Raw genomic sequence first — 144,179 nt, 5'->3', positions numbered from 1 at the left:
TATAATAAACCTGAGTATTGTAATAAACCTGAGTATTGTAATAAGCCTGAGTATTATAATAGACAGGCTTGAAAAGGGACCGCGGTCTGAAAGCTCGCCGAAGTTAAATTTAATTTATTTTAGTAAATAAACAACTTTTAGTCACGAAGTATCTTGTCAGTTTTATTTAAAATGTATTAAAATAGTATAAAGCCATGACTCGTAAGAGTTTAAAAATTCAAGATTATAGTTGTGGTTTATTTCGAAGGTTTAGAAAACTAGTAGATATATCAAACCTGTATATCACCAGTGTTATGAAATATGTAAACTACGACATTATATTCATTCAGTAAATTATTTTTCATTCATTGATATACAGGGTGTTACGGATAAGAGTACCGAAACTTTCTATATGCATTCCATGGGTCTCTATGAGTAAAAAATGTCTAATAAACATGGGTCCTAGCTAAAGTGCTTCGTTTCAGAGATATGGGCTCCCAAAAAACTACCCCAAAAACCGGACAAATTGTTTTCATTAAACTATCAATTGTTTTTTATCCGTGAGGCGAGAAACTTTAATAACAAGTGGCAAAAGTTCATTAATGTCCTTTTAGAAGTAAAATGAGTTTGAAGACAAAGCCATTTTAATTTTATTGACACGGTTCCAAATAAAATAAAAACATTTTGTTGTTACGAACGATTTTAATTATCAAAATTGAAGATAAAATGTCATAAGATTTCTAAAAGAATGCTTTTAAGTTTGTCTAATTCGTTCTGTGGGTAATATGGCCCGTCCGAGAACGCTTATTGGGTTAGAAGTTCAAAGATTCAATCATTCGTCTATTTGGTAAAACCAGTCGAAATATTATTTGTACCTCTCTCCAGGTTACATGCCAATCACAAAAAACAATGTTTAAACTTTGTGTCGATCTGACACCAGTCTTTTAGGAATCTACTGCTGGTTGAATCTTTGAGCTTCTAACCCATTTTTCTTGAGCCCGTCCGTGCAATAAGCGTTCCTAGACCAATGTGCCATATTTGGCGAAAACTATTCGCTAGTTTTCGAGTAATTTTTAGGAAACAGCGAGCAACTTCAAAATACAGTTTGGGTGTTATTGTATGGAAGAAGTTGGTAGTTTGGGGTAAAAGGTGTACTCTTTTCGTCCCAAAGTGAGTGAATAGTTTTGGCCTAATAGCTACAAAACGAATTAGACAATTTTAAAACCATTCCTTTAGAATTTTTATGACATTTTTATCTTTAAATTTAATAATTAAAATCGAATCACTAAATTAAAATGGATTTGTCTTCAAACTCATTTTACTTCTAAAAGGACATTAATGAACTTTTGCCACTTGTTATTAAAGTTTATCGCCTCACGGATAAAAAACAATTGATAGTTTAATGAAAACAATTTGGTTCAAGGAAGAATATTGTTTGCCAGATTTAAGGTTGTGTCCGGTTTTTTGAGGTAGTTTTTTGGGAGCCCATATTTATGAAACGAAGCACTTTAGGACCCATGTTTATAATACATTTTTTACTCATAGAGACCCATAGAATGCATATAGAAGGTTCGGTACTCTTATCCGTAACACCCTGTATGTAATAATTTTCGGGTTTCGGGATCTCCAATATAATGGTTTCGTAAAGTGCTAACAAATATTAAAAAAGTTTATTTGTACCATATAATTTCATGATTTGAACGTTTTCCCCAGATAAAGTATGGATGTGAAAGAAGGGGAGGCTACAAATACCGGGAAAGAGATGTTCTTACCACGTTTCGACCCACTCTCCGATCACATGATGCCCGGAATGTTTTTCAACTTCATGTGGTTCGTCAGAGTGATCAGATTAGTGTACACCTCGCTCAAAAAGAAAATAGACCTCTACGAACGTTAAACTTCCTTTACCTACATGTACATAAATTTTATTTTTATACAATAAAAAATACCAACTTTTACGTTTTTAAAACTTTCTTGTAATTGTATATTTTCTACAATATTATATTCCGATTTTTTTCCCGAAAAACACCCCAGATTATATGGATACCGGTAACACCCAAAATATAGCTGCGTTATATGATAATCCGTAAGTCCTAATTTCAAATTATTCATGTTCGTATACAAATTAGATAAATAACAATTTATTTTTAGAAATGTGAAGCCCTTTACCATTTATACGAAGAATTTATCGTAATTAACACTTGAACTCTAAATTTCTGTAATAGCATTCAAAAATTTTAAATATTAAATTAAAAAATGTTATATTATATTATTTTAACCAACTGATTAAACATAGAAATTCGTTGGTATTTCAAATACCATTATCCAAGTAGAAAAGCAAAAAGGATAGAATAGTTATAATTTTAATCAATGTTAAATATTTAAAATTAAAATGGAAAACCATAACGCACAGAGATAATTGTCAAAGTCTTTCGGATTAAATGTATAATAGTAATTGAATGTAAGTATTTCGGATGCATTCCAACCTTCAATATTTCTAAAAACGTTTTTAATTTACTTGATATCTGACTTTTTAAAAGTATTTTAATCGTGAAATAATAATGTAATTATTGAGACTAAACAATAAAAAAAGGTTAAATTAAAATAAATAATTTCCTTAATGATGAATTATTAACTGCGTGATTTTTCTATAACCTTTGCCCTCTATTGTTTCGTGAATGAATACAAAGTTTGTTACTTTTATTATCTCAAACTAAATCATTTTTAAAAATTTACTCACGAAATCAACTTTCAGAATGCCACACTAGTCAAAGATTAATAGCTGTACAAAAAAGGCAAGGTCATATCAATTCCGTAATTCGTCATTAATCAAATCTTTTTGTGTGTAATAATAATTTCACCGTTGATGTAAAATGAGAATTTTAATAATTTAGTGTTACAAGATATTAGTACGCAATTCACTTATAATATAGCTGTAACGAAAGTTAACACCTTCGTGTCGCTGCGGGATATATATTTTTTCTTACTCGCGGTTTTTTATCTTCTCCAAACTTACGTAAAACGTCGTTTGTGGTACGATTATCTCCACGCGACAGATAATTAAGCAAAAAGGATATTTAGGCTTCTAAAAATGTTATCCTTTTTCGGGAAGTTAAAACTGTGCCTATAATATTCAATTTACCGATCAGAAGTTACATTTCCAACCTAATTGTAGAACCGCAATAAGAATGACAGTTAGCCAAAATAATCACCAAACTGACGTCGAGAGGGACCAAAATCGAAAAGTGATTTTACTATCCGATACGGAATAACTGAAAACTGATGAAGATTTTCATTTTTGAATGTAGTGTTCTGGCTATACAACTTTAGAGAAAATTGAGTTTGGAAATGAAATTAGTATTGGGAAATGCAATCGTGGGTACACTTTTTAAAAGCCGAACGTAAAACGATAATCGGGAAGGTAACCGATTTTTTTGAGTGATCCAATAATTTGAAAGTCAACCATTCAAATTGAATTATTTGGTGAAGTTACTAATTCGAGAACTTTGAAACCTTTGACCTTTCGTGTTTCTTTGCTACCGCTTTTGGTTTTTCTTTATAAAAGTCATAAATAATTTTGACAGACTAGACAAAACGTCGATGAGAAAAACACGAATACATGTAGTCTCTCGTGTGGATAAACACAGTTTTGGGTGGAAAGGTGTGAACAGTTGGTACATTGGATATGAACCCAATTAAAAGGTACCAATAAAAGCATAGTCTGAAAATAATGAAACGCTTCCATACTTCTATCATCAGTTAATTTTTATATCTTTAAATTTAGATTTAAAAAATATTAAAGTACGCTGCGACAGGTAAGTTTCCCTTATCAAGGGATAAAATATTAATTTCCACGGAAACCATCCCCTAAAGTGTCTTTTTACTTTGACAATTTAGTTTGTGATCCTTTGCACGGTTATTTAAAAAAAACATTCAAAATAAATGAATTAATAATACAATGATTGAAATTTACAAATTTCAATTGTTTATTTTTATTTTTTTAAATAGACCTAATACCCAAGGCACCACCTTCGACCACATAAGCAATGTTGCTTGTGCATGATCAAGTAACAGGTGGCCGGGTTACAATGCGTAGGAGGGTGGTGGCAAGCCCTTCATGCTACGCGAGCCAACAGCTCCCTACACTAACTATTACCATTAACCTCAGCAAGTTTTTATGGGAAGAGGAAACCGAAGATCTCGGGGGGAAAACCCCTTAAACCAGTGGGGAGAGAACTTACAAACTCTACGCAGAAGGAGTGGTTCCGAATTTTCACAAAGTGCCACTAGCTGGGATCGAACCCGGCTCCTCTTGCTGCGAGGCGAAAGTGCTAACCACTCCGCCAATCACATACTCTCTTACCTACCATTCTGGTTCTAATCAAATAATATCAAATGAGTTATTACATATCACGATTAATTGTTACCTGTTACCGGTTAAACGTTCTGTCATTTAAAGTGTGAAATGAAATTATAACTTTATTTAAAGAGCGGATCGTTTTTTCAGGTGAAATAGACATTTTATCGGAATAAGGAATCAGATATTTCAGTCGCTTTTAAAGGGAATATAACCTGCAAAGCAATCTTTATGGAAGACCCCTTTAATTTTTCAAGTTTCCCTGTACAGTGGCGCCAAACATTTTTAAAGCCAAAGGCAAGAGCGGCCAGAGCTTCAAACGTTGGTTTTCCGCACCAAATACCTGAGGTTATATTCCCTTTAAATGAGGAAAATTGTGGGCTATCGAAACGTCCATCGGAAATAATTATAGTACTTTTAATTCTCGAACTGGTAATCACGATACAGAAATTAATCTATTGGTCTTAACGAACGGAAATATACTTTCGCTTATGAGTATTTCCATAATATAATTGTTTTCATTAACGATTACATGGTAAACCACCCCACCTTTTTTCATAGTAGACCACGGTGACATTTTAAAATATTGTTATACATTTCCTGCCTATTTGACCTTCGATAAAGGTTGCCCCTAAAGACCTCGATACTGGGTAAAAAAAAACATTTCAAAACTATTTATTGAAAATTAAGTGAAAAACGCGACTTAATTTTTAAATTCTTCTGTATAATATCTGTACATTTAGAATGAATGGGAAGCGGAGATGGGTAATCAAAGATATGAAAATAGTCCTTATAAATAAACATTCATACGTTTTGTTTAGCCGAATTTACAATATTTTGATATCTGATATATCAGAATGTAAACGTCACGTGAGGTAATGATTGGGTTTTTTTTTTATAAAGTCTCTTTAGCCTAAAATAGAAAAAATTCTCTAAATGTTTTCATTGCTCTATAATAATTAATTAGGCTACAAGGTCAAGCTGGTTTTGAAGCCCCATCCCGCTATATATGTTATGTTCATGTTACCCTTAAAGTAGAACAGTTTGGTTAAGAAAACAACTTTTAAAGGTAATTAGAGGACGTGGAGTTAATTTTTAAAAATATTTGGGAGGCCGCAAATTAAAATATAAACTATAGTTTAACAATTTTAATTATATACGTTAGTCTATTATTTGAGGAACTAATCAATCCACAGTTCGTTTCAGATAACAACTATTTAGGGTTGTCAATTTTAAAATATATATGTAATAAAAAATATTTATTAAAAAGTAATTTAAATTTCTACCTTATCTAATATGATTTATTATTACCTGCGCAATAAAAAGAAATGTATATATAAATATATGCATCTCTCTTAGTATTATTTCATTACATTACACATTACATGACACATGACACATAGCACATTACATTAAATATTACATTACACATTACATTACACATTACACATTCCATAACACAATACATTACACATTCCATTACACAATACATTACACATTACACTACACAATACAGTACACATTATACATTATACGGTTGAAGTTTTCTAATTTATGGTACAATAGGAAACAAGATTGTTTTCGCGTTTGCTACTGTACCAATATTATTTCAAAATATGTGGAAAATGGCCAAAGCGTTGTCGTTTTTCTGATTCTAACCATAATAAAGTAACGTATAAAAACCCACATTTAATTTATTTTTAAACTTTCGGAAGTCAAATTATTTTAAAATATTTTTCGTGGTCAAAGACTGCTAATTACCCTAAACAGTTTTTTCTGAACCAAACCGTTTTATTTTCATTGCTGTAAATGGAAACTTGATGGAAAAAGAAAAAAAAAAACATAAGGAGAACGCTGCTAGCCTTTAAACACGCTAACGCAGACATGTGTACAAATATCATTGGACGAACCTTTACGCTGAACGTTTTATTTCGGAATTTTCCCCTTCCGACGGTTGGAAGCGCTAAAGCGTCTAACCAATGGAAATTGTACACAATAAAATGGACGACTTTGGACGGGCTGCGTTCTCCTTGTGTGGAGTGCTGCATTTGTTGCTCCTAGCTGTTGGTAACTCCGAATTAGTGTGTGTACATTATGACTGAGGTCTACGACCAACCTTAGACGTGGGGTATATTTCCCCAGGATGATTACAATGACATTCCTCAAGGTTGTGTGAAAGTGCTGACGACGCCCAGTCCTATTTTCACGACATCAACAATTATTGCATTTAATGTAAATTTAGTCAAATATTTGAAGATTAAATGTGTTTGGGCATCGGCTTGCTTCACCATGTTGGGCTGGTGCCCTAAGCCCGGGCTCAACTTTCAAATTTTAGCCAGCACTTTAAGATTAGAGCCTGCAAATAATATAATACCATATTTTAAAACTACGTTAGGCATATTATTCTAAGTTAACCTATAGTCTAAGCTAATTCTACCCAAATTACCCAAATTTTCATTTAAATGAATAATACCGAATTTCGAGGTAAATTGTATATATCCTGAAAAAAACCAACTCGAACATATTACACTTTATTTTAATTCTCAGACAAATGCCATTTTGATAAGAAATTGGAAATTGAGAAATTTATATTCGACAGAGAGTAAAATCGAGATTAAACTAAAAACGTGAAGCAAATTGAATACAAGCAATGTGTAACATATATTTTTATAATTGTATGAAAACCAATAAGAAGTTAACAAAATTTAAAAAAATAAACACTCAGGTATAAGTGTATTTTAACCCGAAACCTACAAAAAATATAAACAAAATTTAATTATTTTATAAGAGTTAAAGGCGTTTTTACTGAACATTACAGTATGATATTAAAATTCGGCAACTTTTTGAACTAAAAATGTTATCAATAGTTATTGTTTTAAATTCCTATAATAAGTAAAATATTAAAAAACTTGTTTTCAAGGATCCGGAAAATACAGCACTTATTAAATTTAAATGATTTCAATTTAATTATTGCTAACGATATTTTAGATAAATTTCCTTGTCGACTATGATCCTTCTACATTCTCTAGTTCTCGTTCGTTAGTAAAGGTTCTCTCTCGACAGAATCTTTATCTAAACAGAGTTTTGTATTTGAAATTAGAGTTCACTTTTTCAATAGATTTTGTGACTCTATTGCAATACAAATTCTCAGAACAATTTTAAATGGGAAAACAAATTTTCAATTTAATATAAAGAAAATAAATTAACTTTATCTGCTATATAGTGTTTTCTGGGTATAATATTTTGGAAAACCTCACTCAGAAAGCTTTAAAGAGAAAAGATTTCAAAGTGAAACAGTAAGTACAATTTTCGTATGAGTCTTTCTCAATCGGTATTTTGTTTAAAGGTGAGCAATACTTGGTTGACGTAAACTCTCTAAAGTAATTATTTTTTATTTTACATAATGAGATTAGATATATTGAGAGTTTAATTTCCACGTTTATTTAAATACTTTCCAGAGATACAAATAGAAACAATATTCGGCTATATTTGAATGGAATTTTAGACGAAATCTCACAGAACGTTTTTTCCAAAAAAAAAAAGGTTTTAGAACTATTTGAAATTTGGAATTACAAAATTGCTTAAGGGGGAAGACTACAGTGGCCATTGTCTACTTACGCGCTATTTCAAGCTGAACTCTTTTAATTTTGTATTTTAACTTATAAAATTAATATTTAAGTGTAGAACAGCCTCTTGTTTAGTGCTTAAAATAATATTGACAATTTTAAATTTTAAAGTAATTAAGTTATTACGCTTTAATTTGGACCCCCGGAGCTAAACAAGTTGGGCAAGCGCCCGAACTACCCTTTAGTTCGGACCTTATATCTCGTTAACTATTAATATTAGAATTATCAAAATTATTTTAATCACTAGAGGAAGGTTCAGTTTAATAATAAAAATATAATTCAATTATGTAATTGTTAAAACAGAAACGTTCAGCTTGAACGAAAAATAGGCTTTTCTGTATTCTTCCCCCTTAAGACAGCCAAACAGTTTTAGCTCGAAATGAAAGAAGAAATGGAACAATTACATTCACTAAACTCTAAAAATATATAAATTATTTTATTTGTTACGACAAATTTAATGACAGAAGGATAAAAATATTTATATTAGCACGATTAAAGCAAAACAATTGCAATTTTAAAACTAGTTTAATTATGTAAATAGGCGTTTAGTTATTATTATTATAATCGAGTTGGTGCCTTTACAAAGTTTAAGAAAGGTCATATAGAAGTTTAAATAAGAAGTACAGATGTTTTACAGAAATCACGAACAAGACGAAACGTAGAATATTGAGAAAGTTACGGACAAACCGGTTTTAATCGTCATCTGTTTAATTACGGGAATGTGAGCGGCTCGTAATTTTCAAAAACGAGTTTGGAAAATTTGGTTGCTTTAGCGAGTTTGTACGAAATCTAAATGACCAGATTAAACAAAAACTCAATTTCCATTGTTTTAAAATGTGATGACTGTTCCATAATTTCTTTTAAAATGTTGTCTTTCCCTGAGATCGGAGTTTCTGGATTAGTTTTACTCCAACTTTGCTAAAGATGGCGCCACACAACATAAGGGAGCTTTTCCCCTTCTTCTACTTAACCGCGATCCACGAAGCACGGGCGTTTTCATTAAATAAAAGCGGGAAAGCCCCAAATGTCGTGGAGCACCCTCTTCAGTGTAGTCGGAGAATAAACTCCCGAATTCGTGTACTATAACAACGTGTTTGTTTATTTTTTAAGGCAATTTGTCAAATTACCTCTTATCCGATTGATAAAGTTAATTACTGTGGATTATAAACTTGTATAATTGTTTTGGTGAGTCGAAAACACAAGCCGTTAAAATGCAATATAAATATTTGGCAGGCAAAATATGGACGCCAATGGAAGCGTACTCTCAGCCAATAGCGAAGATTTATTTTCGACGAACTCGGATGTCCTTGTCAACGATTTCATGCCAGGCGTTTTCGTCAATTTTACTTCCATCGTCTATTTGACCAAAAATATCTGCAACCTGATCACGAGAAGATTAAAATATTTAAACATTAATTTTTGAACATTCTACCTATACATGTAAATAATTCCTTATTATAATTCAAATATTAAATATTAACATTTTGTAATTAGTATCAATAGTTTCACATTAAAAATGTTTTAATTATACTTCATTTGTTTTTATTTGGTAATAGAGAAAGTAAAACTTTTTTTTAATTTTGAAGGTCGCTAATAGGTTCAAAAAACCTACAAAACGATGCATCGTTCAAAAATGAACCATCGCGATGGTTAATTTTTTGACACCAAATTGATATTTCGGAATCCCGGGAAAACAAATCAATTTAATTAATTTTATTATTTAATTATTAATTGCAACGTATATTTTTATATATTTTTTGTTTCTTTTTCACGGATTATTGTCTTATAGTGCTTCCTCGTGATTCTGCGCACAGCTCCGAGCGGCTAGTGAATAAGGTACACAAGTCAGTTCATGAGTTAATTTGGGATTTTGTTAGGGATACACAGATATGGGTGCATATATCGTCCGGCCGATATATCGGCGGTAATATCGGGCGATATTAACAAAGTTATCTATCATAACAGTAGTGTATATGATAAAGTCATTGTAAAAGACGGTTCAGTGCACTGTCAAACCATTTAGTGGTGTGATGGGGTCACTGGAGCCTGTGGGGGGCTCCATACCCGGCTCTCAAGGTCATGTGATCGGGGCGCTGGGTCACTGGAACCTCATGGGTGTTCCACACTCGTCATTCTGTGACCTACTAAGGAGGGTAGTTTGCAGTGGAAGAGGAAGTCACTCTAGTCCTCAGCTGTGCGAGGGTGGGTCTCGGGCAGCCCATGGTGTCGCCTTTTGTTGGGCCGTGATGAGGGCGTTTGTTTGCTATATGTGAGGCGGTCAAAATGGCTGTCTCACTGGCCGAACGTTGTTTCGCAAAGCGCACTTTGGTCCGGGGCTGGTTGTTTTAGGTGGCCGCTGTAGTGCTTAAGGCGGAGCAGCGGGGTACAAATACATATACTTATGTCAAACCATTTTATTCTAATTTTTCATTAAAATAAGTTTAAATGAGCATATCGGAAATATGTTTGTTTTCATTTTACATGATACATTTTCTATCAAAAATCGAATATCGTGGTTTTTTATCTGTTTACACTCGTCACCCCTGTCTCAAAAAAGGTATGCTCTAGCTTCTGGCGTGGCCAATCAAATAAAATATTATCATTAGTTAGTAAAACGAGAATTTTCTTGTTTTTAAATGTTTTTTCTGAAAATATTTTTACAGACCCGACCAAGATAAAAAATAAAAAATATCTTTAAAAACTTGTCGCTAATGCTAATAGTTCATATCAATATTCATATTGTAAGAGTGGCTTAGGTCCCGTTTCAATGGTAATACCACGGTAAATTAACTAACCCTACATGACCAAAAATGTAAATTTATCTTTTCTATAGCCTTGTGATTTGATATTAAGAGTTGAAAGTCACGCTGTTTTTCAAATCACGCCTAGTTATTACAAGTAGGGGTAAAGATGGTGTCATTAGCAGAAAATGTATTTCTTTAGGGCAAAATAATATTGCTATCATAAGCCTATTTTTCACCTTAGGCACAATATTCTTCAAAAGAAAGTTTGAAAATGATCGTAGTTTAACCGAATTGCGGCTCACTTAGTTATTTAAACATAAATATTTTTTAATATAAACCTATTTATAAAATGAAAATTTCACATTCGTAGTAGAAGCGATATTTTAGTAATAATTTTTGATGTCATGAGAATATTGCAGGCTATTAGTAAAGAGATTTTATTCTTCGTTTATATATGGACCGATTTTAGTTGTGGTATACAATTATTTAACCAAAAATCTTTGATCTTTTCAAATAACGTTTATTTAGATGAAAAAGGTACGTATGACACGTAGAAGAATGGTAGCAGCTTATATGTGGTTCACTAGATTTGAAGATGATGGAAATGTAACTATAGTTCTGGTTCATGTGACCAATTCAGTATTTTTTAATAATATTTCGTTATGAAAATACTAATAGTGACCATTTAATAAATATTCACTTAATTTGTCACGTCCGATGATAAATTATGTACCAAACAGTATCATTTGTGGCCAAAAAACCGTTCGAGGGGTAATTTCAAATGTTATAATTAGTCTTAGTACTTAACGTCGGGTAATTTTCAAGGCCGCCATTTGCTTCATAATCCAATTATAAAAATATTTTAACTCAAAAAAATAATTCAATGTTACTATCGGAATTTATGCATTGATGTATCCCCCCAAACAGCGAACCTAACTCTCTTGAAAAACGTTACGTTAGCGTGAGATATGTTAAGGAATCAAATGATATTTAGATTTATTTTTAAAACTAATTGGTTGGCTAAAAAATAAATCAAAATCAATTTTGAAGATTTGAATTTACACCCCCCTTAATCGAAAGGGAGAACATTGCTTTTTCAATGATAATCTGTGGCCAAATTGCTTGTTACAGAGTGCAAAAGTGGAACTACAATATCTCTATTTCACCACTTTATTTTTATAGCTTATATCTTTGCTCTAGCTATCGTTATGATCTTTCATAATACTAATTTTAAAACCTAATAAGTCCATGGTATCAAAATATTTAAAAATTGAGTCTTCAATGAAAACTTTTTATTAATAAAAAGTCGCGGCAAACTTTCGACCGTCCCAGCAGTCTTCGTCAGGCACACTCATTTCAATAACAGTTACAGAAAACGTCTCGACAACGTTTATTTTTTACAAAAGCAACCATTATTTTTTATTGTTCGATAACACTCCCCACAGTTTCAAAAATAATGAAAACTAAGTAAAACATTACGATGAAACCAATAGAGTATATTAAATAAAAAATGCTTTTATCAAAGCAGTTGGAAGGTTGATTTAAGGGGTAGTTCGGATCTATGAAGGCACAGATATTTGAAATGTTTTAGATTAAAGAGTTATTTTTTGGAATTATTTTAAAAAGCAAAATATATTTCTAAAATAATTTCTATAAATTTTCCCTCACCTTTTATATATTTTAAAACCATTTCCTTAAATTTGAGCCTTGAAACTGTAACAGTAAACTGAGAAAATTTTAAATTGTAAAGGAGTACGCGTGTTTAGTTCAGAATTATGTATATTCTAATGGAAATATTTAAAATGAATTTTAAAATCGGCCGCCATGGATATAAAATAAGGCCGTGGGATAAAAAATTCGAAAGAGAAGACATACTACGAGCTGAGTTATTTTGCTTGATAAGGCACTATTTTTTTGAAACGCTTATTGATTTTCAATGCTATAGACGCAGTGCTTCCATATGCGGGGAATTTTTCGTTTTTCCAGAATTTTTCAACCTTTAAAAACGCTGAAAGGGAATAATGCAATTTAAAATTGAAAACGGAAAAAGCGATGGAAATTTAATAAAGGGTAATTATAAAAGTAATGAAAGTCACAATCTAAATATCCAAAGCAACTTTTGAGGATCTGTTTTTGCAAAATTATTAAAAAGTAAGTAATTTTGTAATAAATTAAACCTTAAATTTTCAATAATTTTAAAAATTAATCTTAATATCTATATAAATTAGTATTAAGAGCGAGGGATAAAAATGGGAATTACTAGATCGAAAACGCGATAATGAAATTATCGCAAGAGGAAAATTTTAGATATCAAATGTGGAAGCTCTGTATAGACGTCTGCTATGCTGTCATAATTGGATTCGGCAGTTTTGTGTTTCCAACTAAACGACTACTCGCAAAATATTATAACCTTAATTAATATGCTGGTTTATATGTTAAATAAAAATTTTGTTTAAATACATAAGAAATTAAACGGTTAAAGGAGTTTGCAACTTTCTATGTACGCTAATTCTCATAATGAATTTATAAAACAGACATGTACTAAATTCTATCTATCCAAGTCTGCACTTATTATTTTAAACTTCTGGTTTAAAGTAGAACTATGCAACAGTATTTAAATTTGGCATACATCATGAAAAACTGAAGATCCAAGTCAAGTAGTATTAAAAAAAGATTGACAATAGAGTTACATTAAAATGACCACATTTCTTTCTAGAAAGGCCTGATGAAATGTGTGCAGTTACACTGCAGTAGCCTGTTTGAATTCTTAAAGGGACTTTCAAGAAAGACCTAGTCGAATTGAAATAAGTCATTCAGTCGTAACTTTGGGTTTACAATGTACGGCATTTAACTTTAATAACTTTCTTGATTAAATTGATTGCAAATCTCTTTTATTGATGACTTCTTTACTAGTTTAGTTTCTATAATGAGTTTCAGCAATTTCAATGCTGTAATTTTACACGTAATCCTTTACAATTTAAAATTTTCTCAGTTTACTGTTACAGTTTCAAGGCTCAAATTTAAGGAAATGGTTTTAAAATATATAAAAGGTGAGGGAAAATTTATGGAAATTATTTTAGAAATATATTTTGCTTTTTAAAATAATTCCAAAAAATAACTCTTTAATCTAAAACATTTCAAATATCTGTGCCTTCATAGATCCGAACTACCCCTTAAATCAACCTTCCAACTGCTTTGATAAAAGCATTTTTTATTTAATAGCTGTCCCTTTGCTCTGCATCACAGGGCAAATTTTGACTAAAATTTATAATTGAAAATAAAATCCATAAGTTAGAAAATAAATAGGTTTTATTTTTAAAAATATTTTGAACAGACATTTTAATAATATTGAATGTAATTTAATATATTGAATATTATTTTAAATATTTTACTTAACATTGGTAAATAAAGATGATAATTGGTTATGTCAAATTGAGGTTTAAATTGCCATTAAGACTTAGATAACAAGATAATAGGTGTATAACTGGTTCTAGTAAGCAAGTGAAATATACTAATTTTAGTAAAACTTTCAATCAAAAACAGACCTTTGATGAGATAGTGTTTATGGGTAGCATAGCATGATTTGTGAAGAGCTTCTAATCGTTTACTTTTATCTCAATCATGTATCAAGAGTTTTCCAACTCTGCGGAGCTTTCAAATAAAAAACCAACCATGTGTAATTTATATTATAATAGAATGGGGTACACAGACATTGTAAATGAAAATAGCCACAAAAGCAATTAATATGAATATATATTATATTAAAAATCTAAAAAAAAATTCTAACGCGCTTAGTGTAAGTAAGCACATTTATCAACAGTCCTTGAATGATGGGTCTCCAGTCCTGTTCTGGCTGTACTACCTTACAACGGTATGGCTCGTACACTACTGATCCTCAAATAACAATAACTTCTCATTAAGCTTTTGAATAATTAAGACGCCTTTACATAGAGGCAGCGCCATAACCAGCCTTAAAATTTGAGTAGGGCACTGTTTTTAGTGGCGTAGTATGTGCGAGCGAGGCGCTCCGCAAAGTTATTTCTTAAATTGATGAAAATTATGTTTTTATCTGTCGCCCAATGCGCAATGGGCAGTCAATCAGAGCCTGTAACCAAAGCTGAACGGGCTCGTCTCACACTAAGAGCCCGAGCTCGATTTGAGACTGAGCCCAGGCTTTATAACGAGAATGATATACGAGCCCGAGAAGAGACCAAAACGTTGTGGTCATTTAATTTGAGCCCGAGATAAGACCATTTTAATATAGCGTATTTTTGTGATCTCGAAATGCGACCATTAAAATAAAGTAAATTGCTGTGAGCCTGAGCTGAGTAATATTATATAGTCCGAGCTAAGACTATATTTTTGTAACGAGCCCGATATGAGACCTTTTCATTTTTAAGAGACGGTTATGTGTCCGTTTTTGCACGATTATGTTTCCCTTGGCCACTAGGGAGCGCTGCGGCGTTGAGCAACTCGTGCCGTAACCGTACCGCTTTTGTTCTCTCCGACACGACCAACTTTGATTGCGCTATACTTTGGTGTGCCATATTATAGCTAAAGCTCGAACAGCGCGTCATCACGGTCGGCCGTGTGGAGAGGGCTCTGGCCTACAGGGTGAATATGGAGTTTACGTAATAGACGCTTCATTATATCATCCTCCCAGGGCCAGGAAATCGCCCAGAAAGATCCGAGAGCCAGGACCTGCGAGTCACAGTTTATATAGTGCTTGTTTAAAAAAATTGTCACTTTTTACCTTTATGGCAGCCACAAGCGTTCACCATGGCGTTATATTTTAACCAGTTAGCTTTTTCGACTTAATAAGGCTTGGCAAAAACCCGACATTCTGTTTACAGTGAAAACTTTCCATTATTTCCACAAGCACTATATAAACAAAACCTTACGGGTCCTGGCTCTCGGAAATATAACTTCTTGGCGATATCCTATTGGATATTTCGGATAACGTGATTTAGCCCAGTCGTTTTCTGATTGGTCCAAAGTAGTATACCTTCTAGAATTTTAGAAGATTGTTGTAGTGAAGATAGTACCAAGCCAGGTCACCCGGCTGTTTCGTTTGACTTCATATTTTTTCATATTGATATATAAATCATAAGAATTAAAAGAGATATTAAAAGACTGGAATGAGCCTCGCGAGTTACGCAAATTCTTATTAGACTGAGACGAGTCCTTGTTAGTAACAGAAATAAGTATGAGCCCGATAAAAAGCACCAATGTTTATGGAGAGGAATGAGTTCGAGACGAGCTCTTGTGTTTAGGAGAAAAATAATATGAGGCGGAGACGAGCTCTCGTGTTTAAAAAAAAATAATGAGTTCGAGACGAGCTCTCGTAGTTAGGAAAAAAAACTATGAGCCCGAGACGAGCTCTCGTAGTTAGGAAAAAAAACTATGAGCCCGAGACGAGCTCTCGTATTTAGGAAAACAAATTTATGAGCCCGAGATGAGCTCTCGTAGTTAGGAAAAAAAACTATGAGCCCGAGACGAGCTCTCGTAGTTAGGAAAAAAAAATATGAGCCCGAGACGAGCTCTCGTAGTTAGGAAAAAAAACTATGAGCCCGAGACGAGCTCTCGTATTTAGGAAAACAAATTTATGAGCCCGAGATGAGCTCTCGTAGTTAGGAAAAAAAACTATGAGCCCGAGACGAGCTCTCGTATTTAGGAAAACAAATTTATGAGCCCGAGATGAGCTCTCGTAGTTAGGAAAAAAACTATGAGCCCGAGACGAGCTCTCGTAGTTAGGAAAAAAAAACTATGAGCCCGAGACGAGCTCTCGTATTTAGGAAAACAAATTTATGAGCCCGAGATGAGCTCTCGTAGTTAGGAAAAAAAAACTATGAGCCCGAGACGAGCTCTCGTATTTAGGAAAACAAACTTATGAGCCCGAGACGAGCTCTCCTGTTTTTGGGGAAATTATTGTGAGACCAAGACGAGACTAAGGCCAAACAAAACGTTTGGTGAGACTGAGTGCGAGACCAAGTTTTGGTGTGCAGCTATGCCTGTAACGAGTGACGGGCGCCCCCGTTTATGTTAGATTTATTGCAAGTTCATAATCTTAACTTTTCGAGTGGGGGAGGTAAACACGATAGAAATATCTTTGTATATATCAGGTGTAATGACGGAGAGATATTTATAGACTGTGGTTGCGATGGTTCGACATATTTCATATTTTAGTTATTATTTTTTTTATTATTTTATTTGTTTATATTGCTAATTGCTATTTTTTCTGAACGTAAAAATAAAAATAAAACTGCGTATAACTGAAAAACTTTAACGATAACCAAAATATCTGGGTAGGGCACTTTCCCCAGATTTCAATTTAATCTCAAAATTCTAGGTAAGGCACTTCAAATTCTAGGTAGGGCACGGCCCGAGTGGCACCCCCCCCCCCTGGTTACGGCCCTGCATAGAGGATTAAGTTTGAATGCCCAAAACGTTTATTGTTATGAAAAATTATTCAAATATTTACCATACTTCATTACTGTAATTAAAATTCTCAAAATTATTTTCACAATGCTAAATGGATACACCGAAATCAAAATTCAATGATTTTTTGAACTCTGAAAAAATTAGCTGGGCAAAAAAAAATATGTAAGAGATAAAACAAAATTAACTTCAAACTAAATTTCACTTTCCACAAAATTATTTCTGGTACTACTAAATACGTTAAGTTTTAACCTAGAATATATGTTCGGGTTCTACAGGATAATTTTCCCTACGAAGCAAAGGCTTAACGGTTAAATGTTAACTACTATTAAATTGCAATTAAATGAATTACGAAAATGATAATTGTTACTTAAAAAATACTTAATTACGTATAAATAATGAGATTTAAATAAAGTTATCATACGAAATGGTTTATTATTTCTTGAGTAAAGTGCGAAAATCAAATCAACGTTAACTCGAAGACGGACAAAATTTGATTTTTGCATTTTTCCGGGAAAATGGCTACGAGCTGATCAGTTGGCCTTCCATGTCAAAAATGGTACACTAACTCATAACAGTACGAAGCTTCTAACTTTCGTTAAATAACGGGATTCTAATACGTTTCTCGCTAACGTTGACAGTAGCAACAAATCTGTATGGCTATCTTATACTGTACACCAACGCTGTTACATTAATATTGATTGTAGTACTGGTAGACAATAATTGTTGACAGTAAGAATAATGCCGCTAGGCCATTCTTAATTAAAGGAAAGGTATGCAGTGTTCAAGCTTCAGTAATATTGGTAATTAAACAGCTTCTACAGTCCCAAATTTCAAAAATTCCATCGGGATATCAAGGTTTTAACAATTTATAACCATTGATGTATGATTAACCATTCTATTTATTTCAGTAATAAATGCACTCTTTCAAAATATGAATGCTAAAACAGCCAAACGAATCTACTCGTACCGATATACCTATAGGCGACCTAAGCTTAGAAAATGTTCGGTCTGGAACGTATTGTTCGGACTGAAGGCTATCGTGTTATCTGTTTTTCCTGTTGTCTGCTTTAAGCATTTTGTCGTTGGTTAGTGGCAAACAGCATTAATGATGTAGACCAATCTTTTAAATAAGAGAAATTGGATAAATGTACGGTCATTAATTTCATTCTAGCGATCATTATTGAAACTTTCATCAGAAGAATTAAAAAAATAAGGAATAAACAGATAACACAAGGATGTAAACCTTAGTTTGAAGCATCATTGAAGCTCTAATTACAATGATAGTCTGCCTCAAGGAACGGATATATACGTCATTCGCTTTTCAATGCTGCTAGAGATTAATCTTTCTCTATAATATATATCCCAAACATTTCATTGTTTTCATTGACTCTTACATGGTAACCCACCCCGCCTTGTATACTTGACATTTAATATTATTGTTATACATTTCCTGAATATTTAACCTTAACTAGAGGTTACCCCTGAAGCGCCGCAAAACGTAAAAGTGAACCGCCAAGTTGATTATCCGATATGTAACTTAAAGCTCTTCATTTACTTGTATAAAAAAATGTCATACAAGCGTACATATTTAGCTATTATATTAACAAAACGTCGATGTGAAAAGTAGAATGGGGTATGACTAATTTAATTTATCAGTAATACAGGACGCGAGAGAAACAGCTGCGGAGGACGTAAAGGAAATGGTTAGAAAAGTCACAAAATTCCGCCTTAGGGCACTCTTCAATCTTCTCAAGGGCGTCAATTGATGGCGCATTAAATATTACGACTTTTTTGTAGTAAGCTAATTAGAAGCCTTCGAATTTCTTATGGAAGCAATTCCTATTACAGAGGCGTTCACTTTCCTTATTATTCTCCCTAAGCCTCGTACTGTTTTGCGATTGTTCTTTCGATCGTATTTATGCGACTTTCTGAGTTAGAATTTGGAGAATATATATATATATATATATTTATTTATTTATTATTTAAAAGTAGAGTAAAAGTAGAAACGAGGTATCAGTCCCCGATGACAAAACTTACAAATTATTTAGAATTAGTAACTAGTAGAGCTTTTCTTATGAATGAAATTAATATTATATGCTATGACTTTTGTAATTATGTAAATATATATATGTTCCTATATAATATATTCCTCGGTCGGCAAATAGTAAACGGTGGTTTTACCGAGAGCGGTGTCTTATTATGAACTTTCGTTGACCCAACAATATCTGCATATGATGTGTTTAAAAATATTTAGGATAGTTTTTCGTAAAAAACCTGATGGTAATAACTATGGAGTAACTTAAAAATTTGAAATTTAAGTTGATTTTCCCATTTAATCGTTTGGAGGGGTGTGGCCTTACCTTTAAGAAAAATCAAGAAAGGTGTATAGTTTTCAGTATTCGCGGCACGTCGCGTTTTTATTACAGAATCGTTAGAGACACATTTTTGTATTTAAAATCAATTTAACAAACGTAATAATATAATCAGCCATAAAATAACACGTAATTATATGACGGGTTAAAACGCTACCCAAGGTCAATTATGAAACGGTAACGTTTCATCTTATCATCAACATCTTTGGATTAATTGATAATGTCATAAATCCAATTTGACTTATCACATTGGTTCGAGATTACGTGAAGATAAAGTAATGAATCCGCATAACCAAACACCTTTATAGATAATTTATCCTTCAATTCCAATTTGGTAAGTACTCCAGAGTTTAGTTCGTAAGGAGAAATTGAATAATAACATTTTGGTTGGTTGCAAAATAAAGATCATGACGACATGGTGATGCTTAGAACGAAAATCGACTATTTTAGGGCCCGTTATCATGTCAAATTATGTTTGATTATGTGTAGTGCCCGATGAGAGACCAGATAATGTCCAGTTTCCAGCCTTTACGGTCGGTAACCGAATGAAATGACATATATCTGGGGTCCGATACGTAGACAGACGTATGTCGAGAAGTAATATAGAGACTGAATGTTATCTAGGCTCCCAACGAGGTTAAGTGTTTTAAAGAAGAAGAAACAAGCATTTTAATTCCGAGAATCTGAAAGTGTGCTTTCAAGGAACCCTTCCATGAAGGTCCTAAATTTTCCTCCATTTGTGAAATGGTTCTTTTAAAGCCCCTTGAGTGCAAAGATCAATTATCCTAGCCTAAGAAATAATCTCAAACTTATTTAAACATGGCCCAACTCACCTGAATACAATTTAAATTCATTAATTAAATAAATTATATAATTATGAATAAATTATATAATTTTAATTTAGAAAAATGACGTAATTGGTCAATTGTATCATTTATTGAAATCACATAATATTTGGACCACTTTCTGAAACTAAAATAGTCATGTACGTTAACGTTCAACTAAGACCTAAGCTAACAGGGTCTAACTTAACAACCGTAACTTTAATTCATTTAAATAGTGATCAATTTGTAATATATTAAATCAAAGATGGGTAAAAGATTCCCTTTTAAATTCGAACAAATGAAATTATAACATTAACCACACAATTTGAATGATAAATTGGAAATTTAACGTGGCAGATAAATTAAACCCAAAACAAGTAGAAACTCATTTTCATTTGAAATATCTTCATTCATCAAGTTGTTTTAATTTCGGATATCGTACGCTGAGAGCAAAATCCAGGTAATTTCTTAAGATTTGTGTACATTGTTACGTGGATTTTGCTCTCAGCCGACGATATATGGACTAACTAGTAAGTAAAACATAAAAACTTTTTTTCAAGGATCCGGAAAATAAAATAGTTCTTAAATTTAAATTATTTCAATTTAATTATTGCGTTTAATATTATAGTTATGTTTCCTTGTCGACTATGATCCTTGGTAAAGATTCATTATCTAGTACACAAATTAGTTTTTCCTTTGAAACGTTATTCAGGACAAAACATTTTATATCACCTCGTTCAGAGAGTTGGACGTCTGCAAAATTTGGATCAGATTTAGAAAATAGTTTTAAACGTAAGTACGACTTTTATATCAAAGGTTTCTTAAATGTAATAAGGAGATGATTTAAATTCCAAAACATTGGTCCAGGCTCTGTTAATGTACTGTTCCGTAACGAGTCAAACCTTATCGAAGTTATATTTATTGTAACTCCTTCATTTTGGAAAAAATTATAATAATAACTTTGATTTTCGACGCAAAAATATGAACGATAGTAATTTTACATCTAATTTAGTAAAATTTTAATTAAAAACTGATTTAGTTAAATTTTAATTAAAAACTGATTTAGTTAAATTTTCTTTAAAAACTGATTTAGTTAAATTTTAATGAAAAACTAATTTAGTTAAATTATAATTAAAAACTAATTTAGTTAAATTTTAATTAAAAACTAATTTAGTTAAATTTTAATTAAAAACTAATTTAGTTAAATTTTCATTAAAAACTACTTAAGTTAAATTATAATTAAAAACTACTTAAGTTAAATTTTAATTAAAAATTACTTAAGTTAAATTTTAATTAAATCTAATTTAGTAAAATATTAATTTTATTTAAATCTAATTTAGTAAAATATTAATTTTATTTAAATCTAATTTAGTAAAATATTAATTTTATTTAAATCTAATTTAGTAAAATATCAATCTTAATTAAATCTCATTTATATAAATTTCAATTAAATCTAATTTAGATAAATTTCAATTAAATCTAATTTAGATACATTTCAATTAAATCTAATTTAGATACATTTCAATTAAATCTAATTTAGATAAATTTCAATTAAATCTAATTTAGATAATTTTTAATGAAATCCAATTAAATTAAAATTTAATTAAATCCAATTTAGTTAAAATTTAATAAAATCCAATTTAGTTAAAATTTAATTAAATATCTTTGTTTAATTTAATTTAATTAAATATCTTTGTTTAATTTAATTTAATTAAATATCTTTGTTTAATTTAATTTAATTTAATCTATTTGTTTAATTTAATTTAAATTAAACCTAATAAGGTTAAATTTTATTAAAATATAATTAAGTAAAAATTACACGTAATTAAATTAAATCTAATAAACCAAAATTTTAATTACATCTAATTTAGTTAAATTTTAATTGTAATTAAGTTCAATTTAAAATATATCCTATTTAATTTATTTGAAATTAGGTTAAATTTTTAATATATCTTATTTAATTTATTTGTAATTAAGTTAAATTTTAAATATTTCTTATTTAATTTATTTGTAATTAAGTCAAATTTTAAATATTTCTTATTTAATTTATTTGTAATTAAGTTAAATTTTAAATATATCTTATTTAATTTAATTTAATTCCAATTTAGGTAAATTTTAATTAAATCAATCAAATTTAGGTAAATTTTAATTAAATCAATCTAATATAGGTAAATTTTAATTAAATTAATCTAATCTAATTTAGTTTATTTTTTATTCGCGTACTGTTAGGACCAAAAGTGAAATATTATCATGCATATTTTTGGTGAAAAGCTGTTCAAAATAATTTTAAATGATTTATATACTTAAATAATGTGGATGGCAAAACATTCATTCATAAATGTATTTCAGCGAAAAGTATGGACGCCAATGGAAGCGTACTCCTAGCAGAGAGCGACAAGCGAGTTTTGCCAAATCGAAGTCTGGTTGCCAATGAATTCATACCAGGCGTTTTCTTCAATATTTGTTCGATAACCTATTTGACCAAAAATATTTACATTCTGCTTAGGAGAAGATTAAAATATTTAAACACTGATTTCTAAACACTATTTTTATTCATGTAAATAATTCAATAAACTACCAACCAAATATCCGAAATTCACGATTTCGAAAGTACTGTTAATTATAAAATACCCGTATTATAAATAAATGTTTTAATTATATCCGGTTGATTTTTTTAGATAAAACATAAAGAAAGAGCTTATTAATTTGGCTGTTTCTTTATATTTTCTTGATCGCTGGTGATTTCGGGACTGAAATTTAAATATTTCAATGCACTAGCGATGAGTGTTATTTTGACACGGAAGACGAGACTTAAATTGAAAACGATGGCTATTAAGCCGCGTTCACACTTTGCCTTGATATCGATTCAAATCGATTCAAAACGTTTCGAATGAGTTGCGTGAACCAGGCTAAATCGTTTTAAGCCGATTCAAACCGTTTTCGACTGCTACCTTAACTGCGGGCGATTCAGAATATAGCTGGGTCACGCTCTGACCAAACTCTCGTTTATCACAAATGAAGTATTATATCAATATAGAAACAATGTATCCTAGACAATTGACTTGGTACAATCATAAACGAAGAGCGGGTAAACCCTGGACAAGCGACACACGCCTCTCTCCGCGAAAAAATGTTAGTGCCGTCAGAGGCGCTGCTTGTTTGTTCGCTGGTGCACTCGCGCTCCACCAGAGATAATAAATACGCTTTAGGAGATGTGAAACTCGCCATACTTCTAACGTTAAGAGAGCCGAACAGGTTTATCTCTGGCTTCCCCCCATGCGAGCTCTAGCGCTCGTGGCGGCCAGGGTGTAAGCTTCAGTATTCCACAAACTAAATAACTGAAAAATACACAAACCATGCAGAACTGTTGGAATAGACCATAGGCTAAATATGAATAATGAAATTTTTATAGTATTATAAAAATTACAATATAAATATTATATTATTTATATTGAATTATTTATACATAAATTATTTCATATTAATTATAAACTATTTTATAATTATATTATATTAACTGTATATATTGTTTGTAATATAATATATATAAATATTGGACTTTGCAGTTGGTTTTAGTAAGTGATTTAGGCTTGCACTTCCATATGCCTTTCTGAAGAATTGTGGTGACGGGTGATCTCTGTTCCCACCTTTTTGTCGAATTACCCCAAAAAAGTTCTCAAGAAAATCTTGGTTCATTTTTGCTGTAAGGAGGAATTTAAATCCATAATTGGTCTTTAAATCTTCCCAGAGTGCTTTTAATGACTGAATTGATAACTTCCACCCCTCCACGCAAGGAAGGGTTTTGTATCGACAGCCTTTAAAGTTCCAAGGTTTCCAAATGAGGAGATTTATTGGTCATTGGGCCTTTACATGGAGTATTTTTTTAAAAGGGAAGCATTAAAATTGGCAGTTCTGCAATTAAATAGGTCGAACAAATCGTTCATTCTCTCAATGTCATTCAGTTTTTGGACGCACTCATACAAATACGCTGCGTATTTATTATCTCTGGCTTTTACTTCGCCGCCTATTCGCTTTCTCCCTTGCCGCCAAAAAAAGTGGCGCTGCAGTCAGTTGCGGCTTTCCCCCTTTTTACGATGTTCGGGTTTTGGAAACAAGTTTCACATCTCCTTAAGCGCAGCGTATTTCTTATCTCTGGCTCCACCCTCCTCTCTTATCAATTTCCGGTTTCGAATCACGTGGGTCGTGGAGATCCTACACGTTTAAACTAAGGCTTAGAAATTGGACTTGAATAAACGATGAATTTATTGATGATATGTTTAATGGTGAGTACTAATAACATTTCTGTATTTCACTCTTCCTAACTGACTCAATATTATATATTTTTTGAAATTTAGACTGCGATGGTTTTAGGCATTGTAAAGATGTTAGGTGACAAAAGCCTATTTATAGAAAATCATGCGATTATAAAAATAAGCACTTTCTACAATCAACACAGGATAAATATAAGAAAATACTTAAAATTATAAATCCACAATGTTTTATTACTTTAGGGAAAACACACGTTAAATGGTCAATTGTCTAATAATCTATTCACAAATAACACACTGATTTAAACTCACAGGATAAGGCTTACAAAACGGCGCGACTCACCTCGACCTTGGATTAAAAACGTGTTACTGGATATTGCACTCTATCTTCGCCAATGCATTCTCTGGCGCCTTACGAATGGCTCAAAAAAAATCGGGGTGAGGTGTGGTTGTCATGGAAACGGTGATACAAGTAAATCTCGGTGCATGCGCGATTGCGCGTAACGTGCAGTGATTTGAAAAAGTTACTGGTTTCTTCGCCATTTAGATCCTTGACTACCTAAGCCTTATCCTTGTTGGTATGAATATTTTGTGGTAAATATAGAAATTAGCAGAGATTTTAAATATTTGCGCTAACTTGAAATTGAATATTACGAGAAGAACTAAGCATTGTGTTTATCCCAAATGTAACAGCGACTCCAGGTATGAAACCGTATGATAGGAAACCACATATGTTCGGGGTATCCTTTTTCGCTTTCCCAAAACCAAAAAGAACACCAGAAACTTTCCAAAAATGGTTCAATTGGTTAAGGCAAGTTAGGAAAGATTTCCAATGTAAAAACATCACAAGAAATACACATATATGCTCAAAACCCTTTGTTGGGGGTAAAGCACCATCAAAAGAATTTCCGGATCCCTTTCATTTAAAAGTAAGCTCATTTTTCATTACCTATTATCCTCTTTGACTTTCATCAAAAGTTGACTCAGAGGAGTCACAATCCAAAATCTGATCAAGTTTTGAATCATTATGATTTATTCCTAAAAACTGATTCCAGCCATTGAAACTCAAACCTAAAATTATTAAGACTATATGAAATCTTACAGTGCGTTATAAATACGAAAGAATAGAAGTTTGATTACGTTTTAACGTACTGAAAACTGATATAACGTTTTTGATCCAAGCTGTTTAATTCCTTAAACCTAAAACGCCCCCTTGTTTGTATCATCAAAACGCGAAAATCCGATAGATGGCGCGAGCGGCATCTCAGACTTTTGAAAATCACCAAATTCCCGGAGTGCAATATCCAGTAACACGTTTTTGATCCAAGCCTCGACTATGACCCCGAGACCGGAAATTAGAGAGAAACAAAAGTTCGCGCTTGCGCAGTAGCCTTTATTTTGATGACGGCCAATAGAAGCGCCAGCGTCGCGCACCAGCAAATTCCTAACAATTTTCCAAATCTCTCTCTCTACTGTGGAAGACGTACCCGTTCTTCGTTTATGGTACAATCATCCCATGTATTAAATAAAGTGCTTATTAGAATTACTTTGGGATCCATTTTTCAATCGTTCGGTATATTAACGTTATATGTGAATATTTTCTTGACCGCTACAATTATCCTTAAATCCGCTTCGTCTTCAGGCGTATTAGAGCCACATCCAGAAAATGTCTAATAGTAAAACCATCAATATTAATTAAATTTGCATAAATATAAGGCATTTTGATGTTAAACTGAAATATAATTTTATATATTAAACTTATTATTTACCATGGTGAATATTAGTAGAAATTATGTTTAATTCAGAGAAAACGGCATGGTATTAGAAGATAAAACTTATTTTATACAAGACGTTTCGAGCCGAGGCTCTTCTTCAGTCGTTCGTTAGTTTTAATTTGATTTAAAATTTTACCACGCGCCATATTCAAGTTCTAATATCACGCGAGCAGAAGGTCAGCGTGTTAAAAAATAAACAAAAGTTTTACTGATTTTAACAATTTACGTGTGTAATAGAATCAATGTAACCGATAAATCCAAAGTATATGTAAGTCAGTGTGAATTATTAAAATATAAATATAAAATAAAATAAAATTTTAAATCACAATATTACCCCAATTAGTTACTTCTTGACATCCTTTATCTAAATTTAAATTACCTAGTTTACGAATATACAATCCTTCATAGAATTTTCTTTTGTACCAATTGGTTTCCCGTTTTAAAATTTTGTAATCATCCCATTTAATAGAGTGGTTTAACGTAGACCAAATATGTTTTGAAATTCCGTTATTCATATCGCCCTTAGCCACGCAGGATTTATGTTCACGTATCCTGTCTAAAATGGAACGTTTTGTTTCACCAATATACGTTTTTCCACATGAGCAAGGGATTTCATAAATAACGCCTCGAATGGCGGAATCTTCTATTTTAGGTTTTAAATGAGAAATTTGATTTTTTAGTATATTAGTGGTTTTTGATACTAAGTTTATTTTATAATTTTTCAAAATACGTTTAAGTTTCTCTGTGGTTTTAGGTATATAGGGTAAAACTAAAACCTCCTCTTTAGGTTTACTTTTCACATCAGAAGGCATGCTGATTAAGTTTCTGTCAAATATGGTTTCTATAAGTGTTTTTGGATAATCTGATTCAATTAACTGATTTTTAATTTTTAATTTATCCGCAATTGGGTTATCAGATATGGATTCAATATGGTGTTTTAAACCTTTTACGACTGATGTTTTTACATGGTTGGGGTGGTTTGAATTAAAGTTTAAAAAGGTTTTTGAATGAGTAGGCTTTTGGAATAATGAAAAGGTTAGTTTACCATTAACATTTTTAATAAATAGGTCTAAAAAAGGAATTTCGTGGTTAACTTCTAGTTCAAGAGTGAAGTGAATAGAGTTATGTAAATTATTTAAATCATTGTGAAAAGTCGTTAATGAATCCAAGTCTCCCTTCCATACAAAAAATATATCATCCATAAAACGAAGCCAGCAAGCCAAATGATTTTTGTCCATGTCCGACCCAAAAATGGTATCCTCTAGATTTTCCACGAAGAGATTTGCTATAACCGGTGATAATGGATTCCCCATTGCTAGGCCGTCTTTTTGTTTATAAATTTGGGAATTAAAGTCAAAATAAGTACTATTTAAACATAATTCCGAAAGCTTAAGAATTGAATTGATTTTAAGAGGAGATCTTTGTAATAAATTAGGGTCATTTCTCAATTTAGATTCCAATAATTTAAGGGCTTCATTTATAGGGATACTACCATACATATCGGTTATATCAAAACTCCCTAAGACGTCATTCTGGGATAAGACAGGGCAATGGGATTTTAGTTTTTTAATACAATCTTCAGAGTTTTTTAAACAAGAAATATTGTTTCCAATTAAAGGGGAAATTATATTACATAAAATTTTTCCCGTGTTGTACGTTGGGTTTCCATATGAAGCTACTATAGTTCGTAGTGGGTTATTCGGCTTATGAATTTTGGGTTTTCCATAAATATGAGGGGTCTGAACATTGTCATTATAGAATCTAAATCTCTCCTTTTCCGTAATTTCTTTTGATTTCACCGCTTGATTTATAATAATCCTAAGTTTCCTATCAATGTCCTGAGTACAGTCATTTTTTAGCTTTAAGTAATTGTTCTTATCTAAAGACTCAGCCATCTTGTGAACATAATCAAGTCTATCCATAACAACTACTTTTTTACCCTTATCCGCTTCTAAAACAATAATGTCCTTATTTTCTTTAAAGAATTTGAGAGCTGTTCTTTCAATTTTGTTTAGATTTGATGGAGTTAAGTTTTTCACTTGTTTCTCGTGTTTGAACGAATTTTTGATTAGACTCCTTATTTCCTGTTTATCTTGATCGGATTGTTTTGAAGTGCGTAAGAAATTTTCAGTTGTAGCATAGATATTATTGATATTGGGATTGGTTTGTGTTGGTTTGAAGTTAAGACCCTTTTCTACTTAAAGCTAAAAAATGACTGTACTCAGGACATTGATAGGAAACTTAGGATTATTATAAATCAAGCGGTGAAATCAAAAGAAATTACGGAAAAGGAGAGATTTAGATTCTATAATGACAATGTTCAGACCCCTCATATTTATGGAAAACCCAAAATTCATAAGCCGAATAACCCACTACGAACTATAGTAGCTTCATATGGAAACCCAACGTACAACACGGGAAAAATTTTATGTAATATAATTTCCCCTTTAATTGGAAACAATATTTCTTGTTTAAAAAACTCTGAAGATTGTATTAAAAAACTAAAATCCCATTGCCCTGTCTTATCCCAGAATGACGTCTTAGGGAGTTTTGATATAACCGATATGTATGGTAGTATCCCTATAAATGAAGCCCTTAAATTATTGGAATCTAAATTGAGAAATGACCCTAATTTATTACAAAGATCTCCTCTTAAAATCAATACAATTCTTAAGCTTTCGGAATTATGTTTAAATAGTACTTATTTTGACTTTAATTCCCAAATTTATAAACAAAAAGACGGCCTAGCAATGGGGAATCCATTATCACCGGTTATAGCAAATCTCTTCGTGGAAAATCTAGAGGATACCATTTTTGGGTCGGACATGGACAAAAATCATTTGGCTTGCTGGCTTCGTTTTATGGATGATAAATTTTTTGTATGGAAGGGAGACTTGGATTCATTAACGACTTTTCACAATGATTTAAATAATTTACATAACTCTATTCACTTCACTCTTGAACTAGAAGTTAACCACGAAATTCCTTTTTTAGACCTATTTATTAAAAATGTTAATGGTAAACTAACCTTTTCATTATTCCAAAAGCCTACTCATTCAAAAACCTTTTTAAACTTTAATTCAAACCACCCCAACCATGTAAAAACATCAGTCGTAAAAGGTTTAAAACACCATATTGAATCCATATCTGATAACCCAATTGCGGATAAATTAAAAATTAAAAATCAGTTAATTGAATCAGATTATCCAAAAACACTTATAGAAACCATATTTGACAGAAACTTAATCAGCATGCCTTCTGATATGAAAAGTAAACCTAAAGAGGAGGTTTTAGTTTTACCCTATATACCTAAAACCACAGAGAAACTTAAACGTATTTTGAAAAATTATAAAATAAACTTAGTATCAAAAACCACTAATATACTAAAAAATCAAATTTCTCATTTAAAACCTAAAATAGAAGATTCCGCCATTCGAGGCGTTATTTATGAAATCCCTTGCTCATGTGGAAAAACGTATATTGGTGAAACAAAACGTTCCATTTTAGACAGGATACGTGAACATAAATCCTGCGTGGCTAAGGGCGATATGAATAACGGAATTTCAAAACATATTTGGTCTACGTTAAACCACTCTATTAAATGGGATGATTACAAAATTTTAAAACGGGAAACCAATTGGTACAAAAGAAAATTCTATGAAGGATTGTATATTCGTAAACTAGGTAATTTAAATTTAGATAAAGGATGTCAAGAAGTAACTAATTGGGGTAATATTGTGATTTAAAATTTTATTTTATTTTATATTTATATTTTAATAATTCACACTGACTTACATATACTTTGGATTTATCGGTTACATTGATTCTATTACACACGTAAATTGTTAAAATCAGTAAAACTTTTGTTTATTTTTTAACACGCTGACCTTCTGCTCGCGTGATATTAGAACTTGAATATGGCGCGTGGTAAAATTTTAAATCAAATTAAAACTAACGAACGACTGAAGAAGAGCCTCGGCTCGAAACGTCTTGTATAAAATAAGTTTTATCTTCTAATACCATGCCGTTTTCTCTGAATTAAACATAATTTCTACTAATATTCACCATGGTAAATAATAAGTTTAATATATACGATTATATACATGATCAGAGACATGTATCATCATTTTATCGGACTCGTCATGTTGGCAATACTTTGGCAAGAGTATCGAATCAACTAACCTTCTTGAGTAAATGTAAGTCATGGAATTTGATACCTAATGGATTACGAATTAGATCATCCTATACACCCACGTCGGGTGGGAATGTAAGAATTCAACGCGACACTTATACTCTGGAGAGTAGCATCCTTCATGATAGTATTCTAGCCCTAAGACGAAAGAAAGCGGACCTTCAAAAAGAATTTAAATTTCTCTCTAACCGCCTCTCCAACACCCTTGATACTCAGATTTTATCAATTTTACTTGACGTTATCTCACGTTCTAACTCTAAAGAGTTCCAAGAAGCTAAATCTAAACATATCCGAAAATTCAACGAACTGTGCCTCAGACACGCTACAAGTAATCCGAAATCGAGACATCACATTGATCATCCATCTAACCCTTCTATAATCACCAACCTTTCTAATCGACAATTGACAACCGGCGAAACTTCGCTACTAGAAAAGGGTCTTAACTTCAAACCAACACAAACCAATCCCAATATCAATGATATCTATGCTACAACTGAAAATTTCTTACGCACTTCAAAACAATCCGATCAAGATAAACAGGAAATAAGGAGTCTAATCAAAAATTCGTTCAAACACGAGAAACAAGTGAAAAACTTAACTCCATCAAATCTAAACAAAATTGAAAGAACAGCTCTCAAATTCTTTAAAGAAAATAAGGACATTATTGTTTTAGAAGCGGATAAGGGTAAAAAAGTAGTTGTTATGGATAGACTTGATTATGTTCACAAGATGGCTGAGTCTTTAGATAAGAACAATTACTTAAAGCTAAAAAATGACTGTACTCAGGACATTGATAGGAAACTTAGGATTATTATAAATCAAGCGGTGAAATCAAAAGAAATTACGGAAAAGGAGAGATTTAGATTCTATAATGACAATGTTCAGACCCCTCATATTTATGGAAAACCCAAAATTCATAAGCCGAATAACCCACTACGAACTATAGTAGCTTCATATGGAAACCCAACGTACAACACGGGAAAAATTTTATGTAATATAATTTCCCCTTTAATTGGAAACAATATTTCTTGTTTAAAAAACTCTGAAGATTGTATTAAAAAACTAAAATCCCATTGCCCTGTCTTATCCCAGAATGACGTCTTAGGGAGTTTTGATATAACCGATATGTATGGTAGTATCCCTATAAATGAAGCCCTTAAATTATTGGAATCTAAATTGAGAAATGACCCTAATTTATTACAAAGATCTCCCCTTAAAATCAATACAATTCTTAAGCTTTCGGTATTATGTTTAAATAGTACTTATTTTGACTTTAATTCCCAAATTTATAAACAAAAAGACGGCCTAGCAATGGGGAATCCATTATCACCGGTTATAGCAAATCTCTTCGTGGAAAATCTAGAGGATACCATTTTTGGGTCGGACATGGACAAAAATCATTTGGCTTGCTGGCTTCGTTTTATGGATGATATATTTTTTGTATGGAAGGGAGACTTGGATTCATTAACGACTTTTCACAATGATTTAAATAATTTACATAACTCTATTCACTTCACTCTTGAACTAGAAGTTAACCACGAAATTCCTTTTTTAGACCTATTTATTAAAAATGTTAATGGTAAACTAACCTTTTCATTATTCCAAAAGCCTACTCATTCAAAAACCTTTTTAAACTTTAATTCAAACCACCCCAACCATGTAAAAACATCAGTCGTAAAAGGTTTAAAACACCATATTGAATCCATATCTGATAACCCAATTGCGGATAAATTAAAAATTAAAAATCAGTTAATTGAATCAGATTATCCAAAAACACTTATAGAAACCATATTTGACAGAAACTTAATCAGCATGCCTTCTGATATGAAAAGTAAACCTAAAGAGGAGGTTTTAGTTTTACCCTATATACCTAAAACCACAGAGAAACTTAAACGTATTTTGAAAAATTATAAAATAAACTTAGTATCAAAAACCACTAATATACTAAAAAATCAAATTTCTCATTTAAAACCTAAAATAGAAGATTCCGCCATTCGAGGCGTTATTTATGAAATCCCTTGCTCATGTGGAAAAACGTATATTGGTGAAACAAAACGTTCCATTTTAGACAGGATACGTGAACATAAATCCTGCGTGGCTAAGGGCGATATGAATAACGGAATTTCAAAACATATTTGGTCTACGTTAAACCACTCTATTAAATGGGATGATTACAAAATTTTAAAACGGGAAACCAATTGGTACAAAAGAAAATTCTATGAAGGATTGTATATTCGTAAACTAGGTAATTTAAATTTAGATAAAGGATGTCAAGAAGTAACTAATTGGGGTAATATTGTGATTTAAAATTTTATTTTATTTTATATTTATATTTTAATAATTCACACTGACTTACATATACTTTGGATTTATCGGTTACATTGATTCTATTACACACGTAAATTGTTAAAATCAGTAAAACTTTTGTTTATTTTTTAACACGCTGACCTTCTGCTCGCGTGATATTAGAACTTGAATATGGCGCGTGGTAAAATTTTAAATCAAATTAATACTAACGAACGACTGAAGAAGAGCCTCGGCTCGAAACGTCTTGTATAAAATAAGTTTTATCTTCTAATACCATGCCGTTTTCTCTGAATTAAACATAATTTCTATTGAAATATAATTTTCTTACACGATACTCCAAAAATTTAACTAAAAAGATTTTTTTATTTAGACACACTACATTATTTTTATAAATATTTGGAGATTATGTTCAAATAAACAAAACCTAACTAGACCAACAGCCATGCATTTTAAGATAATTATTTTCATTTAACCTTACCAAGGAACTTCCTATATTCATGATATCGCCTATGAATTATACGGTATGTTTCACGAACAGAGTTTGGCTTCTTAAAGAACTTATTTAAAAAATGAGTACTAACTTAACAAAGAAATTCAATCATACCAATAGACCCTTAGTGCACCCGGACATGCGGGTTCATATTTATTATAGGCCACATTCTGTGCTTTCCAACTAATGTTATTTCTTAGTTGTTTTTTAAACCATCTTTTTAGGAAATCTTTAGAATACCCTTAGAAATTTTGTTCAATATTTTCTTTAAGAATTCATTTTAGAAATATTTTAGAATTATTTAAAAGAACATCCCTAGAAATATTTTAGAATTCTTTAAAAGAACATCTTTAGAAATATTTTAGAATTCTTTAAAAGAACATCACTAGTAATATTTTAGAATTCTTTAAAAAAACATATTTAGAAATATTTTAGAATTCTTTAAAAGAACATCTTTAGAAATATTTTAGAATTCTTTAAAAGAACATCTCTAGAAATATTTTAGAATTCTTTAAAAGAACATCACTAGTAATATTTTAGAATTCTTTAAAAAAACATCTTTAGAAATATTTTAGAATTCTTTAAAAGAACATCTTTAGAAATATTTTAGAATATTTTAAAAGAACATCTTTTGAATTACTTTAGAATACTTTAAAAGAACATCTTTTGAATTATTTTAGAAACATTCATAGGTTTCTTTAGGGTGCCTTTAGAAAGCGTTTCTGGTTTTCGAAAGAATACTTTTAGAACCTTTAAATTCTACAAAACAGTTTAAAGATTTTCTTTAGAAGGTTTTATAGATTTTTGTAGTTAGGTTAATAACTTCAAATACGCTTGGATACGTTGCCGTAACCACTAACATAATCATCGTAAACTTCACCATACGGTCTAGATAAGTCTGCAAGCAAATACCAGCTAATTGCTTTTTAGTGACCTAAATATTTAAACCAAGAACTATTTTATCAAAACATTGGACACCTCATTCACCGACTTAAAGTTTCTAACAAAAGAGCTTTGGTTTAGTGAAAATCGCGAGGGGCTAACCACTCTCTGAAAATCTGTACACCGATTACATAAATATGAAAATAAGTACAGCCTTTGGTAGTGCTAAATCTGTACTCATTTACGTAATCATTTTAGTGCAGTCAAAGCTACAGGTTTGTACACCGATTACGGGGAGTGGTTAGCCCCTCGGAAAATCGTCAATAAAATTGATGCTAATTCCGAATTATTGAAGATCGAGAGATCTGTTAACCTGAAACGAGATCTTTCTCGACTGGAGACTTAAAAAACCAAAACTAATACTTAGAGCAGAACTTCCAGTGGAGAATGGAGCTTAGATAGAGACTAAATCTTTTAGTGAAATCCACGCGTGGTTACCAGATCTTTAAGTGGAGACTAGAGGTAGGAAGACCAGTTAAATAAGCGGAGACTACAAGTCTGGAGAAAAGTTATATAAGTGGAGATTAGAGGTCTGGAGACCAGTTATTTAAGTGGGGAATAGAGATCCAAAGACCAGTTATTTAAGTAGAGACTAGAGATCTGAAGACCAGTTATTTAAGTGGAGAACAGAGCTCTAGACCTTTAAGTGTACATTTTGAGACTAGAGGCTTGGAGACTAGATTTTTAAGTGGAAACCTGAGACCCCTTCTTTTGGTAAAGAGACGTGGATATCATTTCTTTAAGTGGAAACCTCGAGACCAGGTCTTAAAGGACACAATAGGTCTAGATAACAAATTTTTAACCTAAACCTGAAGAACAGACCTTTCGGTGAAGACGTTAAGACCAGATCTTCTAGTGGAGACCTTGATAACAAACCTTTAAAAGGAGACCTGGAGACTAGATCATTAGGTTGAGACCCAGAATTAAAATCTTCAGTGATGGCCCGGAGACCTGATCTACTAATTGAAACCTGCATATATTTCTGTGATGACCTGGCGAGCATTCTTTTTAATGGAGACCTAGAGAACAGTTCCTTAAGTGCATACCTGACGATCAGATTCTTAAGTGTGGAAATTCAAACTAGTTCTTTAAGTGGAAACCTGTAGAAAAAATCATAAAAAGGAGACCTAGACACCATAGAGGGAAGCTGGAGAGATTATCTTTAACTGGAGACCAGATAAGCAGATCTCTTAGTAGATGCATTGAGACCACAATTAATTTATTTGTACCCTCAAAAATTTTACTACCAAAAATTTCTTAAAGCACATTTCAAGCCCATTTTCTGTAATGTTTGAAATGTATTCGACTTGTAGAAAATTTTGGTAAATGAAGGAACCATGAGAAAGAATATTTTTTAGATCAAAGCAATTTAATACTAAACAAATAGATTTTTTTATTTTTCGGTTCACAAAGGATAAATCTCAAAAAAGTGGACCTGTTTCGCGTTATCGGGGTTCCTCATACTGTGAAGAATTTCTGTCTCTTCTTGGATTTAGAGTATGTTAGATATTGTTAGCATAATAGATTGCTCTGTTTAAATCCTTGAAAAAGCCAGAAATCCTGATGAAAGACTGATGATCAACAAAAAGGTGAAGTCGATTTTTATTGCTTACTTTTCTAAGCAGTAGTAGAAGCGTTCGAAAAAAGTTCCGCCAAAATACAGTACTCACGAAGAGTGTACCCGAGGTGTTAATCTTCGATTTTGATGAAACTAGGGGGTATGTAGACCTTATTTTGACCTAAAAAATCGCCAAGGGAAAGGTTATGCTGGGCCTCCGTTTTGCGATGGCAACCAAAAATGTTTTTGGCCCCTCAAAACGAAAAAATCCCAATTTAAAAACGCATGGGATTTCCTCGGATTCAAAAATTCTAAAAAATAAATTAACTCAAATTCACCAATTGGGTAATTTGGCTCATGTTTGGGTAAATTTGATCAAGTTTGGTTAAACTTTAACCAAATTTGGGTAAATTGGCTCATGTTTGAGTAAATTTGATTTTCCCGAAAAAATCAATAATGAGTAGCGCGCAGCGCCAAAAACTTTTAGAGCGAAGGAAGAAGCGGCGCAAATATTGGTAGCTTGGTAAACCCTACTAACGTTATTTAATCATTTTTCATCGATTCTAGACCTCCCTTTCCAAGATAATTTGGTCAGTTTAAGTAATTTTAGTAAATATGATTAAAAACTTTTCAAAATTTGGTAGTTTTACCCGATTTTAGTCGTTTACTGTTATGTTTATCTAATTTGTAAGATTTACCCATTTTTTATAGTTTTTAACATTGTCTTTAGGTTTTACCCAATTTTGTTAGTTTTATCCGATTTTGTTAGTTTTATCCCATTTTGCTAGTTTTATGCCATATTTTTAAGGTTTTACCCAATTTTGTTAGTTTGACTCATTTTTTATAGGTTTTACCCAATTTTGTTAGTTTGACTAATTTTTTATAGGTTTTACCCAATTTCATTAGTTTTACTCAATTTTATTAGTTTTACTAAATTTTGGTCGATTTCCAACAATTTTATGTGGCTTCATCCAGTGGCGTAACTAGGAGATACGCCCCCCCCCCCCCGCGAAAAACGACTCGGGGCCCTTTTAAATAGCACCGATTTTAATCATAAACGTTTGGGGGCCCTCTTGTGTTCGCCCCCCCCACGCCGCGAGGTTTGCGGGGGCGCTATTTACGCCACTGACTTCATCCAATTTAATTTAAATTATCCTAATTTATGAAAAATGTGTAAATTTTCTCAATTTTACCCAATTGGTGATTTTGAGTAAAGTTAATTTTTTTTCCCGAATCTTCTTTGAAACCGAGAAAATCCCATGCGTTTTTAAATTTGGATTTTTTCGTTTGGAGGGGCCAAAAATGTTTTTTGTGGCCATGGAAAAACGGAGACCCAGCGTATTTTTTGCACTTGGCGAATTTTAATGTTAACATAAGGTCTTCATACGCCTAGTTTCATCAAAATCGGTGATTAAAACCTCGGGTACACTCCTCGATTGTGATTTGACATCATAAAGACTTTTTTATATATAGGGCAAACCCGTTTCTTTGGATATTTAAATAATATTTCATTGGAAACGTGTTTAAAACCCGTTTTGTCATATTTATATTTGATGCTGAAATAAATGTTATATTTAAGCAGTTGCATCTCCTTTTCACAAACAAGTCGGTAACGCTTTTCGGTTCAAACTATCCAACAAGTTGATATGCTGGGGAAATATCCAAATGGCGTCTCTATTGCTGTAAAATCGGGACATGTTAAATGTGGTGAACGAAATTCTAAATTTTTTCTTCTAGGTGCGACCCTCTTTCCGTTTCAGTGCTAATAGGCAGGCTAAAACGCCAATTGAACACGTGTAAAGATAACTTGTAGCTGATTTTAGGCGTAGCTGTTTTGTGTACAAACTTATCTTCTACAAGTTCCCTTTACAAGTTTCGAAGGATGTTTTAATACTAGCCATAATTGAAAACATTGTAGACGGAACACCACTGATAAAAATTCACGACAATTTGGTTGGTACATAATCAAAACGGACCTAATATTGAAAAATCCGGGTTAAACAAAAATATCCGGATTTGACCGAATAAATCCATTGGTCTGGTAATTTTATAAATACTTTCGTCGCGAATGTGCTGTACTGGAAAGTCAATTCCTTACGCCCCTGAGCTTATAGAGTAAAATTTAAATAATAAACCATTTTATCTATATAAACCTTTTAGAATTATTAGTTGGGGTTTCTTTAGAAATATCTTTAAATACTCTAAAGGTTTTATAGCTCATTTAGCCTCTATAGAGCTCTAAAGGATTCTTTAGAATTTAAAAAGACAATGTTTTTTAAGGCATATCTATAGAAATCCTTTAGAATAACTAATCTGTTCCTAATATTAGAAAATAGATCGAATAATATGTATAACGCCCGGTTGGTCGACTTTGCTTACAGCCGGTAATGCAGCACGTATAAGAAGCTTAATTCATGTTAGGCTACTTTTCCCTGAATTCAATAATAGCTTAAAAACGTTTTATACGTTATATGGCTATTTTAGGAATCGTTTTTCGCACCTGGAGCTATTTTAAAACATTTATGCAAACTTTGGTCATTAACGTGTATGATTTAGTCATAAAACCAGAAACCTGTTTCCAAGGTTCGCTTGTTATAATAAGTGTTAAGTTGTTCGTGAATTAATAAGTTTTATCTAAGTTCTATTTCTTTGAAGAGTTTGATCCTTCATCACTTGCACGTGCTTGGCCATTTGAAAAGGTATTTGAAAGTTACTTTTTTTCTTGTTTTCTACTGTTATAACGTAAAAACCCTAACACCGTACTTTTTAAAAATAATTTTAGGTAAAAATATACCGATTTTTTTAGGAAAAATTAATTCAATAAAAAGGTGGGAGTTTGTGCGAGTTAGAGCAGAATTTCAAAGTTTCAGGAAAAGTTAAATATAAATATAACTTTTACATAAAGTTTTGAAATCTTACACCTAATTTATCAAATTGATTAAATATCACGAAAATCACCAAAATATACGCGGAAGCCCCAATAGACTTTTGTTTAGACGAAGCGCAAATTTTAAACTTCCAACACTTTAATATTATGATAGTTTTTAAATTTTACCGTGCCTCCGTGGTTTTCCGAGTTACTAATCACTTTCCCGTAATCAGTGAACAAGACTGTACCTTTGACTGTACTAAAGTTATTACGTACCTGATTACAGATTTAGAATTACTTGAGATTCGTTTGCTTGTAATCAGTGGCGGTGGAAGGAATATTTTGTGTAGTAGAAAAGTAAAAATTATAAAATAACTAAGATCCATTTCTTGATATTGTAAAAACAATTTCGTTGTGACTGTCCTCGCGTATCCTGCTGTACCACTTCATAACGAAATGCCATTAAATTGCTTTTATCAAACATTAATTTTTTCGTGTTTCCTCCCTTACCAATTTTTTTTTAAACGGATGTATTTAGCCCAATATATGATTTAGGAATTTTTTGATAGTATAATTTTTTAAGGAGTTGTACAATTACGTACATTGTATGATAAACTGAAATGAGAGGGTACAATGTACCTCAGTACCCCTCTAGGGCCTATATTCACTCAACATAATTTTAGTAAGTGTTTAAATTTAAAAAAATTAAATACAGAAGCAAAATAATGATATAATAATCAGCCAGGCCTATGTCATCAAGCGAATTTTAACGCCATTAATTCAGGTCGCCGGGATACAATGCGTAGGAGGGTGTTGGCTGAGTTTGGAAATAGTATTTATGTATAACTTAAAATCCTCTTCCATAAAATAATCTATAATGGTGGAAATAAACTTAAACAAGTTTTTAAATAAGTAAAATGTAATTCTGATGTTAAAACACTCATTTGTTATTTCGAATATCTTTGAAAAGTGACTTATTTCGTATTTCCTGATTTTTGATTTCACTTAGCGTGGTGAGACTAAGGACCGTTTTTCGTTGCAGAATATAATATGGACGACAACGAAAACCAAAATTTTGCTGAAAATGAAGAGATATTTATGACTGAGTTTCTGCCAAATACAGATTTCCTTTCGTATGAACTCATGCCAGGATTTCTTTTCAACATATCTTCACTAGTTTATTGGACCAAAGAACTCTATAACGTACTTAAGAAAAGTATAAAAGAGAAAATGTAGAATGAACGTAATTACTATATCATAATCATTTAATAATTTTCGTCGTTATTTTCATTTAATTATTTTTCATGTTTGATAGTAACAATATTTAAAACATTTATAATACAAAGATTTGGTTTATTAAGTGAAAAAATAGTTCCGATCAAAAAACGGTAGATTGAAAGGATTAAGGCAAATAATTTTCATGAAATCTGGATAATACTCGCGAAAAGTGGAACAAGCGTTTTGAACTTCTTCCTTAAATCTTTAATTAAAAATATTAAGTGATTTATCTACATCCCGCGTGTTCGGGTTTCATTTTCAGTATTTTTTGTAAAGGGTGATAGGATACAACATCAAATGTACACGAGTAATAATAAAAATTATTATTCGGGAAATACCAACTAATCTCAATGTAACTTATTAATTGAAATTGAAATTGCAGGGAACTACTATAATTAAGCAATTGAAATCCAAAAACCCAATTTAAATAAAATAAACTAAGAATTTTGAAGAAGACAATAAGAAAAGAATATTCCGAAACCAATGAGATAAATTGTGGAGTTGAATACTGGGTGTCATTTTTCTGATTTTTTTGAAAACAAATTAGTTTTTCAAAACGATTTAGTGTTTAGTGAACTAGGGTCCCCGATTTTTGGTCAATTTTTATCACTTAAGTGTGATGCCAAACGTAACTTTACACGTTGAAACAACGTAAATATTTTACTCAACATATAAACGATGAATACTAAATATCACCCTTATATACACGTGCTCTTGCTACCTATAGGCTGTTCCTGGCCAGTACCAGCGTAAGGATTTGACAACTCAATATGCAAGTTGAAGTCACCCTAGAGTCTCGTGAAGGAATCCCACAAGGTAGCTCAGCTTCATCATGTAATCAACAGTAGAGAAATGTAGGCAATAGACGAATCCAACCACCGCCATCCCAGTACCACTAGTATATTTCGAAAATATAGCCTCTATGGAAACACCATCATCAGTAACGAGTTATTCCTCTGGCGCCTCAATCGGAAGAAGCTGGAGGCAATGATGAATAATAAGAATAACACCTCCCCGTGTATATAGGACGGTCTATACATCAGGTTACGTAGTCTTGAGGGAATATTCCCGAGTCCTATACAGACGGGTCGAGCCATGTGTCAGTGAGACCAAAAATTTCGAGTTAAAAAATGATGTTCTTGATTTTGTTACGCAAGCTACGAAGGTTTGAGCTAACTTATCCATCGGTTTGTAATCAATGGTGAACCATCTAACTGTTCCGTATTCATAAACAAAAAAGCCGCCAGTGGTGAAAATTAATCTATCAGCATATAGGTATGGCGCACATGGGACAAGTGAATGGTTCATTTGTGGAGCGTAATCTAAGATATTTTTCAAAATTCATATTGATACATTTGACATTAAACCAAGATTTGACAAAAAGATACATAGCAGAGAAGACCCATTCGGTGGTTCAAAACTAGATTCTAAGAATATCCGCAAGAAATTTAATTCCATCTGTAGTACGAAATATTTGAGGTCAAACCTAGAATCACCTAAAAATCATCGGTCAGCGCGCATTAAATATACAGGGTGTTTAAAAAGGTTATGGAAAAATTTTAAGGAGTTGTACGGGGTGAGTTGAGAAGTATGCCTGTTTTTACCCATTTTCCTACGATGAGTTAAAAGAGCGCCAGAGAGCTTCAAAGTGTAGCCTTCTAGCCCCTGGAAGTAGGCTGCAACAGGCGCAAAACCAAGCAGCAGGGAAAGGCGAACATTAAGGTTTGGTTTGTGTGATAGGTAAACAAGTCGGCCCAGCATCGGTGTATTCGGGTGGGCAAACCCATACACCCTTAGTATACACAGGTAGGCAAACTAATACAAAAGCTTTTGAGACCATGTGATTACCTATCGTTAGATATATAAAATACTATCCTAAGTTGAAGGATTAAAACTTGGGCGCCACCCACCCTCGGGGTACGCGGATGGGCAAAGCAATACAAAAGCTGTTGAGGCCATGTGATTTCCTATCGTTTGATATATAATTTACCATCCTATGTTAAAGAGTGGCCACCGCCCACCCTCAGGATACCCGGGTAATCAAACCAATACAAAAGCTGTTGAGGCCATGTGATTTCCTATCGTTAGATAGACGGAATGTATCAAAGGTGAAATAGGTAAGCAAAGCACGACGAACTTAATTCTTTTAAATTATTGAAATTAGTGGAAATATGATTTAAAGAAATTCTTAAACTGGGATTCAAATGTGTTTTTTTTTAGGAAATTTATATCAAACATTGGGGTAGTTTAGGCACCAAAAGTCATGTAAATTCGCAAATTCATAAAAAAAATACCCATGAATTTATTTTGCAGAAAATGGGAAATCAGTTGAAGACGCGTCAGTGCGATGATTTCATCGCAATTTTTAGGGCGTATTACAATTTTCGTGGCGTACGATATCGTACCATTCGGTGGCTCTCCCTTTAAGGGGGTTGGTCGGAGAGGGTGGAAATTAATGGCACTGCGTGCGCGTCAAAGAGTTCTATTGAATGAGACCAACTGGTTTTTTTTCGATCACTCTCCCTTTAAGGGGGTTGGTCTGAGGGGCGGAAAATCTCTGGACCAGCTATACAAACTATAAAATTGTTCAAGTCTAAAAGCTCAGGCTCAACGAAAGGACGGCGTGGCTCATTTGATAAAGACGTCGGTTTTGGAAACTATGCGGCCAGAAATCTGGGTTCGAATCCCGGTGTCGCCAATAATATAAATTAATTTTCGCCGCTCCATCTACCGTGTAGTCGCTTTCCACGACGCAGACGCCGACGCCGACGCCAAACAAACAAACTTAACGACTTTCCATCCATAGGAATAGTCCCACTTCGATATATACACACTATATCGATGTGGAACGAAAAAGGACTTTGTAATTCAAATCAGATTCTATTAACTTTCGTTCTAATACGTTACTATGCAAAGCCACTGTACCACCAAAACGACACTGCGAGAGCAGTAATTCAAAGTAAACATCGATCTCGGCATTAAAGGAAATCGTTTATTTTAATTTTTCTTGCAGTGAAATTAATATTTTTTCGTTCCCGAATGCGGTCTTAGTTGTAACGGCTACTTCATTTTTATTTGTCTCCAGTTATTTGTGTACCGAAAACTACGTTTACGTTAAGACAAATCTAAGAATGAAATAGGTTACGGGACGTTGGCTTGGGTAAGGTTTCTACTTGGTTATACTAATGTGATTTTCGAAAATATAATTAAAATATCTAGAGATCATTGAAAGTTTAAAAACATAATGATGCGGTAAAATATTTTTGCTAAATTCTGGAGATATGATCCATATTTCTAGCAAATAACCATTCGAACAGTTGACTCACAAATCGTAAAAATTTAAATTCGAAGAAATGAGACTAAATAATTTAAAACGCTATCGCGATGACAAAACATAATTTTGATTTAATGCATGTTGTTCTGGTTCTCTTGTCCAGTAGCATATAGTAACTTTAGGAAAAATAAAGTGAATCGGAATATCAATGGTTCGAGTTTGTAGTTAACGTAAAGCCCAGTTCACACTATACGTTTAATTGGTCCACTTAAATGTATCCAACTAATTGTAAGCACGAAAATTGTATAGTGTGAACAGAAAAAGTGGGAAAAATTGTTACAATTAGTCTGTTCACACTATACAATTTTCCTGCTTACAATTAGTTGGATACATTTAAGTAGACCAATTAATTGTATAATGTGAACTGGGCTTGATACTTTTTTATTGCTTTTTAATGAAAGCGTTGCTACATTTTCTTTGCTGCTAGATCTATGCCCTCTCGCCAACCTTCTATTTGGAATTACGTCCATACCCATAACTTTGTCATCAGTCGACATTTGTTCGAACCGGCTCGGTAAAAGATTGTAACAAATCTAAGATATTCTTAGATTTATTGAGGTAAGACCCTGGGAATGTTTAGTACTGGAATTCGAGACTAGATGGGGTTAGAGCTCCCACGGCTTCCTGATTCCTGTTATAATGTTTGAAAGCCTATAACTCGTCACCTATTGGTCTTAGAGACATAAAATGAACCCTTCGTAAATATACATCGACCACCCTGAATCCACTTATGCCATTTTCAGTGGCGTAAACCTATTACTTTAGAAGTTGTCAAACATGATATTCGACATTTCCGGGTAAGATTTATATTTGTCGACAGAACTGAAATTGGTTCCATTTTTCTATCTATAATACATTTTGCGAAATTATAAATAAAGCGCAAAATTTATAGCAGGCTAAGACTTTTTTACAATCTCCCATGGGGCGGCCGCCACGGCCGTATTACCTATGCCTCCATTATTGACATTTCTTTCCCCTAACGGGTCCCCTCCCCATGTAGTCAAGCTACGGATTCCCCCACGAATAATCTCCGTAAAAAATCTATAGTCTATTAGTCTTTGCTTTGGCTTTGTGTCCGACTCCAGAGGGAGAGAGACTGCCAGCTATAGGAGCAACAAACACAAGGAGAACGCAGCTAGACTTTAAACACGCTAACGCAGTGTTGTGTACAAATTTCATTGGACGAGCCTTTACGCTGAACGTTTTACGGAAAGGGGCGAAGGCAATTTCCGAAGATACCCCTTCCGACGGCAGTAGCCGCTAAAGCGTCGAACCAATTAAAAATGTACGCAAGAAAATAGACGACTTTTGACGGGTGGCGTTCTGCTTGTGTGGGGTGCTGTCAAGGGGATAGACACTCTGCGAACTCGGTGTACACTTCCGTACCTTTGACAGAGCTAAATGGAACTCGCGAACTCTTGAAAATATGTACCTTTAACAGTGCAAAATGCACGAACTCGGTGTACAGATTATCTGAGACTGTCTTACCCCTCGGGTGCTGTGCTCAGGGCCGTCTTAAGACCATTTGGGGCCATGGGCTAAATTATTTCTTAAGACCTTTGCGATTCCCAACGGTCAGCCTTTGTATGTCCGTTGTCTAAATTCAACTACACAATAATCAAACCAAAGCTTTTAATTTCAAAAGTATAACATAGTCCTACTGAAAATAAGATTTATACTGACAGTGACTCGCTGTTAGGATTTAGAAATTGTTGGTACCGTATGATGCGCGATGTGGCGATGAGCCAAATTACTTTAGAAGTAACTAAAAGATACATAATATTAAATGAGTATAAATATTATTTAATTAACTAATCCCTTATCCCTAGAGTACGGATGGCCTTACCGGGGCCCCAACTGGCTGGAGGCCCTGGGCTGTAGCCCACTTTGCCCATGCCTTAAGACGGCCCTGGCTGTGCTTGTTGCTCCTAGCTGGCGGCCCTTAATGGGTCAGGGTGTGCAATAACTGGTGGCTTTACCGGGGAGTCGGCGCACTGGGAGATGTTAGCTCTGATCAAATGGTCCTGTCTCTACCACCGACTTCGGTCAGGTAGGGGCTGGATACTGGGCTTCGGCTCAGGCTAACGGAGAGAGTCCAGGCAACCTGGCCGCCTCGGCGGATTGGGTAGCCTGCTGTGGGACGGCGGGCCTCCGTATGAGAGCACGGCGGTCCTGTTTCCTGGCCTTTTGGAGTCCCGCCGGGATCTCCGATGCCAGCTGTGCCAGGTTACTTGGACTGCTGTGTGCCCGTTGTTCCCCTTTAGGAGCTCTCTCCAACGGGCTTGGCTCTCCACCTCCGTAGGTGGGGTGTCGGCTGGAGTTGCTATAGCATCCACTCTCTATCCCACAGCTGTCCGCGAAGTGGGGGCTGGTCGAACCATTGCTGCGCCTTTTGTCGGGATGAGTGGCTTGCGTCGAGGGTGTGACCATCAGTAGTAGGGTTCTACTACCCATGCTGGGTTTGTCACCTGTCCGGGCTTGTGGACGCTGGCGTAGGGCATTCTGATGAGACCACCGGTGTAGTAGGCTTTTTGATTCGCTTGGAGCACCGGTATATAAATTTCTGACCACATGCTCCTAGCTGGCAGACAGTCCAGAATTCAGATTGGCACGTGACTCTAATTGAAACGTAAGTAAAAAATAATGTTAATAATTAATATTGCATGTTCGTATATTAATATGCATTTAATTTAATACCTTTTCAATAGATTGTCAGCTGTGAATGTCATTATCAAATGTCAATCAGACTGTCATCACAATTCACAGTGTGCGTAGCTATATAGGACCTCTGGTCCAGTCTTGGGTCTTTGGGCAGATTGTATGGAGAAAGAGGGTTAAAGGGGGAAACCAAAAATGGACATGCCCAGCAAAAAACCAGGAAAAGAGTCTATTGCGCGTTCTAATTTAATACGATTTATATCCATTTTTGGTTAATTTGTATATATATCCATAGTTCAATTTCATTATTTACACAAAAATTAAAACCCCCTCTTCAGTTGAAGAAATTAATTATATCCCCCCTAAACCTATAGTTCATTTAGTCGCTGTTTCCGCCCGTTTAAGAATTTCCATTTCTATTTATCTCTTTAGCGCTTTATAAAAAGTAAATCAATGAACATCTGGAAGCATCCAAAGCATCAACCATTTCGAAATTTATTGTTCATGATACAAAGGCTACAAAACACTATACATTTAATGATAACTATAATCTCGAATTGTATTCTGTAAATAGTACCCGAATTATTAATTGAAATTATCGTCCTAGACGTTATTTGTAATTGCAAAGCGATGGCTATGGGAGGATGTAATGAAAATCCTCCCAGACATTCAAAATTATCTATCAGCCAATGGGAATTTTTACTCATATGACGTCATAAAGGTATCAGAAATGCGCCACTACCACAATAAAAGAACAATTTCAAACGTTTTCTTTTTAATTTCAACTAGTTATTTTATCTTTTTAACCAGAAAAGGCTTATTGAAAAAGTCCTGAAAAACCCCAAGCCTTCAAAGAATGTATCAAAAACAACGCACGTAAAAACCTGCAAAAATGCAATATTTGTTTTGACCGAATAATCAATGCTGAAGCAGCCATTATGTATTAAGTTCCAAATTTCTTCAACAGGTGGCGAGCTCCGCCCATAAATGAAAAGCATGCAAATGCAGTATTGCCGGTAGTATGATATATACCTTATAAAATATTAACACTGCCCGATATAAGGCCTCAGCTAACTTTTCTATGGGGAATATTAGAATTAAAACTTTTCACTTTTTAGTAAGCATTTTTCATGCACAAGATTCGGCACTACGGAGCCTAACAACCTTAATTACTATTTTCGACTTCAAAGATAAACGTAATAGAATTGCACTGCTGAACGAAGGTTAGTTGACAGTAGATAAATAACTTTGACTTTACAGGGTGTTTTTTTTTGCTTGAAAAAGTAATTTTTTTTCAAAACTATGTTTTCTAGAAAGTTGAAATTTTTTGGTACGTTATACATTCCGGGAGACACTCGCTGACAAAATTTCATCGATTTAAGAAATTAATTTCACGTTTTTCCAAAAACTTAATTTTTCACCGCTAGGTGCTGGAGTTAATTGGGCAAAGGGAAACTTGTAGAGCGTCATCGAAAATATAAGAATATCGTTGATCCGAAAAATTTAAACGAATTTTTCACTGAAAAAAAGTTGGGCTAGCTAAAAATGAATTCGCATAATGTCATAAATTAAATTTACATTTGTTGGAAAAAGTCGGATAATTGTTTAAGTTAAGGGTTGGAAGAGACAATGATTAAAGGAGATATCGTTTTTCCAAATACATACCATAAATAATTTCCAATAAGAATCAAAAATATCAATTTTTTTACAAAATGCGACGAACATTATAAGAATGGTTCAAATATTCCACCATCAGCTGCGATACAAGCTTGAGCGCAAACAATCAAGTTGTCCAAAGCATGTTGAATCATTTCTGGGGTGATTTCCTGGCAGGCGCTTATAATTCGTTGACGAAGTTCTTCTTGCGTTTCAACGGGAGTGGAGTAGACCTTATCCTTAATTTAGCCCCAAAAAAGAAATTCAACGGCGTAAAGTCTGGTGACCTTGGTGGCCAAAGTATCGGTCCGTTTCTCCCTATCCACCGTTGCTGAAATTCGCTCACGTGTCTGTGGTAATGAGGTGGGGCTCCGTCTTGTTGGGCTAATGGAAGTTCGTTGAGCTGCTCTGCTAGTTAATTTTGTAGGAAATCTAAATAATTCTACTAAATTAGATTTAGTGGCAGAAATACAGGACCAATAAGACGGTTTCCTACTTAACCAACCCAAACGTTCAAGCGTTCAAACTGAAAGTGATGACGGTGTTCAAACCCCCAGTGTGGATTTTCGTCTTGCCAAAAGTGATGATTCTAGTGATTGTAAGGCCCATCTCTCGAAATCGAAGTTTCATCAGAGAATAAAACGTTCCGGATAAATTGAGGGGTGTTATCCACAGAATTCAGCAGCCAGTTGCGGAAGTCCAGCCGTCTTTGAGCGTCGCCATCTACTAAACCTTGGTGGAGCGTAGCTCTGTAAGGATGGTACTTATGTGCACGTAATATTTTCCAAACACGTGTTTTACTACACCCCAAATCAGCACTTGCCACGGAACAACTTTTACGCGGGTACGCGACAAAGTACGCCAACACCGGGTTCTCAAAGTCGTAATAACGCTGACCAACACCTCTAAATCTGGGTTCTATATTACCATACTGCAGACAGTCATTGACAGCTCGCCTCACTGAAGATGCGGACAATCTTTTATCCGGGTGACGTTGTTGGAAAATCTCACTCACTCTTCTTAGATCTCTACCACCTTCGGCGTAGTAAATGGGAACTTTTTCCGTACGATCCGCTCTAGAATATTGAGTTATTATTACCACGATTAAAGCTCACAATGATGTAAAAAACAGCATGCACTACATTTTAAACAAAATGAACGAGTAGTTTTCACTGGCCTACAGTTAGTGATATTCGCAACCTATTTCATAGTTTTATTTGAAATTAAAATGCTTAAAGTGACAAATAAATAAATAAAAGGTGCGTTTGACGAAATATCTGTCAAGTGTACAGTAGATACTTAGCGTTCATGGGATAGTAGTAGAAATGGAAAATTATCGAAAAAAGATTAACATAGAACAATTACAACAAAAATAATAAACATTAAAGGAATACACATTTAGCTAGCCCAAATTGTCACTTTTTCGAATCAACGATAAACTTATGTTTTCGATGACACTCTACAAGTTTCCCATTGACAAATTAATTCCAGCACCTAGCGGTGAAAAATTAAGTTTTGCAAAAACGTGAAAATAATTTCCGAAATCGATAAAATTATGTTAGCGAGTGTCCCCATAAAAATTTTAACTTTCTAGAAAAAAATAGTTATTAAAAACAATAACTTTTTCGAGTAAAAAAACACCCTGCATATTGTCATAATGTCAAGGAAGGCTTTAATCTCGCGCCTGCGCAGTTCGTTACCAACTCCGCCGCACTTTTCAGAAGGAATACACCTTTGGTTATGGGTAATTTTTGTTAAAACTTCTTTATTTAGACTTAATTAAAATAATTTAGATAAAAATTATCATCACCGTAATTAATTTAATTGTTATCCATCTTTAACCTTAAGCCTCTGCTTTAATAGCAACAATTAGCCCATAAAATTCTTTTAGTTTATGCATTGAAAACTTTCTAGAAAACTAATTATAATGGAGGTTAATTGGTTAAATTTAATCTAACATTGATTATAGGGTAAATTTTGTATGTTTCAAAAGTCGCTTGATGACTTAGGCCTAAGGTGGTGCCTTGGGTATTAGCCCAGCCCAGCTGTTTGAGATAACCGCTTCATGGAGCAGAATGTAATGCCATCTCTGATTTTTCCACAGTATATTTATAACCTCATTTTTGGTAATCATAAAAATTACAAAACACCACTTTTTCGTAGTGAAAACTGAAGTATTTTATTTAAACACGTAACGAAACTAGTTTCGGAGCCCTCCGGTTCCTTCGTCAGGGGTGTTATTTTTATGATGACTACTTTTAATACGTAGGGTTAGTATCCTCGATTTTATGTATAATTAATTTTTGCATAGAGGGAAAACCTCATGTGTTGAGTGAGACCTGCATTTTGACTACTTTTCAGGGACTTACCTTTGGGGGGGGGGGGGGGGACCGGGTTAGGCTCCCCCCCAAAGCTTTGTAGAGTTGGCAAATCGAGGTGAAAATTATGAAACATGTTTGTTAATTAAAAAACTACTAAATCGATTGTAAACGATGTTGCAACAAATCATTTAGAATTTCCCAGCAATTTACTTCCCTAAAGTCCTTAACTATGTTTGAGATTTCTATGTAGTTGCTTATCCTTATGTATAACTTATTTGTGGTAAAAGCTTTTTAAATAGTAATTTTTCCTAAAGCACCTTATAAAATTCAAAGGCAGATAGACGCGTGATAGATAATATCGGTTGTTCGTTATTATTTCAGTGTTAATTTTCTACGTTATATTTGGCAATCTGTATAAAATTTATAAAAATACCTAGTTTTAATTTCTATAGGAGATGTTACAGTTTTTTTTACTAAGGGTAAATTAGGTAAGTCGTGAATATTATAGTGATATTCTTCAGGAAAGTGAAAATTTTAATAGCCAATATTCCTAAAGTTGCGTTGGGTAAAGATAACGTGTGATACAGTGTCAGTTGTTCTGACGTTAATATTTCAGTAATAGGTGTTTGAATTGTTTATGTTATATTTGGGTATGAATAATTGCAGTTATTCAAAGCAGTTCAGTTAAACAACAACTAGTATTCTTCAGGATGATGTGTATCTTTTTTTTACACCAGCGGGATACACAACGAGAAAATAGTAAGGGGGTTTGATGGGATTTTAAAATCGCTGTAGCATCGTTCAATCTCTTTTTTCTTCTTCGTGTATCTCGCTTTTTATATAAAGATATTACGCAAATGCTTCACTCACTATAACCAAAGATAATCTAGACTACGTACTAAACTAGACGCCAAACCGTTTTCGCCATTGAATTGGGAATAGTACCGCTAGAATGTCATAGGCGCGTTCGGTAGTCGTGGTTTCGCGAAATATAATCTACATAATAAAACTCTAAGCCCCTTTCGTCGCATTTTTTTCTGACTTTCATTCGCGGCTCTAACGTGGCATCGCCGCCGGTACACGGAGGTACACACCGAAGATATGCCTAGCGCTTCGCCTTGTTACTAGGTCATTGTGTATATTTCAGAAATTGGGTCTAACGTGAAATCGCCGAAGATAATTTCTCTGTGTATAACCCGTGGTCGTTGCGCTTCGCCTTAATACTAGGTCATTGAGTATCTACATAATAATACTCTAAGATCCTTTCGTTCAATTTTTTTTCGCGACTCTAACATGGCATCGCCGAAGGTACCCGGAGGTACACACCAAAGGTATACCATCGGGTCTAACGTGACATCGCCGAAGGAAATTTCTCTGTGTATAACTCGTGGTCGTTGCGCTTCGCCTTACTATTAGGTCATTGAGTATATTTTTGTCATTGAGTTTGTTTTTGGAATTTCGGGTCGGATTTCGCACTGGCTCGAATTTCGCACTGTATATTGGGACTCAAGGACGAGCGTATTTTTATTTGTTCGTCATGAGAGTAAATCAGCCATTGGATACAGGGGGTTTAAAGGAGAACAGAGGGGTTTGGGACACCTGCGAGTTTTTGAGTTATGTTTTGCGGGAAAAAGGGTACCTCGGAAATTCTCGCGTGGGAAAAGTGGTGGGGAGTACCACGGTAACTATCACATGGGAAAAGGGGGGAGGGGGTACCACGGTTATTATCGCATGGGACAAAGGGGGAGTGGGTCCCGCTGTTATTATAACATGGGAAAAGAGTGGAGGGGATACCACGGTAGTTATCACATGGGAAAGGGGGAGGGGGTACCATGGTAATTTTCGCATGGTACAAAGGGGGAGAGGGTTTCGCGGTTAAGATCACATGGGAAAAGGGTGGAGGGGATACCATGGCAGTTATCACATGGGAAAAGGGGGGAGGGGGTACCACGGTTATTATCGCATGGGACAAAGGGGGAGTGGGTCCCGCTGTTATTATAACATGGGAAAAGTGTGGAGGGGATACCACGGTAGTTATCACATGGGAAAGGGGGAGGGGGTACCATGGTAATTTTCGCATGGTACAAAGAGGGAGAGGGTTCCGCGGTTATTATCACATGGTAAAAGGTGGAGGGGATACCACGGTAATTATCGCATGGTACAAAGGGTGGGGGGAGTACCACGGTAGTTATCACATGGGTAAAGGGGGAGGGGGTACCACGGTAATTATCGCATGGGACAAAGGGGGAGAGGGTTTCGCGGTTAAGATCACATGGGAAAAGGGTGGAGGGGATACCATGGCAGTTATCACATGGGAAAAGGGGGAGGGAGTACCACGGTAATTAACACGGGAAAAGGGGGGAGGGGGTCCCGCGGTTATTATCACATGGGAAATGGGTGGAGGGGATACCACGGTAGTTATCACATTGGAAAAGGGGGAGGGGTACCACGGTAATTATCACATGGGAAAAGGGGGGAGGGGGTACTACTGTAATTATCACATTTGAAAAGGGGCAGGGGGTACCACGGTAATTATCACATGGGGAAAAAGGGGAGGAAGGGCCTTACTGGGGTGGTTCTACTATGGGGAAAAGAGTACCATGGAAATTATCCCCTGGGGAAAAAGGGGGAGGGGAAGGTTCGACTATGGGGTAAAGGGTCCCACGGAAATTATCGCGTGGAAAAAAGGGTCGGGGGCCTTACTGCGGTGGTTCGACTATGGGGTAAAGAGTGCCACGGTAATTCTCGCATGGGAAAAAGGGGGAGGCGGCCTTACTGCGGTGGTTCGACTATGGGGTAAAGAGTGCCACGGTAATTCTCGCATGGGAAAAAGGGGGAGGCGGCCTTACTGCGGTGGTTCGACTATGGGGTAAAGAGTGCCACGGTAATTCTCGCATGGGAAAAAGGGGGAGGCGGCCTTACTGCGGTGGTTCGACTATGGGGTAAAGAGTGCCACGGTAATTCTCGCATGGGAAAAAGGGGGAGGCGGCCTTACTGCGGTGGTTCGACTATGGGGTAAAGAGTGCCACGGTAATTCTCGCATGGGAAAAAGGGGGAGGCGGCCTTACTGCGGTGGTTCGACTATGGGGTAAAGAGTGCCACGGTAATTCTCGCATAGGAAAAAGGGGGAGGCGGCCTTACTGCGGTGGTTCGAATATGGGGAAAAGGGTGCCTCGAAACACACCACTAGCTGAAGGCCCGGCTAGTATATAATAATTTTACACGACTTGACAAACTTTTGTTTTTTATTTGGCAAATTTCACTTACCTCCCCCCCAAACGTACTCTCTTCGGTACGCCCCTGCAATATATTTAGGTGTATCTCTTAGATTTATTTTCTATAATTCAGTGCAGTGGCGTAAATAGCACCCCCGCAGAACCCGCGGTGCGGGGGGGGGGCAGAGACATCTCACAAAAATGATAAAGCTTAAGGATTGGTTTCAAATAAGACTTTTCCTAAGGTTAACATAAAAATATATTCTAGTGCACAGAAGTTTCCATTCATTGTACAAGGTGTTGTTAATTGTTCTGACTGGGCCTGGTTTTCAGAAATTGCAAGTGATAGAGTTGCGAAATTTTCAGGGTATTATTTCTAGTGTCGGATTGCTTTAAATCCTAAATTTCAGAAAAATCGGAAATTAATTCAGGTTTTTGTAAAAAATATTTTTCACCGGTAATAGCGAGTTAAAAGGTCCGCAGATATCTTGGCTGCTTTAAATTAGTTGGCACTTGGGGAAAGGCTTACAAAGTCACTACGGATTTGCAGCATCCATTTTAGGGATCAAGCATTCGTGACTTCGCAGAAAGAATCGAAAAGATACTAATATTACGGCTTACTGAATAGAAAATGAATTACGATAATCAAAAGTAATTTAATATAGTAAATAAATTAACTTCCTTAGATAGAAAATATATAATTGATGCCTGGCCTCAGTGGCCTGCTATTCCGATGAAACATTTGACATGTATTCGGAAAGAAAAACGACCCTAAAGGTAATTAGTGTTTCACAAGGTACTTTTCAAAAAATTGAAAATGATATGTATCAAGTTAATTTAAGATGAAACGATTTCATAATCAGCATCAGCCTGGACATAATTGGATTCTGATTTCGAACAGCATATCGTAATTTAAATAATCCTAATAAGTAGTTCCTTATCTAAAATGAGGTTTTAAAAACGGCGTATTTTGAATTTGATAATTTCCTACTAATTGTAAAACTTGAAACTGATCTTACATCTATAATCCGTTTAGTTTAAGGAACCTCTCAAGAAACTTTACTCGTAAAATATGTATATTAGTCTCATTATCGAGTACCAATTGTAAATTAAATTGTTTCCTTTTGTACCGCGCCTAGACTAATGAACCAATGTAATCCATCCTCAAATATTAATCTCGGTAATTTTCAAAAGCAACAAAACAACTGGTAAACTGTTGGTATAGCACTGATTTTTATTAGTATCTAATAAATGTTTGCTACTAAATTTAAGATATTTTATGAAATGTATCTAGGAACTAGTACAATATATTTTTATAAAATTATGAGGCTAAAAATCGAACAATTCAACTTAGCCCAGCTATTAAAAACGTTTTATTTTTTTATATTTATGTATGCAAACGCTTTCCTTTCTGCAAAATGTTGCTTCTTCAAATATTTTAGAGAAAATCGATAGATCCAGTTTAAATAAACACCATATATTTTATGTTATGTGTTTAGTATTGTGTAATATATTAGAGACGTGGGTAGTTAAGGTATGATATGCCATTTAACATACCTTAAATAAGTTAATTTACTAACGTCGTAGGCGTCGGTATGAAATTTGCATTTAAATATTAATTTTTTAACTGAGCATTTTGTTTCTAAACAATTTTTCAAAAATTAATTCAAATGCTATTAAATAGTGTAAAAATTGCACTCTCCAAGACATTTTAAACCTATTTGATTTAAAAAAGAATACACAAAAATTAAAAATCCGAACATCATTTTTTTTCGGGTTCCAAAATCTCAATATTTAATTAACTAAAAACGTCTCTCCTTGGAATGGAGAAAAACATTTTCTACATTAACTTCGAGATTCCTCTTGAAATGTCTCAGTGCATTCTGCCTTAGCGCCTGCTTTTGGATCGCGAGAGGTCTCAGGTTCAAATCCGGGATTTGCAGAGTAACATTTAATTATATAAATTTAATGGGGCACAAAATTAACGTGAATTGAACAAAAAAATATATGGGATAAAAACCAGTAAAAAATAAGAGGGATTAACAAGTTACCTATAAGTGATACCGTCGTTTATAATTTTAAGTTTGATTAATTTATTTAGTGTGGTTGCATTTTGAATAATATTACCTAATAAATTATAAATTTTAAAAGATTTTTCTGGTCCTGCAATGGGGAATTTTACGAATATTTTTTGACTGGGTGTTTACTCAGAATATATTTATTTCTTGATGTAAGAGAAGTAAACTGGAATGCCAGATTTGCTGTTTAACATTCAATATATTGTGCTTGTGGAGCAAACCTTTAGTGTGTGCGAGGAAGGGGACGTTGTATACGGAGTGGATAATACGTTTTTGGAATTTTTGGATTCGATGAATGTTATAATAAAAATGATAATAATAATCAGCTAAGCTAATAACCCAAGGCACCACTTTAGGCGACTTATAATGAGATAATTCAATGTATTAACCCAAATACCGATACCATAGGACCAAAAATAGATAGACATAATCAAAAGGTTTACTTCGTAAGCGATTATCTGTATAAATAAGTGGAAATTTAAGTGGTTTTCTAAGGAGGGGAGAGCTCTATCTAGAAACCCTAGCCACCGACTGAAAAATGACTGGGTTCGAAAACTTTAGTAAATCTCTTTCTATTAATTAAAGGGAGCTCGATTTGTCACAATGCGTGCAACGCTATAGGTAAATTAAAGACAATGTTTCTCTATACTAAAAATCTAAAACTTTATTTTGAAGAATTTGCTCATTTATGGGTAGTGCAGGATTGGAACAAAACGGCGTTCGTTCCCTGAAATTCCTCGGTTGAATCTGGGGAAAATTTGGGATGAAGCTACTTTAGAATCAATAGCTTCTTTTGTACAATAGGGGGGTTTTTCTTAATGGCGTTTCTAAAAGCGCGCGAAAACTCTCAAAACATCGTTTCAGTTGAACTGTAAAGCAGTTTTGAGCGGCGGAAACGAGACTTTCGCTTCTTTTGGGCACCATGTGTGATAGATTCTGGGACCCTACTCTTCACCTTCGGGCTACTTATATACCAAGAGGACAATTGACGAAGCGTTTATGGTCCCAGAATTGCCGAGAGTTTCGTTGGATACACTTTTAAAGAGGCTTATATTTTACAACTTGGGTCTAAGGGTATCTGGTTTTCATTACGATTTATCTCATAAAAACTATGTTACTTTAGCCATTCGAATTTAATTTTAAGGGAAATATGGATAATACATATTTTTAGAAATTATTAAGGATTCGAATACAAACAAATGGTTACAACAAAAAATACAAAAATGGTAAACAAGATGTCGCGTAGTTTCTTCTATACAATATTCAACAATCTGCCACACGTAAGCTGAGGAGCCCCTTCAAATTGCCTTCCCCCCTTTGCGTAAGTTTACTATTGAGGGTCATCGCACACGAACATGCGAAAATAGGCCATAAAATAGTGCTATGGAATTCTGCTCACAGTCGCGTCATTTCATAACTGAAAATTAACTGAACCAATTTAAAAGTTAAGTTATTGATCCTAACGTACTCTAATTTAATTACCTTTTTTATTTATTAAAAATAAATAAATAGTTTGTAAAAAATGTCCATTGGCGGCTCCTTGACACGTGTTGGAATTTCTGAGATATCTTATTGGACGCCTATATTTAAAAAACACGTCTGTTACCGTACATGAAGACTTAAGATCGCTTGGATTCCTTAGATTTTATTTTCGTGCCTGAAGTGCTATTACTTATAAATAAAATGCCTCGGAATAAAAATCGAGGTTCTTTGGATGGAACAAAGTTCAAAAACCAGCAAACTTAATGCAACATTTTCGTAGTTTTCAAAGAGGTTAAGGAAGTACACGTAGGTGTTCAAACTTTTGAACCAAGAGTGCACATAACGTCGAAAATCAAAGGCTTAGAGCAAACTGTTCAAACGCATTTTAGTGTTGAGTCTGTTGACTGTGTTAATGCTTTAACTCAAACGGAAATTTTCGGTTTTAAAGTCCCTCGTGTGAAATGGGATGAAATTAATTATTTTAAAAATGTAAATTCACGTAAGCGAAAGTTTTCCACCAACCAAGACACGGCTTTAGTTGATTTAGAATGTCAAACAAAAAGACAAATTGTAAGTGGCCCAAAACCAATTGAAGAGCCAGTTGAACTTCTTGAAGTCCTTTCGCAACCCTTGTTGGCCATAAAATGTTTTGTAAAAACAATAAATCAAGGTAAGACAGGCCACGTTTTACATTGTACACAGGTTATTCCTTAACAACTTTTTTTACATGTTGTTATAGGTGAAATATCTATGCGTAGATTGAAAAGATATAACAGCTTACTTAATTACGTTGAGATTTATAATGAAAGTGGGTTATTGCCAGTGGCTACGTATGACGATGCTCCACGGCGCTTGCTGTTTACTTCAGAGGGAAAACTATCAATTTTAACGCTTTTTAAAAGTGCGGAAGAAGTGTACTTCTATGACTTTCAAAATCAATCTCTGAAATTGGATGTAGTGACTAAAGCTGTGGCATCATTGAGTGAAAGCTACGTTTTTTGCACTGGTATACCTAAGGTGTGTTCAGTTGTAATATCAAATTTCAATAGGAGATAACGTTAGGAATGGAAAACACCAAAAATCTTCAGAAATATACGTATCCATTTGAACGTTACCAAGATTCAGAATGCCTTGCCTGGTTTATACCTCCATCGAATGCAGACAAAGACAAAATTGAACTTATTGATGACAAAGACAAAATTGAACTTATTGAAGACAAAGATTATCAATGTCCTAACTGCCGTAAACTTAATTGGTAAACAAACTCGCAATTTAATTTGTAAATAAATTTTTACAGTATACGAATTCTTTCAGGAATATGACTGATGTCAAGAAGAAGAAAGAACAGGTTACCCCAAGAACCAAACTAAAGAGACGATCCATGAGGTCATCTTGTAGGATTAGTGTTTTAACACCAAAGTCAAGGAAACGGCGGTTAAAAGAAAGCAGATGGTGCCGATCAGGATTAGCTCGAAAAGTAAAGCAGTTAGATAAACAAATTATTGAATCTAGCTTAGAACTAAGTCTTGACCAAAATGAAAAAATTAAAAACGTTCTTGCCGAAATCAATTCCAAAGGAAAGGAAGATTTAGATGAAATATTTAAGGCAGCTATGAAAAAAATAAGCTTATTGGCCTTGTACTGAAAAAAGCGTGGGAGCTAGATAGCAATTCTGTACCAAAACATGATTTCTTGAAAGATCAATAAAAATGTTTTAGAGGAAGTCACGGCAATAGATGGAGTCCCCTCACCTAAAGAATTTCTCTCAGTGTCTATTCGCGCTCAGCCGCAACGTATGAGGCTCTGGCAGCTTTTGATGTATTACCAAGTATCCACACTGTGTGAAGCCTGGAAATTGTCGGCTTATGTCTAAACCATGTACGAGAGTTACACTATAAAATACTCTTTATTAATAATATATATATATATTTACCAAATATTACAAGGCATGGCAACTAAACTTTCTCTAGAAGAGAGAATACAAAAGATATGACTGGTTAGGTCGGAGTCCGTAACCAAGAGAGTTAGTCCATTGTCCCGACGTCACTTATATAGCGGGCCCCTCGGATGACGCTACCGGTCTCCAACCTAATTGGCTGGAGAAGAAAGCCCACCAAAGAAATATTTGCGGACTCACTGTGGTGCAATAGTAAGCGTCACCAGTAACTTTACCCCGCTCTTAATCCTTGGGGCCAGAGGTCGCCACTTTCGAAGAATTCCGAAGATGGACGACGCGAGCGATGATGAGTCATCCCTACCTTCCCCAGCAGCGTTGGCCCAAAACAACGAGAGAACTCTCTGAAGTAAAGGGAAAGGCTGTTAGGGACAAAGCCTACATTTGCGGATGCAAATGCGGGCTTTACACACCCCCCCCCCCCAAAATTAGGCGTCTAGTGTGAGGTCAAGGTGGTCCATAGCGTCAAGAAAGTGCTCGTCGTCGCTATCGAGGGAAGAGACGTCGTTATCCCCCAATAACAAAGTGTCCAGATCCATCGTGACGATCCTAACACTCGTGGGGGTATGACTGGTGGCGCCAAGCTCAGCGACCAGAATCGCCTCGACTGACTTGGCATTGGAAGCCCCCTGCACCATAGGGACAACTACCGAAGGATACACCCTCGGAGCTACTTTCCCCACGGTACACCCCTGGAAGACGTGGGGAGTGGGGCATCCCACTACCTCAAGCTGCTTGGGCCACCGGGCGGCACTGAAATAGGTCAACAGGCCAAAGTCCATTGGTGCCCACCCAAGTAGCCACGGTCCTCGACATCCGTTGAGGGGCGTATGCCTCGCCTCAATGGACGCCGGTGATGCTGTTGCGGAGTGGGCGGCCTGCCCCCTTGATCCTTGGGCGGTATGCCTGAAGGGTCCTCCTAAGGCCGTATGCCTTGTAGTTTGGGCTGGTTGCCCACCTCTCGACAGGGTGGTCTGCCTCTGCGTTCCTTGGGCCGCCTGCCTTGTGGTTTGGGCTGGTTGCCCTACTCTCGACAGGGTGATCTGCCTCTGCATTCCTTGGGCCGACCCATTCTGACGTCCCCGCGCTCAAAAGCCTCTGGTTCCCGCCCCGACCGGCGAGATCGGGATCGACTCCCCGATCCTGGTTACAATTGCTAAAAGATGGCGCGAATTCGCAACAATCTTAACCAAAATTACGTATAATTCAAGGTATCTCAAATTCTACGCAATACGTTAGACCGCCACCCAAAAATTGTTACTAGGCGTTTGCCTTTGAACGCAGATTTTAGCGATGCTTAGGGGGGTCTACAGCACTCTCACCCCTTCTACGCCGTCTCTTCCTCTTGGGACGAGAGAGGGTTTCCTTCTTCTCGTCAGGCGTTTCCGCCCCCCTACCGGTTTCGTCACAGCTGGGACACGTGCGTTACTTCGATGAAATCACCGGAGTTCGGGCCCCCCAGCCAATATGTCAAAGGAGGGGTTCTTTCCTGCACTACAAACGGCCCCTCAAACTTATCTCCCAACGAAGCCGTGATACCACGACTAGCGTCGGAAAGAAGATGAGTTTTGCGCAATACGAGGTCTCCACGTTTGTAGAAAACAGCCGATGACGCTTGTCGTAGTGCAGTTTTTGCGTGAGCTTCGAATCCTGTAAATTCAAACGTGCATGGTCGATTGCATCATGCAACCTAATTTTCAGTTTCTCGGCGTACCTGCCTGCGCTTCGATTACTGGAAGTATTTCCTGGTATCAATTCCAAATCCAGGGGCACGCGAAGCTCTCGGCCTAAGTTCAAAGCGGCGGGCGAATACCCTGTCGCTTTGCTCTCACCTAAACGCAAAGCAAAGCCTAATTCTGTTAAACGGGCATCCCAATCTTGAAAATACTTAATGAATGGTACTCTAAGTCTCTTAAGTACCACCACTTTCCAAGCATTTTCAAGCCCGTCTTCATCCTCCTCATCCCAAGGAGGGAAGTACCTAAACAATAGGCAATCTTTGTCCATTATATACTAATCTAGTACTGTCCCGGCTTCCAATGCCGTATTCGGACTTCCAGAGCTTCTAGCCCGCTCTAACTCAGCGATAATCCTCGCTAACCCTAGATCAGTAACTTGCGAACTTATGATGGCTTTCCTGTCGAAAGGAAGCTCCACTCCTTGGAAGAGTTTTCTCCCTCCGCGGAGTCAGAAGAGTTTTCCTCTGAAACCGCCAACGTCTCCAACGCTGCGGGGGTTCCCACGGCGCCGGGACTCTCATTGTCTACCTGAAAATAATTTACCCTTTCGCCTTCCTCTTCGGAATCGAAGGGAATGACGCGCTGGGGTAGGGGGCCGATTGACCACCCTCCCTCGCTCATTCTTAGGTCTATTCTCTCCGCCCCAATAAAATCTCTACCCAAGATAACAGTGGGGGTCAGACCGTGAACTACAAGAAAGCGCTGGCGGCGAATGCCGCCGGCCCATCTTATGGAAAGCCTGATACTGCCCGCGACACGACACGTGCCACGGCCAAATCTAACTGTAGTGCTATTTTCGCTCATTTTCTTCCCTTTTTTCTCAAAAATGGGGACAAAATTATCACCCAAGAGAGAGACGGAGCAGGGGGTAGAAACGTACGCGAAATGCGTTGTCTCATGCGATTCCCTAGTGGGAGAGGGGGGGGAGGTGGAAGTTTAGTCTGAAAAGATTCAGCGGGTTCGTCTGCTTCGATATATGGACCTCGTGTCCTCGTTCGGGCCTCGGACTAAAAATGGATCACGCTTATTGTCAAAAGAAACAACCCAAATCTAAAAAGCCGAGTGGTTAGTATTACAATTTTAATTATCATCGATGTAGTCATAAATTGTTTGTCTTAAATATAATTTCAGTGGTAAAATTTAAAAAACTGTTCAAAATTAATATCTTTGCCCAATGAAGAGATTGACTCTCCTGATTAACCTTTTGTAAAAATAAGTTTTAAATGGTTAATTTCAAATGTTTTCCTATATTTTTATTCTTTTTAAACAGCTTTGCTTAGAAAAAAATTAAGGCTAGAGGTCGGCGGAACGAATAAATTAACCGGCAAAATTTCGATTAACCATAAAAAGTTTGGTTAACTGTTTTTTATGAACATTTTATAGGAATAAACAACGATTTAACATGCAAAAATAATCGTTTTTTTCTTTTTTTTTGGATAATTTGCGGTTTTGAATAAAAATAAATAATTAGATAATTTCTAATTCAAACGCCGATCTCTAATTAAGGCAAATCCAATTAAAAATGATGACAAATGAAGCATTCCATTAGGCCTACTTGTCCATATTTACAATTGAAGGCACCAACGTTATTAATAAACTTCGCTACAATTTCAATTTAACCCAACCATGAATATATCTAGCTATGAATATATAATGGCAATAGCCTCTCTAACCTCCCGATAAGATTTGGGTTGGGCTTAGCTAGTCACGAGATCAATCACGTGGCGGAAATAGAGAGCATAATTTTTTTAAGCAGACGATAACTCAAGCTTCGAGTAAGTTGAAGAGGATTAACAGTTTATGGAATGAATTGGTGAGTTATTGAATGTATTTGAAGAATTTCCGGATAAGTTTTTCATCAAATCTTTTTTTAAAACAAAGGATTCTCATAGAATAAAAAAATAACAAATGTCAACACGATTAAGGGTCAAAAATGTCTGATGAACAGAATTCTACTACTAAGCCTTTGCTTATGCTCAGTTCGAAATCCAATGCGCCGGTAGCAAAATCACATAAAAAACATAGAGAATCCAGAAATTTTGAAGAAATTCTTCTGAGAATAGAGAATTATAATGACCAGGAACTTAATTCTACTGTGAATAATAAGTTAATGATGGACATTCAAGGAGGTTGCGAGTCAAAAATGAAAATAGTCAAAGAATTAGGATTTGAAAAGGAATCATATAATCTAGTCTCAAGTGCTATTGGCATCATCATTGTTAACGAACTGAAAAAGTTATTTATTAAAATTTACAAAGATGTGGGAGATGACAAAACAGTTAAAAATGATGAAAAACACATGGAAATGGAGAAGCGGTGGTTTACTACACTTGGAGTAATTTGCAAGAGGCTGGTTGGTTGCACGGAAGGGTTATTGGCAACGGCAGATAAAAATGATACGGAAACTACCCTCTTAAATATTTTGAAGAAATCTTCTGCAGAACTTATTGGAAGCTCACTGAGAGACTGGGTGTCAGTGTTCCACGCTATCGCCTATGCAACCTTTGATAGTATTATGATAAAAGTTATCAAAGAATATCCATCTATACATTTGCCAACCCCACCTCAAAATAACCAAGATTTCGGGTAAGTTTCTTATTTTGCTTTACCTTCACTAAGAATTAATTATTTTTTTTTGTAATATTTCAGGTTTACGGATGTTGATCAAAAATTAAGATTAATTTTATTAGCTGGGGGTTGTCTCGGTCAGATGGTGAATATTGGAAAGCGCAATGTAAAAAATGACTTTTTAAAATTCATAACAGCCATAACTATGGGGGACGAAGATAAGAAAACACTCGAGGAAGCTTTAAAGGATAGAGATAAAGGTGGTATGTACTTCCCAAGAAAACAACTAAACCCCTTTCTTGAGGTTTGAAAGCGAGTTACGCAAAGTAGCATCTAACGAAACTATGAAAACCTATGGTCCAAATACTATAAAGGTAAGTTAATGGATGGATAAAGTAGATCTGGATATTTCTGAAATATTTCACTTCAGAAGATCAAATCTAATTGCCATTTTATTTTCTGTTTCAGTTCATATGTTCCCATATGAAAAATGCCCTTTTTCTTAAAGAAGAATTCATTAAAGCAGTTAACCTGATGGAAGTTGAGGATTGTCGTCTGTTTGAACTAGATGATCATGATTCATTTTTCAAAATATTTATCAGGAAATTAGTGCACGCAAGAGTAGGAGCTTTCCTAACATCGTATAATCAATTAAAGGTACATTTGATGAAAGCTAGCAAGGGGTATTAAATTGGTGTTGGTATGCTAACTCCAAAAACCACTTTAGCTGCTTGCTCCATTTAACATTAATTTAATTTTAGGTTGACGCACGAAAACATCTTTCCAAGGGAGGATCAATGCTCCGTGATGATCTGTACGCAATTGCATTAAAACAAAAGAAAAATGGCATGAACAGTAAAAAGAGTAAAAAAACGAATATGTTGAAATGTGAACAGAATAAGTATAAAGACTCTAAAAGTAAGATAGTTAAGCATGCACCTAAAATAGTAGGACTCTCAAAAAAAGTGATAAGATTAAAAAAATCTCGATTAAAAGTGATAAGATTAAATGTGATACTTTTAAAAAAGCTGTAAGCTCTGAAACTAACAATTGTAAGTCTAACTGTGATATAATCCAAGAAACAACTAATTCTGTGAAAGAATATAAATCTACTGCTAGTCTCGGCTCAATTTTGCCAAACAAATCTCAGATATTGGACCATAGCTCATCTACTTCTCGATCAAAACGGGTTATAAAAGCCAGAAAAGTATTAGACCTTTAATCATTTAAAAACATTTTTAATATTTGGTTAACAAATTCCTATTTTAAATAAAATATTTTTAAAACCATATGCAGCGATTTATGCTCTCAATGATATTTCCACCCATTTATTTTTTCTTCAATTCTGTTTCCGCCACAGCTAGTGAAACATTTCTGTAATCACCATGGGAGGCATGTATCCCATGAACATCTCTTTTTATCAAAAAAGCTCTCCTTGCTGTTGCGTAGTTAATTCCTGATAATTTCCCAGCCGCGCTAAATTTGAACTGACTAAATAAAGTTTCCACCGCACTTCCATTCACTTTACCAGGTATTAAAAAATAACCAGGGTTTGCTGCAAAATAATCTTCACAAAGGTTTAGGAATCCATAATACATCACACGCAAAAGATCCCAGGTCTATATATTTAAAATTAGTAAATTTTAAAATAAAAACTAGCTACCTCAGAATGAAAAAACCATAACTTGAAAAATTGAGTTTTGAGAAAACTCTCCTTAAAGGTTTGACCTGATAATTTAAATAATCTATAATGGTTCTTGCACTGATGTAAATGTTAAGGTGAGGGGTCTGAAAAGGGGTGAAAATTTGGTACAGTCAAAGGTATATGCCCAAGGGGAGTCTGGACCCCCCCCCCTTGTTTACGCCACTGGGTCAAACCATGAATATAGCTAGATATATTCATGGTCAAACCTTTAAGACGAGTTTTCTCAAAAATTGATTTTTCAAGTTACGTTTTTTTATTCTGGGATAGCGAAATTATTTTAACACATACCTGCCATGACAAAAACTGAGATTGTTTATAATCTTCCAGATCTAAGAAGAACGTTAGTCGTACTTCATTAAATGTAAAATTTTTAACTAGTTTTTAAACTGTTTTCTACCTTCAATAGAATCGATCCAAGTACAAAAATAGTTGAACCCCTCTTTAACTCTGTCTATCATAGGGTGGTCTAACCGAAAGAGAGGAAACCTTGCAAGAATTCCTCTTTCGAAGATGTAGTTGAGGGACTTAAGATAATTATACACAGCCAACACTTCAGGAGCGTCATCTGGTACATTAGGTGCTAGAGTTGATTTTGTGGCAGACTCTGAAGCCTCAATTATTGATGGTTTAGCATAATGCAAAAGTGCCATCAGCATCTCTTCTTGCTGTGAGATTTGGTTGTTAATATTAAATCATAATTAAGGTTAGGAAAATTGGGAAAATGCAGTGGCGTAGCCAGGATTTGGTTTCAGAGGGGGGAGGGCAATTGTTTTTTAAACAACCATACATTGAGGGGGGGGGGTCACATGTTGTGGCCCTGACTATTTCACTGATAAAATAGACTCATACTTGTAAAATTTTAGCGGGTAAAACATTAAGCTTCGTCCATGAATCCCTCTCAACATAAGACTTTTGCAATTTCTTTACTAGTTTCGGTAGGTTTTGCTTCATTCTTACGATTTCTCTGTCATAGTGGTTTTCGATAACTTTCCAACCAAAGCAGATGCCTGATGAACTTTTGAAAGTCCTTGCTCCATCAGGGTGTCGAGAAGCGTGTAGTTGATTTACCAAACTTTTCATCTTAATGCACAAATTAAAGTTATAATTATTAACATTAGGGGTGAGCAAAATATTTCTATTAGCAACTGAAATCATTAATTTTCTTAAGGTTTTTGACTAAATTTGTTAACTATTTGTAAATTATCGGTTTACTGGCTTTCATAATAACTAATAATTTAACTAAAAATATTCAACAAAATTTTTTCTAGATTTACATATTCAATTTGGCATTCGAAGTATCTAGAAAAAATGTTATTTGCACACCCCTACCATTTATCAGATATGTATTTTACAATAAACTCTTACCTCGTGGCTAGGACAAATAATCCAATTAATCCTATGTCCAGGCCAAAATGGATTGTCAAAGGAAGGATCAATCTGATGGGAGCCAACTTTCTTGCCAAATGACTTTTTAGGGTGACCGATTGTAAATTTAATGACACTTAAATTGGTGCTGGCACCATCACACACACAACCACGCACGTGAAAGTCATGGAACTCGAAAATTCTAAGCGTGTTCATTAAGCACGTATACAAATTCTTTCTATTAACAGGACCAGGAAATGTGAAATATGGCCCAAGAACGTCGAAATTGTGAGATAGATCGCGCCACAAAAACTGGAGAATGTATCTAGTTTCATAATCTCTTGCACCTGAAATATCTTCATAAATATCCCCCAACACAGTGAAGTCCATGTCACTCATGACTTTTGGAGTTCCACATTATTTTTCCAATAACACGCACCTCATCAAAAATCAAAATACCCTCTCCCAGAGGAACTTGCAGTCCTTTATTTACTTGTTCAACTTTAATCTTATCGTACACTTCCCGTTGAGACTCCAAATATGAATTTGACAGGCCTGGTTTCTCCAATCGGTTGCCTGTGAAGTGCTTCAATGAAGATTCGCTCGGAAGATTTAAAATGTGGAAACTTTTGAGGGCAGAGTAGGCCGCTGGACTTCTTATGTAGACTGATAAGGCAAGCCTATATGTAATGAGTGACCACTTGTTACCTCGATTTCCTGTAGCTTCGTAAAAAGTAAAAAAAAAATGTTTTAACTTCATATCAATTTGACTAAAACGTAAAACCAAACTTACTATTTTTCTTTTGGTCTTTCTTAAATTCCTCTGTGTCTTTAGCATGACATCTCAACCTGTCATTTTTCCATATTCTTCTGAGTTGGGCTTTCGTTTTTTGATTTTCATTAAAAACTTCCTCAAGGTCATCTTTAAAACTGGTGTCTATCTTTGAAACGATACTCTCTAATTCCTTTGACTGACACTCATTAAGCATAACTTCATATTTGGCTATTCTTTTCCGGAGATACTTAATTTCATTGCTTTGGGTTATCCTCTTTTTCTTCAAATTTAACAAACGTTTTTTCTGAGTTGTTGGTGTTAAAAATCTAATTGGTACTCTAGAAGAGATGTTACTAGGAGTTTTTTGTACATTATGCAGAATTGATACTTTCGCTGAAATATTAATAGGATCGTGAATGACAGGATTAATTTGTATTTTTGAAGGAGTGACGTTCTGTTCAATGTTTAAAGCTTCTGAAGTTGAAATTTTTTCACTTTGCTTATCAGTATCTTTGCATATTCGTTTAGCTGCAGACTGAAGTTTGAACTCCATGCTTCGCTTTGCACGGCGTGAAATATAGGATTGGCAATTAGCGCAACGATGAAAAGGATATGCTGGCAATCGGAATTTATTTGAGATATCAATTAAAATGCCACAATTTGGTCCTTCGTATACGTAACCACCCCCTGGATAATATCTTCTTTGAGCAAAGTCCTTAACGCCTTTTACCTTCAAACAATTAAATTCATCATTTGTGATTCCGCAACACAGTTTAACACCACCTGTTTTCACTAATCCAAATGAAGAAAGTTTTTGGAGAATTTCAATAAATCCCTTTTCAATTTCCCATATTTCATTAACCAATATAGCCAATTTACTTATATTTCTAACACTTCGTCCCAGTGCTACAAGGCTGGCGGACCAGGTTCGTGAAGACACTACCACTTTCAATGGATTTGATATCAGACTTGCTTCTCTTTGTCCTGCAAAACTTTCGTCATGTGAAAGGGTTTTTAAGCTTTCAAACTGAATATCGTCCAAATTAATTTTGCCACAAACAGCTGGGAATATATGACAACTATCCTTCCTCACTATTTCAAATGATAAAAGCTCATTTTTCAAGTTTGTAGAAGCTGAACACACTGAACTAGTCTGTTCGTACCCAAGGCTTATTACTTCACTAAACGTTTTTATTTCTAGATTGTCAAAAATACCGCATGCGCTAGTTAAAACGGCTATTAGCAACTCTTTATCATTTCCCACCACCCCTGGCATATTTAAATAGTGTTTTTTTAATAAATATTTTATTTACTTAAAAAATCGCTAACCTTTTTTAAAAGCGTCAGCGACATGATTGTTTCAAAAAATTACTGTCTGCTACGGCTACGACCGAGGGAGGAGCTAACAAGCCGTCACTTCCTCTTGTTTCCTGATTGGTTTCCAATCGCGTCACTGGCCTCGAAAGTTACCACCCAAATCAAATCGACATGATAGAAGGGCTATATCGTAGAGTTGGATATTCATAGCTAGATATATTCATGACCCAACTTATGATTAAAGATGATTTGTGATAGTTCTTACAACTCTTGAATTGGCAAGATTTTGACATATTTAGTTTACACCTTGGTAAAATAAAATTCCAATCTGTAAAATAAAGAAAATTTACGCTTCAAATCAAACTTGGTCGAAACCTCGGGCCTCGTCCTCCAGTCCCGATTTTTTTTGTTTAGACTGCCAGCAGCCAGCACCGACCTCGGATACGAGATTTAAAACTGAACCGAACTGAATTTTTCAGACTTTTTAGCCCCTGGCTATTACATTGCCCCCCCGCAACTAGGGAATCGTATGGTTAGACGGGAGCCTGTAGGAATCTCGCTGCATTTCCAATCTAGGGTACGTAGTCTAGATTATCTTTGGACTGAGGAACCAGAGTCTAACAAGCCTAAAAACGAATGTTCCAAAGTTTGGAACCGTAACAATGGGGGATTTTCCCCGCCAAATGTTCCGTCAGCACACCAATTGACCAAGGGAGTGCAATTATGAGTATTTGGAAGCTCTCCCTCGTTACCAGCTTTCCAAACGTCAGAATTTTGCCGAGGCTCACTCCCATTTCTGGGTGTACATGCATTTAATTGGAAGGCCTCCCTCGCCAGTTTCCCTGCTCGGGACATTGGCGTTTAATATGTCCGGGTTTCCAACAACCATAACAATCTAAATTCTGGCGTACCGGCCTAAAACTTTCTACAGGATTCTGCTGGAAAGTTTGCTGCATTGGTTGAGGGGCGACTGCCGCGCTCGACCAATTAGCAGACTGCCTCTGAATCCTATAATGCCAAAAAGGATCCAGAGCAGCTAGGCCTACTCCCATAACACCCAATGCACCCAAAGATACCGGGCTAGAATTAGCCGGCACTCCGGTGGCTGCTAAACTCACCGCGCCACCAGTAACAGGGGGCTCTCGCCCAACCTGTCCTAAAGTTCCCCCGTAAGCCAGAGTTGGCTCTAGGGATTCTAAAGCGGTGGGCGGGGGACGATAAATGGCTTGCGCGAGAAGGTCAGATTGAATAATCTTGGCCTCCTGCGACAACTCTTTCAGGGTGGCGAATGCCTTTCCCCTTAAGTGATGACGGTATGTCGGGTGACATTGCCGTAACACTCGAGCTACCCTATCGGCCTCGGTGGCGGTTCCCCCAATACCCCGGTAGTATTTAGCTATACAGTGAATATACTGCGTCAGGGGTTCATCCGCACCTTGAGTTCGGGTATCCAACTCAATTTGGATACGCCTGCCGTAATCGGTGGCTAAATATTCGTGGCGAAATGCCTGACGAAAAACGTTCAAGGAGGGAAACACTCCTTGGAACGACCACCAAAGTGCAGCGGGTCCCCGCATGCACGACGGTAGTACCTGCAAGAGGATATCCCTTCGCTGTACCCCTTAACCGTCTGATACCGGTCAAGAGCCTCCATTAACTCCAACGGAGACTTCTCGTCGGCCGGACCCATGTAGATCGGCGCTTCTACATTTAACTTAACCCTCGGGATTTGGCAGCGCGTGCTCCCACATCCCGGCTGGTCGCATAACCGTTCAAGGCCTCGCGCAAAGCACGAGCCATGACTTGCGCCATATCCTCCTGGGCTGGGTTTCCAGCACCAGTACCCCCCTCATTTCCCAAAACCATTCCGGACCTGGTTTTAATGTTTAAGACTTAAACCGCGACTCTAAAATCCCTAGAGCCGCCTAACCCAAAAACCCCTCCGGAAAACCCACTGGGAAACAAAGGTACCCACAATCCACTAATATAAAAAATACACTAACACTAAAATTTAACTAACTCATAACCCAAAAATTACACTTAAAAATTAAAATAACATAAACTCTCGTACATTCAACAACTCGGGCCCCACGTTGGGCGCCATTTGTGAAGCCTGGAAATTGTCGGCTTATGTCTAAACCATGTACGAGAGTTACACTATAAAATACTCTTTATTAATAATATATATATATATTTATCAAATATTACAAAAGATATTACTGGTTAGGTCGGAGTCCGTAACCAAGAGAGTTAGTCCCTTATAAAGCGGGCCCCTCGGATGGCGCTACCGGTCTCCAACCTAATTGGCTGGAGAAGAAAGCCCACCAAGAAATATTTGCGGACTCACTGTGGTGCAATAGTAAGCGTCACCGGTAACTTTACCCCGCTCTTAACCCTTCGGGTCAGAGGTCGTCACTTTCGGAGAATTCCGAAGGTGGACGACGCGAGCGAGGATGAGTCATCCCTACCTTCCCCAGCAGCGTTGGCCCAAAACAACGAGATAACTCTCTGAAGTAAAGGGAAAGGCTGTTAGGGACAAAGCCTACATTTGCGGATGCAAATGCGGGCTTTACAACTGTGAAAGCTAAGGTACGCCAGATTGAAAGTAAGCCGGGGATTAACATGCTTCACCTTAAAAAAGAATCTAAGAGGTTTGACGAATTTGTGGAACACCACCCCGATTATTAGGATCCAATCAAGGAAGGTGCGCTTATCTTTGATGTGGAAAAATTCATAGGAAAGCTGATTAGGAATTCAAAAAATGGCGAATTCATGGGAGCTGCTATGGAATCGAATGAATATGCATCTTTAAAAGATTTGTACAAAGTTTAGAAGTCGCCAAAGCCCTTGAACCAGTTGTAAATGAACATGGTTCATACAATTTCCAATTTAGTACTAAGAGTGATCATTGGTCTGGTAAATATAGGTGGATTTATTAGATGGTGTGTCCTTCACACCAACTTAAAAAGATGATCAACGCATTAAATAATTCCCAGGATGAAGGAACTAGAAACTTTACTAAGAATGGGTTGAGATTTGGGTGGAACCAAATTAAGGAGATGAAAAAACGCGAAGATGATAGAAGAGACAGTGATGAACTGGTGCAAGTTAAGGGCGTTCAGCAATCTCACAATGACGGCGATGCCTGGTCGAAACTCAATGTCACCCCCACAAAAATTATGCAGCAAAATGAAGTGTTGGGGGATTTTTATAATTACGCTAACCCAATGTTTGAAGACACTCCAGCCGATAAGTCGGAAACAATGGCTTGTTACGATTATTTAAAAGCATGCCACGAGATATTTGAGGAAGGCTTGCTCTCAAAGCAGCGTGTTTGCAATGTTGAGTCCCCTCCAATTAAATCAATGTTAAAGGGACTAAAACATTTTGAAAATTGGGCAACTGAAAGAATGGGTGACGATGAAAAAATTACCAACAATCCTAAGTTCCTTGCCTGGCAAACATTTGAACTGTTGATAATGTCCATTTACGGCTTTATTGACTATTTACCAGATTTAACTTCTCGACACCCAACAAAATATATTTATGCTATTAGGATAAATGGTTAATAATAATAATAATCAGCTAGGCTAACACCCAAGACACCACCTTAGGCCTTAGTCATCGAGCGACTTTTTAAGCCTTAATTTAGGTGGCCGGGTTACAATGCGTAGGAGGGTGGTGGAAAGCCACGCGAGCCAACAGCTCCCTACACTAACTATTACCGTTAACCTCGACAAGTTGGTTCAGCTGTAGAGACCCTTTTTCGCCAAATGAAATATCTTGCCGCTGGCAAACTAACCAGTGTAAACTATCATAGTGCACGACGGGCCTTATTGATTGAAGGATGCACAAAATCATCTCAAAATGCAGAAGCGTCCTACCGCAAAGTAGGTTTAAATATAGGTGAAAAATAATTTACATTCAATTACGGTGTAAATGCAATTGTACCTCAGTGTAAGTGCAATTGCACTTATTATATGCCCAAAAGTGCGTGTTTTTTTAAATCCGGAGTAAAAGAGGAACACATTTTAATACTGACAACAGTTATGATATCACAAATTTGACTGTTGGTACAGTTAGGAACTGAATTATCATCACATTTAAATAAACTTTCTGCTTAAATTGTAGAAAAAGTCTTTGGATTGCTTTTTTTCTAATATTCCTTTATGATCTAGATTGCACAGAGGTTTCTCCATCTATTTTTGTTAGCGATTTATATGAATTCCTAGATGTTGAGGCCAAGGGCCTGGATGGGCTTATTACTTCGGCATTAGAAGAAAATTATATCTTTACTTGGAATCATTTGTTTTTCAAGGCTGGTGTCCCTGGACGTTGGTACATTTGTCTTGTTCGTTTGAGATTTCTTTCCTTTTTTCTTTATCGCAGTCTTGTTCGCTTGAGATTTCTTTCCTTTTTTCGTTATCGCAGTCTTGTTTGCTTGAGATTTCTCTCCATTTTTCTTTATCACAGTTTGTTTCTTTGATTTCGTCTTCAATCCCCCACTTCTCTTGCCTTTCCTTTCATTTCTTCGACGGGTTGTAGCTCTGACTAAATCTGCTAATTTAGCATGAACCAGTTTTCTTTGTAAAAGTACACGGAAGTCTTCCAATTCCTTTACTGTAAATCTGTTTTGCATTATTTCAGGAATTTTGGACACTATGTCATGGAACTCGGGTTTCAGTGTTTCGTCTTGTTTCACACATTTTACGGTTACCTCTACAATAATTTTAAATTATTCCTAAATAATTTATGACAGGCAGGACAAAAACACTTACTTATGACTACTCCGGGGCTTGGACTTTCCTGCCAATACCTGTATTCGTCTACAACCAGCTTTGCAATTTTGGACACAAATGGTATCAAGGTAAAGTGTCCAATGAATTTATTAATCATCTTAATGACGTTTGGAATGTCTTCTATTAACAGCTTTGGATTTCGAATGGATAAAGCAATTTTATAAAGGATATGGCATTGACCTCTTTGTTTTTCCGTTAGTAGCTTCTTTCCTTTTCGAATTTTAGCCATGATTTGCAACCTTGCTTGTTGACTTTCCAAATTTCCCCTATAACCCCGCCGACAAGCCTATTCATAATTCATAGTATAAAGTCTATCAGTCTTTAAATGTCGTAACTTATTTTTCTTCGCCTGAATTTGGCCAATTTCTAGCTCGTAAGGTCTTTTTGCTTTAAAAGTAACATCTAATTGCGGGTCATTAGTTTGTAAATCATCGATTCTTTTATCCTTTGCCTTTAAATCAATGACAGCCCAACCAACCCATTGAAGAACGTTAAAAAGTTCAGATTTATAATCAATTTTAATCATGGTCATATGCAATTACGGGATCAACTCCACTATCAGAAAAAATTAAACTTTTTATCCAGCGACACCATGAGTCTCCTCTATTTGAATCTTCTTGGTATTTTGGGAAAAGCAACTCGTACTGCGAATTTATATCTTCTATCAGTTCAGGCAAACTTCCACAATCCCTCATGGATTCTAAGAGTTTACGGCGCTTTCCCGTCTCATCAGTTGTAAAAAAATAATTTTCTTCAAAACCTTTTAAAATTAAATTAACACCAACTAATGCCTTATCCATTTCGAAATGATATCCGCATAAGCCTTGCTAAACTATACAGTAGCAGACGTACTTATACCGTAGCAGACGATAATGCTAAACATTAACGCTTGGATCGCTAGTGTCGGGTCGGGATGAACTATTTCGTACAATTGGGGAAAACATGACGTCAAAAGGCGCGTCTCCGATTGGATAGTTTCTTTTGGGGAAGGGGGAAGGTTTCAAGGCTCCTCAGAGGAGCACTGCAAATGGTTCGCGGCGGCTCACGAAGTAAACTTTTTGTTTATGTCTATCTAATTTTGATAGGACATTACTGAATGAAAAAGAGAAGGGTATACTTTAATTATGGCCTTACGAGGTATCATATTTTTACACAATTAGATAATGCCAGAAAGTTTTTGACATATACGTTTATCATGTTCATTCCAGAATAGAGTAGTGTGACTAGTGGCAAACCATACACCTAAGTTAAAAGGAACCACCTATGCACTGCATTGCAAAAGAGTGATAAAATACAGGAATAAGTAGAATAGTTCATAATGAAAAAGGATAAAAAATCTAAACCCTAAACAAACCTAAGTACTAAGATAGATTAACGCTTTTAAAAATGTGTTAGGCGCAGAAATGTAATTAATAATAATAATAATAATAATAATAATAATAATAATAATAATAATAATAATAATAATAATAATAATAATAAAAATAAAAATAAAAATTATCAGCTAGGCTAATATCCAAGGCACCGCTTTAGGCCCAACTAATATAGCGACTTTAAATGCCCTTAAACAGGTGGCCGGGTTACAATGCGTAGGAGGGTGGTGGCAAGCCCTTCATGCCACGCGAGCCAACAGCACTTTATAATAAAAACCAATACATTTTGGGAAAATGAATTTCTAAGAAATACACGCATTGTATCCGGAATTTTAACCTGGAACCTACCATGTTCCAAAAGCTAAAAATATGGATAGAATTCCATGAGAGAAGCCCGAGTCGGAAGGTTTTTTGCCACGCGGTTCGAGTAACAACACCCAATTCAGTTAATTGAAAATTGCGGTTAATTTATAAAAGAATCGTTCATATTATTGTTCAACTTATTTTTCATTGCTATGTAAAGAGAAAACCAAAGATGTTCGGGTTTTTCACTATCCCTTTAATTGTCGACACTTCCTCTGCATTTGGCATCGAGGTCTCCATCCATTCCAGTAACTTAAATTTTTTAAATTTATTTTGTATAGCCACTTTTATTTTGTCTACCATCTCCTTACACAAGAATAATGTATATTTCTATATTTTCCTTTGCACAGGGCTCAAGCTAGTAACATCACTGGCTATACGCAAGCAAGGTTTGGGAAGCTCCTACTCCGGTACAGTCTGCTTCCAAGGAACCCATTCTCCTCCATGAAACTCCGGATTTGCATTATAATCTCTCTTAGTCGTCAATGGCGTCACTGCTTGTAGCTGATGGAAAAGCAGTCGTTTCGATAGTCTGTTCATTACCTAATAATTAAATTAATTTGTTACTCAAACGTGAACAGCGCCGTGTTTTTCTGAAATCAAATACTTCTGGTAGATCTGTAGCCAGATTTTTATATTCGCACGGATCGCTTTCAATGTTAAACAGGCAGGTACCGCCTTGAACGTCGCAATTGTACTTATCGGCAGTCGGCTTTTCTCCACAAGCTATCGTGACGGGTAAGTGTTCTGGTTTCAATGTTCGTGATGCGTCATCTGCTGCGTTCATTTGATCGTCTTCAGGGATAATTTCAAGTTTGCCACCTCGTCCATTGACTTCCGTCCAGCCGTTGAGGTTGCCCAAAGGAACATTCCCGCTAATTAATTTGTACTTTCCGACTCGAATTGCCGAGACATTCAAAATGGGGTCCAGTGCCAAAACCATCTCCTCTCTAGGGGACGAAGAGTTAGTTGACATGGCGTTCCACATATCTTTACCATCCAAATCCTTCGGAAGGTTTTTGAGGTCGTGGCCTAAAAGTAATGATAACTATTACTATTCGTGACCGAAACCTATCGCTACGCCCCCTTTGGTTCACCATTGAAACCTAAATAGTTAGCGGCTAAGGCAGACGCTATCAGTTTTTCCTCATCGTTATTCGTAAATTTTGACTTTATAAATAATGATAATTGCATTTTAATATAATTTTTACATCTTTTGTTTTAATTTTGAAAAGTTTATATAGAAAAAACGTTCTTATGACTTTTTAATTTGTCTGTGGCAGACGCTAGATCATAGGCGCTACCTCGGTGAAGCTAGCGCCGTTACAACACCCAGTCTCGTTTCGGTCGCGAATAGGTTATATTTCATTTACATAACGTTATAACATGATTTAATCACCACTACTACCTCGCTGCGAACCAAAATATAGGGCAGACGCCTAACACAATGATGTAAAGACTGATAGGCATTGCATCAATAGGTGGGCTGACGCAATCTAAGTGTGGAGGAGTTAGTCTGTGGAACATCCTTTAGGGTTTATTAATAGGACGCGATACCTAAACATTGGGTGTACATATTACCGATTTTTAATTTTAATATTAACAAAATTAATAATCAATTTTTAAATGATGTATTAGTAGCAGTTGCATCTTTTCTTTAATTAGAGAGTACTCATAAGTTCATCAAATCTGTATATCACTAAACATTTTAATCTTAAAAGAATGGGGAGTCTTACACGTCTGGTATTATGTCACCAAGAATGTATTTATTTCTACTTAGGGAGAATGACTATGTTGAGACGATATGCGGACGTCATGGTCCTCCCACCCGGGACGAAAGGGAGGAAGGAACATCTTCACAGGCTAAAAATCGTTTCAACATAGTCATTATCTTTAAGTAAAAACATAAGTCTATATTCCTTAAGTTTGTCACTTGAGGAATATTTTACTGAGAGCTATTAACGATGTGAAGTCACAAGAAGCAAATCTACCCCTAGCAAGCCGCTGTCAAAAGCTACGTGTGACGCGGGAGCAAGCGAACGCAAAACGGCGACGGAGCCCGTAAAGCAGTCTGTCTTGTGAATAGCTCTCAGTAAAATTTTTGCATGTAACAATATTAGCGGGGCTACCGAGTTCATAAATGATTTAATCATTGATATTTTGTCATTTAACCTTCAAATTAAATTAATAAAAGTTAAACTTAAGATCTTTCTAATGAAATTTCATGCAAACCAGCTAAACCAAGAATGGTGGGGTACCAGTCGACAGCGTGCATCAGTCCATTCCAAATTCCACTTCGTTTGACAGCTTCACTCCAGATGAATGCCGCTGTTTTGACCCCTCCTTCCCAGGGCGTAAATTTCTGACCTCTCAATGGCCAATTCGAGCCCCCGTTTTCAGAAAAGGAAAATGAATCCGCGCCATTATCGCTGGCAAACACCAAAATGGAATCTTTCAACATGTTCTTGCTCTTCAAAACGTCCAAAACCTGACCAAACGATTCGTCTAAAGCCTTCAAAGCACCTATATGTTCAACATAAATCAAAATGAAATAATATAGTAAAAATATAGTATTAACTAAAATCCAAAAACATTATAGCAATGATAATTTGAATGCCTTATTAAAATAACATACTGCCTTCCAATGGTCGACAAAGGCTTTAACATTATCGATAACCGATATATCGTCCTAATATTCTAATATCGGTATCGGCCAATATCAGCGTAAACGAAGCCGATATTGGCCGATACCGGTATTCAAAAAATATTTGCAGGAAAAACATTTCAAAATAATAAAATACTCCATTAACTACTTAATTATAATATTTTATTGCCACAACCTTACATTTCCCTTTAAAAAGGCAAGTTCTTCAGCAATGCTTGGCTTTAGTCTATTTCTTAATATTTTAAGTAACTTTTCGGTTTTACCAAGAATGTATTTATTTATACTCGGGGAGAATGAATATGTCGAGACTATCGACGGACACGTTGAGGCCCTAACGCCGTCACGCAAAGGGGGGGGGGAGGAAAAAAGGAGGCGGTCTTATTTTTTTGCGTCCTCGCAGCAGCGTTAATCGCGTCGAAAAACGTAATTTTTAAGAACCAATAAGATTGCAGTATTATTTGATTTTATTAAAGCGGAGGAGCATACCGGGGGCCCAAACGGGTGGAATTGGAGAAACGCTAAAAATAATCTCGACACATTCATTATCCCTGAGTATAAATAAATACATTCTTGGTTTTACTAAATAGTCTTTCACTATCAACACTGGATGCAGGTGCCGATAGATATATTCTATACACTACTGTTACGATAGGTGACTTTGTTACTATCGGCCGATATTATCGGTATATTCCCGTTGGATAGAATCCGATTGGGTCAAATTCCCAATGGATCGAATCAAAAAATATACTTTCCCAATTGATCGAATTCTAATTTTGCAATCCCATTGGGTCGAATCCCATTTATTCGAAAAAGGTTAGGTTGTGTTAGGTAAGGTTAGTTTAGGTTAGGTTTCATGCTTTCACTTGTGAGCAAACAAAATGTCGGTCGAATGTGATTCGGTTGAATGAGAATCGACCCAATGGGACAAAAGCATGTTATCGGCCACGGATAGCCGATATATCGGCTGTACCCATGGCGCTGCATCCCTAGCAAAACGTCAATGAACTGGGCATTCATATTCAGTGTCGTACTCCTTCACAGTAAAACCCGACCTACTGAATTATTGGCATTAAAAGTCGTTCGATGACTTGGGCCTAAGGTATCAGCCTAACTATATTAATTAATTAGTTATGTGTACGCTGAATCGAAACAGGCTTAACTTAGGTCTCACCAGCAAAATGCCTCCTAGTATCATCTTTTATGTAGTTGAAACTGTCAGTGTATTTTTCTGGGGCGTACATGGGCTTGAGTGGGTTACCTCTGTGAACCGCATGATGTGCCAGAAACAAGAACAGTGGCTAAAACCATAATTATATTAGAAAAATTTTAAATTATTCAAATGATCATGTAAATAATTACTTCCGTAGAGTTGTGGTCATAAATTGTCTCAATAGCCTTATCCGTAAAGATATCTGTCAAATATTTCCCATCCATATGTGACGCATTCAAACCATTTTTCAAATCATGGCCTATCAACGTTATTCTATAATAAAAAATTATTATTTCACGCAGATTGTGGAATAAAAGTAATATGATTTCGATTTAGTTGTTCCAGACATAATTATTATTTTTTAAAACGTTTTGAACTAAAGTCGTATATTTTTAGAAAACATTCTAAATATTTCACTTTTCACACGATCCACTAATTATTGAATGACATAATAGTTATTAATTTTGATTTACCTCATTTATATCACCATTGGGTATAACGTTTAAGCAAGGATATAGTTGAATCTGCGCTGCAACTATTGCAACCATAAGGCCGGGCGACGTCAGTGGGGACATTGTGATGGAAAATACCGCAGCTATTGTTATCCTAACCATTAATTAGCGTTTGAGCCAAAGTTAAACTGGAAATTCACAGATTAATACCAAATTTCGAGCGTATCATCTACGTCTTGTTCAGAAACTCTGTTAAAAATTACTTGTGGCACTGGTTGAAAACTTGCAAAAACCATTTGCTAGTTATCTCCCACTCTGGTTAAATGTGTTTCCCTGCAGATCTTGTGTTTCCCGTTTCCATAACACATATTGAGAATCACGGTAATTAATAGTAAGTGTTGGGAATAATGGAATTAAAAGTCACTAGCTGACTAGGGCTTGTGGCGTTTCCTTGGGTAGTAGTACAGCTGAATTACGAAGTCCTCTAATTTTGTAAACATTTGGTGTCAAATACAATTTTACGCAACATTTTAACTGAAATAATGAGTAAATCATAATTAAATGAGCTATAAAAAGTGGGCAGGTGGAGTGGTTAGCACTTTAGAGGAGCTGGGTGCTAATCGCGGAGCCGCTGATTAGAGGCCAAAATGTTTTAGACCCACATATAGTAAGACTCGCTTGCTCGGTAAAAAAAACTTCTATGCCACACCCGTTTTAAGACTAAACGATTAATCTATTTGTAATCTATTAAAATCAAATTTAAAGAGATCAATAGTATACGTCTCACTTTTCGCTTGTTACGTCAGCAGGTAAATTACTGTATTCCCGCGAAGATGATGTGGATTCCGATAAGTGGTCCATATAGTCCAGGGAGCCCGTCCACCAACCAAAGTGCGTCTTAAAACCTCTCATTGTTGGAGTGTATTCTGGTTTAAAAAAACCCAAGTGCCACTGAAAAAAAACAGAACAACTCGGTCGGTATTCTCAAAAGTATCAGTAGCTTCATCAAGCGAAATCTGCAAGAGGTAATGTGTAGGGGAACAAACAAGGGGCTGTGTTTTCAACGCCGTTTTTTAGTTTATGGCTCAAATGGCAGTGTTTGCATAAAACTGATATTAGATGACCTTCTCTATTCCATAATTCTAAGATTACAAAAAAACCAGTGGTATATAGAACTAGATTGTTAAATACTTATCGGTAACTGTTAATTTTTTTTTATTCTATGAAGATATATTATCATTGGCACTAGGCTGAAAGAAATTGAACCCATGGTATAATAATCAGCTAGGCTATTTTTTTATGTCCGTACTCACCTTACCTATTAAGTGGTTTTGGTATCCCAAAACCTTCATTTTATCTGCAAGAGTTGAAATACTTAACGGCAATCCCCATGCCCCAGGTTCAGGAATGACATAATGCTGTAGACCTAATGAACGAAATATTTTCTTTATAAATTTATGCTCATACGAAATGAGTCACACGAAATTATGAAAATTTAGGATGAGCCTCCGTTTATCAAGGAGCGAAGGATTCCACAAACATTTAAACCCACAATAGCCCCCGATGTGTAAAACAGATTTTTAATATTCTAGTTATATTTTGAACAATGACCTGTACATTATCGTATTAAGATCACTATAAAAAACTTCTTCAATCACCTATTCAATATTGCTACCGAGTTGGGGGCTTCGACCCCTGTTCTTTTCTAACGCTATCCCGTTGAGCAACGGTACAATTACCATCATCAACGGTACCAATACACACTACTGTGATATTTGAATTTCATACCAATTTTTGATACAGACTCCGTCTAACTCAAAAAAATCCAGGCCACCTTATTTCCAAAACTAGCTAGCTAGAAAAATTCGGTTTGTCTAAAAATGAATTTAAATGAACGCGTTTGCGTTTCGCTACCTTATTTCCAAAACCAGTTAAATCGATAAATTTCATCTTGGTTTATTAAGTTGATGTACAAGATGATTGAAAATTGGTTCAAATTTAAATTCAATATTTAAAATATAGTTATAACATCGGGGCATCGTGACATCTTGTTCTAATACAATACAATGAACGGAATTTTCAAGCGCATTGCGCTACCTCTAAATTTTGTGTAACTGCTCCTAATTACTTTCTGGACAATGTTTTCATACATTCGAACAAAGTTAGATGGTTAAAGCGAAATAAAATAAGGACAACCATGGTGTTTAATGTTAATTAACGTTAATTGAACCGGTAAATAAAATACAATCATTTAAACATTTATTTTTATGCCACACGTGTAGTGAATTTGCTTTTAGAATTACCTGTTTTATGAGGATAATATCCAGAAAATATTGCTGACCTGGATGGTGTGCACAGGGGGCACATGTAGTGATTGTTAAGAATTATGCTTTTGGCCGCTAATGCATCAATATTTGGCGTTGGTATTTCTGTCATGCCATGGAATCCCACGTCATTCCAGCCCTGAAATCAAAATTAAATTAAAAAAAAAGCGAAAATAGCCAAATTCCATGTAAGCACTAAATAAAAAGTTACTAAATTTGATGTGTAGCTGCAATAAAAGCCTTTAACATTTAAGAGCCCAAGTTAGCTGATAGGTCAATTTTAGCATCGACTCTATTTCATTAGTATTATCATATGTAACATAATTACTAATAAGTATACTCTGTATAGCATTTCCATAGAATCAAGAACGTATATATGTATAAGAACGTTGAACGATCTAATTGGCGCCTGGTGCCATCTAGGTGCAACAAACACAAGGAGAACGCAGCTAGCTTTTAAACACGCTAACGAAGGGTTGTGTACGAATTTCATTGGACGAGCGTCACGAGCCTTTACGCTGAACGTTTTACGGGCGGGGGGGGAGACAATTTCCGAATTTTGCCCTTCCGACGGCAGCAGGCGCTAAAGCGTCTAGCCAATGAAAAATGTACACAAGAAAATCCATGACTTTTGACGGGTTGCGTTCTCCATGTGTGGGGTGTTGTGTTTGTTGCTCCTACGTGCCATGATGTAATCGGTTCCAGAATAACTGCGCCCAAAAAACCGCGTGCGGCGCGCTCTAAATGTTAAAAGCGTTTCTAGTTCAAGCGCGCGCTGCACGCGGATTTTAGAGCGGAGTTATTCTGAAACCGATTGCATCATGGCCCAAGCGATGCGTTTTGTTCAACTTTCTTATACATATATACGTTCTTGATATAATTAAATGAGACCTTCATTCACACGCCAGTAAAGTGCGAGGAAATGAATTTCCGCTTTACTAACTTCTCTTTCCAATCTATAAAGTTAATGACGCGTATTTCGTGACGTAGTTGAAAATGACGTAATTCATGTCATATCCCGTTAACATATTTTCATTAAAAAATACGTTTATGGTATACTTATGAGTCATTATTTTACAAATGATATTATCAATAATGTATTTTATATACATAGGGATAATTTATCCATAGTGCTCACTCATAGTCTCAAAATAAGCCATTTCCTTCAATATAAATAAATACAATATTAATGTTATTTATACTTCCTAATGTACATTTGCAAATATTACGTAGGGTCAAAGCGACAAAAGACCCAAAAGTGTGTCAATTCTACCTTCGAGCCTGCTAAAACATCTAATCTCACTATAGACTACATAACCTACTAGTTGTTATAGTACTAGCAACATTATATTTAGTCTATTGTCTGGCACGATTTTCTCTCTTCGATTTAGTTGCCCATAGACATACGATCTAAAACGCCTCACTAGGTAGCGCTGCAGTCGCGATATTTTTCGGAATTTGGTGACGTAGCTCGTACGTCACTCTTACCCAGGATTCAAATTGAAAAAAACCCAGCCCGAAAAACCCACTTAAAAAACCCCATTCAAAGTTTTGAATTTTGAAAAAAAAGCGTGGAAAATGTTTAGATATTTATTATTTTAGAAATTTAAAAATATTCTTACAACTTGTAAAGAACTTAAAAAGACTAACTTACTAAGAGTAAGATTATTATTACTTTTATTATCTAAACAACCTTATATCTAAATCTGTATAGAGTAATGGCACTGTGATGTCCTATAGATAAAAAATTTGCGACCAAAATGGCGGTCATGGCAAAAGCTACAGAGTGTTACTACTCTATTAGACTATTAGCCTATTACCAGTGTTTTGATTCCGCGCGGAAATATCTATAGACTTTCACAAGTTTCATTGCCTTTTCACATGTAAAATTGTAAAATTAAATTGTTATTATATTTAATAAACATAACATATTTAATAAACATAATATATTTAATAAACATAATATATTTAATAAACATAATATATTTAATAAACATAATATATTTAATAAACATAATATATTTAATAAACATAATATATTTAATAAACATAATATATTTAATAAACATAATATATTTAATAAACATAATATATTTAATAAACATAATATATTTAATAAACATAATATATTTAATAAACATAATATATTTAATAAACATAATATATTTAATAAACATAATATATTTAATAAACATAATATATTTAATAAACATAATATATTTAATAAACATAATATATTTAATAAACAATAATAATTTAATAAACATAATATATTTAATAAACATAATATATTTAATAAACAATAATAATTTAATAAACATAATATATTTAATAAACAATAATAATTTAATAAACATAATATATTTAATATTTTTTAAATAAAAAACCCAATAAAACCCATAAATACCCAATTAAACCCGAAAAAACCCTAAAAACCCCACTGGGCTGGGTATTTTAAAAAAAAAACGTTTTTTTTAAACCATGCGTTACCGCTCAATCCCAGTTCAATCCCATCAGTGCAACCAGCTCCCATTGAACGATTTACCTTTCTGACACACTTTTGGGTCTTATGTCGCTTTTGGTAGGCTGTACTCCATCCCAAAATGATTTCTGAATTCTAAGACTGATATAAACTATTATTAAAGCTACATTCAAGTTTTTTTTATATATTTTTCTGTAGACAGTACAAGAATTTTATAATGTCCCACTCCCCTGTCATAGCATACAAAAGTTCCTTCTATCAGGATACAGTTTGTGTCGTTTGACTCAATATAAAAGTGAAATATCATACCAAATCATCAGCCAAAAAGAATATAACATGAGGTTTCTTTATCAGTTGCTCACATCGAAATAAGTTTGTCAACGTTGCTAGAAGCAATATAATTGTCATCAGAAGACAATAGCAAGCATGGTATTCTCCATTAAGAGCCATTGTAAATCTAAAAGTGAACAAAAGCAAAGCTATCACAAAGTCAAATTTCCCACCCTGTATTCGCTTCCCTTCGGAACTACTTCGGTAACTTAGGTTCATTTTCTTCGGATAAAAAACACTATTTATCCGATTATATTAATAAAATAAGTGATTTTAATATACAATCCATCGTTAAATGCAGATTTTCATTAAAGACATTGCTTTAGAGCACCTATGACTACTACCGAGACTGAACCATGGAAAAGGTTTTCAACCTGTATATGTGAAATAAAATATAATAAATTATGTAATGTTTTACTTTTAACATTTTCAATGTACATATAAAATTTTTCAACGCTCCAAATAGCTTTGAATCGTCAACAACCGGAAAATAGTCTAACCGAAGTTGTACAGTTAACTTTTAAAATATTCTTCGTGAGTCCGTCTCCAGAAAAATATAATAAATTACTCTCGTTTCATTTCATGGCTATGGTAAACCACCGTCAATCTGCCAGAAAAAAAAGGGGGAAAACAGTAAAAGACGTTTTCTGCTTATTCTCTGAATATCGCTGGACTCCCACAGAACGAAATATAAAATATTCAAACCGAAAGTCGAAACTAAACATATATTTTATAAATCGACAAGTCAACGTTTTTACTTATAAATTTAAATATCTATAATTATTTATTAAATATAATATATTCAAACCGATAAACAAAACATAACATTATATATTTTATAATACGACAAAAGCTTGCAAGCGTTTTTACAAATAACTTTTATTTTTACATTATTGTAATTAATTTTGTTTAATTATTTTATATTTTATTAAATTTTCTTGATAATACGCGTACAGAACTGACTTAAAATTTTGAATGGTACAACTAAACTTACTCTTAAGCCCAGTTCACACTATACAATTAATTGGGCCACTTAATTTAATTTTAAGCAAGAAAATTAAATAGTGTGAACTTTTTCTGTTCACACTGTACAATTTTCTTGCTTACAATTAGTTGGTTTTAATTAAGTGGCCCAATTAATTGTAAAGTAAGAACTAGGCTGTAGAAATGATATCGAGCTTGGCGAAACTGAATGAATTTGCAGTTATTACATAAACGCCCCTTTATAGCGCCATAACCGCACATAGAACCAACATGATATTGAAATTACTAACACTACTATTTGTACCCGTTAGAATGTTACGTTGTTTGTCGAGTTACCTCGCACAGTTTTCAAGAAAAATGATATTTATCGTTTTAACATAAGCGCGTTTAATAACCATATTACAAACTGAAGGGAGGGATCAAATTTGGCCCTTTATAGCGCCATAACCGCACATAGAACCGACCTGATATTAAAACCATTAACACTACTACTTGTACCCTTTAGAATGTTACCTTGTTTGTCGAGTTACCTGGCACGGTTTTGAAGAAAAATAATTTTTGGCGTTATTACATAAGCGCGTTTAATAACCATATTACAAATTGAAGGGAGGGTTCAAATTTGGCCCTTTATAGCGCCATAACCGCACATAGAACCGACCTGATATTAAAACCATTAACACTACTATTTGTACCCGTTAGAATGTTACCTTGTTTGTCGAGTTACCTCGCACAGTTTTCAAGAAAAATGATATTTAGCGTTTTTACATAAGCGCGTTTAATAACCATATTACAAATTGAAGGGAGGGTTCAAATTTGGCCCTTTATAGCGCCATAACCGCACATAGAACCAACATGATATTGAAATTACTAACACTACTATTTGTACCCGTTAGAATGTTACGTTGTTTGTCGAGTTACCTCGCACAGTTTTCAAGAAAAATGATATTTAGCGTTTTTACATAAGCGCGTATAATAACCATATTACAAACTGAAGGGAGGGTTCAAATTTGGCCCTTTATAGCGCCATAACCGCACATAGAACCGACCTGATATTAAAACCATTAACACTACTACTTGTACCCTTTAGAATGTTACCTTGTTTGTCGAGTTACCTCGCACGGTTTTGAAGAAAAATAATTTTTGGCGTTATTACATAAGCGCGTTTAATAACCATATTACAAATTGAAGGGAGGGTTCAAATTTGGCCCTTTAGAGCGCCATAACCGCACATAGAACCGACCTGATATTAAAACCATTAACACTACTATTTGTACCCGTTAGAATGTTACCTTGTTTGTCGAGTTACCTGGCACGGTTTTGAAGAAAAATAATTTTTGGCGTTATTACATAAGCGCGTTTAATAACCATATTACAAATTGAAGGGAGGGTTCAAATTTGGCCCTTTATAGCGCCATAACCGCACATAGAACCGACCTGATATTAAAACCATTAACACTACTATTTGTACCCGTTAGAATGTTACCTTGTTTGTCGAGTTACCTCGCACAGTTTTCAAGAAAAATGATATTTAGCGTTTTTACATAAGCGCGTTTAATAACCATATTACAAATTGAAGGGAGGGTTCAAATTTGGCCCTTTATAGCGCCATAACCGCACATAGAACCAACATGATATTGAAATTACTAACACTACTATTTGTACCCGTTAGAATGTTACGTTGTTTGTCGAGTTACCTCGCACAGTTTTCAAGAAAAATGATATTTAGCGTTTTTACATAAGCGCGTTTAATAACCATATTACAAACTGAAGGGAGGGATCAAATTTGGCCCTTTATAGCGCCATAACCGCACATAGAACCGACCTGATATTAAAACCATTAACACTACTATTTGTACCCGTTAGAATGTTACCTTGTTTGTCGAGTTACCTCGCACAGTTTTCAAGAAAAATGATATTTAGCGTTTTTACATAAGCGCGTTTAATAACCATATTACAAATTGAAGGGAGGGTTCAAATTTGGCCCTTTATAGCGCCATAACCGCACATAGAACCGACCTGATATTAAAACCATTAACACTACTATTTGTACCCGTTAGAATGTTACGTTGTTTGTCGAGTTACCTCGCACAGTTTTCAAGAAAAATGATATTTAGCGTTTTTACATAAGCGCGTTTAATAACCATATTACAAACTGAAGGGAGGGTTCAAATTTGGCCCTTTATAGCGCCATAACCGCACATAGAACTGACCTGATATTAAAACCATTAACACTACTATTTGTACCCGTTAGAATGTTACCTTGTTTGTCGAGTTACCTCGCACAGTTTTCAAGAAAAATGATATTTAGCGTTTTTACATAAGCGCGTTTAATAACCATATTACAAATTGAAGGGAGGGATCAAATTTGGCCCTTTATAGCGCCATAACCGCACATAGAACCGACCTGATATTAAAACCATTAACACTACTACTTGTACCCTTTAGAATGTTACCTTGTTTGTCGAGTTACCTCGCACGGTTTTGAAGAAAAATAATTTTTGGCGTTATTACATAAGCGCGTTTAATAACCATATTACAAATTGAAGGGAGGGTTCAAATTTGGCCCTTTATAGCGCCATAACCGCACATAGAACCGACCTGATATTAAAACCATTAACACTACTACTTTTACCCTTTAGAATGTTACCTTGTTTGTCGAGTTACCTCGCACAGTTTTCAAGAAAAATGATATTTATCGTTTTTAGATAAGCGCGTTTAATAACCATATTACAAACTGAAGGGAGGGATCAAATTTGGCCCTTTATAGCGCCATAACCGCACATAGAACCGACCTGATATTAAAACCATTAACACTACTACTTGTACCCTTTAGAATGTTACCTTGTTTGTCGAGTTACCTGGCACGGTTTTGAAGAAAAATAATTTTTGGCGTTATTACATAAGCGCGTTTAATAACCATATTACAAATTGAAGGGAGGGTTCAAATTTGGCCCTTTATAGCGCCATAACCGCACATAGAACCGACCTGATATTAAAACCATTAACACTACTATTTGTACCCGTTAGAATGTTACCTTGTTTGTCGAGTTACCTCGCACAGTTTTCAAGAAAAATGATATTTAGCGTTTTTACATAAGCGCGTTTAATAACCATATTACAAATTGAAGGGAGGGTTCAAATTTGGCCCTTTATAGCGCCATAACCGCACATAGAACCAACATGATATTGAAATTACTAACACTACTATTTGTACCCGTTAGAATGTTACGTTGTTTGTCGAGTTACCTCGCACAGTTTTCAAGAAAAATGATATTTAGCGTTTTTACATAAGCGCGTATAATAACCATATTACAAACTGAAGGGAGGGTTCAAATTTGGCCCTTTATAGCGCCATAACCGCACATAGAACTGACCTGATATTAAAACCATTAACACTACTATTTGTACCCGTTAGAATGTTACCTTGTTTGTCGAGTTACCTCGCACAGTTTTCAAGAAAAATGATATTTAGCGTTTTTACATAAGCGTGTTTAATAACCATATTACAAATTGAAGGGAGGGATCAAATTTGGCCCTTTATAGCGCCATAACCGCACATAGAACCGACCTGATATTAAAACCATTAACACTACTACTTGTACCCTTTAGAATGTTACCTTGTTTGTCGAGTTACCTCGCACGGTTTTGAAGAAAAATAATTTTTGGCGTTATTACATAAGCGCGTTTAATAACCATATTACAAATTGAAGGGAGGGTTCAAATTTGGCCCTTTATAGCGCCATAACCGCACATAGAACCGACCTGATATTAAAACCATTAACACTACTATTTGTACCCGTTAGAATGTTACGTTGTTTGTCGAGTTACCTCGCACAGTTTTCAAGAAAAATGATATTTAGCGTTTTTACATAAGCGCGTTTAATAACCATATTACATATTGAAGGGAGGGTTCAAATTTGGCCCTTTATAGCGCCATAACCGCACATAGAACCGACCTGAAATTAAAACCAGGTCATAACTGCTGAAAATCACAAGTTAGGACCTGGTTTTGTGGGGATTTCTGCCAATTATTTTGTATACCGGTACTTATTACTATAATAAACCCTGTGTAAACTTAAGTAAGTAATAAATATTAAATATTTCGTTCAGTTAAAGTAATTGAGTGAAATAATTATTTTTTTCTTATAAATGGGTGTGTTTATAATGGTCAAACATTAGCTCGTTGAGGCAGTCCTAAATATTAATAAATTTACATAAAATTTTTCCTTGGTCATTTTCCCATAAAACGAACAAGAAAATCAATGTGCACCAAAACATTTCTATATTTGCATATATATCTGAATTTATGGCTTTAGAAGTTGCTTGATGACTTAGGCCTAAGGTGATGCCTTGGGTATTTGCCTAGCAACTATATTTAACTTTATGAATGCGTTTGAAAAAAAAGCAAATATACGAAAAATCATGTTTATTGTTAACGATAGCTTCTTCACAAATTGGAACCAACACAATGATCATCGTCAACAACGTTGTTATTATGATATCATTTTTGAAACAAGGCGCCTTTGGAAGGGTTAGGGTTCGCCTTCCTATGGAGCTCCACCAGGCGCAGAAGGTACTGCTTCTGGGTCTCATCTTTTGTCATACTTTGAAAGCTTGCCACGGCTTTTTGATTTTAATAAAAAGTTTTTTACCCATGAGACCTTTTCGAAACTGTTTTCTTTATTAATAATTACCATGGACGTACTAGGTTTTCAAGTTAATCTTTGATTATATTGCTGAATCAGAGCGACTCCCCTCTCGGCGCAGTCGTTTACCACCTTCATTTGTGCTGCGATCTCTTGGAACAGCCTGTAGGTTGCACCTTCTGGCCACTGACTGGGTTCATTGAGCAAGAAACTCTCTGCGGACATGTTCTTGCCATTGTCCAAGACAACATCAAATATGTTGGCCGTTTTCTCTGTAACATAGGTATCTAGGGTGTTTGCAGGAACAAATAACTTCCCGTCCAGTCGTTTTAGTCCCTTGGATTTGGACGGCAGGAGCAAATTTTTCTGCATTCTCGATTTCGTTTCGACGTCGAAATCTTTGTCGAACAATGCTAGCCCGACAAGTTCTTCCGCAGAGTATCAGAGATGTCGTTTGAAAGCTTTGAGTGCCACATCGGCCACTGGTTGTTCCGGGAACTCTGTTAGTGTAATGAGGAAGTCTCGGTCATTCCACGGAGCCTCTGCAGTAAGAGGAGCTTTATGCCAATATTTGGCATGAGTGCCACAAACTGACATGAAGTTATGTATTTGTACCCCGCCGTTCCGCTAGGCACTACGGCGGCCCACAACACTCAACCAGGTCCGGACAAAAATGCGCTTTGCGAAACAAACGTTCGGCCAGTGAGACAGCTATAAAAACCGGCTCACATATGGCAAACAAACGCCCCCATCACGGCCCAACAAAAGGCGACACCATGGGCCTGCCCGAGAACCCATCCTCGCACAGCTGAGGGCTAGAGAGACTTTCTCATTCACTGCAATTACCATCCCCGATAAGGTTATCAAATGACAGGTATGGAGCGAACCATCGCGCGAACCCAAAGTCCGAGCCCAGCAACCACGAACACACCCGTCCCCCCTCCGGCTGGCGGCGAAGGGGGCGATGCGAACTGGCGCGCAAGCCCAGAAATCAGGCCCGGCAGCCGCGAACGACACCAGTGACCCCATTAAGGACAATCCGGATAGGGACAGTGATACCTGTGCAAATCAGCCGCAGGTTATTAGCCATACGTTGCCCGGCTCTCGCCACGAGGAGGCTTTGCAATCAGGGTTTTCAACTGACAGATCATTTGCAGGCCTTTCCGTTCACGAGAGGTAAGTATAATCTGATCCCTAAAGAGGTAGATTTTTAGAGAATAAATGGCCTTCGCCATCCATCTGGCATGGTGAAGAGCTCCAGGTGCTCTAAAGCCGATTTGTTTATTGGGAACCCCTCCGAGATAAACAAGGCTTTAATAATGCAGTACAGCGTCATCTCTCAGAAACCCTCCATTTTCGAGAGCAGTGGAGTAAAAACTAATCATTTCATCACGGAGATCACTTAGGACACCGGTGAATAGATCGTTTGAGGCAGCTACAAACTTTGTTTGATCGAGTGATATCCATTGAGTCCTGAAGCGTTTGAAGGAAAGATCTCCGCAATCGCCGGATAGTGCTACGTGAGAAAGAAGTACTGAGTAATAATGCTCCGCATGGCTCCGGCTCTGGCTCCGACTTAAACCCTTTCGGCTCCAGTTCCGGTTTAGGCCGGAGCTGGATCTGGAGCCACGGCTCCGGCTCCAAGTGTTTTAAACCGGCTCCGGGTAATTTTTTATGTCTTAGCTTTGGGAGCGTCAATAAATTACGTGAGGCGTATAGGGGAGGGAGGGGATGGAGCTGAATCTCACCCAATCTCAGGCGGAGGAGAGGTGGGTGTCGGCAAATATCACGTTAGTTTTTTCCGCAAGAAACAGTGTAAAATTGCGATAAAACTGGGTTAAATTTAGTAATTCAACAATTGCACACCTTCATTAGCATGCCCTATGACCTCTATTACGTGGTGATCTGAAAAAGAGTACATGCGGTATCTACTTTTCCTCCATCACAAGAGCTGCAAAGCACCGGCGTGCGGTCCACCGAGCATCACCTGCACCAGCGCTCAAAGTGTGACCTTCACGGATTGTGACACGCCGAGTTACTGAGCTTCTGTGTGCAAGCGACAACGGTTTAAAGTGGCTAAATCAGAGCGAGCCTAAAGGAGCAGATGATTTTACTGAAAATCATATGGACATGTTGGTTCCAGTAGTCACACTTGAGACCACACATGAGTCCCCGTGGACTGAATTAGAAAGAATATTCTTTTACGAATTTTAGAAGTTCCTTAATACTTAAAATTTAAGTATTTTATTGATCGATTTTCTCACTGTGATTCTAGACTACGTTCTGTCTAAAATGCTAGTCTTAACTAGTCTTAAATATAAATAATTAAGGAAATTATGTTTTTTTACCTCTCCGAGGGGACTATGTCCTCTAGGAGGGGCTATACAATCACCGTGTCTGTCTGTCTGTGTGTCTGTCCTGCGAACGCGTTCGCATTTTCCATGCAAAGCTTAATCATTGCGTACGCAGTTTCTCGAAATCTCTGCGTTCGCAGTTGCTAGGACTGTCGAAGGGTTGGCAAAACCACCGTGCGACGGTGAGCGTTAACGGATTAGTTTGCGGTTGGGCTAGGTTTGGATGTTGCTTATTCGTTAACGCTCACCGTCGTGACGGTTTTAACTCAGTTTGATTGGGTATTTCGTTATTGTAATGTTTATGCGTAGGTTGTGAATGTTGAGTTCGTGTTATGACGGTTGTGGGTGTTGAGTTTGTTGTGTTTGTGTTATGATCGTTGTGGATGTTGAGTTCGTGTTATGACGGTTGTGGGTGTTGAGCTTGTTGTGTTTGTGTTATGATGGCTGTGGATGTTGAGTCTTTGGTGTTTGTACGGGCGTTTTCTCTCCAACTTCTTCTTAATGACTTTGGGACGGACCGAGTGCTGAGTGTTATGCAACCTCTCAACGTCCAATGGTAGGGTTTCCACCAATTGTACACGGTATTCGTCTTAGTACTAATTTGCGATTCATTGGCGCCAGCCGGGAATCGAACCCGGGTCTGCCTCGTGCAAGAGATTTACTCTAACCAACGCTTGCTAAGTTACGGTGTTTTTCTAAAAAACAGCTTTGGCGAATGTCCTTTACAAAGTTATAACTTTAGGTACTATAATTATTCTACATCACTTTAAATATTTGTAAATTATATTAATCTTATATTTAATTAAATATTTATAAATTATATTAATCTTATATTTAATTAAATATTTATAGATTATATTAATCTTATATTTAATTAAATATTTTAGTATTTTAATGTAAAATTTGATCGTGATCAGGAATTGAACTCGGGTCGCATTGTAACAATGCGGATGGTTACCGCCGAGCCATTGACTTCCTTGGGGAAAATATTTAAGTAAAGGAACCATTATGATAAGGCGGGTATTTTACTAAACGGATTAATACAATATCTGTATATGGGTCATTCCACGTGAAATCGACAAGCGTTGTTGCTCGATAGCGACGGATTTCACCCAAATGTTTTTCCATGGTATATTTACCCTAAATATGAAGTCGCCTGGAGTTTAGCGAGCTAATTTCAAAAATTTGGAAAGTTATGCTTTTTTGAAATTTTATGCATTTTGGCTAGAGTTTCGTTACTTAATACACATTTTTTTCAGTAACATGATTTGTAAAGCTCTTCGAAATATGAAAATTGGTGCTCTTAGCTAAAATGACCTACAGATTCCGAATTTGGCTTCCAATTTACTCTATAGGCTCTAGTTTGCGATATAAGCGCTGTTTGGCGGGGTAGCGCAAAACATCGTTTTTAGAAAGGGGTCCATCTCAGAATTCAATAAAAATTTGAAATAAGCACCTCCTTGCACATAGAAAGGTCCCTCTAAAATTTGGTGTTGGCGAACAAATTATTTGTATCAAAACTAATTTTTTGAAATTGGCTATTTTTCGCGTTTTTCGCAAAACTTCGTTGTACGATCTGGATAGAGGGGTGGCACTTATCATTTATTTAACGAAATATGCCACATCCAAATTCAAAGGAAATTTCAAATAAGCACCTTCTTACGTATAGAAAAGCCTCTGACAAATTTGGTGTTGGCGACGAAACTATTTCTATCAATTGTTTTGAAATTGGCCATTTTTTGCATCTTTCGGAAAACTTCAGTCCGTGAGCTTAGGCGGGGTGGCACTTAATATTTGAAGATCCCCTCCAAAATTACCAGAAATTTCGACAACTTTTCATTTCTAGGTTACAAAGAACTTAATTTTTTATTTAATTTCTTATTTTTTAGGAAACATTTAAAATATTAAAAAATCAACAGATAATTTTAATTTAAAATCCTAATTTACTTTTTTTAAATAGTGTCTTTAATAGACACTCATATGAAAAGTAGTAATGCCTTCCCCTTGGCGATTTTGGATGATTAACAGGGCAAAGTATTTCACACTCTGGAATCCAGTGCTCATCTTTTCGATTGGGCCAGTTATAAGAAGTTAAGATACCGTGAGGGTGAATGAAACTTATTATTTGTCATTTGTTTCCACAACAACCCCAAAATATAGCATTTGCTCAAAAACTATGGCAACATACTGTCCGGGAATAAATTCGGATCGTGTGTCCAATGCCAAGTTCTCATCACATCCATTAACTATTAAAAAGGATTCTTCGCTCAAGAAGGTGGTTAACGGTAATAGTTAGTGTAGGGAGCTGTTGGCTTGAAGGGCTGGCCACCACCCTCCTACGCATTGTAACCCGGCCAACTGAATTAATGGCTTCAAAAGTCGCTTCAAGCCTAGCTGATTATTATTATTATTATATTTTTAATTCAGATTTGCTAATTGGGATAAAATAATGATGGGTTCGTGTTCCTTGGACAGTTCTGGCTTTTTCAAGTCTGCTTTTAATTTTTTCTCCGTGTAAATCAATGTCCGATTTCATAGCGTAATACTTTGCCCTGTTGATCGTCTAAAATTGCCAAGGGGAAGGCATAACTACTTTTCAAATGAGTTTATTAAAGGCCAAGACACTATTTAAAAAAAGTAAATTAGGATTTTAATAGGCGTGAGCATAAATTCTTCATGTCTTGTTCAACTTGTTAAAATGTTCCGCGCGCTCTTTTATATTTTAGCGTAACAGGCTCGCGCAATTTTTTTATTTCGAGGAGCACGCGCGAAACCGCTCGAGCCCGTTGACGCTAAAATATCAAGATGCGCGTGGACCTTTTTAACAAGTTGAATAAGACATAAATAGAGTTTATGCTAGCGTCTATTTAAAATTATCTGTTGATTTTTTTAATATTTTAAATATTTCATCTCAAAAGTATTTCATAAAAAAGAAGAATAGAAAATTAAAAATTAAGTTCTTTGTAACCTAGAAATGAAAAGTTGTCGAAATTTCTGGTAATTTTGGAGGGGATCTTCAAATATTAAGTGCCACCCCGCCTAAGCTCAAGGACTGAAGTTTTGCGAAAGATGCTAAAAATGGCCAATTTCAAAAAAATTCGTTTTGATAGAAATAGTTTCGTCGCCAACACCAAATTTGACAGAGGCGTTTCTATACGTAAGAAGGTGCTTATTGGAAATTTTCGTTGAGTTTGGATGTGGCATATTTCGTTAATTAAATGATAAGCGCCACCCCTCTATCCAGATCGTACAACGAAGTTTTGCGAAAAACGCGAAAAATGCCCAATTTCAAAAAATTATTTTTGATAAAAATAATTTGGTCGCCAACACCAAATTTTAGAGGGACCTTTCTATGTGCAAGGAGGTGCTTATTTGAAATTTTTATTAAATTCTGAGATGGACCCCTTTCTAAAAATGATGTTCTGCGCTACCCCGCCAAACAGCGCTTATATCGCAAACTAGAGCCTATAGAGTAAATTGGAAGCCAAATTCGGAATCTGTAGGTCTTATTAGCTAAGAGTACCAATTTTCATATTTTGAAGAGCTATACAAATCATGTTACTGAAAAAAATGTTTATTAAGTAACGAAACTCTAGCCAAAATGCTTAAAATTTCAAAAAATCATAACTTTTCAAATTTTTGAAATTACCCCGCTAAACTCCAGGTGACTTCATATTTAGCGTAAATAAACCATGGAAAAAATTTTGGGCGAAATCCGTCACTATCGAGCAACAACGCTTGTCGATTTCACGTGGAATGACCCAAATATTGTTTATTGAACTTTGTTTGTTTATTCTTTGGTACGGTTTTTTGTTTTGTTTTAAATTTTTGTTTAATTCTTAACAAAATTTCGTTAAAACACAAAAAGTAGTTCATTGTTACCTTTTAAAAACGCTTAGAAAAAGGATAATTATTCAAAACTCCCGCGGAAACTATATCAAAGTAATAATATAGCGCCACCGTGCGGAGAACTATCAATCAAACCGGGTAAAAAATATAATATCTTCAATTTTTCGAACTTCAGTCAAATCTCGACGGGTCAACAAAAAACACAAAATAAAAGTACATAAGGCCGTTGCCATCAATATAGAAGATATAGTCTTTCTTAGCTCTTGGCTGTCAGACGAACTACTACAGGACAGGGTCCTGGTGTCGGTCAAAAGTTATGAGTTAACTTTGCGGTTTTAATTAGTATGTTCGGTCTTCGGTCAAGAAAAGAGTTAAATTGTGTTTCGCGTTTGGAACGTGAGTGAATGGACTTAAGTGTATGAACAGTGCGTGTTTAAGACTGAAAGTGTTAAAGTAATTAAAGTCAGCTGTAAGATAAAATTGATTGTTATTATTTTTTGAATTGGAATAACCAAATTATACCCTTGAAATTATCAACTCAACCTGTGAGGCTAATTAAGTAGATTGGAAGAAATTAGTAGCGAACAGTTCTCAGCTTTTAATTAAGACAGTTTATAGTTAGGTAGTTTGAATTTAGTTAAAATGACTCAGTATAATTTATGATATTTACTTAAGTGTAAGTGTGTTTTAGTTTATTTTTCAATCACGATGAACTAAGACAAATCTAGTCTTAGACACTTGAGTTCCAGTTCTGTACAATTACGTAGAAGGGATATATATTGTTGGGTTATTGATGAAAGTTAAATCTAGAACGTTCCATAGACTGTTCTGAATAAAAATAAACATTTATAATTTTGCATAATTCTGGTTGCCATTTTATTTCCTAATCACTCGTCCACAACATTACAATTCTGGCAATCCCGAATCAAGTAAATTTTCGATATAACGGCGACGGGAAATTATTCTCGTAAATTTATCGCGCGGCCTTAGGGAATATTCTTTTAACAAAATTTCGATAAACTATCGCTTAATTAAAATCGGCCCGATTCCGTTAAAATTATAAACCAAAAAGCGAACGGTCGTTATAATACCCTCTGTAGATATTTCTTTCATTAAAATTTGCTTCGTATTATATGCAACTGATAAACTTGTACTGTAAAAAGGCTTTAATTCAATTGTGCATTGTTATAGTACGTTGTATGATATTCTGAATAAATTAAAATTGGTCGTTTCGTCTCAATTATTTTTATTATAATTAAAATTTTATATAGAACTGGGATAACATTTTTAACAAATAACTCTAAATTGCGGAGATTTATCTTTAAGGGTTATCTCGAGAAATTAATACCACTAGGGACAATTCTTCCGAGGATAAGTATATTTTGGCTTGCCAACTTGTTTGTAATGAATTTACGATTCCTAGCAGTAGCAGTGGTACACTGAACTGATAACTTGGTAAATACTAATGATAACTTTGTTATCTATCTTGTGTAAAAATAAAATAAAATAAAATAAAATATTTTTTTCAGAATTGATGAATGATGATGTTGTGAAGTTTATTTAACGTTTTGATTAGCTTTTGAAACACAATAGTGTATTATTTCACAGAAACATTAGTGTTTTCTTAATATATACATGCGCTTAAAAAGTAATTAGTGCAATCGGAGCCGGCTCCGGTTCCTGCTCAAGGATTTTGCTTCCGGCTCCGGTGCTGACTTTTTAAGGGAGCCGAGTTTTGGCTCCGGCTACGGCTCCGACTTATCATCGGAGCCGAGCGGAGCCGGATCTGCAGAGCACTACTGTGTAAATCGAGTCCGAGAGCTTGGGCCGTTGCCGCGATGATAAACGTAGCTTTTCGGTCGCTGATGTGGACTTCTTCTTGGTCTGTTTTATATTGTGTGTAGCAGGAGAAGACATCGGTACTGACAGCTGGTATTAATTTTCATCTTCTGACGTCGACAAAGGGGAATTTGAGGAATTGACAGCAGACGTTGACGCAATTTTAAATAGTTGTTGATTTTCTACATCTGATTTATTCTTTCTGATATCTTCTGCCATAGATCGTTTCCTCGTTCTTGCCTCTTTTTCAGCTAGAATCTTGTCCTTGCTGCCAAAGCTAGCGCTGGATAAATCCTCTCTTTCCCCTTTGAACATGTCCTCCTTCATTCGGCAGCTGTCGTTCTGAACTGTCCTGCCCTTCTTCAGTTGCACATACCTTTCAAAAAGTTTCTTCAGCTTTCGCTCAGCATTGTCAAGACGCTGTGTTGGGATCCACACCTTGTTCCAAAACTTGATAACGGCTGTGACGGACAACTTCAGGCTTTCGCTTATGGGTAGCTTCTCCTCCATGTGGTGGAACATAAACTTAGACAAGGCATCTCCTTTTGATGGTAGCCGTGAGCCACATAAATCTCTATCAGGCTTCCCAATGAGCCAAACACTGGCGGAACTACGACGTGTGGTTTTCGTCATTACTCAAACGCTTCCACACTAACACCACCGCATAAAGGAGATATTATAGTTATGTGAACGACTGAAACGTAATAGTAAAATTCGAATTTGGTTGCGACCTTAAAATATGGTCCGATTTGGCTGATTTTTTTTGGCAACATGTATATCAGTCAAAGGAACAAAGCCAAGCATAATCGGTCGACCGTTGGCCGACCTTCCTTTTTCTGTTCGAAATGCCCTAGCCGCATCGGGAGTGGCCGACGGTCGGCCAACAAATATTGTACGACCTTGACTGTTTGACCCTAGACCGATTACCAAAAGGCACTGGACCAACTGCCTAACGGCGTCGGGCCGACTTCCTTTTTGATATTTTATCTGACTGAAAAATTACCACGTAAAGTCGTAAATATAGCTATATATACAGGGTGTTAACTAAAAAACGATACAGAGCCAATTACTCAAAATGTGTTTTAGGTATGATTTTGAAATTTGCAGGTTACATAGAGGATGCAGGGGGACAAATGACAATGAAAATTTCAATGACCTTGAACCAGGTCTTCAAGGCCATTCAAATTTTATCTCTAGAACCATTTGAATTAGAAGAATGGTTCCAATTGGAAATGTGTTCTACGTTTAATTTTCAGTGATAACAGCTCTGACCCGATCTAATATGACCAATGGGAAGCCGAGAAATGTTAGACCAAAAACCATAAAGTGCTGTGTGGTATTCTACTCAAAACACGACATTTAACGGCTTATAAATCGAAAACTATCAGATCTAACGGATCAAAATTGTCGTGACACTCTAAAATGAGTGGGGTTGTTCGAAATTTGTAACTTATGATGACTTTGAAACATTAGTTCAAGGTCATTCAAAATTTATTTCGAGAACCATTAGGATTAGGAGAATGGTTCCAATTAGGAAAATGGTTTTTTAATTCAAATTACCTTTTACCCGAGGTAAATAAACCAATAAAACTCCAAAATAAACGTTAATTAATTAATTTAAGACGTACCAAGTATTTTTAAAAGTAAAGGACTACAAAACTAAGTAGGCAACTTAGACTTCGATGTCTTAGCGTATTTTAATGCAAATCCCCACCGTAGTACCAGATAAGCTCAGGCAGAATTGGGAAATTTAATCTTCAGTTTTTTCATTATTAATTTATTTATTTAAATTATTTGTAAATAATTCTTACGTTTATTAGTTGCTTATTTATTTCAATTACTTGTTTCGTTTCTTTTGTGTTTAAAAAATTTAAACTCAAAAAGTTAATAAAAATACTTGGTAAGTCTTAAAACAATTAATTAATGCTTATTTTGGAGTCTTATTGATTTATTTACCTCAGGTGAAAGGTAATTTGACTTAAAAAACCTTGGTGGGAATTTTTCTAATTGGAACCATTCTCCTAATCCTAATGGTTCTCGAGATAAATTTTGAATGACCTTGAACTAATGTTTCAAGGTCATCATAAGTTACAAATTTCCAACTCCCCCACTCAGTTTAGAGTGTCACGACAATTTTGATCCATTAGTTCTGGTAGTTTTCGATTTATAAGCCGTTAAATGTCGTGTTTTGATTAGAATACCACACACGACCTTATGGTTTTTGGTCTAACATTTCTCGGCTTCCCATTGGTCAAATTAGATCATGTCAAATCTGTTTAGACTTAAAATTAAACGTATTTCCAATTGGAACCATTTTTCTAATTCTAATGGTTCTCGAGATAAAATTTGAATGACCTTGAAGAGCTGGTTCAAGGTCATTGAAATTTTCATTGTCATTTGTCCCCCTGCACCCTCTATGTAACCTGCAAATTTCAAATTCTTACCTAAAACACATTTTGAGTAATTGGGTCTGTATCGTTTTCACTTAACACCCTGTATATAGTTGGTGCAGATCCATGAACGGGAGTAAAACAATGAATAACTGGTGGGTGGAGACCGATTTTTCGGAGGTCACGGAAGTGGGCAATCACTTCACTACATAACCGTCAATCGGAAAGCTCTAGAATCTACGGTGCGGAATTCTGTATTTTCTTGGGATTTAGAAAAAGTAACAAATAAATCTTCATTCATAATATCTCACCTAACACATTTAATTATATGAATGTAACCTACTCGAGTTGAGAGATTTTTAAAAAAGCAAAAAAAAATAGAGCACAGAAAAGAAGTTATTAAAATATTTCAATTTGTTTTATTAAATCGCAAACTTTCACAGTTTTGCGCGATTAATTGCCCAATAAAATGTCGGATATAAGTCGGCCGTTGGTCGGGCTATAAATGTGTCATGTCTTTTTCAAGTCACGACAGCTATTTAAGGTCGGCGTTCGCTCTATAAATAGTTCCAATGATAAGACTTATTGAGTCTTCAAGTGGTCCAAAATGTTTTGTCACCATACGTACCAAAACGTACTTACGAGGAATTATCTAAAAAATGTTTAAGACTTTTAGAGTCGGCAAGTGGTCCAAAATGAAAGGTCACCATACCGACTTTAATAGCGACCGAAAACGTACTTACGAGGAATTATCTCAAAAACGTTTATGACTTTTACGGTCGGTATTTGGACTAGGACCCAAAAGCAACTTTTCGACCAAAGGCCGACCCTAAATCGACTTTTTGTGTTACAGGAGTATGTATATATAATAATAAAGTTTATAAAACAGGAAATGAAAGTTTACACTTATTGCGCCCTGCTTTAGTAGGGAATGGATATATTATAAAAAACCATGAAAGTTACACAAAAATTTGAATGGAATAACAGCAATGACAAAGGAATGACGATGGATATGGCAAAATTTACAGTTAGGAAAAGTAAAATATAAGTAATATTTTTTTTCGTTTTATACAACTATGTACAAGAAAGATAATTACCACCCGTAAAACTTGTCAAGCCGACTCTTAAAGGCAGAACTAGAGGATTTAATCTTAATTAGGGAAAGGAGGGCATTACGTGAGTTTACTACTCGCTGTGTGAAGAAAACACGGCGCGAGGTACAAGCATTACATATCGTAGGAGCTTTCCTACCCAGCCAGCGAATGGTAAGGAAGGAGGTGCCGGGACGTCATACAACTCAAAAAATAGTTTGAAGGCCTCAACCAAATCATTTCTCAGACGCCTATTCGAAAGGGACAAAAGACCAAGGCGCGCAAAACGGTCAGGGTAAGAGAGAGAACGAAGGCCAGAGACCATCTTGGTGACCTTACGTTGCACTCTCTCAAGCCACTCAATATCCTTTACCAGGTGAGGGGACCAAATACGTGAACAATAATCGAGATACGGGCGGACATAAGATTGATATAACACCTTTAATTACTTGATAGATAAATGGGAAAACGAACGTTTTAAAACATACAGGTCACGTAGGCCGCGGGCAGAAGCCACCCGACTGTGAGTGGTGCCCAACATTTTCCACCCAACAAAATGCCAAGGTCACGAACAATTTCGCTGGCCTTGATGACCCAACCACCCAACCGGTACTGGAAAAGACGATTCATAGGACCACAATAGAGAACCGTGGATTTATCAGGGTTAAACAGGGTTAAAGTCCGGTGTCGAAGTAAGTACATTTCTAAATTAACACGTCGTTTTATACCGAAAATTGCAAGAGCAAAAAATTCGCAGTACCTGAAGCCAGAAATAACTCGGAAGGGTTATCAGTGGGATGGAAGGGGCCCGGGTGGAAAATTCGTACAGTCAAAGCTACGCCAAGAAAGAGGGTTTGTGAATACATCTACAAATTATTTTTTAATCAACACGTTTAATCGTAAATGATGCTCTAGTGATGTTGCAATTTTCGGTATAAAACGTCGTGTTAATTTGTAAATGTACTTACTTTGACACCGGACTTTCGATAATGATGGCGCATTTTACCAACGCTGAATACACCGACATGCACTTGATGTACGGACGAGCCGAAGGAAGAGGAGATGAAGCCCGACGATTGTACCAAGAAACTTTCCCTAACAGAAGAATACCGAATAGAGGAACTTTCGAAAGTGTGGACTGGCGTTTACGAGAAACTGGTCAACTTCAACCCTCTCGAGAAGGAGTGCGAGACTTCCACTCGACGTAGAAGAACAGGTTATTATTTGAAATCTCTGTTTGCGCGATGTAGTTTATAACATAGTGTTTTCATTGAAAAAACCATCTGGAATGTTTCAGGTACTGACAATTTTCAATGATGACCCCAGCACAAGTACCCGTCAAGCGGGACGACAGCTGGGTGTAAATCACGTGATGGTCTGGAGAATTCTTCTTGGTCATCGTTATCACCCTTACCACTTACAGATGTTCAAGCCTTGAGCGAAGCCGACTATACACACCGCCGCAACTTCTGTCAGTGGATTGTGAACAGAGTGCAAGAAGATTAGTGGGACCCTATTTCCTTCCGCCAAGATTGAATGAAGAGTCGTACCTGGAATTTCTGCAACGAGCCCTACCAGAGCTTCTGGAAGATGTTCCGTTAGCGACTATAGGCCGCGGATGTGGTTCTTGCACGATGGAGCACCACCACATTTCAGCCGTGCCGTGAGAGACCACCTCGATGCGACATTTAATTTAAGGTGGATAGGACGAGGAGGAACTATTCCATGGCCAGCGCGATCTCCCGATTTGAACGCTTGTGACTTCTATCTTTGGGGACATCTGAAAGACGTAGTTTATAAAACAGAGGTCCGAGATGTTGACGACTTGCGCCAGCGTATTGTCGATGCATGTGAGACAATTCGAAACACACCAGGCGTGATTCTACTCTTATCGTTAGCTACTTAACGAAAATAATTTTTCGTTAGCTAATATAATTTCAATGGAGCCAACGAAAATTTTCTTTCGTTAACTCCTAACGATAAGAGTAGAATCACGCCCCTGGGGCGTGATTCTATCTTTTTAGTAAAATCGAGACTCGTAAAATATAACGAGTTTCTTTTAACGAGCGCTTAACGAATTTTCGTTAAAAACGTATTCTATCTCGAGTTTCGTTAAGCTCTCGTTAAATTTTTCTCGTTATTTCCGAATTCGTTTTGGTAACGAGTGATGACGTAGTTCCGATTGATAAGCCAATGAAATATGGTGTTACAAAGGTGCCTTTTTTTAACATTATTTAAAATTTATCAAATTTATCATTTGTTTCATAACCCATTCTTTTTAAGTTCTCCTGCCCAATAATAGGAACCTGATAGCAACCCACAGCGTAAAAGCGTAATGCAATCAATATCTAGTTAGGTAATAATAATACAGGGTGTTTCAGAAGTCAGTACAGTAACTTTGAGGTGTTATAGAGGTCGAGTAAAGATGTATGACTGAAGTTTGGCCTAAAAACGCCTAAATGTAAGCTTCCAACGAACACAAGAACTCAGATAGAAAGCCGGTTTTAAAGGGGTAGTAGGAAATTGTACTACCACAAAAAACTTATTTTTTAAAGCAAATGCTCAAAATGTCGTCCTCCAGCTCCTAAACAAAGTCGGCAGCAATGAAGAACACGCCAAACGGACGAATGATTGTACCCCAACGAATGCGCGACAGCACGTGTGCTGGTCGAAGGTTCGTTAAGGAAGGCCTGCAGAGACAATTGAGAAAATAGACCAACAGACCTTGAAATAACGTTTTTAGTCGAAGCGAAACAAATGAGTAGACATGTTGCTAGAAGAAATGTCCAGTCCTGTTTGGAAACCGCCTAGCAGCAGGTCTAATCATTTGTTTCGCTGCGACTAAAAACGGTATTTAAAGGCCTGTTGGTCCTGTATTTTCTCCATCAGTTTGAGATTACTACCCGTCATGGAGCGTTATCGATATACCACTGAAGAACTTGCGGACATTCATTTAACGAACGGACGAGCGGATGGTAATGCAAATGTTGCTCAACAACTTTACCGTGAAAGGTACCCGAACAGAAATATCCCAAATCCAAGAACTTTCACGAATGTCCATCAGCGACTGCGCGAGACAGGTGCAACACGGGTAAGAAATTACTGTTAACTTTATTTTGAAGACGAGATATTTAGGATATTTCTTTAGGCAATCAATCAAGACCTTGGCCGCCCAAGGGATATGCGCAATCCCCGGATGAAAGCAGATGTCCTGCAGGCATTTCATAACAACCCTTCAACCAGCACACTTGCTAGCTGTCGCGCATTCCTTGGGGTACAATCATTCGTCCGTTTGGCGTGTTCTTCACGATGACGGACTGCACCCTTATCACCGGCAAAAGGTGCAAGATCTCAAAGCGACCGATTTCCCATTGCGCCTGGAGTTCGCACGATGGTTTTCCGAGCAAACCGCCCAAGATCCTGTTTTTCCAAGATCTGTACTGTTTAGTGACGAAGCCACATTTTCCAGGGAGGGCATATTCAACACGCACAACCAGCATGAATGGGCCCACGTCAATCCACATGCGACATTTACCCGTGGATTTCAAGAAAAGTTTAGCGTAAATTTGTGGGCTGGAATCGTTGGAGATGTGTTAATTGGTTCGTACATGTTGCCGCCAAGACTAGATGGGACGACGTACATGGTTTTCCTTCGTGACGTCTTACCTGACCTTCTTGAAGACGTCCCGTTAGCAATTGTAAGACACATGTGGTTTCAGCATGATGGGGCTCCGGCTCACTTTTCCTTGCGGGTACGAGCGTTCCTCGACGAGCAATATCCCGGGAGATGGATTGGCAGAGGAGGTCCAGTCAGATGGCCTGCAAGATCACCGGATTTAAACCCACTTGACTTTTTCCTGTGGGGGTGGATGAAGGAACTTGTCTACGAGACACCAGTGGAGACGGAGGTGGATTTGGTCGCAAGAATACACGCAGCATCGGAAAAGATTCGTACCACACTTGGAGTGTTTCAGGCCGTACGTTCATCCCTTCTTCATCGCTGCCGACTTTGTTTAGGAGCTGGAGGACGACATTTTGAGCATTTGCTTTAAAAAATAAAAGTTTTTTGCACTCGAAAATTTAGAGTTTTTTGTGGTAGTACAATTTCCTACTGCCCCTTTAAAACCGGCTTTCTATCTGAGTTCTTGTGTTCGTTGGAAGCTTACATTTAGGCGTTTTTAGGCCAAACTTTAACGCTCTCTAGCGCTTTTCCTATTCGGCGCACAGGATCGCGACAAAGACAGTCCTACATCTTTACTCGACCTCTATAACACCTCAAAATTACTGTACTGACTTCTGAAACACCCTGTATATTAATAAATTCTTTAAAATATTAAACATGTTTTCGTATACTTTGCTATCAACTGGAACAGCAGTACTCAGAGAGCCAGAAAGGCGATTTTCCAAAGTTTGACAAAGTTCTAAAACCAAAATTCTTGGAAGTCTGAACAGCTTTTTGAGCGTATATTCACTTAAGTCCCATCAGGAATTCATACATCGAACTTGGAATGGTTATCTCGCCCGATTTCCGTCTCTATCTAGGGGACCTTTTTTTTTTCATCATTTTGACGTCAGAGCATACGTGTTTTCTCATACGTTCTCCATGTAGCGACGGTCATCTCGTCATTCGGACTTCGCGGTTCTCAAGGGCATTGTAACTGCTGCCAATTTGACAGCGCTAACAATGCCGGACTTAATCCTTCCACATGGAGAGGTCGGGAGAGCGAGCTGACCCGTCGCTATCAATGGTGGGGTTTCAAACCCTAAATTTCGAAATGGCCGGAGAGTCGAACAACAAAAAACTACAGTTGTAAAAACGGGAGGTTGCGCGGGGTAAAAACTCCTAAAGAGGGGAGACGCGTGCGAGGGGGCGATTTTTTTTTTTTCATACACGTCACTGAAAACGGTCCCCGAGATCTTACCATAGGGAATACGGCCGGATAACCATTCCAAGTTCGTGGTATGAATTCCTGGTCCCATGCATTGTTATTTTCATTTTCAAATAATTGCCTTAAAAACTCCATCCTAAAGACACCACGTACCGCCATTATAATCTATATTTTCACACAAAAATGATGTAAAATTAAAAAAAAACCTAGTGAACTTCAACCTTTAAAAAACCACCAAATACTTTCGTCCAATGGGAGCACAGTCGTAACCATTTACGAGCCAAAATAGCTCTCGTTATCTTTAACGAATAAGCCTAACGGATTTTCGTTACCGTTAAGAGATAGAATTGCTAAAAATCAGATTTCGATAAACTTAACGATTTTCGTAAAATTTAACGAGTAACGAGCCATTTTTAACGATAACGAGAGAGATAGAATAAGGCCCCTGGTTCGTCTATCATTTTTACGACGTTGTCGTTTGTGCATTAGAGTTCAAGGTGGGCATTTCGAAAAACTCTTGTAAATAATGTGAACGGTGCGTGTAACCATGTTTTGATAAATAAAAACATACCATTAATTATGTGCTGCTGGTTTTCCTACTATCAAACACGACTAGGTTACAGTTAAACGTCGAAAACTATTACAAGTCTTGTTTTTAAAGCTTCTTCGTAAATTCACAATCAGGAAGGGCATACTTCCGTACGATATTGTAATAGTATTTTAATATTCGGTGATCCTTTTATCACTTTATCTCTAAAAAACAAACCATCATTTTAAGACCACAATTGTGATCAAGGCATAATAAGGATTTCACATTTGCGTGAATTTCGGTGTTTTTTAGGTCAAATTTTGAAAGCTTGTATCTCCTAAACGGTACATTTTAGGACCATGGTTCATTAGACATTTTCAACTCGTATTGACCCATAGAGGGCCTAATTTGAACCCTCCTATCAATTTGTAATATGGTTATTAAACGCACTTATGTAATAACGCCAAACCGTGCGAGGTAACTCAACAACCAAGGTAACATTCTAAACAGTACAAATAGTAGTGTTAATGGTTTTAATATCTGGTCGGTTCTATGTGCGGTTATGGCGCTATAAAGGGCCAAATTTGAACCCTCCCTTCAATTTGTAATATGGTTATTAAACGCGCTTATGTAATAACGCAAAATATCATTTTACTTGAAAACCGTGCGAGGTAACTCGACAAACAAGGTAACATTCTAAAGGGTACAAATAGTAGTATTAGTAATTTCAATATCATGTTGGTTCTATGTGCGGTTATGGCGCTATAAAGGGGCAAATTTTATCCATCCATTCAATTTGTAATATGTTTATTAAAAGCGCTTATGTAATAACGTCAAAAATCATTTTTCCATTTTTCTTGAAAACCGTGCGAGGTAACTCGACAACCAAGGTAACATTCTAAACGGTACTAATAGTAGTGTTAATGGTTTTAATATCAGGTCGGTTCTATGTGCGGTAATGGCGCTATAAAGGGCCAAATTTTAACCCTCCCTTCAATTTATAATATGGTTATTAAACGCGCTTATGTAATAACGCTAAATATCATTTTTCTTGAAAACCGTGCGAGGTAACTCGACAACCAAGGTAACATTCTAAACGGTACAAATAGTAGTGTTAATGGTTTTAATATCAGGTCGGTTCTATGTGTGGTTATGGCGCTATAAAGGGCCAAATTTTAACCCTCCCTTTAATATGTAATATGGTTATTAAACGCGCTTATGTAATAACGCTAAATATCATTTTTCTTGAAAACTGTGCGAGGTAACTCGACAAACAACGTAACATTCTAACGGGTACAAATAGTAGTGTTAGTAATTTCAATATCATGTTGGTTCTATGTGCGGTTATGGCGCTATAAAGGGCCAAATTTGAACCCTCCCTTCAATTTGTAATATGGTTATTAAACGCGCTTATGTAATAACGCCAAAAATTATTTTTCTTCAAAACCGTGCGAGGTAACTCGACAAACAAGGTAACATTCTAAAGGGTACAAGTAGTAGTGTTAATGGTTTTAATATCAGGTCGGTTCTATGTGCGGTTATGGCGCTATAAAGGGCCAAATTTGATCCCTCCCTTCAGTTTGTAATATGGTTATTAAACGCGCTTATGTAAAAACGCTAAATATCATTTTTCTTGAAAACTGTGCGAGGTAACTCGACAAACAACGTAACATTCTAACGGGTACAAATAGTAGTGTTAGTAATTTCAATATCATGTTGGTTCTATGTGCGGTTATGGCGCTATAAAGGGCCAAATTTGAACCCTCCCTTCAATTTGTTATATGGTTATTAAACGCGCTTATGTAATAACGCCAAAAATTATTTTTCTTGAAAACCGTGCGAGGTAACTCGACAAGCAAGGTAACATTCTAAACGGTACAAATAGTAGTGTTAATGGTTTTAATATCAGGTCGGTTTTATGTGCGGTTATGGCGCTATAACGGGCAAATTTGATCCCTCCCTCCTATTTGTGATTAAAGGCGTTCATGTAAAAACGGAAAAATTATTCTGTTTCGAAGATTAGTTGTAGTACTATTCGAAAATTGAAGTCAGTTCTATTTGCGAATTATCATAGCGAAAATTGTTCTGCTAGGAGAAGAAAACACATTAATATATAAAATATAAACCAAAATAATAATATATAATTATCCTAATTTTTAAAAACGCTTAGTTTTTGTAAGAGTTAGAAAAAACGTTTCATTTTTCGTTTATAAAAAAAATGTTTATAGTTTAATTCAGTCTTTGGTTTTTGATATTTTATTTTTGGTGCTGCAGGAGTCCAGCGATATCCAGAATATAAATATGAAAACGTCTCTTACTGCTTTCCCCCTTTTTTTCTGGCAGATTGACGGTGGTCTATGGAAAGGGAATAACGAAACTATGCGCTTACAAGCGCCAGCACGATTTTACGAACCTTGGAAACTAGGTACTAGATTACTTGTTTTAGAATTTGTGTCTTATTTTATTTTAGACCCGAAACTATATTGGCTATATTATAATTAATGAACTAAGAAAATATTTAGGGAGACAACATAACCCCCGAGATGATATCATGATAAATATTCCAAGAATTCAAACTAACTTTGCTTTCAACGGCGAGGCTTATCCACTCACGGCCGTTTTCAATTTTGGGATAGAGTAGAACTCGCGTTGCGCGTCAAATAGTGTGAGTGTGTGCAGACAGTTTGCTTTGGAGCGGTCTATCTTTTCATAATTGTTCGAAATGCCGCTATTTATATGTTCACTCTTCGAACCTGAGTTCCCCAATGTTTTTTTTTCTTTTGCCACAGACACCTAAAGTTTTCATGTTTTGTTTCGTTAATAGATTATTTAAACTAAATTAAAAATATTAAAAAAACCCGGTATCTCATTGGTTCTGTAAACCTTTCGACTTCCAACGCGATTGGAAGTTTTTCCTTCGCTCCTCTGGTGCCGTTAGTAAATAACTAACGGATGCCGGCGTATCGTCCCAACATAGTTAATACCCCTAAGTCTAAATAAATACATTATTAATAACACCTATCTCGGATTTTAGCAGTAACATGCCGTAGAATAGGAGTTTCGTACAAAAGGACTAAAGATTAAATTGGTCTTTAGCGAAAACGATTCTCTTGATGTTTTCAACATTATAGAATCATTTAATTAAAATAGGAACTTAGATTTCAAGTTTGAGAAATTGTTTAGTTAATTTTACTTATTGCATTTTAAAGTGAAATTAAAATGTGTAGTTTAATTATGTCTAACACTTGTTTTATCACAAATCCGTTTGATGGCGCTTTCTACCGCCAAGTTTGTAGTCGGCATATTTGTAGATAGATGGCGATAGCGTTTCCACCGTAACAGTATTTGTACGGTAACATTCGGAAGCAGCTGCTTTCCCGCTTTCGGGTTGCTGACCTTGTACTTTTAGCCGCTTCAGTATTACACACAATATCCCAAAGACAAACATGTATTTCGTTCTAAATATGATGTCAAAAGAGATTAGAACAAAAACAGTTCTCCAAACTGAATAAACTGTTTAGAGCTCTTACCAGTTAAAGCCTTAAAGGTGCAAATATTACTTTTAATCTAATTTTATATCTTCATTTATTTCGTAATGTAGTCAACAATACATTCACAATTAGACATCCCGAAGTGTAACCCACCGATTTTGTTCAAACTCGGGGGATTGGTAGACCTTCATGTATCATGAAAAATCCTAAAGGGAATTTATTCAATGGGCAACCGTTTTGCCATGGCAACGAGAAATGTTTTTGACAACACAAAATATTAAATTTTCCCATTGAAAATAACATGGGATTTTTACCTCAAATTGATCAAAAGTTGATCAATTTTGATGTTTTTTTTATTAATTTTTATCAATTTTTTAAATTTTTGGCATTTTCGAAATTTTTAAATTTGTTAAAATTTTTCACAGGGGGGTCCTACGAATCGGTCAGAATCCCATGTTATTTTCAATGGGAAAATTTCCATTTGTTGTTATCAAAAACAGTTTTCGTTGCCATGGCAAAACGGTTGCCCATTGAATAAATTCCCTTTAGGATTTTTCAAGTTATATACTACTATTTGTAATTAATTTATTTTGTAATTACTAGGATTTAAATCTGTACCTATTTGATTGTAATTATGAATTTATAATGAAAAAATGTTCTGTCCTTCTATGATTTATTGTTTGTTAATTTTACAACTTCTACTTTGTTTACTTATTTTTGCAATTTGAGTTGTTAATCAAAAACTTTGAATTAAAATAAATTTGAATACATGTAACACATAGCATTTACCGTCCAATTTATTCAACATTAGAGACTTAATTAACTCACGTCATCAATTTGGAAGATTTATCCAATATTATTCGTTGTAAAAGGGAGTATTACCTCTAGGGCGTTTTTTACTAAAGGTTCCCGAAAAAATTAATTATGAGCTGCGCCCAGCGCCAAAAACTTTTAAAGCGAAAGGCTGAAGCGGCGGCGCAAATTTTGTTAGCTTGGTACCCTACTAACTCTACTAACGAAATTTAATAATTATTAATCAAATGTTATTTGGTCATTTTAAGTAATTTTAGTAAAAATCATTAAAAACTTTTAAAAAATTTGGTAGTTACCCAATTTTGTTAGTTTTCCCTTTTTTTAGGTTTAACTCAATTATTTATTTTAGGTTTTACCCAATTTTAATGTTTTCCCAATTTTTTTTATTTACCCATTTTTGTTAAATTTTCCCAATTTTTTAGTTTTTACCAATTTTTGTTAGGTTTTACCCAATTTATGTCGATTTCCAACAATATTATGTGACTTTACCCAATTTTGTTAGTTTTTCCAATTTTTTTAGGTATCCCAATTTTTCAGTTTTTACCAATTTTTTTTAGGTTTTACCCAATTTATGTCGATTTCAAACAATATTATGTGACTTTACCCAATTTTGTTGGTTTTTCCAATTTTTTTAGGTTTTACCCAATTTTGTTACTTTTTCCAAATTTTTTAGGTTTTACCCAATTTCGTTAATTTTTCTAATTTGTTTTTAGGTTTTACCCAATTTTGTTAGTTATTCCTATTTTTGTTGATTTTCCCAATTTTGTTAGTTTTACCCACTTTTGTTAGTTGATCCCATTTGTTTTAGGTTTTACCCAATTTCGTTATTTTTTCTAATTTTTTTTAGGTTTTACCCAATTTTGTTAGTTTTTCCTATTTTTGTTGATTTTCCCAATTTTGTTAGTTTTACCCACTTCTGTTAGTTGAACCCATTTTTTAGGTTTTACCCAATTTTATTATTCTAACACATTTTTGCTAGTTTTTCCCATATTTTTAGGTTTTACCCAATTTTGTTAGTTTTACCCAATTTTGGTCGATTTCCGACAAATTTATTTGACTTTATCCAATTTAATTTAAATTTTCCTAATTTATCCTAACTGTGAAAATTTTCGCAATTTTACCCAAGTATGGCTAAAATTTACCCAAAAGGTGAATTTGAGTAAACTTAATTTTTTCCGAATTTTTGAAAATCCCATGCTTTTTTAAATGGAGATTTTTTCGTTTTGAGAGGCCAAAAACTTTAAGGGTTGCCATGGCAAAACGTAGGACCAGCGTAACTTTTCAATTGGTAAATTTTCATGATAACATAAGGTCTGCATACCCCCTAGTTTCATCAAAATCGGTGATTTAACCTCGGGTACACTCCTCGTCAGTGAATATATATCATTTGAACATTAATAGCATTTGAAAACATTATGATGAATTAATATTATTTCTTGAATCTCTAAAAATATCCCTAGAGGCAATTGTTTTCACACAAACGTTCACAATTAATGATTTTTGTATAATCGGATATAAGGCATGTTTGTTCTGAAACTATAGAATTGTCGCTTGTATATAGGTCGCCAAATTCTAACATAGTGGATCATTCTCCACATTATGGGATTTTAAACAGGGGAGGCACGTATATCTCAAATAATGAACTTTTGGAAATTATTTAAATAAAGTTTATACGTATTTGCCTTAAAACAAATCCTTTGGAAAATCGTACGAGACTATATTATTAATTTAAAATCTTAGCTGTGAGACAACTTTACACTAAAGAGATATTACTTTTTATGTATGAAATTCAATGTTGTATACAAATTCTTACAATACCAGGAATGATGAGCTAGGGAATGTGATTTGCGGAAGATTTAACAAACGAATTGATCAAAAATATACAACGTATTTAGGCCCAAAATTGTTTAACAAGTACTGGATAATAACTTAAAATTATGTTATTCGTTAACAATGTTTAAATCAAAAATTAGTCAATGGTTAAATGACGTAGGCATAGATGATTTGAATATTTTGTTGGATACATGAGCGAAATGAAAATATAATATCAATCAATAAATATTTTTTATACTAGAATATATATTTCAAGAATATAATGTAAGAGATCTCAGCTACGCACGATAAATATTGCTCATGTGGACTTGAGATGATGCAATATGTAAAAAAAATTATAACTTAATGTGTGCATCAATAATTTAATATTAATAATAATAATACATATTATAAAAAGACATTATTCTAATATAAAGAGATACAAATACCATTTTTAGAGATCGAGTATCAAATATTGGTTTTCTAGCCACGTCAAATACCAAATCGATCATTGAAAACGTCGAATAGTTTGGTCGAACATTTTTTAATTAAAAACAAGGCCAGTTAACTGATTAAATTCCAAATAATGATGTATTTGGTCTTGGTTATAAACTTTTAGTTTTACTTTGCTGCTCTAGAAAATTCGAAAACCAGTGAAGGCTCAACAATCTAGCTAATAAGAGAGCTAACAGCTGACTGAGGACATGAACAGACTTACATTGTTACGTCTTAACGGAATTCAATACGAGATTCCAATCATTGCACGTCATTCTACAGAAGGATATTTTTATGGAGAAAACATTTTGGGAAATTCCATCACGTTCTCTTTAATGACCTGGCCAGGAATTAAAAAAAAACCCCCTGCGGTTATTCGACCAGTTTTTGGAAATATTTGAAAATAGCTGGGAAGCTCGGGCCCTTGATTTGATAGTATTATTTGTATAATAAAAACTTAAAAAAGTGTACGCTTAAAGGGAATATAACCTTAAGTATTTCTGCCACCCTCTAAGAGTACCAATATTGGTCACAATAATTTGACGATTTTAGAAATTTTCGGCTCTACACATCATCACCTAGTTCGCGCGAATTTGAAACGGCCACAAAGCGGGCTTCGGGCCTTCGGCTACTTGCTTTGACTCGCAGAAAAAACAGGCATTCAATTTAAATTTCTTTACTGTATATATACTCCTAATTAAATTTCAAACTCTAATTCAGAAAACGCCTTCCCTTTTGCAAAACGCGGTTTTCGTCGTATTAACCATTTTGCAACGTGTAATGAAATAGTTAACGGGGTAATTGGAAATCTGAAAACAGCCACTCCTCCAAAGCTGCGCCGTTCACTTTCTAAATGCCACTTCCTCGGCCACTTTAAAGTCGGCTTGTAGCAAAACGGATCAACTCTCTAATGAAACGAAGCGAGGCTCTCGTTAATAATAATTACGTATACAAAATTGACTTGAAAAAAGGTCAGGTTAAAAGCGTCCAGTATATATGGGGCATCGTAGTCTGGACTTTGACAGTGTGACCTTCAATTTGGAACCCGGAAAACAACAAAACGAAGGAGAGAGTGAGTAGAAATATAACACCAAGGCGCTAATACGTAAAGAACGGAACAAGTGGTGGCTGGTAGAGATTATGTGCGATACAATGCTAGTAACCTCAAAATTATAAAATCGCCCCCCTGTACGATTATTTATATATCTCCGTTACTATTTAGGATAGGTGACTAGTACTTATATTTAAAGATTGATAATATCTTCAGCTACTAATATATAATTGTTAAAAAAATTAAATATAACTACTTTTCATTTTTTAAGTAAAAAAAACAGTTTTCAAAAAAACGAAAATATCTTTAATTAAATGTAGCCGCCAAATGGCGCCATCTACGAAAAAACGTCATAAATCATAACATTTACGACAGTGTGTCAGAAACTAAGAATTTATAGCCCGGTGTACCTAGTAACTAAGACCATACCACCGGAGGCCTATCATCATAGTGCCCTACGCCAGCGTCCCCCTAGCCCGGACAGGTGACAAATCCAGCATGGGTAGCAGAACCCTACTACTGATGGTCGCACCTTTGACGCAAGCCACTCAACCCAACAGAAGGTGCAGCAATGGGTGGGCCAATCCCCACTTCGCACACAGCAGTGGGATTAAAATGGATGCTATAGCAACTCCAGCCGACACCCTACCTACGTAGGTAAGGCGTCAAACCCTTTGGAGAGAGCTCCTAAATTGGAACGACGAGCACACAGCAGCCCAAGTAACCCGGCACAGCTGGCACCGGAGATCCGGTGGGCTCCAAAAGGCTGGGAAACAGGACCGCCGTGCCCGCATATGGAGGCCCGCCGCCCCACAGCAGGCTACCCAATCCGCCGAGGTGGCCAGTTTGCCTGGACCCTCTCCGTTAGCCACCGCCCTTATGGGTTACAAGAGCCGGACCCCGACTCCCCGGTAAAGCCACCAGTTATTGCACACTCTAACCCATTTAGGGCCTAACATTTACGACAACCACTTCTCGTTAATTTGGTGTATTGCACATGAAATCCGTTAAATAGCGGCCCAGATATAAGAAATTGAATGATCTCTATCGCCGCCATTTTGAAATGGCCGCCATCTTGGATAGCTGGGCGATTGAACCCCACACCACCGATTTTTGCATATCTAAAGCACCCCTGTTTATGAAAATAGCATTGAAAATTAGCCACTTTTTTGGTTATCGAAATATCATCTGGCTCATGGACTAGATATTTTAGTTCTAGCTGGGGCCCGGCTGAAGGACGGGCTACCCAGCTAGTCATCTATATATTGAAGAGCATGAACAAGAGCCATAACACAAGAGCTGCAAAACACGAAAATCGCGTACAATACAGGTTTTTTATCATTTAAACTTTTTACATAGTTTAGAGTAATCTTCAGAAAATCAATGAGTTTTCCCCTGGCTCAAATTTACGGAATACATTTAATTAAAAAGACTCCGAATGGCAGCGTGATGACTCTCCAGGCTCGCCATGATGGTGAACATTCATAAACGCGAAGAAATAATAGACCAATAATTGGGGAAAGCTCACTTTAATGTTAAATAAAGTTCATTTTCCCCCACACAATCCGTCAGGGATTGTGTGTATTGGGCCCACGTACAGTGTAGCCGATGCCACCGCCGCCGTATTCCACATAACTTTCTAAGAATTAGGCTTAAAAGGGCCAGGGATATCTTAATCGAATAAAATATCATTCCCTCGGTAGCCCGTTTCTAAACCTTTCAAATCGGAGAAAAAAGTTTATCATTTTTCCATTTAAGTGGTTTTCCACGATTTTCGACTTGAAAACTAAATTTCTTTTAAAATTAGGACTGACTTGGTTGTAAATTATATTTTTAGCTAGTAGTGATCATTTCTGAACTTATTTTTCGGTTTCATTAAGAAATTTTAAGTTTAAGTGAGGTTTCTGGCCAATTCTCGGGACCCAACATTCAACTTCGGCACTATTGTGATATTTGAATATAGTACTAATTGATACAGGCGCCAAAAAACTCCCAAAATCTTGGCTACCTTATTTCCAGAACCAGGTAACTGGAAAAATTCATTTTATCTAAAAATTAATTTAAATTAACGTGTTCTTGTTTCGCTACTTTATTTACAAAACCAGGTAACTCGAAAAATTTATTTCGATAAAAATCCTGTTGGGTTTATTAAGTTAACGTACAAGATGATTGGAAATTTGTTCAAATTTGAATTTAAAATTTAAAATTGGGGGGATTGTGTGTACTTAAATGTCCGTGACATCTTGTTTTATTCTTTATATTAAACGTTTTTAGTGAAAATATTAGTTTTTGTCTTCAAGAGCACGCCCTGAGAGTCGGTTTCAAGTATTTTAACTTTAACGTTTTCCTCGAAGGTAATTCTAGGAAGCGCTACATATACTTGGCCGTGAGCGAACATTGGTTCTGGTAAATATATTCCAATGCTTAAGAGTGTTTGACCCTGAGCTTTTTTGATAGTTACTGCGAAAGCAACTCGAACCGGAAATGGCTTTCTCTTAAGAACAAAGGGCATATTTGTATCAGAGGGAATAATAATAATAATAATCAGCTAGGCTAATACCCACCTAAGTCACCAAGCGACTTTTGAGCTAGGTCTCCTCGCGAAACGAATACCACTTCTAAAAGAAAGCGATGCTCTAGTTGAATTTTAACTAAGGTTAAGCTACTTTCATCATTCTAAATCATTAAATTTTATTTTATACTAGCTGGGGTACCCGGTATTTCCCGGAAGTATATGCCTATTTGTATTATATGGTATAGTACCTCTTCTTATGAAAATGTAATTCCGACACATTCAACACGAAAATAGAACGCTGCAATAACTGTCTCCACGCATGGCACCGTACCCAATAAAACCAACTGGTTAAAGACGTTGACTACACAATAATTTGCCTTTTATTATACGGTCTAGTGTCTATAGAAGAAGGCTTTTAAATTTATTTTTCAATAATTTAAGCTTGTTTCTTGTGTATGCCTAAAGAACTAAGGAACTCCGTCTTTTGGCTAAGATCAAAGTGTAGTTTCTTGTATATAGCGGATATCATCATTATTAAATTTATTAAATTGATTAAAGTTGTTTTGCCGATCGTAACAGTCGAAAACCACAGTCAAGGTACCATGAGATAGTATACCAAATGTGGTCGACCTAGCTAAGTTGAAAACTTTAGATTCCTATAGCGGACAAACATATATACAAACATTCATCTTTATGTATATTAGACATTGTACTAGATCTGCCAATACCTAGGCAACCGGGAATAGGTATGTCAAATGCATGAGAATAATAAGTCTGAACTTTTCCGAAACCTCCTGAGTCAGCTTTCGGCACAGCATTGCCCGTGAATTCAAGGCGAAAAATACACACAGAGAGAAAACTTGAAATTTCATTTGGTTGAAGCGGCGAGGCAATGTCAAATACTGAAGCTAACGGCAGGAGGCTAATAAATCGGTACTCTTCCGAGATCTCCCCTTTGAGCTTTTAACACAGCTATCTTTAACTGAGTATAGAAAATATCACGGGAGGGAATACGGTCGTTCTACTGTATTGCCCCCGATTTTTACGCGGGAGGGTGCTTTATCCAGATTTGTGAAAATTGTATTTTCACAAATGTTTAAGATTTGTTAATAAATAAAGGGTTAATTAAAAATCAGAGACTACAATGTCCGAGAATCGATATCGTAGTTTCTTTGGCACAAATCAAAACGATTCTACAAAGCGGAAACGCTCCCTACAAAGAACCAAATATGGAGGAAAACGTATTTTGCTTCGAAAAACGCACATTTTCGTCAAGCTGACGAATTTTTATTAAATTAATTAACCGGTTAATCCGAAAACAGACAGCACAGTCTTTGAAAAGTCATACCGTACTCTATTAACGGCGAACGCAAAGAATTTAAAATCGCAGAAAACGTCGATTCGGAATGACGTTGACCAACGAAGGTACCAAACGTCGCCAGTGCCCCCGCCAGCAGTAGGCACAAGTAGGCACGTGCCTATGTTCAAAAATTTTAGGTCTATTTTAGGGGTCTCTAAAAGTTTAAAAAAATTGCCTCTGGGGCCTCCAAATGTGATTTTTAAATTTTATTTATTTTTAAAAATTGGTCATCTAGCCCCCTAAAAAAAGAACTCCCATTCAATTCCTATTTCCAAGAGTCCTAAATAGCCCTAACAAAACGTTCTATTTTGAACCACCTATACTCGAAATCAATATTACTTGAGTACACAACCAAAGGCAGCGAACTCTGTAGTTTCTGCTTTTGGTAGTGTACTCTTTTAACATTGATATAGAGTATATAACAAAAGACTGGCCCGGGGTGGGGAAGTCCGTCGTGCAAGGAAAGCAGCAAAAAAAACCACCTGTTCGCCTCAGTGATAACTTAGCTCCAACCAACACAATAAACATAAGCTTAGTTTCTAGGAATTCTACAAAAGGGGGCATAAAGTGAGAAACTGGATTTCTTTAATACGACTTAAACCGTTGCAACGCTTAAACGAAGGGTAATCCCCGCGGAGCTGAACTCGAAGCGTAAAGCATCGTACCAGTCACTACTTTGAATAGAGAGCGTCCTGGGGATTAGGGTTTTTTCTTTTTTACACTTTGTCCCTTTTGCGAAATCACGTGATATCAGTGACCACTGATCGTAGAGAAAGGAGTCCAAGGACCTAGACCTTCGGTGGTCGGACTTGTCCCAGATAACGCGCGTTTCTTCATTTCGTTTTCTGCTCCTGAACAAACAGGTAGTTCTCAATTTCGATTCTCTCCCAGTCAAATTTTTTCTAAGTCTCTTCCGAGACTAACTTTGCCAATACCGCCTTTTTAAAGGCTATTTAGCTGTTTTAAGCTAATTTTTAAACAGCCTTTTTCAAGGCTAATTAGCTATTCTAGCTAAATTATTCAAAAAGCCTTTTTCAAGGCCAATTAGCTATTCTAGCTAAATTATTCAAAAAGCCTTTTTCAAGGCAAATTAACTATTCTAGAAAAAATATTCAAACAGCTTTTTTCAGGGCTTTGATATAGCTGGTATTTTAAAAAGTCTGTTTGAAGACTACATAGCTTTAACTAAGCTTTATTTTCTTAAACCTTTTTAAGGTTATTTCGCTATTAGTATATAATAGTAGCATTTTGAAATATGAGTACCAGAAATTTTTTATCTGGGTCCCAAAAACGAGAAAAAACGGTAAAGGGAAGATAGTTTCGTTAGTAGTCAGAAAGGTGCAATGGCACGTTTTTTGAAATCGTCGGCGCAAAGCCATAACTATAGTTCTGAGAAAAACCTAGTCAAAGAATTGGGAAAGGGTTTAGAATCCTTGGGGACTGATAACAGTCACTGTTTTAGTAATACTGCTGAAGTTCTTCCAAACGTCAGTACTGATATGGAAATGGAACTGACTCACGAAGGAGAAATTGCAGAAGTAATTGTAAACCCCAACTCTAACCCTGCACAAAATACATCAAACATCGTGTCCAATTCAAAATAAATGGGCTTACACGCGTTGAATAACTTGGATATTAGTTCAGCCTAAACGAAATCCTTTTCCTAAAAGATTAATTGGCGGTAAAAATCGAGGTTTCAATTCTTCTTGGTATGACAAATATCAAATGATTGAATATTCAGTTGCAAAGGATGCAGTGTATTGTTTTTGTAATATAGATAGATGTAAAGATACGAAATACTTGCCACTCTCCTCCTCTTTGTGAATATTCGATCAATAAAAATGAATATTCGCCAATATTTTCCAGGTCTATTTGATTCAACGAATCGAATATTTGATTTGGTATTCGATCAAATATTTTGCACACACCTACAAATAAGCTTTGAAGACTAAATTCCAATAAATTAAACAACTTTCTACCACGAAATATCAAGTAAAAACTTAAAATAATAAATTGCAACTGAGTTTTTTGTAATTCCCATTAAGAAACTATTTATTTACGACATTTATACGATGTAATCAGATATCATTAAAGTCTAACTTAAGTAGACTAGGGTAATTATGAATAAAATATTATTAACAATTTAAATGATTGCGAAATACGTATCAGTTCAATGTAGTATCGAGTACTGCTACTGTGACGTCACAAAACATCACGTACGCTTTATCCTATAGATACAAAATTTTTTCCCAAAATACATCTGTTAAAAAAATAAAGTTGAAAATTGACCATGTTTAAGCGATATGTGACTGTTATGCAAAAAATGTGTTTTATTTCAATTAAGCGTGAAATAATGAAATAATGTTTACATACAGTAGAGATGTCACAAATGCATCTCAATATCGGATTGAAGAAGAGTCTTCCACTGACAGCAGTTCCGTCAAAAAAGGTTTCCCTATAATGCTGTTTAGCACCTCTTTTATAATACCGTAGAGTAATAATAAAGTCCAATAAATGAGTTAATTGTGATATATTTCCAATATGGAAATGGGGTCTAACAATATCTCTTTGCACATGGTTTATATTCACTCTTTTCAAATCAGTGAAAATGGTGAGAAACCCCCCTCAATTTACTCAATTTATTCCATTGGGAGACGAATGCGCCCACCTCTCGTCTTATTGAAATTACAATGTACAGTTGGTTAGTGAAACATTTATATGTATACAAAGACACTATACTTCATGAAGTATCGTGTCTTTGTATACATATAAATGTTTCGCTAATAATTTTATTATGACTCATAAATTTTTTAGATTAGAAGATTATAATGCGTAGTTAATAATCGCACTAGCTAGACGATAAATATAAAAAAAAACTAAACTAAATAATCCGGCGCAAAATTAAAACTTAATCTGGATGCATTTATGAAAATAAAAACAGATCCTTATTCTTTTAGTTTTCGATTATAAGGAAATTCTAAATTTTGGGTTTACGATTGCAGTTTGGAGAAATGCAAATACTGCAACGTATTTTAATGAACTGTCTGTTAGTATTGGAGCCGAGTTGCAACCATCGGCTTCGCAGAAACACATATGGCCGCCGCCTCTGGATTCCGACATGCACACGTGGTCGACCAGAAACAAATTTATTTGCAGGTTTTTCGTGCAAGTTCTTCGAACTGTATTATACGCTAAACAACGAAATCACATCATAAGTGGGGGGGGGGGAAGAAATAATTTCATGAGGGTAGCTTACGCGTTTTGGTGACAATTTTAACGCAACATCCTTTGCACTCTTTGATGGGAGGCTGATCGTGGTAGGATACGCTCCTGTTGAACGGATCGTCGCATCGAGGGTCGTTCCAGCTCTCACATTCGTAGCACATTACCTCCCCTACAACACCGCCACCAGAATTTAAATTTCTTGTAGAAAATTGAGCTCACAAAAAATAGGAAATATAGAATTAAATATCTTAAATTATAAGGGGTTCATGGGACGACAATGACCAACAATGTAAGTTTTATACGGTTAACATTTTAACTATAGTATGTAGTTCTCGGAATTGTTTATTTATTATCCACAAACTTTCCGATTTGTTTAAAAAACGTTGGTAAAATGAATATCATTTTAACTTATTTAATTATGTTTTTTACGCAACCAAGCATTTATTTGAATAAAAGTGGTATTTATTTAAATAATTGTTTGTTTTATTTAAATAATAGGCTTATTCACTTTCGATTATTCAAACCTTTTACAATTTTTACTCAACTATTGGTTATTTAAATAAATATTATTTTATTCATGGATAAAAATTAATCGAATAAATACGTTATAAAAATTATTTTAAATTGTTAGAAAAATAAAGAAAATTCTAGCGGGATAGCCCAGCTATTTGAGGTTATCTAATCTTGAGCAAGTTGAATTCCCCCCGATGTACCACGGTTTCCTTTATCTTTCTCTCCCGAGCGCCAGAAATGCTAGAACGACGAACGATGATCAAGTATAGTTTTTACAATTCCGATTATTATAGCTGGTTTGCCCGAGGGAATACGATGGCACACGATATCAAACGCACAGAAGTGCACGGGTCTTCATTTTATCTGATATAAATCCATAGTGTAATCAACAGTTTGTGTTAAAGCCCTTTCAAGCCAGGGTTTTTTGCTCTAATGTACTAAACCGACCACTTCAGTGTTTTATAAAGCCATTTTAGGCCATATTCAAATTTTTCATGTTTAGTTGAAGGAAAACGCTAGTAGGCTTAAAATTTTTAGTGCTGTGAAATTAAGCTAGTATCCCGCTGGTCGACTTGACATTAGCGCTATACTGATTCTAACCTGTTATTATTGAATGACACAAAAGTTAAGACACAGCTAATAAAGCTAGTTTCAAATTTGCAAGTCGTATTCTAAATATTGGTTTTGAAAAATGATCCAAAAAAAAACTTATAATTTATTTATTATTATTTAATTTAAGTGCTACTGATTATTTTTATTTTAAGGTATTTGTGCTCGAGAAATTATTTAATTATATTGCTTATACGTTTATAACTAGTGCAATACGTTGATATCAATACTTTCCATTATCCTAACCTATTTGAACATTTCCCAAATTAAGCCAACCTCACCGAACCTAATTTAATCTAATTGAAAATTCTGGTTTTTAATACCAAATGCTTTTTTTTGTCTTAGATTCAAGGTTGGTAAACGTACACTATTGCCTTTGAAAAACATCAGGAGCACCCAAGAACTTAGGTGGTCTATTTCTACGACACACCAGATGTATGCGGAATTGGGATGTCCTTTCTCCGTCATAAACTTACCTAAGCATTCTTCCTCAGCCACCACGCCACTTAAATTATAAAAATACACAACTGAAACAAATAAATTTATTCTTACCTATATTTATAAAATATTCAATTTTAAATACTATTTCCTAACGATTGTAAAGATTGGATTTAGTTCATTTACCGAAAATGGAAAGCGAAAGAATCTTAGGACAGCGATATTCCATTGTTAAGCGACAGCGGCAGATAACGAGTCTGTCCCGAAGTTGGTTAGGAATCTCAATGAAACCTAACGAGGCTAAGGTCCCGTCGTAACGGCGTTTTTCGGCGAAATTATTTACGGTTTGAATAATTCCCGAAAAGAACATTATGTTGAGGAAACAGTAATTACTTAAACATCCGCTCTTCTACCAGTTATCCTAATTGGAAGACGCGTTCGCATTGTAGCAAGGCTTTCGTTGTTGTATAGCTAAGGCAGTGGAAGGATTAAAATTTAATTGCACGGTAATTAGACGTCGTGGCACGTTATGATTATAAAAATATAATAATATTAATTATTCTATTTGTTAATAAATTTTTCGAAACTTTTATAATAATAATAATAATATAATTATATAATAATAATAATTCAATTCAATTCAATCACTGTTTATTTCCTGCAATTCAACATGTTTTACAACACTTTTCATAGAGTTACAGGTTTTGTTATATAAATATATGTGTATGTGTATATATATATATATATATTTTTTTTACATTAAATTCATTTCTCGTTAACAAAGATTGTCCGTCAAATCTAACGTTATACAATTTTATACAATTTTAAAAGCCATTCTAAACAAATAGTTTTCGTCATTTAACATCATTATTTATATATCTTCATAAAGTGCATTAGTTAAATCCTTCTGAAATTTATATTTAGATCTCTCAAAAATGTCTAAATTATTATTAAATTTATTCAAGTTATTATATTCGATTTGCGCTCTTTTTAGGGCGCTTAAACTCGTTTTAAACTCCGAAATATAAAATACATCTTTTGTCCTAGTACTGATTAAGTTCGTTTTTAATTTAATACAAGGAAGCAGTTCGTTAGAATCAACATAGTTGTGTAACAATTTAAATAAAAACATGATGTCTAAGTATTTAAACCTTTGACACATTGTAAGTAAATTTAATTTGTTCAGGGTGTCATTATAATTGTATCGAATTTTTTTATAAAAATATATATATATATAATATATCTATATATAATAATTATATATAATAATAATAATAATAATAATATAATTATATAATAATAGTAATGTAATTATATAATAATAATATAATTATATAATAATAATATAATTATATAATAATAATATAATAATATAATAATAATATAATTATATAATAATAATATAATTATATAATAATAATAATATAATAATAATAATATAATTATATAATTATCTCTCAAATCCTTCTCGAATTAGTGAAGCGTTTTACTCTGTTACTCTGTTTTTAGTGTATCAAATTCGTGGTAACATATTTGTTATATACATGTAGTACAGTTTTTCAAATGTGATAATAAATGTGAAATTTACATCGTCTAAATGCTTCACCATCCCAAGTATAAATTGTTGAAGAAAGGTGAGGCTCAACAAAATACTTTTTTTTAAATATGAGGCTTGATGAAAAAATAACCTATATGTTTCTCAAGAAGTTGAATTTTACATGGAATGAAAAAGTAACCTTCAATGAAGGTTTAGTTCTGCTACAGTCTTTTCTTTCGCACAGCCGGGGTTATTTTTCTACTAAATCAGAAGTGGTTTTTAAATAACACATTCAATATTAGAAGACCTAAGTAGCGAAATATGCCCTTACAATATTTTTCAGAGCATGTACGAGTTAGCTAGAATACCAAACCTGTAATTTGTCTTGATCTGTTGTTTTTACAATGAGGTACCGCACTTCCAACGTAGTCCTAGTTACAGTGTAAACTAGGCTTGAGATGAGAACACACATTTCCGCCAATTTAATTTTTAAACTAAAGAATTTAGACGGCACGTAATGAGCTGAAAAATGTGAATTGCGAAATTGTTTAACATGGCTTAGAGGAAAACAGTATCGGGAAATTAATATAGGTAAAACACCCGCACTCAACTACTTCAATAATAGTAGGCTAGAGAGCGAAAATATAGAGAGAGGTGGTGGGCATCTCTATGTACGCGAGTGGGAAAACGCCACAAGTACTTTACGTGGTGGCTCATTCGACCACTCTACGAGCTAGTCCAACATTTTCGGATTGCGAAATATGTTATTAAATTTTGCTAACTAATTAGAAGGCAATTCTTTTTAATTTTAAAAATAAATGTACAAGGTATCATTTTATTACAGAATAAAATGAGTTGATGCGCGAAAAATGTGAAATATAGCGAATCAAACGTGTGTCTATGACTGAGATCAATAATGGACATGAATTTTAGAGGATGGCGTTAGTTTTGCCTTTTTTACACCTTCTTTACCTTTATTTCAATACAATTTAACATTTTAACGAATGAAAGCGTTTCTTTAATAATAATAATAATAATTAACTAGACTAACACCCAAGGCTCCACCTTAGGCCTAAGTCATCTATCGGCTTTTAATGCCTTTAAACAAGTGGCTGGGTTACAATGCGTAGGAGGGTGGTGCAATGCTCGAAATGGATACCCAGGTAGCAAACAGACGATTATTATACGCCTAGATTTGATTTATTTAAAACGACTTTTCGGACGTCTTATATCAGTCAACCAATTCACCTTAAAACACGGTTTATAAAACGCTTGCCTTTGCAACGCCGTATATATGTCGCGATAAATACAGTTATAATGGTTTTTTGTAACATTTATATTGGTAATATTTTGAAGCTATAGTGGGTTTAAAAATTCGTGTTTAAAATAATCTTTAATCGTTATTTCCTGGTACATAAATAGTTTTTATTATTTCAGTGGTGGGCTTCCCCCGCATACAAAAGTGGGCTTCCCCCGCATACAAAAGTGGGCTTCCCCCGCATACAAAAGCATAACACTCAAATTGTAAAGTAATTTATAAATGTAAAATTTTGTAAAAACTTATTTAAAATCGTTCGTTTAATTAGGAATAGTCAAGTATTACAAATCATCACATAATTTCAGTTATTTATAATTTCGTGAAATAGTCTGTCTGCTTCTTCATCATCTCCAATTTCTGGATCTTCTCCTGGTTTATCTTTTAATTTTCTTTGCTCTTTTTTCCTCTGAGAAGTCAACTTGTTATTGATCCTGGTAGAAGATTGTTTTAGCTAGTCCTTGATTATATCTTCCATCTCTCGTTCAGATGCTGTTTTGTAAACATTGTTTGATCTTACCGCACCTGTAATAATATATCACTTATTAGATTGGCAATATCAAACTTAAGGACATATACATAACACATACCTATAAATATATCCTTAATTTTTAAGTCTTTAAAAGCAATTTTTTTGTGGCCTGCCCAATTCATTTTATCTCCAATAGCATCAGTCATTACAGAGCTAAAAACTCTGCGGGTGCAATCTCCAAGGTTTTTTCCGCCAATCCCACCAAGATAAGATATCTGTAAAATAATTGTAAGATTACATAATTTTTAAATTTTATTTCCATTCTGACCACCAATCACGGAGGAAATACTTACTAAAATTCCTTGGTTGTCTTTCTGTTTTAAAAACTCTTCTAAAACGTCCAACGACTCAATTGAGTTAATTGGCAAGTTTAAGTGGTCAACGTCAATTTTCGATGTACATTCCTTGTCCACAACAAATTTATTTAACAAAGAAGTGTTAATTTCTTATTGATGTTTAAAATACTCCAAGTATTTAAAAATTCTCATTTGGAAACCTCTCACAGAAAAAATATAAAATTGGCTCTGTGATTTAACATTCCCTCAGAATCATTTACAAAACTAGGGGTGTGCACAATTTTTCCATGTAGAAAAATCCAGGTGGACTATAGTGAAAAATTCCGGCTTGGATAAAAGTGAATTTGTTGGTCAAACTGGCCAAAAGTGGCCAGTAAATAGAAAAATATTTCAACATAGAAATTTCAGATTTAGGCTACTTAGTGAAATATATTTAAAATATTAATTATTAAATTTTTAAATAAATAAATTTTTAAAATATAATTAAAAATTTTATTTACTTTTTCAACTATTAAATTCAACTTTCCTTTATTGTCCACTATTTGTTACTGGCCTGGACGTTTCTCCAAAAAGTTAATTTTCTAGGAACACTAGGTGTGCAAGTTTCAATTGGAGTCTTCAATAAACTCAGGCGTTTTGGATTAAGGGGGGGGGGCACAACTTGAACACTGAATTTGGCAGCCCCTTATAGTCAGCTTTTATAACAAATTTGCAACCTTTTCTAATTTCGAAGTGGTACGATGCACCCGCCCCCGTTCCTACGCCACTGTCGGAACTGAACATAGTGTGTGCTCTTTAATGCGCTTGTTAAAAAAGTATGATGTCAGTCACGTCTTTAAAGCATGACTTTAAAGAAATCTAAAACTGAAACCAAAAACCAACTCAATACTAAACTTCGTAATGGACTCGAGACTATAATTAACTTTTCTTCGACTCTATACCCCAAAATCAGACCTCACACTGGCCTAAAATGAACCTACCTGAATCAATATTCGAAGAGGAAAGCTGAAAAATTGTCTAGGCTACCGTATATTTTAACTTGTTCAGATAGATGAACAAGATTGTGAATATTATACACGTGCATTTCTCTTCCATATAACTTATCAGCTACCTCAACAAAGTTGATAAGAAGTGAACCAGCGTAATCTATCAGATCATTTGAAGGTTAATTTTGGCACAGTATTGTAATTGCGCAGTGCAATAACTGAAAATGATCTACTATATTATTTGGTAGAAGATTCCTTAAAGCAAATGGTCCGGTGTACAGTAGAAACTGTCTGAATTCCGTCGCTTTCCATTTTTCTACTTCATCTAGTCCCCGGGGTTTTCTAGAAAACTCTATGGGGGTAAAGTCTGCGAACAATTTAAGTTTCACTGAAATTGCCTCTAGAATATGTGTGGGTTGTTTCACTAGAGACTTAGTTTTAGATAAAAAAATTATAATTCTCTTAACACATCCTAAACCAACTAAATGAAATTATTAATCATATCAACTGGCAACCCCAAGAGTGGTGAATCATCTACGCTGTGGTGTTCAGTTTGTGTTTTGTTTCTAAAACTGATATCGGTTCGTAAACGGGCATTTATCAAATTAAAAGCAACTCTACCAAAATACTCGCCCCTCTGCTCACAGTAATCGCAACCAAAGTACCCATTATGGTTTTTAATACATTTTAGGTACGCTTTAGCTGGAGCATCACATATGAAAGCACCAAGTTCGATTTTGTACATACAGTTTCCAAACTCAATTCCAAATTGGCATAGTTGAACCGCTTCGTCAACAATTTTTTTAAGATATAACCCCAGGGGTTTTGGTTTTCCATTTCCAAGAAATAAACCAACAACAAAAGGTGCAGAGTCATTTTCCTCGCAACATCTGGCTAAAATTGGCCAGAAATCAGAATATTTACTTTTATAAACTGGTATGCCATCCACATTAAACATTAACTTTAGAACTTTCAAATTACCGTTCCCATTCTTTAACCCATTTTTCAACTTTTCTAGAAGACCATTTTTTAAGCCCATGTGGTAATATTCCCCATTGTCTAGTTTATCAACTTCAAGAGCGTGAACCTGGGAGCTTTCTAAAACTGTACGTGAATACATTGGAAGAGAGGGGTGGTGCGGTTTTAAAATTTTTAATAAATCGTTTAAAGAGGTGTGGCTAACTCTGTGCTTTAGTGCCCATTGCTTTAAGTCTTGGCGTAAGTCTGGTATTGTATCTTCAATGTCACCAGTTAAATCTGAATTATCATCTGAACTATTTCCTTCACTATCAGTATTTATAAACAAATTTCAACTATCTGAATTTTGATCAAAACAGACTTCCTCAACCTCCAAACTTTAGGGGGAGAGTTAAATTGTTCAAATTGGTTTTCAAAACGAGTTTCTCTTTCTTTGGCCGTATCATAAATTGAAGTATTTAAAACAAGTTTATTCCTCTCGGCTAGTAAGTCTGAGCTCTGTGGGTTGGTCAACAAATCCCTAATATATCGATTCACATTAGCTGTTATATTTCTAATTTTTTGGCGTTTAGAAATCTGATACCGCTTCATCGTGAAAAGGCAAGTTATGATGCTAGCTGCGTGACAAAGGAATTTTTAATGTTAGTTTTATTAAAATTTTTACTTCATTTTACTCTTAAAGTATAGTTCTGTTAAAATCAAACGCGTCACTGTGATACCCAAGTCATAGAATAAAACAATTTACAAAGTTAAAATTTTATAACATCATGAATAACATAATAACAAAAAGTACGACAATTAACGAGATTTACAACGAACTGATTTTAAAGGGATAATGAAATCGAAAAAAAAAGTACTTTCAAGCTATTCAGCTTCCAAAACTACATCTTTTTCCCAATTTATAGTCATTCGAAAAAAATGTAAACTCAAATTAAAAAAAATAAACTTTGCCCAAAAAACAGACGCCACAGCCTGCATTTTTGGGCATAGTTTATTATTTTTTAATTTGAGTTTACATCTTTTTCGAATGACTATAAATTGGAAAAAGAGGTAGTTTTGGAAGTTGAATAGCTTAAAGGTACTGTATTTTCCGTTTTCATTATCCCTTTAATAGTTATTGCGCACAGTGTTCCGAGGTAGAAAACTCCAGTGGAAAATAATGGTTTTAAACGGCCGGGGCAATAGTCCATTTGGTGGGCAATAGTCGCTAATTATGGCTAATATAATTTTTACTGAAAAATTTATAGCGTAAATGTAAAATAGCCCAATTAGGCTATTTTGACAAACATTCGGCCTAAAGTTGCCAGAATTTGGGCTGCTTTGGCGATAAAATGATACCCAAGCCTATAGTTTGGGCTATTTTCACTGATTTTTACGTAGTTTGGATTTGTCTGCTACCGTGTCCGTGTGCCGAGTGAATTCATTCTAAAATTTTGCTTCGATTGTTTTTACGCTTACCAAACATTTAAAAAACATTTAAGTAATACTGTCAAACTAGTCGTTTTTTTACATTTTAAATGCAATATCTCCCCTCTGGGTAATTCCATGCCAAATCACCCGTTTTCGGAAAAAAATTTTCCCACGGCACCATGCGCGATTTCGACGTTACTTTACACGTTAGTAATATAGATATTTTTAGTGGGAAATCCAAATTTTTAGCCCAAAATTCAACGTATGTTTTAAAATATGATTTTTTGAAAAAGTTATGTCTAGGGTGTACATTTTCGAAATGCAGAAAATCTCGGTATGTGCGTACGAATAACTCAAAACGTATTCAAGATAGACCCACGAAACTTTTTATACTATAAATATAGGTATTAGTGAGTAACTAGAAAGTTTTCTGTCCGAAATATATAAATTAGGTTTTTAATAAAAAATATTTGAAAATGGCGATTTTAACTGAAATTTCGTTTGTTGAGGTAAACTAAAGATGATGTTGTCGCCAAAATATTAAATCGGAGATAAATATGAGAATTGATATTATCTTAAATGGACCCAATGAACACGAAAATAGCACTGAAAGAAATCTCAGGAATTTAGTTTTTGAGTTATAGCTACGTGAACCGACCTATTTTTTTGAAAAACTACTAAACATGGTAGTGATTGCGGCAAAATTACGGTACGTAGGAAGTTGAAAATCAAAAAAAGATGGCCACCGCTAAAAAGCTGAGAAAAAGTTGGGAACAGCTTTAATACAAGCAGCGAAGTTGGAACCAGCTTTAATACAAGCAGCGAAGTTGGGACCAGCTTTAATACAAGCAGCGAAGTTGGAACCAGCTTTAATACAAGCAGCGAAGTTGGGACCAGCTTTAATACAAGCAGCGAAGTTGGAACCAGCTTTAATACAAGCAGCGAAGTTGGGACCAGCTTTAATACAAGCAGCGATGTTGGGACCAGCATTCTAGAGAAAATGAGCAATATTGAATCCAACTTCAACTCTAATAAAGGTGAAGAAACCGTAGCTTCAAATTCAGTAGAAGTTCTATGTGAATGTAAGAAAAAGGGCAAAAGTGTAACTATTGGAACGCAGTGGGAAAATCCTAGTATGATAGATCACGGCTACTTTTTACTTGGTCCCAGAAAACCTGAAATTGAAAAATTTAGCCGGAGTACCCAGATAGACATGCATGACTATGAAGACCGTCTCACTACCAAAGATTGCAAGTTTTTCACTGGTTTAGATTTGGTACATTTTACTTTGTTAGTAAATATTTTATCAAATCTAAATTTAAAACCTCCGTGTGCCCTGAAGATCAAATCCTTCTGGTTTTAATGAAACTGAGACTGGACCTGTTGTTTCAAGATTTGGGCCGAAGATTCCATATTTCTGGTTCATTGGCTGGGAGAATTTTTAAATTTTGGTTAAATATTTTGTACAATCATTTTAAGGACATTGTATGCTGGTTACCGAGGGAAACTATTCGAAGTACTCTACCCAGTGCGTTCAAAATTAATTACCCCAGAACTACTTGTATTATTGACTGTTCGGAAGTATTCGTACAAAGGCCAAGAAAACTTAGAGCTAGAGCTGTGACGTATAGCAATTATAAGAGTCATAATACGCTGAAATTTACTACGGTCATAGCACCTTCAGGCTTTATTATGCAAGTATCCAGATGTTACGGAGGTCGTGCCAGTGATAATTTTATCACCAGAGATTCTGGAATTTTTAGTTTACTGCGTCCTGGTGACGAGGTAACTATAAACTTTAAACTATATAAATATCACATGTAACTAATATTCTAACTTAAAATATGTAAAAATTAGTGACGAGCCACGTCTCAAAACGTCCTAGTTTTAAAAAAAATGTATTACCTAATCACGGATATCTTCGCTAATTTTTGCATATTTTAAGTTATAATTAAGCTACCGTGATACGGTCGTAATGGATTTATTTGAACTAATATCCTACTGATAAAATAGGTGATGGCTGACCGTGGTTTCACCATATCTGAAGACTTAGATTTTATAAACGTAAAGTTAAACATTCCAGCATTTACGCATAAAAAACAAAATTAAGAAGAAGAGGTTACACGTACAAGGAGAATTGCAACAGTCAGAATTGAAGTTGAAAGAGTAATTGGTAAACTTAAGTGTTTCAGTATTTTAAAATCAGTTTTACCATTGCATTTCTTCAAAAAAGTAGATACAATTGTTACAGTTTGCGCTGCCTTATGCAATTTACAGCCAGCTATTAGCAAAAAACCAGAAGCTTAGTAAGTATCTAAATTTCTTCTTAAAAGGCCTAGGGTTTCATCTGTTTTTAGTCTTACACGAGCCGTATAGGCTCTTAGTAAGACTCCTGGTCTGGCTCCGTTGTCCGGCGTCCGCCGCCGCCGCCGTAGGCATGACACGGCACGGTAGAAATCATACTAAACTTAGAAGAATCCTCGCACGCGATTGCGAATAACAGCCACGCGAGGAAATCAGCCTCTAGAAGTAACAATCAAAAGCTAGAAGAATCTTCCTACAACTCTTAGAGAAAGAGACACGGGAGAGTCACGTGACACACAAGAGAGGACGCGGGAATCGTCACTACGTCTAGACTGGCGCTGGGGTAGAGCTGTACCGCGAAATGGCTGGGGAGAGGACGCGGGAATCGTCACTACGTTTAGACTGGCGCTCGGGAATAGTAGTTTAATAAATATATGTACACTCAAATAAATCGTCGTGCTTATTTATTTTTGGCTTAATTTAACTCACAAACTCGATACAGTAAGCTCGTGTAAGACTATTATTTGGGTCACGTGACCCACTTGTTCTTTCCCGTAGCGCAAATATCCTGGTGATAGGCCAACCTGCTCTGCGGTTGGCCTACCACTAGGTTATTTGCGCTGCGGGAAAGAAAAACAGAAGAAATCCTAGGCCTTTGAAACGTTTTATTGTTGAAAAATAAATTTGTACATTTAAAATTATAAAAGTAGCTTTTACTTTTTACCACTGATGTAGCTTTGAAATTTTATCACGTATGTAGCTTTCACAACAGAAATTAAATTTTTGAAGTATTTAGGAACTTTTTCAAACTATGCAAATGCAATTTACCTTTGGTAAATGAATTAACTAAATACGGTAGCATATGGGTCGTGTAAACACTTCGCATTTTTTTAAATTGTTCTAACATAAAGCCCTCGTTATAATTGACTATCACTCTCGCATTTCCAGTCATTGTGAAAACAAAAAAATGGCATGCAGTTCTTTTCGTACAATAAAGTTGAATTTGGACTTGTAGGTAGTAACCATTTTTACCTGTGGGATGTAGAATATATTCTCCACTTGGATTCTTTCTGACATCATACTTGTTACTCTTAATTAATGTTTCTAAATCATTATTAAATGGGCATTTTATTTCAATTAGTTCATCAGAACCTATATAACCATCGGGACTAGCTGATAACCATGGATCATCCTTCGATATAACAGAACCCGCAAGAGCAATGTCAACCCCATACATATCTTCATACACGTTTCTAGCGATAGGTTCTAAAGCCGTACCATGCCTGGTCGCTTTGTTCCCTTGAAATTTGGAAAAAAACATGATTTTTCATAAAATTTTCTGGTGAGGTGCTACTACGCTTGGGAATATTTTTAGCGGTCGATGCGGATATATGTACAATTCGACAGTCTTTCCAAAGGAAATAATCACCTTGCCCTTGAGACACTGTTTCCTTCTCCAAAAGTTTTTCTTTGTCCATTTCAACAAAGCATTTAAAGAAGTTCTAACAAGGTTCACATCTTATTGAGGTAGAATTTATGGGTCTATCACAGTCAGCGCTATGATTTCCATGAATAAGATCTTGACTCGCTACATTTCCAAAATTAAAATTTTCATTTAAAGCTGTCATTACGGCGGGCGGGGATGGTGGAGTTATTTTAACATTTAAGGTATCACTGATAATAGAGCCTGTAGCAAACACTAATGGCGCTAAAATTGAATTTTAAAATTTTGAGCGTAGTCTTTCATGGGTTTCATAATACGTTGGTATTTTTGATGGTGGAGTTATGTCTTTTAAATAATTTTCGTCTTTGAAGAAAGGAATATCTGTAAACTTCTCTGGCTCAATCTTTCTTTTTGTTGTATTGTTCCATTTGTTCGCCAAACTAGTGCAAGCTGGACCTTTCTTTTCTTCGCTTTTCCAAAATTCAATTTTAAATAATAGGGCCCCAACGTGGCTACAAACTTTGGATAATCCAGCTGTACAGGAACAATAACCATAAACAACATCTCCTTCATTTGTACTAACAAATAGAGCTCGATGATCTTCGTCTGAAAGTGTGTGGAAGCGAGCTACTTCTCCCCGGCAAGCCACCAAATCATCATCTAATTTTGCTATAAAAAGTGTTCCAACCCAACCACTTTCAAAATAGTTCCCTGCTTCCATGCTTTTTCTTGCATTGCCTTCTTGTTGATCACAGGCCATGGAGTTTATCAAATACGGTCACTTTAAAGGGTCATTTTCCCACTCGCCATCAGCTAGTGAAGTTGGATTTCGAAAAGTCCATTTACCTGGAAACAATTAATTCGAATTTAAAAAAGTATATTTCTCCTGTGGCCTGTAGTTAAGGCCCGAATTGAATATGATCAGCCTTGGCGAAGGATTACCAAAATATTTAAATTATGTTATTTATATAATATTTACAAAAAAATTAACTTACCACAAGTTATTATTTCGTTTTCCATTTACAAATCTAAAAGTTTACAACCCTATGTTCTATACTTTTAATAATAAAAATATTTTAATGTAATTTTTTTGCTGAAGTTTAAATCTCTACGGGCGAAAAGCGTTAAAAGTTCAAATTCGTCTGCTAATATAACGTATTGCAATGGCTACTGGAAAAGTCGATGACGTCACCCAAAAAGTAGGCGGTAACCTCGTAAATACCGTATAAAGCGTTCCAATAATACGTAAATCGTAATATCAACGACACATACGGAAATTCAACCAATAATAAGCGTTCGATTGCTACCTGGGTATATTCACGAACCGGAACTTGTTTCCTTTCGAAGCTTCCGATTATTCTGAAAAAACGAGGGCTGTGCAACAAAAAATAATCTTTACGAACCAGCACGACATGAGAAAACCTTTTACGAAACTAAACGGTAATTTCACGAACCGAAACGGCATTCCGGTGCGTTCTGGTTCATTTCGAGCACTGGGGTGGTGGCAAGCCCTTCATGCCACACGAGCCAACAGTTCCCTACACTAACTATTACCGTTAACCCCAACAAATTTTTAGGGAAAATTTAAACCGTAGTTTTCCGGGGGAAACCTATTTAACCAGTGAGGAGAGAACTGAACTTGCAAACTCAACGTAAAAGGAGTCATTCCGAGTTTTCACCTTTGATATTGTTCTTGGCTTTCCATTTGAAGAGTTGCCTTTAAAGCGTGATAAAAATCTGACCCTACGACGGGAAATCTATTCATTTGCGTATATGTTTTAATTCATTTTATCAGCAATTTATAAATCACAAATGTTGTTACTGTTTTGAAAGGATTAACATCCTTCTAGTTTTACAGAAAACTGGAACACTATGAGCTGCATCTCTGAATACGCTTTCTGCGACACTACTTACAATGTTAGTGAACTTGACGGCTTAAAGCGGGTAACTAATTTTATCTTATTAATTAACAAAAAAATACAAATGGTCTTTCCGTAAATTCGCCATTACTGCCCTACCTTTTCTTGCATTTGTGCAATCAAACCTTTGGACGAATTCATTAGCACTCTTTAGTGGGGGAGCATTGCAGAAGTGAGAAAAAAAACAGTAAACAAGAAGACCACGTTAATTTATAAAAAGGCCTATTAAATAAATTTCAGTAACTATATATTGCACCAATAGCAAAAACTACTAAATTTTCGTATTCGAACCGAAATTTAACCTGGCGTAAGTTTGCTTTCATGATTTCAATTAAGAAGTGGAAAGAGAGAACTTTGTCAAAAAATTACGAATCTGAAAAAATATTGTTTAAAAAAAGTATTATATAGGGGAACACGGTGTTGAAGGTTTTACGTTTGTGATAAGACTCTGAATTTAAAAATTTCTTCAATTTCGATAAAATAAATTGCCCCCAATACACCCAGATTTAATTGTTTTTGGCTCAAAGGCAGACATTAATTAACTTTGAAATAGCTCTTTTAGTACTGTCATAATAAAATTGAAAAAGGTGTCTTGGGATATAATTTGGGACGAGCAACTCTCGCTGGAAATGCGTTGCCCGTGCGGTCCCTATTTTAAGAAACAAATTACCGCGATCAAGCGAGTTGATCATGCGTGGATGAAAGGCGTAATATTAGAGAGGCTACTCATTTTAATTTTCAATTTGTAGACATCCGTTATTTTGTCAGATTTACGAAGGGTTTTCAAATTCTTCAATAGCTCGGTTATAAATTTAAATTTATTTTGTGAATTCGATAAGGCACGCTGCGTATAAAACTAGGTTGAATATTTATATCCGGCGAAATTTTCGCCCGGCGGTAATGTTCCACAATTTTTGTGTAGATCTGTAGTCTATAGTAGAGCAAACTGTGCCATAATCTTCTTCGCTCCATTGGTCATTACGAACCTTGCACTTTTTTCAATCGACTCTTTTAATTCAAGTGCTGCTACCAGTCGGATGGACGATGGTCTTGAATTAGTTTTCTGAATTTCACATTTTTTCGACTAAAATATTCAATTTTCTTTTAAATTAATAGTTACAGTGACTGCTCTTGTTACAACGGCTTCCGTATCACTATTTGCAACCTTTTTAGGAATTTCGTCGTATGATGATTGATAAGAAATGTTCCTAGCCCTTGCTCAAAGATATTAATTCACCAAGGCGGGGAAATATGGCGTCACAATACGAGTCGTGGCCTTATCGTGGGGTGAATGAAAACAATTTGTCGTTAACCAATCACAAAATCTTTATTTAACACTTCATTTTATAAAAACACTAAAATACAAAAATGAACAAAATTCAGGGGGACTGAGGGGATAATTTTACTTTACTCTAGTGATGGTTAGGCCATCTCTACTATGGTTCTTTTAGCTTTTTTCAACATAAGAGTAGGAACTTAATCATAAAAATACACTCTTTGACCTTAAATTTAGTAATGAAACTATCTCTTACGGTTTTCCATGGGATCGGTGCCAACACTCTTATACTCAGGCATCCTGGGCTCAAAGGACGGAGTGGACAGAAATTAATATACACTTACACTAAATAATAATAAACACTACAAATAAAATACTACAATTAAACAATGACAATAATTAACTCAAAAATGGCAACAGCGAGGGCACAACGCGAACGGGAAAAGATAATCTGAACTGTATAATTACCAGAAGCAGAATGAACTCTCAAAATCGAGGGGACCGGTTTCAAATCCTTTTCTCGGACAATAGCGAGAGATTAAGCTTTCTTTTCAAGACTTTTTTCTCTACTTTTCACTGGCTATTTCGTATTTCGACCCTGGGTACTCTACAAGGGGGGGGGGGGGGGTTATGATGGAAATTCTACTCATCACTTGGTTTCGTTTCGGTGTCCTCCGCTACGTTGTCGTCTCTCCGTTTACGGGTTTTCTCGTTCCTCGGTTTACGCAAGATGCCCGACAGACGCACTTCCCAGAACGGGACGTCTTTGGGGGCTGCTTGGTTACGCGTTTCTTTATTCACACTTTTCTCTAATTCTCTTTATTTACTCGTCTCCGGTTTGGCGGCCGGATTGCGGGTTCCTTCCTATATTCTTTTACTTCACAGGCTGAGGGGGGTGTAGGTACTTCGGGTTTCAGTCTGAAATGTCCGGTTAGGCTAGGGAATCGGTCTCGGTCATCTGGCTTTCTTCTCTCGGAATGGCTAGAAATTGGGTGATCAACAGGTGATTCGAGGGTGTTGAGGTTACTTTAATTTTTGTCTCCAAGCAGAAATGTCCAGACTCCTCTGCGACCTTATGGCGGCAGCCTTGAAAAACGGGCGCTTCTCTTGGGATCTTGCTACCTGATAGTTAATATGAAGCTTGTGGACTTGAAATGATTTCATGGGATCGCTGTGAGCTGAGGGTATTTTACTGGTCTAGTTGGGAAAGTTTTGGAGAAAAACCTGGGTTGGGACGGCTCTGAATAAATTGCACTATGGTCTTGTGATCGAGAGAAAAACACTTTCAGTAGCGAGGGATTAATATTAACGTTGCTGAAGGCAGCGATTTAGTTTATAATTTATATTGAGATAATGGTTTAATTATCTTAATTTTATATTTTATCGTGGGGGTTGATCGAGTTCTATCAGATTTATAAACTATATTTAATTTGTATGTAGCGTTAAAAAGTTATTTAAGTTTTAAGTTTATCATTAATTTTAATTATATTTAACAAATTAACACTGGGATTAGGTTTTATTAAATAGATTTCTAAATTCTGAGATATTTTATATATGGGGCTTTACGAAAACTTAATAATTACTATAGATGGTCAAGAGTGGAGGGAAAATGTAATAACAAAAGAAAATAAAACACAGAAAAATAAAAAATAAACGTAAGTATGCGGGGAATATAAACCTGAAGGGTTACATATTCTTGGTTTTCAAAAACTTTGTAATTGTTCGTTTGTTTGTATAACTACCGTGACATCTAACATGTACACTGATTGATTCTAACGTATTAATGTTTTGCCACTTAAATTCTCGCCACGTTTACTGGCACTGATTATCCCTTGAACCCCTTTTTTATAAGTGTCACCCAACTCATTGCATATTAAACAGGTCATTATTTATCATTCAAAAGAAATTATTAACTAAACTAACAAAAACATTTACATTACTTTAGTCCTTTTTAAACACGGTCAGCATTTCTTAATCTCCGGCATGGCCTCAGGCCTTACGAATAATTACGAAGTTGTCGAACAATCTCCTTTTTAATTTTACATGATATGTATAAATATCGAAAGGAACTATTGTTTTCGATGGAAAGTTGTGTGGTGTTGTTGTTGTAGTTGGCGTCCACATTTGCAACATCTTCCATATCTTTGTAATGGAGAAACCCGTGCGACGGTTTATTCAGGCATAATGAGTAGGTTTTTCTGTATCTGCACAACCAAGTTCCGCTAGTAAGCAGTAGCTAGGTAGCGGCGATTTGTCAGCCCCTTTCATCCGACCCCCATTTAAAAATTAAAAAAAACCCTCTACATTGTGTGAACGTTTCAGCTCTGTCAGGTAAACAGGGGGTGCATCAGCCCCCATTTAAAAACAAATACGCACTCTTTAAATTTTGGATCCGATTGACTTTCAAATTCAGTTTTATTTTTAATGTATATTACTGCTATACCTCTGCACTGTGTGAACGTTTCAGCTCTGTCAGGTAAACAGGGGATGCAACAGCCCCCGTTTTCCTATTTTGAGCGTTGATTTACGCAGAGTACCGGATAATGCGTTATTAATAGATTAGTTTCTATTGGATTTGGGATACGGGACCCAAACTTAGAATACCGCTACACGGACATTTTAGAGCGGTTTAGAAGTGGGCCGAGCCTGGGACAACCGTGTTCACACAACAAAATTTGGCGCGGGCTCTACCCGGGCTGAGACTACCTCGAGAGCTAGTCTTGACCCGGTTTAAATTGAATATAACCTGCAAAACAATCTTTATGGAAGACCCCTTCAATTTTTCAAATTTCCCTGTACAGTGGCGCCAAACATTTTTAAAGCCAAAGGCCAGAGTGGCCAGAGCTGCAAGCGTTGGTGTTCCACACCAAATACCTGAGGTTATATTCCCTTTAACCGTATTCGGCGCGCTTTCCGTCACTTTTAAAATGCGTGTGGACGCACCAACCGTGCTAGTAACATTTTATTAAAAAGCATTTCTTTTGCAATCTTTGAATTAAATAATTATATCAAATATATATATGACTTTTGGTTATACCTAACAAATTAAATATTAATTTTTTTTTAATTAAGTCTATTTAAATACAATAATAATATACAGTATGAAGGTGAACGTTTATCTTAAATAAATATCAGTTATCGAGCTATTTTTTTTAAATAATACAACACTTTTTTAATAACCCTCGGTAATTTCTTTATAGACCTAATTTTTCGATTCTATATTTTCTCTTTCTTTTGTTATTTAAATATCTGTTATGTCTATTACGTAAACGGTACTTCAAAAACAATAGTAGTAATAAAATAACATTCTTTACGCCGAAAATTTTCTAGCCGTGCCGATCGCGGTTTGAGAATAAAGTGAGCTAGTTCTGTTCACACTACGACGAAGTGAACCGATCACGTTATCGGAACTGGTTTAAACTTCCGTTTGGACGCGAGCCAACTATTATGGTTTCGTACCACGATAAAAAAGAAGCTAGTGTGGAAAGGGCTTTACGCTATGCTTAACCCTTTTAACACGTGCCGAAGCTTATTGAGCGAACGCGAATTTTCTTCGTAGTTCCCATTAAATTTGAGATACGGGGCTTAAACCTTGAATATAGGAAAGGTGGTTACGTTTGGCACTATGCTTAACCATATTAACATGCGCCAAGTCTTATAGATCCTACACGATTTGTCTACGTAGTTTGGATTGGATTTATGAAACGGGGCTCAAACTTTTAATACAGTTAAGAAGCCGAAGTCTGACCCTATGTTTAACTCTTTTAACCCGCGCCAAGGGTTAGTGAGCGTATGCGAATTTTCTTCGTTGTTCCTATGGGATTTGAGATACGGAGCTCAAACTTAGAATACAGATAAAGAAGCTTACGTCTGACGTTATGCTTAACCCTTTTGACACGCCCCAAGGCTTAAAGAAAAATTGATTTCACCTCATCGATGTGGAACTAATATTACGGCCTTGGCTAACTTGTTATGGTTTGGTTCCCTATTTTATTCACCTTTTTTTAAATCACGAGCCCGCAAAATTTTAAATACTTTCGATCTAGTATAAAATATCCTAATGAAATATAAAATCGCCAGAGTAGTAAAAGCTATTTCTTGATGTAACAGTTTAATGATCACATTAAATCTTGTTAGAAATTGTGCCTAATTTTTGAGATAATCATCTTTCTTTACCATAACGTTAGCTGGCGCTGTCGCACTCAAACACCTTATATGCCCGTTTAGATTGTATATCACACATTATATATACCATTCATACTTCTTGATATTTAGTCTGAGTCACAAGAAATTTAAAATTTATTTCGAGTAATTGGTAAAAAACCGAAATTAGACCAAATGACGGCTAATGGGCTTGTCCCAAATTATATCCAAGACAAACGCTATTTTGAATATACTATTTCAGAGACAGAGCATTTTATGTAGCTGTAGCTGTAATGGCGTTGACAAAATTGGATTATATGCAGCATTATCAGATTCGATTTTTTTAATTAAAACAAAATTTTTTTTATTTAATTTTACGGAAACACCTATTTCAATAGCTCTTTTTATAAACGTGGCTCTTACACTCGCCAGAGGAATATAGGTTTTTCTAGCGCGCGTGCAGATCGCACGTGCGAAGAATATACTAATAAAGCTGTGTCTTTTGACGTAAGCGCAACAGATTTTATTTTTTTACTTTTTATTCATTTTTAATAAATTGCGGGAATGAAATCTGAAAAAAGAAAGAAATTTTAAGCGTACACCCGTTGCTATGGTGACACGGGTATTCGCTTAAAAATATTTATTTATTTTTATTTATTAATAGTATACTTCTATTTTTTGAAATTTTATCCCGCAACTTCGCAATATTTAATTAAAAATTTCGAGGCCAAACCTGCGTGGGTTCCATATCCAGTTTTGGTAAGGCCATTTCAAGCTACAACGACAACATTGACCTAAGTCTATCAATAATATTTGAAAGTCAAAGTTTAGTAAACTCCTTCCTTTCTGCAGGGTACCAAAAAAAATAAATTAAAGCATTTTGGGGAAAAGGTTTTTGTCAGAATAGGCAAAACTATAAACTTCTTTTTGTCTTAACCAACCTGTTGAAATGGGAAAGAAAAATTACTCTACTTCATAAAGAAGCTCGTGCATTTTCGCACTCACTCCGAGAAAGAAGAAATGTGTACGCGATTAAACTGTTATAATCACCGTATTTTATAAAAGACCTATTCATGAGTTAATGACGTCAATTAATCAGATGAGTCCCATTTTTTCATCCCCATCGCCAATTGAAGAATGTTCGAAATGCAATAATAAGCCTCTTACTAATATGGAATATCTTAAGCTTAAGTGTAAGACCCCATGAAAATATAAGTTTTTACACGTATCCTCTAAAAAATTAAGGTAAAAATAGTAACATGGAAATATTGTTAACACGTTTATTTTTAAGTAAATAAGCTTAAAATTAATGTAAACAACGATTTACATTGATATTTTTCTCGTGACGAGTACAAATATTGTATATCACTTGCATTTTAAATTTATACGCGAAACTTTTAAGTTTGCTATTATTCGAAAACATGTAATTATTTTCCAAATTCTACATTAATGATCAGTCTTTAGAGGTAAAATTTTCAATTCGTCATAGACGCGGTACATTTCAGCTCATAAACTAAAGATTTATCCGAAGAAAATGACGTACAAGACGCGTGTGGCGACCTTGGGAAATAAATTAAAGGGTAGTTTATATGGATACGCGGAACGAATTTAAAATCAACGTGGCTACCCATCGGGGATTTTTAAACTATCTCATGTCTCTCGGTTAACTGATACATTTTTATACAGGGTGAAAGTAAAAAAGTTGCATCAATTAAATACACGTTAATAATATTGTCTTACTGAGAGTAATTTCTACACGTTTTTGTACAGGCTTCAGAATAAAAATATTATGACCTATAATCATTTTAGGCCGACTAACAAATATAATAAAAACGAAAAATAAATGAGACAACCGTGCTCGCAATTTACCCGAGCCAATTTCACGAGTTCATCAAATTCCAAGAGAAATATTTATAGTTATTTATCACTATTTATACGGAAAAAATGAAGGTTTTATGACTAATTTAATCGAAATTATTTTATTTTCCATTATCCATGAATAATTCATCAGCCATCGATAATGGCACGGTTCATACGATATTTTAAGTTATACACGTAAGTTTACAGTGTGTAACTAAAGACGAAAACTTGAGCGCGTCCATTTGATACAATTATTTTGTTTTCTTTGTAACATTGATTAGATTTCGAGCTTTGCTGCGCCGATAAAATAAAACAGCTGTTATTAAATAATTCTCCGAAATGGGTAAGTGCCTTCACCCTGCCCAAGATGAAAAATACCGATGATTTGGGAAATTAAAGCGGGGTTTACCATATCACCATTAAATATTCATCAGTCTTAACCTTGAAATTTTAATTACATTACCTTCTGAATTTTATTTCTGTTGCCAAATCTTCGATCAGAAGTCTTTCAGTGGCATTCAAATATTTTATATTTTACAGGGTGAAATCCCACGTCATGATTTTTCGCGTCTATAAAATACGGAGCACCCGCAGCCAAAGCGTAATAACGAATGAAGCTAACATCTGAAACGGAAGAAGCGAATGTAGCCCGCTGACTTCGTCGATCGATTCTAAGATGGATCTAATAAGATCTTCGAACGCCTCCGATTACGTTGGATATCCGTACTATGGGAATATCTTGCCATTCGAAAAAGAACATGACTTCCACCAAGTTCGCCTTTGGCTGGATCGAAACAAATTCATTTCCGTGTACATTTCCGCCGTCTATCTCGTAATGGTGTATTCGTTGCACCGTTACATGAAAAACAGAGCGCCAGTGGACATCAGGAGACAGTTCTTATTGTGGAATCTGGCGTTGTCCATTTTCAGCATTGGCGGAATGTGTCGCGGAGTGCCCGAAATCGTTCACGTGACGCGAAACTTTGGTTTCGAGTATTCGGTTTGCGAGAATAAGTTCAATTCGGTGACTGGATTTTGGATCACCGCTTTTAGTCTCTCCAAAGCGGTGGAGTTGTTCGAAACGGTGTTCGTGTTGCTC

General features: G+C 35.5%; 4 protein-coding genes across 7 annotated transcripts in view; 1 reads left to right on the top strand and 3 right to left on the bottom strand.

The window, feature by feature from the left end:
- Positions 1-60,125: 60,125 nt before the first annotated feature.
- LOC149940436 (uncharacterized) lies at positions 60,126-60,727 on the bottom strand. The gene is made up of 2 exons (XM_090179254.1): positions 60,439-60,727; positions 60,126-60,370 (listed from the first exon to the last, which is right to left on the bottom strand). The coding sequence occupies exons 1-2, from the start codon at positions 60,725-60,727 to the stop codon at positions 60,126-60,128; spliced, it is 534 nt and encodes a 177-aa protein (XP_090035380.1).
- Positions 60,728-74,997: 14,270 nt separating this feature from the next.
- On the bottom strand, positions 74,998-109,397 carry LOC149940435 (arylsulfatase B-like). Of its 2 annotated transcripts, none has more exons than XM_090177619.1 (10): positions 109,340-109,397; positions 84,167-84,314; positions 81,355-81,514; positions 80,365-80,477; positions 79,839-80,002; positions 78,749-78,872; positions 78,561-78,687; positions 76,957-77,247; positions 75,332-75,756; positions 74,998-75,267 (listed from the first exon to the last, which is right to left on the bottom strand). In XM_090177619.1, the coding sequence occupies exons 2-10, from the start codon at positions 84,305-84,307 to the stop codon at positions 75,127-75,129; spliced, it is 1,686 nt and encodes a 561-aa protein (XP_090033745.1). In that variant the 5' UTR covers positions 84,308-84,314; positions 109,340-109,397; the 3' UTR covers positions 74,998-75,126. The 2 variants fall into 2 exon arrangements, with proteins under 2 accessions (XP_090033745.1, XP_090033746.1); XM_090177620.1 differs by lacking the exon at positions 109,340-109,397 and adding an exon at positions 109,172-109,188.
- Positions 109,398-121,189: 11,792 nt separating this feature from the next.
- LOC149940434 (UPAR/Ly6 domain-containing protein qvr-like) lies at positions 121,190-123,352 on the bottom strand. Of its 2 annotated transcripts, none has more exons than XR_016481287.1 (4): positions 123,267-123,352; positions 123,119-123,147; positions 121,552-121,689; positions 121,190-121,486 (listed from the first exon to the last, which is right to left on the bottom strand). XR_016481287.1 is itself a non-coding variant. In XM_090178558.1 (4 exons), exons 1-4 carry the CDS (start codon positions 123,307-123,309, stop codon positions 121,260-121,262), a joined length of 459 nt encoding a protein of 152 aa, XP_090034684.1. In that variant the 5' UTR covers positions 123,310-123,352; the 3' UTR covers positions 121,190-121,259. The 2 variants fall into 2 exon arrangements, 1 of the variants encoding a protein (XP_090034684.1); XM_090178558.1 differs by having other exon boundaries at positions 123,119-123,169.
- A 19,275-nt stretch (positions 123,353-142,627) lies between these two features.
- The window catches only part of LOC149940433 (very long chain fatty acid elongase 6-like), a 2,107-nt gene continuing 555 nt past the window's right edge, over positions 142,628-144,179 (top strand). Inside the window, exons 1-3 of one of the 2 annotated variants that reach the window (XM_090178485.1) lie at positions 142,641-142,686; positions 142,752-142,913; positions 143,621-144,179. The exon at positions 143,621-144,179 is cut by the window's right edge and continues 555 nt beyond it. In XM_090178485.1, the coding sequence (XP_090034611.1) occupies positions 143,757-144,179 (423 nt within the window). In that variant the 5' untranslated portion in view covers positions 142,641-142,686; positions 142,752-142,913; positions 143,621-143,756. Of the gene's footprint in view, positions 142,687-142,751; positions 142,914-143,620 lie in introns of both variants that reach the window. The other variant, XM_090178486.1, reaches the window with a different exon arrangement.

Source organism: Leiobunum rupestre, chromosome 6 (assembly GCF_980474605.1).
Source record: "Leiobunum rupestre chromosome 6, qqLeiRupe1.1.hap1, whole genome shotgun sequence".
In the NCBI taxonomy this organism is placed as follows: Eukaryota; Metazoa; Arthropoda; class Arachnida; order Opiliones; family Sclerosomatidae; genus Leiobunum; species Leiobunum rupestre.
This window is presented reverse-complemented; position numbering and strand designations above follow the sequence as displayed.

Coding starts and splice junctions, on each gene's coding strand:
- LOC149940436 (XM_090179254.1), bottom strand. CDS start 60,727: ATGGACAAAGATTGCCTATTGTTTAGGTACTTCCCTCCTTGGGATGAG. Junction 60,371..60,438: donor TTCCAGTAATCGAAGCGCAG/GCAGGTACGCCG, acceptor TTGAATTTACAG/GATTCGAAGCTCACGCAAAA.
- LOC149940435 (XM_090177619.1), bottom strand. CDS start 84,307: ATGGCTCTTAATGGAGAATACCATGCTTGCTATTGTCTTCTGATGACA. Junction 81,515..84,166: donor TCTTTTTGGCTGATGATTTG/GTATGATATTTC, acceptor TTTTGATTTCAG/GGCTGGAATGACGTGGGATT. Junction 78,873..79,838: donor GCTGACGTAACAAGCGAAAA/GTGAGACGTATA, acceptor TTTTTATTATAG/AATAACGTTGATAGGCCATG.
- LOC149940434 (XM_090178558.1), bottom strand. CDS start 123,309: ATGGAATATCGCTGTCCTAAGATTCTTTCGCTTTCCATTTTCG. Junction 121,690..123,118: donor GGCTGAGGAAGAATGCTTAG/GTAAGTTTATGA, acceptor GCGGTGTTGTAG/GGGAGGTAATGTGCTACGAA. Junction 121,487..121,551: donor TAAAATTGTCACCAAAACGC/GTAAGCTACCCT, acceptor TTCGTTGTTTAG/CGTATAATACAGTTCGAAGA.